Below are 144,179 nucleotides of genomic sequence, written 5' to 3'. Positions count from 1 at the left end.
AATTAAGTCCCATTTGTTTATTTTTGCTTTTATTTCCATTACTCTGGGAGGTGGGTCATAGAGGATCCTGCTGTGATTTATGTCAGAGAGTGTTTTGCCTATGTTCTCCTCTAGGAGTTTTATATTTTCTGGTCTTACATTTAGATCTTTAATCCATTTTGAGTTTATTTTTATGTATGGTGTTAGAAAGTGTTAAAAACTTGAAAGCTTTTGCACAATTAAGAAAACTATAAGCAAGGTGAAAAGACAGCCTTCAGAATGGGAGAAAATAATAGCAAAAGAAGCATCTGACAAAGAATTAATCTCCAAAATATACAAGCACCACCTTCAGCTCAATTCTAGAAAAACAAACTCCTCCTTCCCCCCAATCAATCCCAGCATCAGAGTCTTTTCCAATGAGTCAACTCTTCGCATGAGGTGGCCAAAGTACTAGAGTTTCAGCTTTAACATCATTCCTTCCAAAGAAATCCCAGGGCTGATCTCCTTCAGAATGGACTGGTTGGATCTCCTTGCAGTCCAAGGGACTCTCAAGAGTCTTCTCCAACACCACAGTTCAAAGGCATCAATTCTTCGGTGCTCAGCCTTCTTCACAGTCCAACTCTCACATCCATACATGACCACGGGAAAAACCATAGCCTTGACTAGACGGAACTTTGTTGGCAGAGTAATGTCTCTGCTTTTGAATATGCTATCTAGGTTGGTCATAACTTTCCTTCCAAGGAGTAAGCATCTTTTAATCTCATGGCTGCAGTCACCATCTGCAGTGATTTTGGAGCCCCAAAACATAAAATCTGACACAGTTCCCACTGTTTCTCCATCTATTTCCCATGAAGTGATGGGGACCAGATGCCATGATCTTCATTTTCTGAATGTTGAACTTTAAGCGAACTTTTTCACTCTCCACTTTCACTTTCATCAAGAGGCTTTTGAGTTCCTCTTCACTTTCTGCCATAAGGATGGTGTCATCTGCATATCTGAGGTTATTGATATTTCTCCCGGCAATCTTGATTACAGCTTGTGCTTCCTCCAGCTCAGCGTTTCTCATGATGTACTCTGCATAGAAGTTAAATAAGCAGGGTGACAATATACAGCCTTGATGTACTCCTTTTCCTACTTGGAACCAGTCTGTTGTTCCATGTCAAGTTCTAACTGTTGCTTCCTGATCTGCATACAGGTGTATATATATTTATAACTGTCATATCTTCTTCTTGGATTCATCCTTTGATCATTATGTAGTGTCCTTCTTTGTCTCTTTTCACAGCCTTTATTTCAAAGTCTATTTTATTTGATATGAGTATTGCTACTCCTGCATTCTTTTGGTTTCCATTTGTGTGAAATATCTTTTTCCAGCCCTTCATTTTCAGTCTGTATGCTTCCCTTGTTTTCAGGTGGGTCTTTTGTAGACAGCATATATAGGGGTCTTGTTTTGTATCCATTCAGCCAGTCTTTGTCTTTTGGTTGGGGCATTCAAGCTATTTACATTTAAGGTAATTATTGATAAGTATGATCCCATTGCCACTTACTTTGTTGTTTTGGGTTCGAGTTTATAAACCTTTCCTGTGTTTCCTGTCTAGAGAAGATCCTTTAGCATTTGTTGAAGAGCTGGTTTGGTGGTGCTGAATTCTCTCAGCTTTTGCTTGTCTGTAAAGCTTTTGATTTCTCCATATTTGAATGAGATCCTTGCTGGGTACAATAATCTGGGTTGTAGGTTTTTCTCTTTCATCACTTTAAGTATGTCCTGCCATTCCCTTCTGGCTTGAAGATTTTATATTGAAAGATTAGCTGTTATCCTTATGGGAATTCCCTGCATGTTGTCTGTTGTTTTTCCCTTGCTGCTGTTAATATTTGTTTTTTTTTTGTGTGTGTTTGATTTTCATTAATTTGATTACTGTGTGTCTTGGGGTGTTTTGCCTTGGGTTTATCCTGTTTGGGCCTCTCTGGGCTTCTTGCACTTGGGTGACTATTTCCTTCCCCATCTTAGGGAAGTTTTCAACTATTATCTCCATAAGTATTTTCTCATGGCCTTTCTTTTTGTCTTCTTCTTCTAGGACTCCTATGACTCAAATGTTGGGGTGTTTAACATTCTCAAAGGTCTCTGAGGTTTCCCTAATTTCTTTTCATTATCTTTTCTTTTTTCCTCTCTGCTTCATTTATTTACACCATTCTATATTCCACCTCACTTATCCTATCTTCTGCCTCAGTTATTCCACTGCTGTTTCCCTCCATCGTGCTTTTGATCTCAGTTATTGCACTATTCATTATTGATTGACTCTTTTTTATTTCCTCTAGGTCCTTGTTAAACATTCCTTGCATCTTCTCAGTCCTTGTCTCCAGTCTACTTATCTGTAACTCCATTTTGCTTTCAAGATTTTGGATCATCTTTACTATCGTTATTCTGAATTCTTTTTCAGGTAGACTCCCTATCTCCTCCTCTCTTGTTTGGTTTTGTGGGCATTTATTATGTTCCTTTACCTGCTGAATATTTCTGTGCCTTTTCATTTTGTTTAGATTGCTGTGTTTGGGGTGGCCTTTCTGTATGCTGGGAGTTTGTGGTTTCTCTTTATTGTGGAGGTTCCTCCTTGTGAGTGGGGATGGATGAGTGGCTTGTCAAGGTTTCCTGGTTAGGGAAGTTTTGGTCAGTGTTCTGGTAGGTGGAGCAGGATCTCTTCTCTCTGGAGTGCAACAAAGTGTCCAGTAGTGAGTTTTGAGGTGTCTATGGGTTTGGTGTGACTTTTGGCTGCCCGCACTTTTGTGCTCAGGGTTATGTTCTGGCAATGCTGGAAAATTAGCTTGGTATATCTTGCTCTGAAACTTGTTGACTATTTGGTTCACACTATTTGGTGAAGCTTGGTTTTTGTGTATGGAGGCTTTTGGATGAGTTCTTGTCAATAAATGTTCCCTGGAGTCAGTTTTCTGGTGTTCACAAGTTTTGGATTTAAGCCTCCTGCCTCTGGCTTTTAGTCTTATTTTTACAGTAGCCTCAAGACTTCTACATCCATACAGCAACAGTTGATAAAATATCTGGGTTAATGGTGAAAAGATTCTCCACAGTGAGGGACACCCAGAGAAGTTCAAAGAGTCACATAGAGAAGATAAGAGAGAGGAGGGAGATAGAGGTGACCAGGAGGAGAAGAGGGTGAATCAAAAGGGGAGAGAGCAATCTAGCCATTAATCAATTCCCTATGTGCTCTCCACAGTCTGGAACATTCAGAGAGGTTCACAGGGTTACATAGAGAAGAGAAGAGGGAGGAAGGAGATAAAGGTGACCAGGAGGAGAAGAGGGGGAGTCAAAAGGAGAGAGACAAATCTAGCCAGTAATCAGTTCCCTAAGTGTTCTTCACAGTCCAGAACATCCAAAGAGATTCACAGACTTAAGTAGAGAATAGACGGGAGAGGGAAAAGATAAAGGTGACCTGGGGGAGAAAAAGAGAGTCAAAAGGGGGAGAGAGCAATCAAGCCAGTAATCACACTCCTAAGTAAAAATGGATATTGAAGATTATATTCTTAAAGGTACAAATTTGATAACAAATACCAAAAATCAAAGATTAAAAGTCTAAAGTAGAGGTTTGACTCTCAAAAGTACAATATTAAAAATACAAAACAAAATCACAAAAATTATAAAAAGCATATATATATATGAAATTTGCTTTAAAAATGGGATCTTTTTTTGCAAGGTAATAGTAGGTTATGAAAATGAAAGTTAAAGGAGTAATAAAGAACTTAAAAATTAAAAAATTAAATTAAAAAATGATAATAATAAAATGTGTCTAGGAATTTCTCTGGAGCTCTTGAGGGCAGTGTGGGGTCAGTTCAGTTTCAGATAGTTCCTTGTTCCAGTCTACACTTCTTCTCAAGGTCTATAGGTCCCTTTCAGTGTAGTCAGTGCTAACTACAGGGTTTTAATCTGTTGCACCTGCCACTTCCAAAGTGGTTCCCTCTTTGTTTATTTTGGCTTCCTCTGTTTGCAAGTCTCTTCAGTGTCTAATTTCCACCCTGACACAAGTGGGGGAAGGTGGTCACTTATTTAGGCTCACTTGTTCAATTGTGCTGTGGAGAGGGAGGAATACTGCAAACAAATATCACTGGTATGTGTGGGGAGTGTTCACAGTGTATGGACCACACTGGGTTTGCCCCAGCTCATGGCACATGTGCTTTACTGGTCTACAGTGCTCAGGTTCTAGGTTGCTCTGCAGGGGAACTGTGCAAAGTGGGTCTGGGTTTCGTGAACTTCCCAGGTTCTTGCATACTTCACAAGACACAGACTCAGTTGGGCCTGGGTTTTGTGCCCTTCCCAGGTCCAAGCAGCTCAGGCGACCAGGTGCTTGGCGAGCACACTGTCCCAGATGGTCTATGTGTCTTAATCACCTCGCCAGTCACAGCCGCTTGGTTCCCTGGGTGCACTGCAAGAACACTGTCTCAGGTGTGCTATGTATCTCCTCTGGGGAGCTGATCCCTAGATGCAACCCTCCTGGCAGATGTCAACCATCCAGAATCTCAGGAAGACTTGGTTAGCAACTGGGAGCCTGCTCACAATTTGGTAGAGGATGCCATCTCTGGGGCTGAGATTGCCCCTTGCTTTCTGGCTCTGGCTGTTGCCCGCCTGCCTCTCTGCCTCTGGCGGGGGGATGGGCCAGTCCGCAGCCAGCTAGCTCTCCTCTGGTACTTGCTCAATTCTTTGTTCTGTGAGCAGGCCAGGCTATGACTTAGGTTAGAGCTTTGCTTGGGAAAGTTCTCTCTCTCTCTCTCTCTCTCTCTCTCTCTCTGGCTATCCTACAGTTTAGGTTGCTGCCTCACATTAGCTCCCTCAGATTGTCCTCAGGGCATTCAGGCCTGGTCCTTACCCTAAGCATGCAACCTGTGCCTCCTTCTTCAGCCCCCACTTGCTGGTGGTGGACATAATCATCTGGGCTAGTTCTCCACTGGGAGTTGTAGTTAGGCATGTATTCTGTGGGTTTGGTTTTTCTTTTTTTCCTTCAGGTTATGTTGCCCTCTGAGATTCCAAAACTCCCAACAGACCTGCCGGTGAGAGTGTTTACAGGTGTTTAGAAACGTCTCCTCCTTCATGACTCCCTCCCTGGGATAGATCTCCATCCCTAACTCTTTTGTCTCTCTTTTTGTCTTTTATATTTTGTCCTACATCCTTTAGAAGAGGATGGGCTGCCTTTTGGGTTGTCTGGTGTCCTATGCCAGCATTCAGAAGTTGTTTTGTGGAAGTTGCTCATCATTCAAATGATCTTTTGCTGAATTTGTGGGGGAGAAAGGGTCTCCCCGTCCTATTCCTCTGCCATCTTAGGACCACCCCAACACATGTTTTAAATTTTTTATCCTCTGAACACCACTGTGAGATAAACAGTGTTTGCATAATTTGTTTACTCAGTTATCTAGTGAGTCCCTAGTATGTGTCAGACACTGTGCAGAGGGTAACTCTGATGTCAGTGTGATGTTGTTCCTGTCCTCAAGGAGTTCATGCTCTAGTAGAGAGACACAGAACATGCTGTCATGGTAGGATAGCACTTAAACGTTTGGCCTTTGTCCTTCCACAAAGTACTTTCACCTGAGGGAGGCATCTGCTCTTCTCTGGGTGTTTAAAACACAAAATCAGGAAGAAAAGAGGAGGCATAAGAGGAATGCTTCTTTAAATGCAACAAAACTCAAAGACTGAAATGTGGGGCCAAAGTTTTAATTGGACTACATAAATAATAGTAACAGGTGGTGGTATTGCAGAGTTATAGATAAGGAGTAACGGATTTTCAGAGAAGAATATTGCAACTTTGAGATGTGGGGAGATCTGTGGAAGAATACAGAAGACTGATTGGAACAGAGGGAATAGTAAAGGTTTCATAGGTGACCTAGTATTTCCCCAGTCCTTGTAAGACATATTTCATCCCACCACATGGAAATAAAAGCAAAAGCACCCCAAATAGAGGAAACAGTGTGAACAATCTACAAAGATTGGAATGTACACCTGCAACAGAACGTATTATGATTCAGCTGGAAAAATGAGCAGTGGATAAATCAGAGTACTGGGAGTTCAGTTTGGAAAGGTACATTGGAAGAGATCATGGAATTTGTTAATGCAGGATCCAGAGAGTCTGAGTAACTTATTGCTGGATTTGCACATGTGTGACTCCATTCCCCTTTAAGGAAGAACTTGATGCCCTGCTTTTGGGAATGCTATCAACAGATGACCCATTTTGTGGCAAAGGTTGTGCAACCGTGAATGCACGCCAGTGGGATCCACTAGTTCTACTATACAGTGAATCACCTGATAGTAGACGATCCCATATAATGTTGAAGAGATTCTTGCCAAGTTTATCAAAGGTGCCACCTTGGGAGTGTAGAATGGTGAGTCTGCTCTTTGGGGTGTGTGTTGAAACACTGACATGAGACTGTTGTGTCCCAAACAGTTACAATACATGGATCTGGGGTCAAGGAGTCTGCACAGAATTAGTCCTCTTGCCATTGCTCCTAGAGACTCACTTGGAAATGCCTCTTTCCTATCCCTATAACCTGAGTCTCTACTGAATTAGAAGTCCTTATGTCCAGGGAGAGGAACACTTCCACCACTGGGCACATTAATGTTTTCACTGAGACTGAAGTTATTATAGCTGTGTGGTCATTAGGGGCATCATTTGTCAGTAGACTAGCAGACAAAGAAAATAGCTGCCATGCTGGTGAAAACTAACTCTGATAATCAAGAGGAGTTAGACTTTGAGCTGCATAATCAGAATGGAGAGGAGATCTTGGAGAACTACTGAAGCATCCCTTGGAGCTTCTATGCCTGATAAGAGTGAAAGGAAAATTGCATCTTCCACAGACTGACAAAAGCAAAACAATCATGCTCATAAAGGAACCTCAGGAATAAAGATCTGAATCAAGTCACCTAGAATACGGAGATTTAAAAGATCATTTTTCAGCAACCAAACATTGATATGAAAATAGCAACCAAAGTCTCAGACTCCTCAGAGAAAAGGCTCTCCATCATCTGACTGGACAATTACCTAGACCAGCTACAGCCCTGGACAAAGGTAAGAACAATCTAGAAAAATCCATCTAGAGGGTGGAGATAGTAATCAATATTTATGGTCTTGGGGAAAGCTGCAGCAGTGGGTACTGTAGTTCATGCCATTAATACTAATTGCTTAATCTTATTAAAAGAATGTAATTGGATGCCACCTTGAAAGAGTAGTTGACAGTGTAATGAATGTAGGTTACAAGCAAATCTTCATGGCATAAGGGTGGGTTGGAACAGATGCTTTTGCTAGTCTACAACATATCCTTTTCCCACTCCTACTTCCAGGGGTGCAGACACTTCTGTGTGTGCTAACAGCATCCATCCTCCAACATAAACCACTCATCTTGTTGCATTTCTGTCCTGTAATTTTCACTGAAGATGCAGAAGCCAACTCAGTTCACATGCAGGAAATCCCTGGCAGTGCAGGAGTGTTCATTCTGGATATGTTGGGATTTGATGAGTAAGTACCCTAGCCATCCTCTCCATGGACAGTTTTTGGAGGAATTCTATTTATTTATCAGAGTACCAGGCTGAGTTGAGTCTCTGTCACCTACAACTGTGACCTCGAGAATGTGTCTTTCATTGGCTTTTTGTACTTCATGTCACATTTCCCTGTAGTAGCTTTCTGGAATGTACTCCCAAATAAAATGTGTGTGTGCTCAGTCATTAAGTCATGTCCAACTCTTTGCAACCCCATGGACTGTAGCCTGACAAACTCCTCTGTCCATGGGATTTCCCAGGTAAAAATACTGGAATGGGTTGCCATTTCCTTCTCAAGGGGATCTTCCCCATCCAGGGATCAAACTCATGTCTCCTGAATTAGCAGGTAGTTTCTTTACTAGGGAAGCCTCCCTAAAATATACCTGTACCAGAATTTCTGTCTCAAGTCCTGTTTATGGGAGAACTCAAACTAAGACAATTTTGATGTAACCTTGGAAAAAAAAGGATATGTATACATAGTAGATTACATATAACAATGAACTGAGATGTCTGGGGAGTCAAATAGGACAAAGAATAGCAAAGTATCATTATTTTGCAGCAATAAATAGTTTTACATGAAATGAGTTGGACAGTCAGGAAGAGTTTTAGTGTTGGGGAAAAAGTCCATCTGTCATTTGTGTTAAGATGTTTATTATTAGGTGTCCTACATTGCTCTGCTTTGTGTATCAAACTAATACAGATTGAGCAGAACAACTGCATAAGTTGTTTATCTCCTCGATTTTTTAAAATACAGCATGTATTGCTTGTTTTACTATTTATAAAGTGAGATCTATTTATCATAGAAAATTTGGATATTACAAAATATATAGAAATATTACTTGTAAGCTTACCATACAAGATTTTCCATAGGTAGTGTGAAACAAGTTTAAAGTTGTATGCTATCTATATTTCAATTCTGTATATAAATCTAGGACAGGATCATGCCATGTAAATATAAAATGAAAGGTCTATGTTTCAGACTGTGAATATGAAGCTCAAATCCTGGCTCCCTTCACCTTTATTCTTCTCCAACATCAAAACTCCTGTCATAAACCTGAAAATAATATTTTAGCCTACAAATATGCCATGGTTTGTTGACCCACTCATAGATAATTGAGGGTTTTTTAGTTTAATTAATTAATCATTATTATGTGGCCAAATCTACAATGAGACTAATAGGGTGAAATGTTAGAAACACATTGTTTTTAAAAACATTGCCAAATTGCTTTTCTGAAAGATTAACTCAATCACCTTTCTATCTGATAGCAATGAGTAAACCTTCTTACTCTCACCAACTCCATGTTTGGTTTTCTTTTTATTAAACAATGATAGACCTGGATCATCAGGGGAGCCATATTAAGAGGATATTGCACACAAATGATTTTAATAAGTGCACTACTGGGCCTTATCCCTTGGAGAAGGGAATGGCTACCCATTCCAGTATTCTTGCCTGGAGAATTCCATAGATAGAGGAACCTGGTAAGCTATAGTCCATAGGGTCACAAAGAGTTGGACACAACTGAACAACTAACACTTTCACTTTTTATGACTAACCTAGACAGCATATTCAAAAGCAGAGATATTACTTTGCCACCAAAGGTTCGTCTAGTCAAGGCTATGGTTTTTCCTGTGGTCATGTATGGATGTGACAGTTGGACTATGAAGAAGGCTGAGCACCAAAGAATTGATGCTTTTGAACTGTGGTGTTGGAGAAGACTCTTGAGGGTTCCTTGGACTGCAAGGAGATCCAACCAGTCCATTCTGAAGGAGATCAGCCCTGGGATTTCTTTGAAAGGAATGATGCTAAAGCTGAAGCTCCAGTACTTTGGCCACCTCATGCGAAGAGCTGACTCATTGGAAAAGACTCTGATGTTGGGAGGGATTGGGGGCAGGAGGAGAAGGGGACGACAGAGGATGAGATGGCTGGATGGCATCGCTGAATTGATGGACGTGAGTCTGAGTGAACTCCGGGAGTTGGTGATGGACAGGGAGGCCTGGCGTGCTGCGATTCATGGGGTAGCAAAGACTCAGACACGACTGAGCGACTGATCTGATCTGATCTGATCTGACCAGTTACTTCCTGGTAAGAATGAGTCTGAACACTTGATAAGACCTTCATATGGTACCATCACGACCTGAAATAATTAATGGGGTCTACATCTAATTCATAATAATTTACTAATTTAGATATATATTTGGTTCTATGACAGATAAATCTATTAAAAAATATGACCCTTAGAGGTATGACATTTTCATAAGAACTGAAACTTAAAAAAAAAACTTTAAAAAAACAAACAGATCATCCTCAATGCTGTTTAGCCCTCTGAGTCAAGCTCAAGTCCTCCCTCATGAGTAATGCTGTCTTCATTAATTTTCTTTTCTGCCAGATGGTTTGCTAATTTAAAATCCCTCAAGTGATAGGTGTTTTATTATAGACAACCCGCTTGGCTGGGGAAAGTAAGACTGCAGCCTTTCACACTTTCACTGATGAAGTTAATGAGTTCATATCAAGTTTATAAAATTCATTTCACTTATTCAGACTTGTAGAATTGGATTCAGGGAGGAAGAACATGGATCTTAAGTTCCAGGAATGCTTTGATAAAGTCCATCCAGATAATGTTATGGAATCAAGAGAAAAAAATATGTATAATGTTGTTTTCCTTTAAGATTGCCAATATTTTTTAAGTGGAGGCCTTTATTAACTCACAGCAAGTCTATTGTCAAAGTTTCTTATTTAGTCTTCTGGGGATTTTAATTTCTTGCTTTTCTAAACCACTCTTCATATGACCATCACAATAATATCCCCCCAAATGCCTCTAATATCATGCAACTGACAGTTATTTAAGGTCCAAGTCCTTGGCTTGTCAAATCATCCATTCCCAAATTACCTTTCTTGTACTCTGCACAAACCTGTCACTTTTGCCAAGATGAGTCCACTCATAGTAAAGTCACGTTAATTTTGGTCAGTTTAACTCTTTTGTTTATATTTCTAATCTTGGTTTTTCTATTTCTATTTTACTTACCATCTAAAGCCCAGCTCAAAGGCCACTTCTCTTATTAAGCCTCCTTCATTTCCTCTTCTAGGAGTTATGTCACTTCTTTTGATCTCTTATAGAACTTGTTTTCTGCATTACTCTTGGTTAACAATTGACATTTTGTCTTTTGTTGCAGTTAGTTGAATTTATATGTGGTCACTTCAGATTATAATTTACAATAGTGCAGGAAACATAGTTTATGGATTGTTTATATTCCTTATTGTACTTACAGAGAACTTGTGAAAAGTAGGTGATAGATCAATATTTATTTATTGGAAGTCCAAATGCACTTTCCAGGCAGTGATGAAAAATATTTAATGACTCATAATAAAACAGGACACTGAATTGCTTATCATGAAACATTCCAAGAAGAACTAAATAATATACTTTCTTGATGGTACTGCTAGCTAAGGTGCACAAACTAGAGTTTTCTAATAACAGATCTAATTCAGGCATGTGGATAATTTTAAAGTAAGAATTTAAGTATAAACTTAAAATAGTTCAGAACAACATATGACATTTAAATGAATAAAATACTACAAAATTAAAGCATCATTTTGTAATTCAGTTACTGGTATAGAGAAGATCATCCTTAAGAAAATTGTGGATTTCCAGGTGGCATTGGTGGTAAAGAATCCACCTGCAATGCAGGAAACACAGGACACCTGGGTTCAAGCCCTGGGTAGGGTAGATCCCCTGGAGGAGGGCATGGCAGCCCACTCCAGTATTCTTGCCTGGAGAGTCCCCATGGACAGAGGAGCCTGGTGGGCCACAGTCCATAACATTGCAAAGAGTTGGACAAGACCAAAGCAACTTAAAACACACTCACACAAGAAAATCACATAATTTCTGTTTAATGAAAGAGTGTTTGCCTTCTTAGTTAATTATTACAGAGAGGTTCAGAATTTTTTCAGGAAGTTTTTATAGGGTCTGTATCTCTTTCAACACATTTTAGGAGAAATCTGGCCTAATTTATATACTAATAATAAGTTTAAATAGAAAGGGTTCTGCCTCTTTTTTCTATATCATTTACACCCTTATCAAAAATTGTGTTCCATTCTAAGCATGTACTATTGCTAAAATATCAGCATGTAAATATAGAAAACCATCATCTCTTGAACTTTGAAATATACTCTTTGCTTATCAAGAACTTAGAAAATTAGAATGATCAAATATTCACTTATCAACAAATGCTTCTTGGGCATCCATACTAGGTACTAGGTGGTACCTAGTACTAGGTGGTATTTCAAAAGGCAAAATATTTCAGTTGTAAACAAACAGACAAAATTTCTAACCATATGGAATATATATTATAACTGGGTAAGATAGACTGGTAACTCAGTGGTAAAGAATCTGACCGACTGCCAAAGCAGGAGATGTAGGTTCAGTCCCTGGATCGGGAAGGTACCCTGGAGAAGGAAATGGCAACCGACTCCAGTATTCTTGCCTGGGAAATCCCATGGACAGAGGAGCCTGGCAGGCTAGAGTCCATGGGATGGTAAAAGAGTAGGACATGATTTAGCGACTAAATAAAAACAACAAGATACACAAAAAACCCAAAACATAATACATAAATTAATTTATATTACAACACAAGAGCTTAAGATAAAAGAAATAGAAATAAAATGATTAGGAGTTGGGGGGAGTACAGCCTACAAATTTTCTAATTTTAATTATTCGTTCATGTTTTCATGTATTAACCCAGTACAATGTAAACTTTTTAAAAGTATAATTATGTTACATAATATTATTATATATAGCTCTGAAAACAGTAGTGAGTTAACAAGGTAAAACAAATTATGAATATATCTTATTCATTTAATGGATTATTCATGAAGTGAAAAAGTATGTCACTCAGTCATGTCTGACTCTTTGTGACCCAATGGATTGTAGCCTGCCAAGCTCCTCTCTCTATGGGATTCTCCAGGCAAGAATATTGGAGTGGGTTGCCATGCCCTCCTTCAGGAGATTTTCCCAACCTAGGGATTGAACCTGCAATTCTTAGTCTCCTACATTGACAGGGGGATTCTTTACCAATAGTGCCACCTGGGAAGCAAAGGTATGCCATAATTAGATTTTTATTTTAAAATACTGCTTTGATCACCATGCAAAGAGCAGCCTGTTGAGAATACAGATGACTGTCACAATTATGAGGCAAGAGATGATGGTGGCTTGACTGAGGTAGAAGTTGGAAGGAAAAGAAGTAACCAGATATGTTTTAGAGACAGAATCGAACAGGACCTGGTCATAGTGATAAAACATAAGTGATAAAAATTAAAAGATAAGAAATTAATTAAGACTCCTTGGTGACTGACTTAAGCAGAGGAATGATGCCATTTGCTACCCAATGGGAACGATTAAATGAAGTATAGATTGAAGGAGGTTGGTATAGAACAAAATAAGAATTTCATTTTATAGAGAGTAAAATGGTGGTTACCAGGGGATGAAGGGCTGAGAGAATAAGATTTTGTTTAAGGAGACAAACTTGGAATGAATAGTAAATAAGTCATATAGATCTAATGCCTAGTGTAATGACTACAGACAGTGATATTGTATTTTATTTATGTGGTATGGTAAATGGGCTTCCCAGGCAACTCTTGTAGTAAAGAATTCGCCTGCAATTGGAGACATGGGTTCCATTACTGATTTGGGTATATCCCCTGGAGGAGAATATGGCAATCCACTCCAGTACTCTTGGCTAGGGAATTCCACAGACAGAGGCTCCTGGAGGGTTGGCAAAGAGTTGGCATGACTGAAGCAACTTAGCATGCACACACAGACGCAATGTTATAAATATCACTACATTGGCAAACAGCCTTCCAATATATAAACATACCAAAGTAACACGTTGTACAACTTTAATATACAAAATGTTTTATGACAAACGTTTTTCAGTTAAAAAAATTCTGTTTTAGCTGAGTCCCTTTAATCAGGTCATTAGATACTCATATCAACAAGTCAAGTAGTGAGTGACCCATGAATCTGGGATTCTGGGGTAAAGTCGGGGCTTGAACTCCATACCAAAATCAGTTTTCTAAACTAAATAAATATCTTGACTTCAAATTTAAGAGATTTCTTTTGGAAATTATATCTATATCACTCTGATTATATGCTCAGTTTGTGGAAAATCTTGGACAGGAGGCACTTCCAGGGACATGATAACCAAAGGCTATCTTTTAAATTGAAATCACATGGTGGGACTGAAGAATGGCGTCTTACAATCTGTAATTGTCCTTACCACACTTATTGCTTCAAAATACAAATGAGATGTCTATACAAATTCAAACACATTTTTATAGTACTTTAACAGGTGAAAAATTTTAGCAACCTTTAAGTGTTTGTTTGTTTGTTTGTTTGTTTCTGGAAGAAAAAATAGGATCTTAACTGAGGAAATGTAATCAGTATTATCAAGACCAAAGGAGAAGAACTGAAATATTAATATCTTGTTTTTAATGATGAGCTAAGGCCTCATTGACCAGAACTTTCAATGGTTAAATCTACTTTCTTTTCTTTCTCTTTGAAAAAAAATACTCTAAGCTCATCAAGTGGAAATTGTGCTCATGGTATTCATTCTTTATTCAGGATATAAGGATTATTAATACTGCCAGGATTATTTTTCCTAATTAATTATATTAAATTTCACATTCCTCAGATCTCTCACTATTTTTTTTTTTTTTAATTTTAAACACACCCTCTAACCACAGACCAAATGGGTCGTGAATCAAGTCCTCATTATAATATTTCTTTCATTTTACTTCTGTTTGACTCTAATAAAAATCTCACTGCTGCCAATTTCCAAAGAATTAATAGCTGTATACTCTATCAATGTCACACACAAAAAATGAGCCTTGGAATATATTTAGAACAGAGTCATACTAATTTTGTTAATTGAAATCTTTAGCACGAAAAATTGAAAAGTGCATATTTTCAATGTGTTATCACTTACAAAGCTCTGCTTTTAAGGCTCAAACATTCTGTAAACTTGCGATATAAAATAGTTTAGGAAGAAACACTGTGTTTAATATATATGATTCCTTTCATCTTACTGTCGTCTCATTAATTAATAAGAAAAAAATCTGATTGATGGTAAAACACTAACACTTGCAACACTCACCTCTAGGACAGAGATTATGGAGCATCTTAGATTCCTTTTAATCCCTGCAGCAAACACTTGCTCTAGAGTTGTCTATTGGTTTATAGTTGGACTATTAGAAAAACATCTATTTCTGCTTTACTGACTATGCCAAAGCCTTTGACTGTGTGGATCACAATAAACTGTGGAAAATTCTTCAAGAGATGGGAATACCAGACCACCTGATCTGCCTCTCGAGAAATTTGTATGCAGGTCAGGAAGCAACCGTTAGAACTGGACATGGAACAACAGACTAGTTCCAAATAGGAAAAGGAGTTCGTCAAGGCTGTATATTGTCACCCTGTTTATTTAACTTATATGCAGAGTACATCATGAGAAACGCTGGACTGGAAGAAGCACAAGCTGGAATCAAGATTGCTGGGAGAAATATCAATCACCTCAGATATGCAGATGACACCACCCTTATGGCAGAAAGTGAAGAGGAACTCAAAAGCCTCTTGATGAAAGTGAAAGTGGAGAGTGAAAAAGTTGGCTTAAAGCTCAACATTCAGAAAACGAAGATCATGGCATCTGGTCCCATCACTTCATGGGAAATAGATGGGGAAACAGTGGAAACAGTGTCAGACTTTATTTTTCTGGGCTCCAAAATCACTACAGATGGTGACTGCAGCCATGAAATTAAAAGATGCTTACTCCTTGGAAGGAAAGTTACGACCAACCTAGATAGCATGTTCAAAAGCAGAGACATTACTTTGCCAACAAAGGTTCGTCTAGTCAAGGCTATGGTTTTTCCTGTGGTCATGTATGGATGTGAGAGTTGGACTGTGAAGAAGGCTGAGCACCGAAGAATTGATGCTTTTGAACTGTGGTGTTGGAGAAGACTCTTTAGAGTCCCTTGGACTCCAAGGAGATCCAACCAGTCCATTCTGAAGGAGATCAGCCCTGGGATTTCTTTGGAAGGAATGATGCTAAAGCTGAAACTCTAGTACTTTGGCCACCTCATGCGAAGAGTTGACTTATTGGAAAAGACTCTGATGCTGGGAGGGATTGGGGGCAGGAGGAGAAGGGGATGACAGAGGATAAGATGGCCGGATGGCATTACTGACTCGATGGACGTGAGTCTGAGTGAACTCCGGGAGTTGGTGATGGACAGGGAGGCCTGGCGTGCTGCGATTCATGGGGTTGCAAAGAGTCGGACATGACTGAGCGACTGATCTGATCTGATTCACTTCCATCTCTTTTTTCCTATTCTGTGTCTTTCTGTTTCAACATTACAAATCGTACATCCCACTACTTTAACCCATTGTGATGGCCTTTGAAAGGCCATGCTTCAAAACAATGCAAAATTCAATATGAATATGAACCAGTGTTGTCTTGAGTAGAGAATAGTCATTTTGCTGTGAAAAAAATTGTTTTTTTTTTTTACTTCTTAGCGTATCTTTTTTATTTTCCCTTTCTCCCCAGAAGATACCAACAAAAGCAAGTCAGTAGTATAAGGAGAAGAAATTTCAGGTTTTGCTCTTTGTTTTTAGATTTCCTATTTGATTCTTATTTAACCTAATCCAAGTAGGCCTAAAAGACTTCTCATAGATTTCTTGTATGAGATGCTAGTGAGAAATCTTATCTAGGATGTGCAGGAGAAGTTTATTTTCCCCCTATTTAAAATGAAAAATGACATTTATAGTCTAATTTTCCTAAGAAAAAATCAGATATTTTGACCTTGTTATTTGTGAAATAATTCTCTTTTTCCAGAAGTAAAACATAATACATGTCAGTGAAATAACTGTCTTAAATCAACATGAAATTTCATATTCCTAAAGGTATGTTTAATTAAAGGTAAAGCTATATTTTAATTTGTGGGATTTACAACAGGAAAATTATGGGCAACAATTAATAGTTTATCTACTAAAACCCTTTTTTCAAAGCAATATCAACACAAGTATAATGTTAGGCCAAATTTTTTATAAGACATTGGAGAAATTTTTTTTTTCCTTTGAGTGACATACCAGGCTCAAATATAGTCCCAGCAGTTATGCATTTAATGTGTATTTAAATATCTTCTGTAGAAACATAGTCAAATACAAATATATGAAGCATTATTTCAAACCAAAAATAATTAATTTACCCCTTTGCTAAGAACCCTTGTTTTTTTTTTTTTTTGATACAGACTCAAACTTGAGATAAGTACACAAAAATCTCATTTTCAACTGACAGGAGATGATGTCTATCCTAATGTGTGGTTATTGTTAAGAATAAACTTGCTCACCCATGTAAGGGTTGAAAACTAATGTAGATTTTTCAACACTTTCCTATAAATGACAATTTATTCTCCTTTCACAGAAAGTGAGATCTTGTCTTGGGACAGATTGGGAAATTTCAACTTAAATGTATGAACTGCAGTTCAACAATATTCTTCCTCTTTTCTTCAAGTCAGGTTCCCAGGCTGAGAAAGGGTCATCACCATGTTAAGCAGGGTCGTCCCCATGTTAAGCACTTAGAGGCAAAGTGAATTCTAGGGGCAATGCTGTTCTTTTACACCGTGGCTCCTCAAGAGGGTTTTCAAAGAGACGAGATCCACCAATATCTTTCCTCACTCTCGGGACCAAGAGGTAGTGGAAACATTTCAAGATTTCCTTTTGCAACACAATTTTTCAAAAGATTTCGTTTTCTTTTAAATCTGAGACTCTCATCACTGGAAGTCAAAACATTTTCTGAAGAGCCTTATAGAGGCTTGTTCAACTGGTTCATGTGGTAAAAAATGTGTGCTGAGCAGACAGGTTTTTGCAGCCATTCTTCATCTTCAAAACACTCAGCAACATCTGCAATTTACCTTTCAACTCAAACACCCTGGGAAGAATACCTCTGCTAAACCACCAGATAGTTATCTATAGCAGGAGAGTTCTGAGCTCTTTTTTAGATTTTTGCAGTTTTCAGAGCATTCCCAAGTGAACATCCATTGTTTATTTAATAAAGTTAACCATTCTTGTACCATCATTCATACATTTTTAAATATTTGCATTTCCAATAATATCAGCACCTATCTGTGAAGAAAGCAGTGCATTGTGGCATTATTTTATAAGAGGTGAAATATATTGTAAGGTCAGTCATTGGAAGGACACTAGCAATACAGATGCCAAGCCAGTTCCTCCTGGACAAATCCTTTGTTTACAAAACTTTAAAGATAGCTTGCCTTTGCCTTTTTTCATGCAGTTCTTTGCAGCAGGAAAAGTTTTCTTGAATTTCAACATCATTTACAAATCTTACAAATACTATAGTGTGACAGTTATTGGTGAAATCTGTTGACTCATCAACCTGGAGAGAGAAGCTGTTGTTTTTCAGTTTATTATATCCAACCTTTCCAGCACAATGGGACGTACCATCAATATATCAACTGATTTACTGCTTCAAAGTGGAACCTTTTCATGTTATCATACTGTATCTTGTCACAGCATTTTGCTTTCTCATTTTACATGCTGGCATTATTAGTTTTCCTTTTCTGGGCAATAGGTTTTGCTGTTACTAAGTAAATTATTTCCCAGGCCTTTCAAATCTAGGCTTTTATTTTGTTTGTTTTGGGATTCCAATAGTTGTTTGAAGTGATCAGAACCTTAATTTATCAAATGGCGATGAATTCGGTAGAACCATTGAAAGCTGTTTTTCATAGATAATGTACAATGGAATAGGGAAGACTTGAATTACAAATCCACGTAAAATGCATTTTTAAGTAACTGTCATGGTAGAAATGGGTGATTTTGTGTCTCCTGTTCCATTACTGCAGTGAAATGACATATAGGATTTTAAATCCTTATCATTAATCTCATCAAAATCTTCCAGTCCTATACCTAGAATCCTCCTCTTCTTTCTGACATCTCATCCTCTAAAATCGCCACCTTAGACCTTATATCTTTGTTATATGTGTATATCATATGTAGCTAGTTAAACGTGAAACAAAAGGGCATAATAAATGAGTAAGAAAAAAATTGGCAAAATATATGAAGTATTCAAAATATACATTACTTCTAACTGACACCATTCACATTTTATAACATTTAATTCAAGAGTAAAGAGGTAGGACTTCCCTGGTGGTCCAGTGGTTAAGAATCTGCCTGCCAATGCAGAAGACATGGGTTTGATTCTTGGTCTGGGAAGACTCCACTTACCACAGGGCAACTAAGCCCCTGCACCAGAAGTACTGATCCCTTACTCTAGAGCCTGCCAGCTGCAACTACTAAACCCACGATCCACAACCACTGAAACCCTTGCTCCTAGAGCCTGTACTCCTCATCAAGAGAAGCCACTAAAATGAGAAGCCCATACACCACAACTAGAGAGTAGCCCCCACTTGCCGAAACTAGAGAAAGCCTGTTCAGTTCAGTTCAGTTCATTCGCTCAGTCATGTCTGACTCTTTGCAACCCCATGAACCGCAGCACACCAGGCCTCCCTGTCCATCACCAACTCCCGGAGTCCACCCAAACCCATGTCCATTGAGTCAGTGATGCCATCCAACCATTTCATCCTCTGTCGTCCCCTTCTCCTCCTGCCCTTAATCTTTCCCAGCATCAGGGTCTTTTCCAACGAGTCAGCTCTTTGCATCAGGTGGCCAAAGTATTGGAGCTTCAGCTTCAACATCAGTCCTTCCAATGAACAGCCAGGACTGATCTCCTTTAGGATGGACTGCTTAGACCTTCTCACAGTCCAAGAGACTCTCAAGAATCTTCTCCAATACCACAGTTCAAAAGCATCAATTCTTCGGAGCTCAGCTTTCTTTATAGTCCAACTCTCACATCCATACATGACCACTGGAAAAATCATAGCCTTGACTAGACGGACCTTTGTTGGCAAAGTAATATCTCTGCTTTTTATCATGCTATCTATGTGGGTCATAACTTTCCTTCCAAGGAGTAAGCGTCTTTTAATTTCATGGCTGCAATCACCATCTGCAGTGATTTTGGAGCCCAGAAAAATAAAGTCAGCCACTGTTTCCCCATCTATTTGCCATGAAATGATGGGACTGGATGCCATGATCTTAGTTTTCTGAATGTTGAGCTTTAAGCCAACTTTTTCACTCTCCTCTCTTACTTTCATCAAGAGGCTCTTTAGTGTTTCTTCATTTTCTGCTATAAGGGTGGTGTCATCTGCATATCTGAGGTTATTGATATTTCTCCCAGCAATCTTGATTCCAGCTTGTGCTTCCTCCAGCCCAGTGTTTCTCATGATGTACTCTGCATAGAAGTTAAATAAGCAGGGTGACAATATACAGCCTTGACATACTCCTTTTCCTATTTGGAACCAGTCTGTTGTTCCATGTCCAGCTCTAACTGTTGCTTCCTGACCTGCATACAGATTTCTCAAGAGGCAGGTCAGGTGGTCTGGTATTCCCATCTCTGAGAGAAAGCCTGTGGGCAGCAGCAAAGATTCAGTGCAACTAAAATAATTTTTTTTTTTAAATGAAAGAGAATGAATTCCGTCTGTCAAAAAAAATAAGAGGAAAGAGGGAGAGAAAAGTTGCAGAGTGTAAGCAGATGACCCATGGCACTTAAGAATTTCTTTCAGAGTTTATAAATCTCTGTCAGCTCTCTAACTTCACAAACCATCTCTTGGTTGCATGCACCCGGGCTAAAATAAAAAATATTGATGCCAAATAGGTCTCTCTCATTTACAAATATGAAGAATTAAGGAAGATAGGAATCTGGTAAAGAAAACTGAGTGAGTGTTCCATATATTGTTTAAGGAGAGCCTACTCTGGGACTGGAGGGAAATATGCTAGCAAATGTTTTATAGTTTCCACTGCTTTCAGTGAGCTGGAATAGGAATGTACCGAAAGCCCTATTAGAAATATCCAGGAAAGCTACCCAGGAAACCTCAAAAGCTATTGACTCCACTATTGACTCTTCTACCATTTAGACTTCAGTTCTCTCATCCATAAAGCTAGTAGGTTAATGGATGAGCGTACTTCATATTCTGAGATCCTATAATTTTGCTTCTTTTTCTCAACAGGAGGCTTAAATATGTTAAAGCAAGTCACTCATTTCTCCTTCTATCATAAATTCAAATTTTGTAAAACATCCTGCCTCATGCTACATTGGAGAATTCTACTCCATCTCCTTTCTCCTTACAAAATACAGAGGCATAGCTTTCTAAACTGCAGATGGCAGTGACAGGAATTACAAGAGTTGTAGGTGTGCATGCTAAATAGCTTTAGTCGTGTCTGACTCTTTGCAGCCCTATGGACTATAGCCTGTCAGGCTCCTCTGTCCATGGAATTCTCAAGGCAAGAACACTGGAGTGGATTGGCATATTGTCCTCCAGGGGATCTTCCCAACCCAGGGATCAAACCCATGTCTCTTGCATCTCCTACATTGGCAGGTGGGCTCTTTACCACTAGCGCCACCTTGAAAGCCCAGGTTATAGATACAGTGTTGCAGAAATTAAACAGACTAGCTGTGGTGATACAATACTTAATATCACTCCCCACTATTGTTCTGCTATAGATTTTAGATTCTACATTTTCACATCCTGAAAAAGATGTGGAATATATATCATTTGAAATGTGCTGGCACAGAGGTACTGAACTTTTTTTATCTAGGACAGTCATGTCATGGCTCAATCCTCAAACTGCACGACTAAATATTCAACATCTGTTATTCTTCCTCACATTTTGTTGTTGATTGGAAGCCAAAAAAAAAAAAAAAAAAAATTAATGTCTTCCTCTCTTCACACAACAGAAGGTAAACTGTTGGCACTCAGATGTTAAATAATGTCATTATAAAGACTGTTATGTTTTAAACATAATTAAAAAATATCTCATATGCCACTTGAAGGGTTTTTTAAAAAGGCTATGATATAGTTAAAAACAAATAACTGTTGATTACTTTCAAATTTTTCCTAAGAGTATTAACCAAAATAGCAGGAGCTTGAAAGTTAAATTTCATGTTAGTAAACTTATTTTTTGAGCAACCACTCATTCAGATTTGCCCTTTAAAAACACTGGATTATTTATATTCGTCAACATGAATAAAAGTTGGAATGTCACCTTGTATATTTCTCTCTAGCTCTAAGATTGTATATAACTTTTAAAATTAAGATTTAAGAGTTGAACTTAGATGATACTGTGACAAGTTCACTAACAGTGGTTATACAGAGGTCAAGCAATTATAAGTGCAATATCCTATTGCTTTTACATTAATTTGCTAGCTGGTCGATGAAAACTCCTTTCAAAGCTGTAATCTTATAATAAAATTAGCACTAATAAACTGTCATAATATAAATATGAAGGCTCAAACTTATACAGGATAGTAAAAAAAAAGAAAAACTGTTGAGTTAGACTCCTAGCTCCATCTCTCTCAAGCTGGAAAAGTTATTTATAATTCTCTCATCCTCAATTTCCTCTTCAGATCAGATCAGATCAGATCAGTCGCTCAGTCGTGTGTGACTCTGCGACCCCATGAATCCCAGCACGCCAGCCCTCCCTGTCCATCACCAACTCCCGGAGTTCACTCAGACTCACATCCATCAAGTCAGTGATGCCATCCAGCCATCTCATCCTCTGTCGTCCCCTTCTCCTCCTGCCCCCAATCCCTCCCAGCATCAGAGTCTTTTCTAATGAGTCAACTCTTTGCATGAGGTGGCCAAAGTACTGGAGTTTCAGCTTTAGCATCATTCCTTCCAAAGAAATCCCAGGGCTGATCTCCTTCAGAACGGACTGGATGGATCTCCTTGCAGTCCAAGAGACTCACAACAGTCTTCTCCAACACCACAGTTCAAAAGCATCCATTCTTAGGCGCTCAGCCTTTTTCACAGTCCAACTTTCACATCCATACATGACCACAGGAAAAACCATAGCCTTGACTAGACGGACCTTTGTTGGCAAAGTAATGTCTCTGCTTTTGAACATGCTATCTAGGTTGGTCATAACTTTCCTTCCAAGGAGTAAGCGTCTTTTAATTTCATGGCTGCAGTCACCATCTGTAGTGATTTTGGAGCCCAGAAAAATAAAGTCTGACACTGTTTCCACTGTTTCCCCATCTCTTTCCCTTGAAGTGATGGGACTGGATGCCATGATCTTCATTTTCTGAATGTTGAACTTTAAGCCAACTTTTTCACTCTCCACTTTCACTTTCATCAAGAGGCTTTTGAGTTCCTCTTCACTTTCTGCCATAAGGGTGGTGTCATCTGCATATCTGAGGTTATTGATATTTCTCCCGGCAATCTTGATTCCAGCTTGTGTTTCTTCCAGCCCAGCGTTTCTCATGATGTACTCTGCATATAAGTTAAATAAACAGGGTGACAACATATAGCTTTGATGAACTCCTTTTCCTATTTGGAACCAGTCTGTTGTTCCATGTCCAGTTCTAACTGTTGCTTCCTGACCTGCATACAAATTTCTCAAGAGGCAGATCAGGTGGTCTGGTATTCCCATCTCTTTCAGAATTTTCCACAATTGATTGTGATCCACACAGTCAAAGGCTTTGGCATAGTCAATAAAACAGAAATAGATGTTTTTCTGGATCTCTCTTGCTTTTTCTATGATCCAGCGGATGTTGGCAATTTGATCTCTGGTTCCTCTGCCTTTTATAAAACCAGCTTGAACATCAGGAAGTTCACGGTTCACATATTGCTGAAGCCTGGCTTGGAGAATTTTGAGCATTACTTTACTAGCATGTGAGATGAGTGCAATTGTGCGGTAGCTTAGCAAAAGCAAAGATTAAATATTTCTCTCATTGGCGTTTTATGGATTAAAGTCCATATGTATCTAAGGCAGTGTTCACACTGCTTGGTACTGAGAGAGTGTGCAGTCTATGGAAGTTGAGTTTATCTGCTGCTCCAGATTGTGAGGTTCTGTAGAGAAGGGTCAGTATCCCATGAACTGTTGTATTCTCATTGCATAACCTTATGTCTGTGAATATAAGGATTTGCTTATATCCATTAGTGGATTTGCTCCCGTTAAGCTTTTTAACTTACCTTTCTTATTCTATTCTCTGGCTCCACTTACATACTATATTCTAAAAATAAAAGCCCTAGCTGCTACTACATTTTCTTTAATTCTTTCCTCCAATTGAGACCAGTTCATAAGAATATAGAGAAACAAGGAAAGACATATTTAGAAACAGGCTAATTCTTATTTTTCTAATCAAGAACATTCTAGAGAGTTGGCTTCTAGCAACTCCTGGGGTCACTATCCCGGAGAACTAAGTATAAGAACAGTTGGTTTATAGCAGCCCCTGTCACTGTCCCGGCGAGCAAAATATAAGAGCCAACATTCTTCTGACTTTGTGCTGAGTACACACAAGAAGAAATCACATTTCTCTCACTTATGCAGCTTTAATAATTGCTTCTTTGTACTGTTTCCATGATTATGAACCATGAATACCAAGTGTAACACTTGACTATAGCCCTTCAAGGCCACACTCATCAGCAGCACTTAGTAATACTTCTGACACCCAGGAGCTTGAGTGCTAGTCTAAATGGTAACTAATTACAAAAGTTAAATGGTAGCCAGGTTCCCCTTTCCACTCTTTCCTGTGTAGAGGAGTTTCTTTCCAAGCTTTTTCCTAGCTAGCTTCCACTTCTCATAGATAAGAGTTTTTTCTTGAGTTCCTGGAGAGTTACTTTTTTAAACTTTCATGGCCAGTGCTCAGGACTGGTGTTATGTGGTGACTATTAGGACTTCCACTTAATCACTACCGTTAGCAAAGAAGGAGATGCATTTCTCTCCCCATCTACTTTTGGATTCTATAATGTGCACGTCTTGTACCCATGGGAGCCAGCAAAGAGGACATGCATGCTGACACTCACACCACACTCCACTGATGATGAAGTTCTGTGTGCTCAGTCTCTGAGTCATCCAACTCTTTGCAACCCCATGGACTGTAGCCCACCAGACTCCTTTGTCCATAGAATTTTCCAGGCAAGAATACTGGAATGGGTTGCCATTTCCTAATCCAGGAGATCTTCCCCACCCAGGGATCAAACCTGAGTCTCCTATGTCTCCTGCACTGGCAGGTGGATTCTTTACCACTGAGCCACCTGGGAAGCCCACTGAAGCTCTGTGCCCTTCTCAAAGCTGCACTCACCTGGAAAGGACATCTTATCACAATTTCAGAGCCTCCTGGGCTAATGATGCAACCTGGTTTCTTTCTTCCTGAAATCAATCCTAGAGTAAAGACAAGTTTCAGTTTAATTTTAATGGATTGATATTTTAAGTCAAAAAAAAAAAAAACTGTATTTGTCTAATTGTTACTAAAATTGAAAACTTTCCTTCCTCATCTCCTAATTTGTATCAGTAACCTAACCTTAGGGAGGCAGACTTTTTCGGACTGGGGGGAAGTTATCTGATTATGTACTTTCTGACACAAATTTCCAGTGCAAACCTGCTTCACAAAACACAAGTTCATAGTTTTTATTGGCATTGACATTAAAGGTATTAAATATTTCTCAGTTTCCTCCCTAGCTTACCTTTTTCTCTTCTCTATAGAAAGTTACATTAAAAAAATGAAAAAGGAAATGATTTTTGACATAAAATTCTTAGGCAAATTCATATTTCCTGATTCCACAAATGTTTATAAAGTTCCACTTCTATACGTTTTTTCTCATTTCAAAAATTAGCCGAGGGACGGTCTATCTATCTATCCATTCATCTATCCATGACTACATGTATATTCTCTGACTTTCCCCAATCTAGAACCACTCAAACCACTGTAAGTTTGGACTTCTTGATAAAATATTTTCCATGATAAAACGATTGTTCAAAATAAGCTATTGTGAACTTAGAACCTAGCTTAGAATAAACAAAGATAGAACCCTAGAAAATCACTTGCATTACCTTGAACCAGAAAGTCATGCCCTTCTTTCAATCTATGCCTTTGTCTGTATGGTGCATGCATACTAAGTCACTTCAGTGGAGTCTGACTCTTTGTGACCCTATGGACTATATATAGCCTGCCAAGCTCCTCTGTCCATGGTCACTGACCAATGAAGCCCTTTTCTACTCCTCTCGTCCCCTCTACCTTCATATTCAGTTCAGTTCAGTCACTCAGTCATGCCCGACTCTGTGACCCCATGAATCACAGCACGCCAGGCCTCCCTATCCATCACCAACTCCCGGAATTTACCCAAACTCATGTCCATCGAGTCGGTGATACCATCCAGCCATCTCATCCTCTGTCGTCTCCTTCTCCTCCTGCCCTCAATCCCTCCCAGCATTAGGGTGTTTTCCAATGAGTCAACTCTTCACATGAGGTGGCCAAATTATTGGAGTTTCAGCTTTAGCATCATTCCTTTCAATGAACACCCAGGACTTATCTCCTTTAGGATGGACTGCTTGGATCTCCTTGCAGTCCAAGGGACTCTCAAGTCTCCTCCAACACCACAGATCAAAAGCATCAATTCTTCGGTGTTCAGCTTTCTTCACAGTCCAACTCTCACATCCATACGTGACCACTGGAAAAACCATAGCCTTGACTAGAGATACCTTTGTTGGCAAAGTAATGTCTTTGCTTTTTAATATGCTGTCTAGGTTGGTCATAACTTTCTTTCCAAGGAGTAAGCATCTTTTAATTTCATGGCTGCAATCACCTTCATATTCACTGGGTCCCAAATTTGGATCAGGGTTCTCTTCCTTTGAGAAATGTCCCTAGGTTAAATACTCAGCTTCTATGATCTGAGAGTCCCCTATGCAGATTTCTACTAAAGCATTGTTTTTTAGTTTCCCAGGACTCTAGTTTTGCAAAGCCATTCACCAAGCTGCTGTTGACTCCTAGTCAGCTATGTTGCTTGTTGTTGTTGTTGTTCAGTTACTAATTTGTGTCTGACTCTTTGTGACCCCGTGGACTGTAGCCCACCAGGCTCCTCTGTCCATGGGATTTCCCAGGCAAGAATACTGGAGTGGGGTGCCATTTCCTTCTCCAGGGGATCTCCCCAGACCAGGGATCAAACCTGTGTTCTCTGCATTGGCAGGTGGATTCTTTATCACTGAGCCATATGGGAAGCCCATGTTTCTTGTAGAAGAGGAAAATAATTTTTTATCTACCCTTCTGAGTTCTTGGCCGAGACCCCTACAGTAAGAGAAAAATTAACAAGAGAAAAAATTGATAGAAATTTATTAATTGAAATTATTTATTAATTTAATACTTAAATTATGGTTTAATGTATAATAAATTATTATTAAATAATAATTTATCATTTAACTGGTGCCTTCTCCAGGTTGACAAGGTCTAAAGTTGTCTCTGAGTATTAATCTTGTCCTTCCAGGTAAAGAGGGGAGAAGGGACCCTACTTTTAGGCAAGTTGAGAAAGGAGACTGAGCTATCTTTGTATCTATTTCTTCTCAGTTGCCTTTAGTTCAAAACAATCTTTACTCCAGAGTGGCATATTTTGGGACATCAGGATACAATGTCAGGTACTAAAGGGATAAATGTGAACAAAGAAACCAGAGTCTCTGCTCTCAAGAACTGATTGTGAAAGACAAGAATCTGGCAATTTATAAAAGTAGTACTACTAATTCTAGTAAGAATGTAATACTAATAATGAAGAAAAAAATGTTTACTATCTTTTACTGAGAACATTTGCCAGGCACTATGCTTACTCTTTTTCTTGCATTATCATTCCTGAATGGATGACTTGTGTATTTGATTTAACAGTAACAAATCTTGCCACTTTCCTGTCCCTCATTAATGGTGATGTTTAGTTGCATTTGTTGACTTTTCGATATCAACAACCAAGCTGATTTGAGGAAAAGCATAAAGTCAGGAAGTCCATCCATGGAGAGAGGGCATCAGAATCACTTCAGTAATGAACTCCTTTGAAATCCTGCATACTCAGACTCCCACTTCTTGCTTTCTTCTTTCCCCCCAGTTCTTGCTTTCTTCTTTCCCCCCAGTTCTTGCTCTTCCACTTTTGGTTACATGAACTTATTGTCTTTGCATGTATTAGATACTTATATTCTCTTTTCTTTTCATCATCTGGCCCTGAAATCTTGATATCCATGAATTTCTCTTTGGCTCTGACATATTGCTCTGATAGCTCTTTTCTTTCTTTCCCTAGAGATAATGTTCACACAATTTATTGTCCTCTCTTGGATCCTGTCGCTAAACCCACAGAATAATGCATGCTCTCGGAGATTGACAAGTGCCGTACCTCACCTAGAAAACATAAAACCAAACAAGGCACTTTCCACTTACATAACAGACTCTTTGTTGTTCAGTCACTCCGTCATGTCCTACTCTTTGTAATCCCATGGACTGCAGCATGCCAGGCTTCCCTGTCCTTCACTATCTCCCAGAGCCCGTTCAAACTCATGTCCACTGAGTTGGTGATGCCATCCAACTGTTTCATCTTCTGTTGTTCCTCCTCCTCCTGCCTTCTGACTTTAGTACTGAAATTATCTTTCTAATGAGAATCAATTATGCTTTATTCGTGATTAACACGATACACAACATTTTTTTCCATCAATATTCAACGGTCCTTTACCCCTTTTCAACTTCTAATTTAATAATGTCTCTGTTTTCACTTTGGCAAAAAATCCATTTTAAGAACTTGTCAGGCAAGTATCTGGAAATACATACACTATTTGCTTTATCTCATGCTTGGGTTTGCAAATAATAAGAAAGGCATTTTAATATTTTATATTTAAATGTGTACATTGTCTTGGCATGCCTCTCTCTCTCTCCTACTTTAGATAAAAAGAAAAGCGTTGACATTCTTCCAATTTAAATTTACCCTTGTAGATGGTTTATCTCCCAAGTATCCTTAGTCAAGAGTTGTGGAAGCTTTATTCTGTCTTGTAACTCTGTTCTATACATTTTCAAACTAGGGGAAAAAAAAATCTCCAAATTGGATTGCCTACTATAACAAATTGCTCTAGTAGCTCAGTGAGTTTTCTTTTTAAGTATTTCCCACAAAGGTCTCAATTTAGATGGTACAGTGGTAAAGAATCCACCTGCCAATGCAGGAGATGCAGGAGAGGTGAGTTCAATCCCTGGGTCAGGAAGATCCCTGGAGGAGGAAATGGCAACCCACTCCAGTATTCTTGCTTGGGAAATTTCATAAACAGAGGAGCCTGAGGTGGGGGTTGGGGGGGGCATTGTTGGGGCGGCAGTACTGCTACAGTTCATGGAGTAGCAGAGTCAGACATGAATGAGCACACACACACCTCAAGTTTTATACTAAAGATCCTGATATGGTTTTCCAGTTCGCTGTCTGACTGACTAAATATTTTTAAGCTGCAAGCTGCTTTCAAAATAACCTCTTGCTTAAGTCTGAAGCCTTTTTCCTTCTTTCACAGTAGCCTGATTTGCTGACTTAATTCCCCATGATTTGTTTTCATAAACAGGTTACCACCTAAAGGTCAACAGTGAGAATCTAATATCCTGAAATTGAGCACATGATCATTATTTAATGTGCCTTTTTTCTCTGATTCAGGTATGATATGAACCTAGCGTGGAGACAGGATACAAGAATATTTTGTTTTACCATATGAAACAAATATGTTTGCTAAGAACTTGGAGCCTGAATGCTTTTACTCCCAGAATCAATTATAGATGACCAGAGCATCTCCATTGGAGAAGGAAATAGCAACCCACTCCAGTGTTCTTGCCTGGAGAATCCCAAGGATTGGGGAAGCCTGGTGGGCTGCCGTCTATGGGGTTGCACAGAGTCGGACACGACAGAAGCAACTTAGCAGTAGCAGAGCATCTCCATTCCACAAGTTCTCTCCAGACAAAAACATTAGAGCACAAAAAGAGACTTTCTGTTGATAATTGGCATTTTAAAATAAAAAAAATAAGTGTTGGTAGACTGATGCTAAAGCTGAAACTCCAATACTTTGGCCACCTCATGTGAAGAGTTGACTCATTGGAAAAGACCCTGATGCTGGGAAGGACTGGGGGGAGGAGGAGAAAGGGACAACAGAGGATGAGATGGCTGGATGGCATCACTGACTCAATGGACATGAGTCTGAGTTTGAGTAAACTCTGGGAGTTGTTGATGGACAGGGAAGCCTGACATGCTGCGATTCATAGGGTCACAAAGAGTTGGACATGGCTGAGCGACTGAACTGAACTGAACTGAACTGAGAGATGCCAAATGGATCTTCATTTGGCCTGTTTGTCTGTAGAATAAGGCACATAGCATTGACGTCAGGCTTCACTTCACTATTGTCCCGTTTTGCTGGAGCTCTGATCCAGAGGGATCATTGCTGAGAATTAAAAGGTTGTCCATTTTCAGAGACTGTGGATTACTTTGCTGCTCTGTTAGGGACTTCCAATTCCACTGCCAGGTAGAAGAAGGCACGCTCCAAGTCACTGGGCCCTACCTTAAAGCCAGCGTGGTTCCCTCAACAAACCATTCAACAGATAAGCGCAAATATGCCTTTAGGTCACTATTGCTCTCTGAGTTAAGCTGAATGCAAGAAATCTGGGATTGTAGGACCTTTTGTTACTAGACCAGGAAAATACATATTATTCAGTTTTGATAAAAACAGATATTCTTATGATCAATGGAAATTCAAAGGCTCTTTAAAATATGAGAAATTAGAGTTATATAGATAAAGGTATCATGTTTCAAACTGTGTGTTTTCTTTGGTTTGCTTCTCACTCAGAAGATCAATAGATTGGAATGAGATTAAAATGATTTACAACTGGGCTGAATTCCTCTCAAGTAAACCTTACCATCTATTGTTTCTCACAATAAGCTCTGCCCTTGGCATGCGTGACTTTTTTTCTCCCACACTTTCATCAGCCTGAGTTATTCCTGTGAACTTCAATGTGAAAGTCACTCAGTCGTTTCCAATTCTTTGCGACCCAATGGATATACAGTCCATGGAATTCTCCAGGCCAGAATACTCCAGTGGGTAGCCTTTCCCTTCTCCAGGGGATCTTCCCAACCCAGGGATTAAACCCAGGTCTCCCACATTGCAGGTGGATTCTTTACCAGCTGAGCCTACATTCATAACTTTTCTTCTTTCTCTCAGCTACTGTCCTTGAAACTTCCTCTTTTGTTTCTGCTTTCCTTTAACATTTATAACAGGACATAAGCATCCAAGGTAGAGCTTATTTGGATCCTTTTCCAGACCTTAGAATAAGGTATTGAATGCAGTAATGATTGAATTAATAGCAATAATAGCTAATGCTGCAAAAGTGCTATTCTAATAAGCATTTTGTCTTTTTCACCCATTTAATCCCCATACTAATCCACTAAATAGTTACTATTCCTATTCCCATTTTACAGAGGAGAACAGTGAGTCACAGAAAATGTAAGTGTCCCCAGGTCCATGTTGCTTCCCAGATGGCACAGTGGTAAAGAATCCACCTGCCAATGTAGGAGACACAAGAGACAGGTTTCAATTCCTGAGTCAGGAAGATCCCCAGGAGGAGGAAATGGCAACCCACTCCAGTATTCTTGCCTTGAAAGTTCCATGGACAGAGGAGCCTGGTGGGCTACAGTCTATTGGGTCACAAAGAGTTAGACATGACTAACTGAGCACATACCATACCAGGTCCATGCAGACTATAAGGTGGCAAAGCTAGGATTTGAAGCCAGCTAATCTCAGTCAGAATTCTTGCTTACAACCACATCAAGCTAGCAGTTGAGTAGTGAATGGTGCCTTTCCTACAGAAGGTTAGTTAATAACTATTAGTTCTCATCCCATTTTCTTTCTCTTTCTGAAATTTTAAAAGCAATGTCTTTGTTCAACTAATTCAAACAATAAATACTGGGTGCCTCCTATATATCAAGCACTTTTCTTCATGCTGGGGATAATGTGATGACTAAGGCAGACATGAATATCACTCATCAGATCACATTTGTAATATTTTTATTCTCATAATTGACACTTGTGGGATGATATGTATCTCTCTCCATGCATTTTATCAACAGCCCAGATACTGAAAGCAGAAAACAAGCTGTGTGAAAAAAAAGGGCAAATTATTTAAGTTGCCTGCATATTAATTTCTACGTAACTAAGCGGAGGGTAGTAGTGCCTTCCTCTTAGGGCTGTGGAGAGCATTAATGAGTTAATTCATGTAAAGCCTTTACAGCCATCCTGTCTTTGGGATGCTCAAACTACCGCACAATTGCACTCATCTCACATGCTAGTAAAGTAATGCTCAAAATTCTCCAAGCCAGGTGTCAGTAATACATGAACCATGAACTTCCAGATGTTCAAGCTGGTTTTAGAAAAGGCAGAGGAACTAGAGATCAAATTGCCAACATCCTCTGGATCATCGAAAAAGTAAGAGAGTTCCAGAAAAACATCTATTTCTTCTTTATTGACTATGACAAAGCCTTTGACTGTGTGAATTACAATAAACTGGAAAATTCTGAAAGAGATGGGGATATCAGACCACCTGACCTGCCTCTTGAGAAACCTGTATGCAGGCCAGGAAGCAACAGTTAGAACTGGACATGGAACAACAGACTGGTTCCAAATAGGAAAAGGAGTACATCACGGCTATGTATTGTCACCCTGCTTATTTAACTTATATGCAGGGTACATCATGAGAAACACTGGGCTGGAGGAAGCACAAGCTGGAATCAAGATTGCCGGGAGAAATATCAATAACCTCAGATATGCAGATGACACCACTCTTATGGCAGAAAATGAAGACCTAAAGAGCCTCTTGATGAAAGTGAAAGAGGAGAGTGAAAAAGTTGGCTTAAAGTTCAACATTCAGAAAACGAAGATCATGGCATCCGGTCCCATCACTTCATGGCAGATAGATGGGGAAACAGTGGAAATAGTGGCTGACTTTGTTTTCCTGGGCTCCAAAATCACTGCAGATGGTGATTGCAGCCATGAAATTAAAAGACGTTTGCTCCTTGGAAGGAAAGTTAATACTAACCTAGATAGCATATTAAAAAGCAGAGACGTTACTTTGCCAACAAAGTTCCATCTAGTCAAGGCTATGGTTTATCCAGTGGTCATGTATGGATGTGAGAGTTGGACTATAAAGAAAGCTGAGCACCGAAGAATTGATGCTTTTGAACTGTGGTGTTGGAGAAGACTCTTGAGAGTCCCTTGGACTGCAAGGAGATCCAACCAGTCCATCCTAAAGGAGACCAGTCCTGGGTGTTCATTGGAAGGAGTGATGTTGAAGCTGAAACTCCAGTACTTTGGCCACCTGATGCAAACAGCTGACTTATGGGAAAAGACCCTGATGCTGGGAAAGATAAGGAGAAGGGGATGACAGAGGATGAAATGGTTGGATGGCATCATCGACTCAATGGACATGGGTTTGGGTGGACTCTGGAAGTTGGTGTTGGACAGGGAGGCCTGGCGTGCTGTGGTTCATGGGGTTGAAAAGCTTTGGACACGACTGAGCAACTGAACTGAACTGTCTTAGGGAATTGGTGATGGACAGGGAAGCCTAGTGCACTGCAGTCCATGGGGTCTCACAGAGTCAGACATGATTGAACTGACTGACCGCCTGGCATCTCTGCAGTGCTCCATTGCTCTATTAATGTTCATCCTCCTTATTTCCCCCACCCACTCCAAGTGTTTTACAGATAGACTTCCTTCAGTAATTATTTGTGGAATAGATGGAGATACACAAAAGAAAAACTACTCCTAGAACTGCTATAGATAATGCCAGTCTTTGGAAGCTCTTGCTGCTTTACTAATTTGCTTTGATTTTTTATTTTCTTCAGCACATAATGTTGAACACAGTCCTTATATATGCAGAGCCTTTGGCTTCTACACACTATTAGTAAAAAGTGAGCTTTCAACATTAGTCAACTAATGAATAAGGGTTAAGCCATTGCTGGAGAAACTTGAACTCAGAAAGGGAAAAGGTTATTCTTCTTTTCATTGTAATGAACCTATTTATATGAGAACAGATCATTATGTCTTTGGTATAAAGTCTGTGCTTTTTGAATAGTCTCTTGAATTTTACTCCCTTTCTTTCCTTTAAACAAACCATTATCAGTCTCCTACGCATCTCTCATTCTGTTTGAGGAAAGATGCTTTCTTCCCAATGTCTGAGACAATATAATTTCAGTCTCTTGTGTGTGTGTGTGTGTGTTGTTAGCAAGATCACATTGCCCTTACTAGAGAATTTGGTGGAGACATATTTAAACTTGACTCAGATTAGTTAATTGTAAAAATTCCCCAAAGTTGAAAGAACTCACTATAAAAATTTGATCCAAATAGCCTCTAGGAATGTTCATTGCGAGGCAAGCTCTAAGGGGTCCCTCTGTATTTACATGTAACTCTGTTAAGTCTTCTGTGACTGTGATGGTTTCACATTGGACTTGAAGCAAAAAATGAATCAACTAATAAATGTGAGAAATTTCAGGAAGGCATTTATAATATACCAGAAAACGAATTTTCTGGTGGATTGTGGCATGAGTACATTCATTTAATCAAACATATTTTGAACATCTCCTAGGCATCATGCCAAACATTGTGCTTAGTGCTGAGATCAACAGTGATGAACTTACATCCTCTGCTCTAAAGATGTGTTAGTCACTCAGTCGTGTCTGACTCTTTGTGACGCCATGGACTGTAGCCCACCAGGCTCCTATGTCCATGGGATTCTCCAAGCAAGAATACTGGAGTGGGTTGCCATTTCCTTCTCCAGGGGATCTTCCTGACCCAGGGATTGAACCTGGGTCTCCTGCATTGCAGGCAGATTGTTTACTGTCTGAACCACCAGGAGCTCTCAGAATAGTGTAGAGAAGCAGACTTGTAAATTGATTGCTTTTATTGAGAAAATGATAGTGACAAAGATCCACATAAGATACTAGAAACACCTAATCATCCTGGTGGTGAAAGAGAGGTCAGGAAAACTTGGAGGAGATAATGTCAAAGCTAAATCTTATAGAAAGACAAGCATTTACTAGACCAAAGCTCTACCTAGATAGGCTCTAACATGAACAAAGAAACAGAAAGTAAGAACTAGCTTACAGAATTGCAGTCGGTCCTTTGTTGCTTGAGTATAAAATATAAGACGTGGCATGAGGTGAGGCTGGAAGAAGTTAAATCATGGTGGCCTGCTTTCTGTTTTTTACCTGTTAAGGAGATTTAACTTTGGACTCAGAGCTAGGTGGAGTGAGTTATAGGTTTTAAACCTGGGAATGAAAGAAACAGATTTACATTTTGATAGATCATTTCAGAAATTGTGTATAGATTGGATTTGAGAAACCCAAGATTTGATGTAGAGATGCCCATAGAAAGCTGTAGTTTCATGAGACAGTAGAACTTGAAATCAGGCTGTGCAGCTAAACTAGAGGGAACAAATTTGAAAGATATTTATTAAATGAAAACAGCAGAAGTTAATGTTTGTTTAGATTTGGGGGATGGCAAGTCAAGGATGACTCAAAAATTTATCATTTAAGAGGTTAAATAGATAATAAATAAGGAATGAAATGTTTTGAATTAATTTATTTTATTTATGCAGAGCACATTTCTAAATCTTGTCTAAAGAAAACAATAAAATACAAAAGTCATAATAAGCAGAGCACAGTTGCAGAATGGTCTTTTCTTTGGCTCTAAAATAAGTAAAAATTGACATATTGAATGTCTATTTTTTCTTATCTACTTAAGAAAAAACTGAAATTACAGAAAAATTAGTCATTTTGTACAAATCCATGTAAAAGTGTCCTTGGGTAATTGAATCTAAGACATGAATAAGGTGGATTTATCCCGCCATACTGGATATGTCTTAATGCCATACTGCAAATGAAGACAATCTGGTCTTGGTTTTACATTTTTGCTGTATTGACAAACCATAGAAAACTAAGCAACATACAGAATTTGGATCCAATTTCATGATAGCTGCAGCAACTTAGCCTGAGGGTTTGTTTACTATTCTTGGTATTTGAAGTTTCTGCTAAAGCCGTGGGTCTGGCTGAATTAGAATTTTAGTTGGGTTGAGGTTCCAACTGTGCATTCTTTTTCTCTGATGAAAGGAAATCAATAGCCTTTATTTTTAATCTAGGTAAGTCAATATTTATTTCCTTCATTCCTTACAAAACCTCTAGTAGTAGCCTATTATGGAGATAAGTAAATGGAAGCCAGAGACACCACAGGCCAAGAGGTGAAGGAAAGGGGATTTGAACTAATGTCCTTCTGGAATGAGTGTAAATGCCCTTCGGAACAACCAGTGTTCTCATTACTGGGTCACTGGGTACAGAGGACAAAAAAGACCAATTGTCTCCATTTCATCTTCATTTTATCACTCAGCTCTTTTTTCAATATTTTTGAGAAATAAATACTACATTTGCTTTAAATTTTTTTAATTAATTAATTTAATTTTGGTCTATGCTGGGTTCTCATTGCTGTGCATAGGTTTTCTCTAGTTGTAGCAAGCAAGGGCGACTTTCTGGTTGTGGCATGCAGGCTTCTCATTGCAGAGGCTTCTCTTGTTGCTAAGCATGGGCTCTAGGGCACACTGGCTTCAGTAGTTGCTGCAAACAGGCTTACTTGCTACATGGTATGTGGAATCTCCCCATACCAGGGATTAAGTTTGTGTCCCCTGCATTGGTAGGCAAATTCTTAACCACTGGGCCACCAGGGAAGCCTTAAATACTACATTTATTTAAGGGGAAGATGGGATAGGAACTAAAATATATTCAGTGCTAAACCATGCAGCTCACACATGAATTAGGAAGTAGAAGTAGCCAAGGTCTCTGGATGTAGGTTTGGCTCCGGGTACTCCTGTGTGACTCTGGAATTTTTCATATCAGACTGGGACTTGAAACCAGCCAAAATCTTTCTTTGGACTTGAATCCATACGGCTGGGACTCAAACTCAGTCAAAATCTTCAGTCTTCCAACTAAATCACAACAGCTAGTTTCACGACGTAATGAAGCTCAGGTTCTTGATGTCTTATCACAGAAAGAATTTAGTGAGAGACAAAGAAATAGGTAAGATATTAATTTACTTAGAGAGAAACACATTGCACAGAGAGGGTGTGGGTCATTGCAGAGGGTGAGTGTAGCCTCAAAATGCAATGTGGTTATGTTTTTATGGGCTGGGTAATTTCACAGGCTCAAGAAACACCTGGAGTAACAGGCAAATTTGGCCTTGGAATACAGAATGAAGCAGGGAAAAGGCTAATAGAGTTTTGAAAAGAACGCACTGGTCATAGCAACCACCCTCTTCCAACAATACAAGAGAAGAGTCTATACATAAACATCACCAGATGGTCAACAGCAAAATCAGATTGATTATATTCTTTGCAGCCAAAGATGGAGAAGCTTTATACAGTTAGCAAAAGCAAGACCGGGAGCTGACTGTGGCTCAGATCATGAACTCCTTATTGCCAAATTCAGACTGAAATCGAAGAAAGTAGCAGAAACCACTAGACCATTCAGGTATGACCTAAGTCAAATCCCTTATGATTATACAGTGGAAGTGAGAAATAGATTTAAGGGACTAGATTGGATAGAGTGCCTGATGAACTATGCACGGAGATTCGTGACATTGTACTGGAGACAGGGATCAAGACCATCTCCATGGAAAAGAAATGCAAAAAAGCAAAATAGCTGTCTGGGGAGGCCTTACAAATAACTGTGAAAAGAAGAGAAGTGAAAAGCAAAGGACAAAAGGAAAGATATAAGCATCTGAATGCAGAGTTCCAAAGAATAGCAAGGAGAGATAAGAAAGCCTTCCTCAGCAATCAATGCAACAAAATAGAGGAAAACAACAGAATGGGAAAACGGAGAAGGCAATGGCACCCCACTCCAGTACTCTTGCCTGGAAAATCCCATGGATGGAGAAGTCTGGTGGGCTGCAGTTCATGGGGTGGCTAAGAGTCGGACACGACTGAGCAACTTCCCTTTCACTTTTCACTTTCATGCATTGGAGAAGGAAATGGCAACCCACTCCAGTGTTCTTGCCTGGAGAATCCCAGGGATGGCAGAGCCTGGTAGGCTGCCATCTCTGGGGTCGCACAGAGTCGGACATGACTGAAGTGACTTAGCAGCAGTAGCAGCAGCAGAGATCTTTTCAAGAAAATTAGAGATACCAAAGGAACATTCCATGCAAAGATGGGCTCGATAAAGGACAGAAATGGTATGGACCTAACAGAAGGAGAAGATATTAAGAAAAAGTGGCAAGAATACACAGAAGAACTGTACAAAAATGATCTTCACGATCCAGATAATCACAATGGTGTGATCACTCACCTAGAGCCAGACATCCTGGAATGTGAAATCAAGTGGGACTTAGAAAGGATCACTATGAACAAAGCTAGTGGAGGTGATGGAATTCCAGTTGAGCTATTTCAAATCCTGAAAGATGATGTTGTGAAAGTGCTGCACTCAATATGTCAGCAAATTTGGAAAACTCAGCAGTGGCCACAGGACTGGAAAAGGTCAGTTTTCGTTCCAATCCCAAACAAAGGCAATGCCAAAGAAGGCACAAACTACTGCACAATTGCACTCATCTCACACGCTACTAAAGTAATGCTCAAAATTCTCCAAGCCAGGCTTCAGCAATATGTGAACAGTGAACTTCCAGATGTTCAAGCTGGTTTTAGAAAAGGCAGAGGAACCACAGATCAAATTGCCAGCATCCTCTGGATCATCAAAAAAGCAATAGAGTTCCAGAAAACATCTATTTCTGCTTTATTGACTATGACAAAGCCTTTGACTGTGTGGATCACAATAAACTGTGGAAAATTCTGAAGGAGATGGGGATACCAGACCACCTGACCTGCCTCTTGAGAAACCTGTATGCAGGCCAGGAAGCAACAGTTAGAACTGGACATGGAACAACAGGCTGGTTCCAAATAGGAAAAGGAGTACATCACGGCTATATATTGTCACCCTGCTTATTTAACTTATATGCAGAGTACATCATGAGAAATGCTGGGCTGGAGGAAGCACAAGCTGGAATCAAGAGAAATATCAATAACCTCAGATATGCAGATGACACCACCCTTATGGCAGAAAGTCAAGAAGAACTAAAAAGCCTCTTGATGAAAGTAAAGGAGAAGAGTGAAAACTTTGGCTTAAAGTTCAACATTCAGAAAACTAAGATCATGGCATCTGGTCCCATCACTTCATGGGAAATAGATGGGGAAACAGTGTCAGACTTTACTTTTGGGGGCTCCAAAATCACTGCAGATGGTGACTGCAGCCATGAAATTAAAAGACGCTTGCTCCTTGGAAGGAAAGTTATGACCAACCTAGATAGCATATTCAAAAGCAGAGATATTACTTTGCCAACAAAGGTCTGTCTAGCCAAGGCTATGGTTTTTCCAGTGGTCATGTATGGATATGAGAGTTGGGCTGTGAAGAAGGCTGAGCATGTAGAATTGATGCTTTTGAACTGTGGTGTTGGAGAAGACTGTTGTGAGTCTCTTGGACTGCAAGGAGATCCAACCAGTCCATCCTAAAGGAGATCAGTCCTGGGTGTTCATTGGAAAGACTCATGCTGAGGCTGAAACTCCAATACTTTGGCCACCTCACGTGAAGAGTTGACTCATTGGAAAAGACCCTAAGCTGGAAGGAGTTGGGGGCAGGAGGAGAAGGGGATGACAGAGGATGAGATGGCTGAATGGCATACCAACTCGATGGACATGAGTTTGAGTGAACTCCGGGAGTTGGTGATGGACAGGGAGGCCTAGTGTGCTGAGATTCATGGGGTCGAGAAGAGTCGGACAAGACTGAGTGACTGAAATGAACTGAACTGAACTGAACTGAGCTGAATTAGTGAGAGGATTATTCCCACTGTTTCAGGCGAGGGGTTAAGGGGTGGAAATTTCTAAAAATTGGGTCATTGCCCACTTTTGGGGCTTTGAAGGTTGGTCTTGGAGCTGTCTTGGCTCCTCTGCGTGTATCACTTAACTTGCTGATATGTTACAATTAACATATATATTGAGGATCAAGGTCTAGTTAAAGGTGACTTGTCTGCCATCTTGGGCTCATTTGATTCTGATCAGTTTATGTTGTGTCCTTGGGCTATGGTCTTCTTTCTTTCTTCCATTCCTTCCCTCGTATATCAGCTACAGGCATTCACTTAAACTCTATGAGTTGCAGTCTTATTTTCAGAAAATTGAGTGTTATAAAGACAAAATGCAAAACTCCAAAAATATTGCATGAAGTAGGTATCTTCTAAAATTTCTTCTTTAACCATTTGTCTAGGTTAGTTCATACACCCAAGTCTATGAAGCAATTAAATAAAGTACTTGTTTTTTTTTTTTTAATGCTAAGATAACTGAGACATTAAACAAAACTGTCAGTGTTATATTATTAGAGTGAAGCAGAGGCAAAATTTAAATTTCAAGTGAATTTCCCAAAGTCTACTTTTATGACTATAATATGAATTAGAATATATTTATTAAAAATAGATCATATTTGTTTATTTGAACTAAGCTTTATGCTTAATATTTGATACATGTATTTTAAATTTACTTCTAAAAACAATATTTTGAGGTAATAGGATTTTTGTCCTTTTTTCATAGGTGGGAGAACTGAATTTTAGAGAAGTTAATAAACAAAAGAGCAGGCAATTCAGCATTCTAAACACACTATTGTATGTTGTTTAGTCACTAAGTTGTGTCAGACTCTGGGATCTCATGGACTGTGTAGCCTGCTAGGGTCCTTTGTCCATGGGATTTTCCAGACAGGCATACTGGAGTGGATTGCCGTTTCCTTCTCCAGGGGATCTTGCTGACCCAGGGATTGAATGTGCATCTCCTGCATTGGCAGGAGGATTCTTTACCATTGAACCACCCAGGGAAGCCCCATTGGGAAGGCAAAAACACAGAAAATCATCAATCATATGCAGATAGAGCAGCATCCACAGTCAAACTTCAGGAAGCCGGTTCTGTGAGGCCATCCTGCTGTTAATAGTGAGCCCTACCCTTCGCAGATAGGGACTTGGCCACCTTCTGAGCTGCCTACAGGCTGCCACTACAGGACCCATCCTTTGAATCCCCAGGAACATGCGTTCCTCCTCTGAAGTTGCACTGCTGGCCTCCAAATTGATTTTCCATGAGCTTTGGCCAGCTTTAGGGTAGACTGCCAGAGCAAGTGTTAGGCAATTTAAAATTCTATTGTTTGAAGTGGTCTCTGCCTCTTTCCATCCTAACCAGAGGCTAAAGGTAAGATTCTTAGAAGCAACCCACCCCTACAAAAAAAGACCAAGGTCTACTCCACTGCATAAACCAAAATGACCAGGCAATTCAACTTCTTTACTTTAAACTTGTACTCATCAGGTCTTTCTGTAGTACATCTGCCTGTGCCTTGAGTTTTTATTTTTAAGGCTGAGTTAATAGTGAATGTACAAAATCATTCTGGAGCATCTTTTTTAATTGACCTTGTGTGCTTTATTCTGTTTCTTTTTTTATAACATAATCTGAGAATTTTGGAAAACTTTGTGACTCAATATAACAACTAATGCAAAATATTGATGAGTAATATTCATAAGGCTGTATATTAGTCAGTCAAGTGACTCATGAGATTCTAAACATTTAAGAACAAAAAAAGTCATTAAAAGTTAGTTACCCTATCCCAACACCATAACTTTTCAAATAAGCAGAAAAAAAAAAGCCCAGAAATGGAAAGCCAAGTTTTTTAAGTCCAGTAGCTAGATTGAGACAAAATAAAAAGCTTATTTATCTTTGTAACCTTATGCCAACCACAGTAGTTGCTTCTTGAACTAAACTGATTTGATCCAAGTTTTCATGTCTCTCCAACCTTTCCATTATAAATGGTATAGTCCTTTAGGTTCTTTTCTTAACTTTTTATTATCATCATTTAGTAACATAAGGGACTTCCCAGGTGGCACTAGTGGTAAAGAACCCACCTGTCAGTGCAGGAGACAAGAGACTTGGGTTTGATCCCTGTGTCAGGAAAATCCCCTGGAGAAGGAAATGGCAACCCATTCCAGTATCTTACTTGGAGAATTCCATGGACAGAGAAGGCTGTCAGGCTATGGTCAATAGTGTTGCAAAGAGTTGGACACAACTGAAGCGGCTTAGCATGGAGCACAGAGTAACATAAACTGAAAGGGTATAATTAAACTAAAGTCTCGATTGAGAGCACCAGATCAGCAAAAACAATCCTAATTATCAAGCTCTTGAACTGACATATGTATAAAGAAACTTAATTATTATTTCCATAATATATTACAATTTTGGACTATCTAACCGAATACCATCACCAAAAGAGAAACATAAATTAAGAAGGAGCTTCTGATCTACAGCATCTTATCAAATAAATGTGTGTGTATATATCTTTCCTTTGAACATTTTACTAATCACAACTGGTACTCTAAGCTATAAAGTTTCCAGATAGATCACAGGGTGTTGAAAGGCGCCATCTAATATTTGAAAGCTACCAAACATCTTTAAAAGAATACTATATCTGTGAAGAAAAACTTGAGACAATCTCTCACATTATCCAAGCAATTTTCAGTTACTGAGGCCACCAAATTGCCTCCATATGAAGCACTCCAACTTATAAAGTGGTATCTTCTCTGGGGATAAAAATATAACAAAGTTCCTCTGAATTCTAATTTTAAACCATGAACTTTGATGTTGCTGATTCTATAAATTTAGTCTATATATTAAGATAATTGAAACAATATTTCTTTGCATCTATTAAGGTTATAGTAATTATCCTTAGTCCTCACTTAGCCACACCCACAATTCCAGCAGTTTAGCTTTATGAAGGCACTCAAGATTATTGTGATTATTCTAAAAATCTATCTCTTCAATAGATTCTCAAGAAGCTTTACCATTCCATCCAAAGTCTTCAGTCTTAGTGAATGCCACTGGCTAGCTATGATAATTTTTGCTTTTTATCTGGAGTCAGCACATTAGAAACATATCTTTTGTGCTCTGTCCTCAAGGTCTGTAGCTACATAATCAAAATGTATTGATTCAGCCTTCTCTAGATTCCAATATCAAGCTCATCCACAGGTTTGAAGAAGCTTAATGCTTCTGGGCCAACATTAATTCAGTTTTGCTTTTAGTCCCATACACTTTTATACTCTTTCTTTCTTAATGCTTGCATTTTTTATTAACTCATTCACCAAAAACTTTGAGACTGCATTATGTGCTAGACTAGAAGGATCAAATATATGATATGCATGTTGCTCTTCCTACAACCAGTGCCCAGGACAAACACCATTAATCAACAATGCCTTTTGCTCTTTTCTACTACAATCATCTAAACACACTGTGTTATCTAGACAGCTTAAATAGCTAGTTACTGCCTTAGAGTTTGATTACAAGTTGAAACCTACTTACCATCACTACACTAGATATGGCAGGTGATAAAAACAGACTAGTGGGGAAGAGAGAACTACAAACCATTAGATACAATACAGTGCTTAATATGTTAATAGCAACACATAAGAAAACTCAGACTTGGGAAGGAAGATGCGAGAGCAACCAAGTCTGTTTCCATATGAAGTAAAACCTTGATTTAGTTTCAAGGAACAGGTTAGAATTGAGTGGGTTAAATGGTGGTGGGTGAAGGGCAGTAATATGTGTAAAGCTAATTAGATTTGAAAGACTCCATCTCTTCTGGAAACAGCAGCACGCTTAAATGTGGTTGAAGACAAGAAGTTGTGGGGAAGTCATGAGTCAAGGCATCGCCAATTCTGAAAATCACGCAAGAGTTTGGCATTTCATTCTAAATGCAATGAGAAGTCATTGGTAAAGGTATGACAAGGAATTCCTAATGGAGAAAGATCATTTTTATATAATGTGAAAAGCAGGTTAGGAAAAGGTGAAGCAGGAGATAGGGAACCTGTATGGAAGCTTTTGTAGTGACTGACAGGAATCATGTAATCATGTAAGCAGTGATTCTGCTGCTGCTGCTTCGTCGCTTCAGTTGTGTCTGACTCTGTGCGACCCCATAGATGGCAGCCCACCAGGCTCCCCCGTCCCTGGGATTCTCCAGGCAAGAACACTGGAGTGGGTTGCCATTTCCTTCTCCAAGCAGTGATTCAGCTATGGTTAATTAAAAAAGAAAAAAAAAAGGAAGACACGATATCAAAGATGAGCTCCAATTATGACCCTAGGGTTTTATTTCTGTCTCTGAATTTTAGGGTTCCATACTCTGGTCTCTAAGACTTTAAACTCTTACTATTGTCATGTCTGTTGCTCAAAATCCTTAGTTTCCCCACATATTACAACCTTGTCATTTGAAATTGTCGAGCTGGTTTACACTCCTGTTATCTTCGACTTGGTTTGGACTTAGTGCTGAGGGAACACATGGTCCAATTTGCCCTTCTCCTAGGCAGGTTGACCCTCCAATTAGTGTTGCATTTCCCAACAGGCACATTTTTAAAAATTGAACTGATTTCAGAGACTCAAAGCTCTGGTCTTATTCTAGTGTTGCAACCCTTGTGTAGTGTGCTCAGTTGTGTCCAACTCTTTGAGACCACATGGACTGCAGCCTGCCAGGCTCCTCTGTCCATTGGATTGTCCAGGCAAGAATACTGGAATGGGTTGCCATTTCTTTCCCCAAGTGGATCTTCCTGACCCAGGTATCAAACCCATGTTTCCCGAGTCCCTTTGTTGGCAGGCAGATTCTTTACCAGTGTGCCACCTAGGTTCTGCTTTACATGGTATATTTGTAAAGACTCCTTAAACTGGCCTCCCTTGAATTTTTAGCCGATACGGTTATCATCTTATCCTGAAGTCTTTGAAAGAAACACTTCTGTTGAAAAAATGAGAAGCAACTGGTCTTTACAATAATTTTTTTGTTAAAGGATAAGAATGAGATAACAGAGACAAGCAACTACCTAGCACATTTTCAGAAACTATGTTTTACTTCTATAAGTATAGTCTGCAAGATCATAAAGCTATTACAGAGAATGATGGAGAATGGTTACCATCATCCCCTGTAGGCAAATACCTGAAGAATAAAAAAAAAAAAAATCTGTGGTTTTCACAGAGGAGAATGCATCTTCTTGTGTCAATTAGGTTTTCCTGGGATTATTGACTGTAGCTGAAGAAAATTTATTTAAGACACTGCAATGCATTTACCAACTATTAAAAAGCAAATACAGATTTGTTTTATAACTCACTGCAGGCTTTTCCAGCCAAGTCATTCCAAATCTCTCCATTTTTATGTGACAAACACACTCTGTTTGGAAGCCAGAATTTACTAGTTTGATTGCATTTGGGTCAATTTGGGGGAACAATGGGACAGTTTAAGAATATTCCTCATTTGAGTTTGTAATTTCACAAATGGCTCAAGAGAAGCAAATATTTTGTTTCTGCTTTAGTCTGTCACATGCATGAAATACACCTGTCATACCCATTCAATGTAAAGGAATTGATTCATTATCTCTACATATGTGAATGGTAGAATACACATTTGAATGAGCTGGATGAAGCAGGAATGAAAAGGAGGTGAAGGTAGAGCTAAGATGTTGGCTGGAAACCTCTGGAGCTTCCAGGTGAAATTGGAAACTGCAGCTTGTATCCTGGAGGGCAAAGAGAATGGTAATAAAGAGACAGACCAGGGACTTCCCTGGCAGTCTGGTGGTTAAGAATCCATGCTTCCATGCAGGGGGCATGGGTTTGATTCCTAGTCAGGAAACTAAGATTCCACATGTTGCATGCATGGTCGAAAAAAATAAATAAAAGGAAAATAAAATTTTAAAAAAGAGAGAGACCATTTCAGATTGATAGGGAGAAGGTTTAACAAGTGCAGGAGCTTACATACCAAGCTTGTCTCAGGCAGCCACCAGACAAGTAAATCTTTGTATCCATCACCAGGATCTTAAAAGTCTATACTAAAGTCTTAACTGGTCAGTCACGTACAGTGTCCATATGGTCTCCACACACCTTAATCTCTCAAGGGTGTGTCCCTGTAACAGCTCCTAATTTTGGAATGGTGGACAGAACATATATTCCAAAGACAGGAGAGGGAGTGAGGAGCCCCTAATAGCATAGTTCTAGCTCTGGGTCAGTTAGCGGGCACATTCTCTCCATGGTCAACACAAAGTTGGCTAGAAAGTGCTTGGGAAAGTAAAGAAGTATCAAGGCAGTCTCAGAGAAACTAAAGATATACAGTTTCTTAGCAGTATATCTAAATGATCCTCAGAATGATATTTTGAGAGGCAGTGCTCTGTATCAAATAAGCCCCAGGGTTAAGTCTACAAGATAAAAGTTGATTCTCCGTTCAAAGTCCAGTGTCATCTGGACAACTGGATGACTGAGAAGCTGCTTCTAATCAATGAATTATTCATAGCTTCCAGTTAACTCTTTTTTGCAGGGGTACATTGACCCTTGAATGATGTAGGGGTTAGGAGCACTGACCCTCTGCAAAGTGAAAATCCGAGGATAATTTGTAATTAATTGATCTTCTGTATACACGGCTCCTCCCCATTCGAGGTTCCACACCCATGAATTCAATCATGGACTGATGCAGTTCAAATCCACATTGTCAACTTCATCTGAAACTCTAGTCTACTCTTTGGTATTAGCAAGCTGAATTAAATAAAACTGTTTCTGTGGAACTATCAGTACACAGTACAAAAGTCAGAAAAGTAAGAAAGAATTATATTTCATTCTGGGCATCTGGGAAAATCTGACTAGGCAAAGGGGTCCAGATACTAAACCCTTAGGCAGTCAGGTCTATTTCTTTAATCAAAGATAAGTGCCAGGGGCTTGCTTAGATTACAAAAATTCTTTGTTCTAAATCTCTATCAAGCAGACTTTTGATTACAATTTAACTTCCCATGTACTTTCCCAGAGAGCAGAAAATGTAACTTATCTGTGAGCACTTGAGGAAATATAACTGTTTTATTTGTTATGTCCCAATGCTTGATTTTTTTAAAAAAATAGACTTATTGAGACATAATTCACCTACTGTGCATTTCAACTATTAATAATGTACAGTTTAATGTTGTTATTGCTATTTTGTATATTCACAGAGTTCTTTTCAACCATTACCAAAATTAAATTTAGATTGTTTTATTACTTTTATCACCCCAGAAACTTCCAATATCAGTAACTCATCATTGTTTTTTAGAATTTTCTTTTTCAAATTTATAGAGCCATAAGTGATGTATAACATTGTATAAGTTTAAAGTATATGATTGAATTATTTGATATACACACATATTATGAAATTACTGTCTCAATAAAGTTGTTAAGACATCATTTGCCTCACATAATTACCATTTGTTGTTATTGTCATAGTGAAAACACTTAAGATCCACTTTCACAGCAACTTGCAAGTGTTCTCCAGGCAAGAATACTGGAGCGGGTAGCCACTCATAAATTTTTCTTCACTTTTGCCTATGTGCCTTGAAGATTATGACTAGACCCTTTCCAATATTGTACATGGTTAATTTTCCTGCTTGTTTTGGAGTTTTTAAGCGAGCATATAGCACTGCACCTATTTTGGCCTCTTGTAAGAACAGGATAATATGGTTCCTTGGTGGCTCAGACAGTAAAGAATCTGCCTGCAATGCAGGAGATCTGGATTTGATCCCTGGGTTGGAAAGATCCCCTGAAGAAGGGAATGGCAACACACGCCAGAATTCTCTTGCCAGGTGAATTCCATGGATAGAGGAGCCTGGCAGTCTCCAGTTTATAAGGTTGCAAAGAGTTGGATATGACTGAATGACAAACACACACACACAGCAGGTAAGATAAGTCTTCAGAGCAAGATGATTAAAGGACAAAGGGGAATCAAATAAATCTATTCTTATTCAATATGGTATTTGCCTGAGAGGCATCAGTAAGATGGCAGAGTAGGAAACTCTGAGTACTCCTTCCCTACCCCCAACCCCAAACATACTGATTCAACAAAAATTCATGGGCAAATTTCATTTATGAAATTTCTCTCTTGAGGATTACTTGACCACATATACATAGGTTTATTTTTGGGCTCTCTATTCTGTTCCATCGGACTTTGTGTCTGTTTTTGTGCTCATACCATATAGTTTTGATAACTATAGCTTTAGAATATAGTTTGAAATCAAGAAATGTGATGCTATCAACTTATCTCAAGATTTCTTTGTCCATTTGAGGTCTTTTGTACTGTGTGTGTGTGCTAAGTCACTTCAGCTGTGTCCAACTCTGTGTGACACTATGGACTGTACCCTTCCAGGTTCATCTGTCCAGGATTTTCTAGGCAAGACTGGAGTGGGTTGCCATGCCCTTCTCCAGGGGATCTTCCTGAACCAGGGATCAAACCTGTGTCTCTTGGGTCTCCTGCATTGGCAGGCAGGTTCTTTACCACTAGCACCACCTGGGAAAGTGAAAGTGAAAGTCACTCAGTCGTGTCCGACTCTTTGCGGCCCTATGCACTATATACACCATGGAATTCTCCAGGCCAGAATACTGGACTGGGTAGCCTAACCCTTCTCCAGCGGATCTTCCCAACTCAGGAGTGGAACCAGGGTCTCCTGCATTGCAGGTGGATTGTTTACCAGCTGAGCTTCTCAGGGAAGCCATATTGTACTATGCTGCTGCTGCTGCTGCTGCTGCTAAGTCACTTCAGTCTATGTGTGACCCCATAGACGGCAGCCCACCAGACTCCCCCGTCCCTGGGATTCTCCAGGCAAGAACACTGGAGTGGGTTGCCATTTCCTTCTCCAATGCATGAAAGTGAAAAGTGAAAGTGAAGTCACTCAGTCGTGTCTGACTCCTGGAGACCCCAGGGACTGCAGCCCACCAAGCTCTCTGTATATCTGTCTCCCTGTCTGGTGATTCTGATTTAATATTATGTTTAAAAATACTATATATTTATTTTTATTTAAGAATCTTTGGATTTTTTCATAATGTTGCTATTAGCATATGGCATGCAAATAATATATTTTCAACTTCCACTACACCCAGGTATCAGTGCTCCTTTTCAGGAAAAACTCAATTCTTCCTTCAATTACTAGCTTGGTTGCAAACCTCCATGCTTTGGAACACACTGTTATGTATCACCAGGATTGGAAGAGAATTGCAAAGAATTTTAATTCAGGATATAGGAAAGCTATGGTAAATTATAGAGAAGAACGAAAGAGAGGGAACTGCATTTACTAGGTTTTAAAGCTCAACATTCAGAAAACAAAGATCATGGCATCTGGTCCCATCACTTCATGGGAAATAGATGGGGAAACAGTGGAAACAGTGTCAGACTTTATTTTTGGGGGCTCCAAAATCACTGCAGATGGTGACTGCAGCCATGAAATTAGAAGACGCTTACTCCTTGGAAGAAAAGTTATGACCAACCTAGATAGCATATTGAAAAGCAGTGACATTACTTTGCCAACAAAAGTCCGTCTAGTCAAGGCTATGGTTTTTCCTGTGGTCATGTACGGATGTGAGAGTTGGACTGTGAAGAAGGCTGAGAGCCAAAGAATTGATGCTTTTGAACTGTGGTGTTGGAGAAGACTCTTGAGAGTCCCTTGGACTGCAAGGAGATCCAACCAGTCCATTCTGAAGGAGATCAGCCCTGGGATTTCTTTGGAGGGAATGATGCTAAAGCTGAAACTCCAGTACTTTGGCCACCTGATGCGAAGAGTTGACTCATTGGAAAAGACTCTGATGCTGGAAGGGATTGGGGGCAGGAGGAGAAGGGGACGACAGAGGATGAGATGGCTGGATGGTATCACGGACTCGATGGACGTGAGTCTGAGTGAACTCCGGGAGTTTGTGATGGACAGGGAGGCCTGGTGTGCTGTGATTCACGGGGTCACGAAGAGTCGGACACGACTGAGCGACTGAACTGAACTGAACTGAACTGAGAAGGAATCTGCGGAAGGTTGTTTTGAACAGAAGTTCATTGAAGAGCAGAAGTTCGAGGTTGTGGTGGTTTCTCATTGACTGTAAGCTGTGGTTAGAGCATTGTTGCTGGGGTAGGGAGGGATCTTCCTTTTCTTAAAAGCAGGGGATAAAATTCTCATTGATTAATGTCTTTCCCTGTCAAAATAATTCTTATCTTTGGTTGCCGGTTATGGATATTTCAAGGAGTGGTACTAGTGTGAGAGTTGCCCCTATAGGGCTTCTCACCCTCATTTTAAATGAGGTTTCCAGGCTCCCCCATCCATGGGATTTTCCAGGCAAGAGTACTAGAGTGGGGTGCCATCACCTTCTCCCATATTGTACTATAGTTCATATGAATTTTAGGATTAAGAGAGGTATTTCTTTTAAAAGAAAATTGTGTCATTTCTTTCAATACCTCTTTAACACATTCAAGGTAACATTCATTCTCCTTAACTTATCACCCAACTACATGTGACCTGATGTCTGCTGCTGTCTAATTTCAACTATTTATTTATTTTCATAGAATAAATATATATGAATGAATAAAAGAATGAATGGATGAATTGGTTATGGCCCCAAAGACAATGAAACAGAAAATTTATAACAATATTTAAAATCTCTTAGGCTTCACTCAAAGGCATCAATCAAGATGCCTATTTCATTTTTATACTATGAACACATAGTAGGCATTCCAAGTTTACTGAATTGAAACATTTTTAAGTTGACAAGAACCCTATGAAATATAAGAGCTTTATTATTATTATTAATTTTTGGTGCATGGTGGTATTGAAAAATCTATTTACCAAAAACTGGTTACTCAGTCTTTGATGATAATGAATTTCTTTCTCTAGAGAGTCTTTCACAAATGTGATAAATTATTTTTTTTATAGAGCATAGTTGAGATTAAAAACTCAAGTCAATTGTAGTAGGCAGAAAAATGCAGTTTTATTTTACTTTTATAGATTATTATGATTTTGTGTATGACATGACTATTCAAATAGTTGAATTTCTGTATGTATGTTTGCCCACTAAAATGGATGAGAAAAAATGGTAAAGTTGCTCTCTGTATATCTGTCTCCCTGTCTGGTGATTCTGATTTAATATTATGTTTAAAAATACTATATATTTATTTTTATTTAAGAATATTTGGCTTTTGTCATAATGTTGCTATTAGAATATGGCATGCAAATAATATATTTTCATATAGAGAACATTTGTGAATAACAAAGAGATTGCAATTAATATATATGTAGAAAGCTTCAGAAAATTTTGCCCCTTAACTAGAATTAATCACAATTATGATTTTGGTCTGTCAGGTGAGTATATGCTCCTTGGTTCTGTCTCATCACAACAAAGATTTGGAGTGAAGGACATTAAAGCCCTCGGCATGTCACAGCTCTAGGGTCTTGGACAGACTGTGTTATAGCTCTTAGACAAATCAGTGTTACAGCTCTATTTTGTTTAGGAAATAGCAAGAAAATCCATCCTCCAGGTGTGAGGGCATGCCGATCCAAAGACGTGAAGAGAAGAGAGTGGGGGAGCATGCCAATACATGGGAGAGAGAGAGAGAGTGCTTTGGCTCCTCTTTTTATATGTTTTTCCCTCCCTTTGGGCCTGCCCTATGTAAATTGGGCTAGCCAGGAGTGCTGTTTGTTCTACCTGAGGTTCTCACTCAGGTCCTCAGACCTTCCTTTGACCTTCCTTTGTTCTATTTCCGTGGGCTTTTCCCTTGCTTGTCTTTTAGCCACTGCCATTTTGGACTCCTGTTTCCTATTCTAACTACCTAATAGGTCTCATGAAATTTAAGTATTTATCATAAAAAAATAAAGTTATAATAAGATACCCCCAAAAATCCTAAAATGTAGGATTTGGTAAAATATTGGTAAAATTTGGTAAAAATTTTGTAAAATTTAGGATATGGTAAAATAATACATTAAGGTCATAATGTTTTTCCAGTAGGCATGTATGGATGTGAGAGTTGGACTGTGAAGAAAGCTGAGCACCGAAGAATTGATGCTTTTGAACTGTGGTGTTGGAGAAGACTCTTGAGAGTCCCTTGGACTGCAAGGAGATCCAACCAGTCTATTCTAAAGGAGATCAGACCTGAGATTTCTTTGGAAGGAATGATGCTAAAGCTGAAACTCCAGTACTTTGGCCACTTCATGTGAAGACTTGACTCATTGGAAAAGACTCTGATGCTGGGAGGGATTGGGGGCAGGAGAAAAGCAGACAACAGAGGATGAGATGGCTGGATGGCATCACCAACTCAATGGACATGAGTTTGAGTGAACTCTGGGAGTTGGTGATGGACAGGGAGGCCTGGCATTCTGTGATTCATGGGGTCGCAAAGAGTGGGACATGACTGAGCGACTGAACTGAACTGAAGGTCATAATGAGATATATTCTTCATTATTTGAGATTAACTAGCTCGTGGATTTTTCTAATACTGAAGATCCATTATAATTAACATGAATTGGCACTTAAAATATTTAATGTTATTGTACCCTTTTAAAATAATTTAAATGTTGTTTAGTGGCCACTTTTCAAAAATAAGTGGAAACTTGGAAATGTATTTTTGAATAAAAATGTGTGTGTTGTATGTGTTGTTTCCACAATTCAATCCTGATGAACTCATCTGAGTGCAGTTCTGTCTCTATAGTCAGTGAAAATGATGAACTGAGATCCATTTTACGGATCACAAAGTTGACTGAGAAAGGCCTTCTAGAGCTATAAGACTTAACTATATTGGTCACTTTATTCTTCACTGAAAAATAGATGTTTGGAGGATAAACTTATTCAACTCTAGCTACTTTAAAATCAGGTCTGACTTATTTACCTGATTTTTTCCTATAATACGTGGCTTAAAAATTAGCTGCTAAATTGAATTATACTGCTAAAATATCCTTCATCACAAGCCTGATTTGTTACACTTCTATTATAAGAAATTTTAAAAGGTTGATAGAAATCAATACCAAGAGATAATTAGTATTGAATTGGATAGGGAAGCTGCTTTAATACATGGGAGCTGTTGTATGGATACAGAGTATCAACAATCCATTTTGTTGTTGTCTGCAGGAGAAATACTTGGTTTGTGAATATTTAAATATGGTCTGATCTTTGTAAGTTTGAGTGTAATAGTTTTGTTCTCTTTTGTCCCTCTCCTTTATCTCTCTAATTACTCCACCTGATGATTTCTCCTCCCTTCTTTAATCCCTTTTTCTCTATCATGTCCCACTCTGGCTTCTCTTTCTATTTTCCTTTTAATCTTGCTCTGCACACACTACTTTTCCAGAGCCAATTTGTTTCCCAGACTGGAAACCACTGCTTATCTGAGGGAGGGGAACTTTGCCCCGTGGAGCTGTTCTGGTCAGATAAGCAGGTGGCCGCTGATTGGATAGGACAAACTTGGCTGGGGTCTCTTCTGGCTTGAACTGAGCAACAGAAGCAGAGCTGAGAGGCACAGCCAAACTGAATAGGGAATGCTTGGGGGGTGGGATAAACCTTTCATAGATTCTAAACCTAAATATGTTTTGCTTGAGTTGATCATTTTGTCATAGGTTTCTCTCTTTGACTGCTATTCAGCATATTCCTAATGGATTTCCTATGGCAGCAAAATAGGCACTATCATGTGTACCTGCATTTTGAAAACATAAATTTTCAGCAGGCACTTATGAAATACCCCCTCTATTAGCAACAAGCTTCCCATGGTGTCTTATGACTGTTCTTTGTTGAAAAATGGCTCAGAATTTGATTTATTTTCCACATTTCATAGTTGATAGGACTTTTCATAATAAGTTAAATACCCTTGGTTCATTTTGTTTAGGTACACAACAGGCGTTTTAATGAAATTATTTGTGTAGCTCTTTTCCAGTGAAGATGATGCTTCTGACCCTGCAGCTGTGTGCAGGGGTGGCCAAATCTGCTAATCAGTGACCCTTGTTCATCACAGTACTGCTTGCATACAGAAGTTAGCTTGACAGTTGAGGCTGGTGCCTCTTTTCTGGCTGCTTTTCATTAATGTTCTCTCATTTTCTCCATAGGATTAGGTTGCTGCCACAGGTGGCTTAGTGGTAAAGAATTTGGCTGCCAATGCAGGTGACACAGAAGATGTGGATTTGATCCCTAGGTCGAAAAGATACCCTAGAGGAGTAAATGGCAACCTGCTCCAGTATTCTGGCCTGGGAAATTCTGTGTACAGAGGAGCCTGCCAGGCTATAGTCCATGGGGTTGCAAAGAGTCAGACACAGCTGAGCACGCATGCATTCATTCATATGCAGACAAGGCATATAAAATGATACAGGAATTTTTTTATGGGAGGATTTCCTGAAAAGAGACAATATTATCATGAAAATTGTTGCAGTGATTCAGATGAATCGTTTCCCAATTTGAGTGCATGAAAATCACCTGGAGGGCTAAAATGCAAATCCCTGGGCTCCATCCATACAGTTTCTCTTTCAGTGGGGCTGTGGTGGTGGGGAGGTGGCTGGGAGAATGAATATGGCCTCCTAATATGGTCCTAGGTGATACCAATGCTGCTGGCCCAGGACAGCACTTGGAAAATGTCTGGAATAGATGGATGGATTATCCTACAGACACCTCAGCCCCCACAGCCATACCTCCTCCTCTGGTCCATGTTGGTTTAGTTGCAGCAATCATTAACACTCACGATCTTTCCATTGCTCATCAGCCCACCTGAGCATCATTTCATAACTGGAGGCCATGCTTCAAGCTAATTTTATAAGTTTATAATCTGTCCTCATCTTCCCATTTTTCTGGCATTTCTGGGATGTTTCACCATCATTCATTTTCTTCAGACAATGAGCTGTGTGTGAATTTTCTTTCAGAAGAAAACAATTATGTCCTGTGAAGATGGACAACGCTATAAGAACTTGTTAGTGGTGGTGTGTCTTTTGAATGCTGAGCTGGGTGCATAGACGAGATGATAAAAGTGTTCGAGTAAGCGGGAGCTGCCTGCCTATTACCTCAGTTCTACTCATTCAAAAGGTGACATTTTATTCCTTTCACCTTGAGTAAAATGAATTGCACAGACTAAAGTCTTTTTTTCTAACAGGCCTTACAAAGCTGCATGGGTAAAAAAAAAAAAAAAAAAGGTGACATTAGAGATTATGATTTTAAGTTTGACTTGGAAATTGAAGCCTCTGTTGTATGACTGCTGTTGCTTAGTCACTAAATCATGTAGACTCTTTTACAACCCCATGGACTGTAGCCCTTCAGGCTCCTATCTGACTGTAGGCCAATGTATAAAAGCAAAGTATTGATTTTCTTAATCTTTTTTTTTTTAAAGCTCACTGTCTAGTTTTCACCACATCAAAGATCAGAGGCAGATGCAGCCAAAGATGAAGAAGCTCTATACAGTCAGCAAAAACAAGACCAGGAGCTGACTGTGGCTCAGATCATGAACTCCTTATTGCCAAATTCAGACTGAAATTGAAGAAAGTGGGGAAAACCACTAGACCATTCATGTGGGATCTAAACCATATCCCTTATCACTATACAGTGGAAGTGAGAAATAGATTTAAGGAATACATCTGAGGAACAGAGTCCCTGATGAACTATGGACAGAGGTTCGTGACATTGTACAGGAGACAGGAATCAAGACCATTCCCAAGGGAAAAAAAAATGCAAAAAAGCAAAATGGTTGTCTGAGAAGGCCTTACAAATAGCTGAGAAAGGAAGAGAAGTGAACAGCAAAGGAGAAAAGGAAAGATATAAGCATCTGAATGTAGAGTTCCAAAGAATAGCAAGGAGAGATAAGAAAGCCTTCCTCAACGATCAATGCAAAGAAATAGAGGAAAACAACACACTGGGAAAGACTAGAGATCTCTTCAAGAAAATTAGAGATTGCAAGGGAACATTTCATGCAAAGATGGGCTTGATAAAGGACAGAAATGGTATGGACCTAACAGAAGCAGAAGATATTAAGAAGAGGTGGTAAGAATACACAGTGAACTGTACAAAAGAGATCTTCACAACCCAGATAATTACAATGGTGTGATCACTCACACTCACCTAGAGCCAGACATCCTGGAATGTGAAGTCAAGTAGGCCTTACAAAGCATCACTACGAACAAAGCTAGTGGAGGTGATGGAATTCCTGTTGACCTATTTAAAATCCTTAAAGATGATGCTGTGAAAGTGCTGCACTCAATATGCCAGCAAATTTGGAAAACTCAGCAATGGCCACAGGACTGGAAAAGGTCAGTTTTCGTTCCAATCCCAAACAACGGCAATGCCAAAGAATGCTCAAACAACTGCACAATTGCACTCATCACACATGCTAGTAAAGTAATGCTCAAAATTCTCCAAGCCTGGCTTCAGCAATACATGAACTGTGAACTTCCAGATGTTCAAGCTGGTTTTAGAAAAGGCAGAGGAACCAGAGATCAAATTGCCAACATGTGCTGGATCATTGAAGAAGCAAGAGAGTTCCAGAAAAACATCTATTTCTGCTTTATTGGCTATGCCAAAGACTTTGACTGTGTGGATCACAATAAACTGTGGAAAATTCTGAAAGAGATGGGAATACCAGACTACCTGGTCTGCCTCTTGAGAAATCTGTATGCAGGTCAGGAAGCAACAGTTAGAACTGGACATGGAACAACAGACTGGTTCCAAACAGGAAAAGGAGTACGTGAAGGCTGTATATTGTTACCCTGCTTATTTAACTTCTATGCAGAGTACATCATGAGAAACGCTGGGCTGGAGGAAGCACAGGCTGGAATCAAGATTGCCGGGAGAAATATCAATCACCTCAGATACGCAGATGACACCACTCTATGGCAGAAAGTGATGAGGATCTAAAAAGCCTCTTGATGAAAGTGAAAGAGGAGAATGAAAAAGTTGGCTTAAAGCTCAACATTCAGAAAACTAATATCATGGCATCAGGTCCCATCACTTCATGGCAGATAGATGGGGAAACAGTGGGAACAGTGTCTGACTTTATTATTTTGGTCTCCAAAATCACTGCAGATAGTGATTGCAGCCATGAAATTAAAAGACGTTTACTCCTTGGAAGGAAAGTTAATACCAACCTAGACAGCATATTCAAAAGCAGAGACATTACTTTGCCAACAAGGGTCTGTCTAGTCAAGGCTATGGTTTTTCCAGTAGTTGTGTATGGACATGAGAGTTGGACTATAAAGAAAGCTGAGCACCGAAGAATTGATGCTCTTTGCACTGTGGTATTGGAGAAGCCTCTTGAGAGTCCCTTGGGCTGCAAGGAGATCCAACCAGTCCATCCTAAAGGAGATCAGTCCTGGGTGTTCATTGGAAGGACTGATGTTGAAGCTAAAGTTCCAATACTTTGGCCACCTGATGTAAAGAGCTGACTCATTGGAAAAGACCCTGATGCTGGGAAAGATTGAGGGCAGGAGAAGAAGGGGACGGCAGAGGATGAGATGGTTGGATGGCATCACCAACTCAATGGACATAGGTTTGGGTGGACTCTGGGAGTTGGTGATGGATAGGGAGGCCTGCTGTGGTTCATGGGGTTGCAAAGAGTCCGACATGACTGAGTGACTGAACTGAGCTAAACTGAGCTCTAGTTTTCAAAAGGTCTAAGTCACTTCCTTAGCTTTGAAGCTGTTGATGAGGATGTTTGTAGCAGATGTGATCTATCTGAGAATGTTGATATATGACAAGTTTGTGTTGTATCCTAGGCCCTAGACATTTTATTAAGGTAATTAATTACTGGTTACATGTTATTTAGACAGTGGTACTGCCAGGATACAGGATGGATGAAAAGTACCCCTGGAAGGACGTAGGGGATAACTTTGAAGTGCCCCACGTAACTAGATTTCAAAATTCCTTTAGGGCAAGTGTCATACTGCTTCCTTCTTAATGACAGTATTAACACATCTTCACTATATTTTGCCTTCAACATTCACAATTAATTCACTTATTAGACAAGTGATATTAACATCATCTTGAGGGAAGGAAATCCTGAGAAAAAATATATTAAGTATTTCCCCAAGTATGACCTTTGGAAATTAGTTCTTGGAAATTATGTGTGTCTATGTATTAGTTGCTCAGTTGTGTCCGACTCTGCAACCCATGGACTGTGCCCGCCAGGAATTGTCTGTCCATGGAATTCTCCAGGCCAGAACACTGGAGTGGGTTGCCATTCCTTTCTTAAGGGCTTAGAAATTGTGTTCCTCATCATAGAAAATTTAGGAAAAAATATAACCCATTTCCTCTGCACTCAAAGTCATAATACAAATAAGCAAAATAAAGTCCCCAGGTGGTGCTGTAGGAATAAATAAAAGTATTAAAATTAAAATCATATATTTAGGATTGTTTATCCTGAGTCTTTACTTAAACACAAGCCTTGCTTCTAGCATGACATAAAAAATATTCCTTGAAACCAATGTTATCACAAATACTTCCACTTCTGATTACTCTCCAGTCTATTTTTCAAACAAAGATCATATCCCTGTTTTCTAAAGCAGTATTTTTCTCCCTTCTGGCTCCATCCAACCTTTTCCCTGGATAATGCAATGATCTTCTCCTTCCACTCTAGCCCTTCCACTCTCCCAGATTCTTTCTCTAAATATCACCATTTTTAGTCTTTTAGCAATGTAAATAAGATTGTGTGACCACCCACCATAGTTGAACCTCACAATTAGTTTTCATGACAGTTCAAATAAATCACCCGCTAATGATATTTCATACAATTCTACCTCTCACTAAGCATCCTAGAGCCACATCGATCTTTTCTTAGGTATTTGAAAGAAACCAAAGTTCTTTCTTTATTTTTTAAAATTGAAGTGTACTTGATTTACAAAATTGTATTAGTTTTGAGTATATAGAAATGCATATTATTTTGCATTCTAGGTTATTACAAGATAATTTAATATAGTTCTCTGTGCTATAGAGTAAATCCTTGTTTCTTATCTATTTTATATAGTTTATATCCTCTTAAAAACATATTTTCAATTTATTCCCACCCCGCCTCCCTTTCCTCTCTGGTAATCTTAAGTCTGTTTTTTATGTCTGTGAGCCTGTTTTTGTTTTGTATACAGATTCACTTGTATTGTTTTTAGATTGCACATATAAGTGATATCATATAATACTTATAACTTTATCTTTCTGACTTACTTTACTTAGTACGATAGTCTTTAAGTCCATCCTTGTTGCTGCAATTGGTGATATTTCATTCTCTTTTCATTCTTTTTCTGGCTGAGTAATATTCCACTGTGTGTGTGTGTGTGTGTGTGTGTGGTGTGTATCACATGGGCATTTAGGTTGTTTCTATGTCTTGGCTAAACTCATTCTTTAGGGTCTTTGCAATGGTTTTTCTCTCTGCCTGAGATGCTTGTCCTGTGCTCTTTGTATGACCAACTCCTTCTGAATTTAGGCTTCAGCTCAACTGTGCCCCCTTCACAGGGAGCTTCTATGACTACCCTGTCTATTCCCAACTTAACCGTCATCATATTAACATAGTTCATATTCTTTGTAGATTATCACATTAGTTAAATTAACTTAACTAAAAGTTAATCTGTAGGTTAAATCTCACAAAGATTTAAGAAAAGATGAGATAATTTGTGAGATTATCACTAGTTGAAATTATTCTTTAAGCTTGCTTTCACTTGAATTTTTGTGTCTTTCTCAACTGAAGTGTGGGCTACTTTCTGATTTGTTCATTTATCTGATTGTATGCTTTGCCTTGTATGAAAGCAGAATTGCAAAATAATAGCTAGATAATGAAAGGCAAAATCTGAAGTGCTTCCAAAACACAAATTGCATTATAGATGCATAAAAATAATGCACAGCAAAAACTGTTGCTCTCTAATGGGAAGAGTCAATCATGTAAGGTCATTAAAAAGTAACTCAAACTCCATTACATTAACAAAAGAATAAAATTCCATTAGGCCAGGACTGGGAGGTTGGCTATTAATTAAACACTGCAGTGCTCGCCTGCATACATAGTCCTTAGAAACCCACCTAAAAATTTCCTTCAAGTAAGTCAATATAGACTCATCTTTGGCACTTAATAAATAAGACTTTTACCTAATGAAACAATGGAGCTGGTTTATGAATATCAGTAGATGCTAAAATATTAGAAGAAAGAATGATATAGAAAAATTTAATGGAAGATTTAGGCTAATAATTTAGCCTTTATTAGCCTAAGTGCTCACAACTATGTTAACATCACTAATAGAAGAAAACTTCCACATTACGGGCCTCCTGATATGATAGGAGGGAAAAAACAGAAAAAAATAACCCTCAGAAAACACAAAACAAAAACAGAATTAAATTAAGCCTCTAGATGTAACTTTCAGCTAATCAAAATATATGGGGTGGAGGAACATGTGAAATTATACCACAAGGATAAAACCAGCCATACCTAGAATAGTCTATGGCACACATGATGTACTACCTTAAGACTTTTTGGAAGAAAGGAACAAGGGCATATTTAAGGAGATTAAACAGGTAAAATGGGCATTCCACGTGGTGCTAGTGGTAACCCTCCTGCCAGTGCAGGAGACACAGAGACATGGGTTCAATCCCTGGCCCAGGAAGATTCCCCTGGAGGAAGGCATGATAACCCACTCCAGTATTCTTGTCTGGAGAACCTCACAGCCTGGCAGGTCCAGTTCAGTTCAGTCACTCAGTTGTGTCTGACTCTTTGCAACCTAAAGGACTGCAGCACTCCAGGCTTCCCTGTCCATCACCAACTCCCAGAGCTTGCTCAAATTCATGTCCATTGAGTCGGTGATGCCATCCAACCATCTACAGTCCATGGGGTCACAAAGAGTCAGACATGACTGAGGTTACTTAGCACACACATATGAACAGACAGGTGAGACAACATAACCCTTATTTCTCCTTCCCTCCTCCCTTCTTAGAGGTTGACCATCAGATGGAAATAATATGGAAAACACCTCTTAGAAATATTTAGATGGGTTTGAGTGTGTCCTTGAGCACTGACATTAGTGGCACACTCAGCTTGTTTAAGAGAGGATACAAAGCTTTGGGGAGATACTTCAAATATAACCATTTTTAATACAGCATGGGATGGTGATAGAGGACCATTCATAGAAGTTGCCTATTTATAGGAGCATTAAGGTGTGATTCAAACTGTGCAGACTCAAAATCTCACTTGATAAGATTACCCAAATTAAAGGCAACCACAGGTGGAGACTGAATCTAGGAGTACGCACCAGCATAGATGTCAGAGGAGACTAGATTAAACATACTGATGGTCAATTCTGGGAGCACATTACTCCAGGCATTTATAGCATTAATTCAGTCAATTCACTTTTTTCAATACATGTATCTTTTTGGCCATTTTATCTCCATTGTGTCTCACACATAGTGGAAGTACAAAAATCTTAAATGGGTGACAATTACTTGACTATGAATTCTGTGACAGCAGGAAGTATCTAAGGTCTTTAAAATGAATTAAACTTTAGAATCCTGCAGGGTGTCTGTCACATACAAGGCTCACAATTAGTGTGTTTAATAATTAAAAATGAATTAAAGCTTCACTATTTTAGACTCAAGCTTAGTGATATTAAGGGATTAAGATGTTCAGTTCAGTCGCTCAGTTGTGCCGACTCTTTGCAACCCCATGAATCACAGCACGCCAGGCCTCCCTGTCCATCACCAACTCCCGGAGTTCACTCAGACTCACGTCCATCCAGTCAGTGATGCCATCCAGCCATCTCATCCTCTGTCATCCCCTTCTCCTCCTGCCCCCAATCCCTTCCAGCATCAGAGTCTTTTCCAATGAGTCAACTCTTTGCATGAGGTGGCCAAAGTACTGGAGTTTCAGCTTTAGCATCATTCCTTCCAAAGAAATCCCAGAGCTGATCTCCTTCAGAATGGACTGGTTGGATCTCCTTGCAGTCCAAGGGACTCTCAAGAGTCTTCTCCAACACCACAGTTCAAAAGCATCAATTCTTCAGTGCTCAGCTTTCTTCACAGTCCAACTCTCACATCCATACATGACCACTGTTACACCCATTAGAAAATAACTTTGGAGTTAGTTGTATTGAACTTATATTTTTGGTAAGTGTATTCCCTGGCTTAAAAATTTCAAAATTTCGTATGTATTCAAACTTACATTCAACCATCATAAACAGCCACTAAGTAATGAGAAGAGCAATGATTTGTGAACACAAGGCTCTATATCCTTATGCCTTTTGTACTACTTACTAGATGCATGATCTTGGATGTCACTATACTCTCTAAACATCAGCTTGTTTCTCATTTTAAAAATGTGAATAACAACACTTATTCAGTACACATGCAACAATATTTACAAAATAGCTAATCCAATGCTGAGTGTGTAGTAAATACTAAATAAAATTTTGAAAAATAACTCTTTCATCCTCACACCACTAAGCTACTTTCTTCCTATTCTTCATTCCTTAATAGGAATTATCACTCTTGTTGCCTAAAGAAGGTCCAAATATAAAGGCATAATTTAGTTTTAAAAGACTAGCACATCATGTGCAACCATATTTGGTGTGAGTACAAACACTTTCCCTCCTACGCTGCTACCTGATCACCACACTCTTACCTTCTCATGCATGTGTGCTAAGTGACCTTACGGACTGTAGCCTGCCAGGCTCTTCTGTCCTTGGGATTCTCCAGGTAAGAATACTGGAGTGGGTTACCATGCTCTCTTCCAGGGGATCTTCCTGATCCAAGGATCGAACCCACATCTCTTATGTCTCCTGTAGTGGCAGGTGGGTTCTTTACCAGCCAGGGGCAAAGTAAGATTGGTGCTTAAGCTAAAGGACTCTGATGTTCAACTACCTGACTTCAAATTACAGTTAGGCAAATGACACAGAGCTTGAGAACCCATCAGTAGGGAGAATATTGATACTGATGATCTTATTTGGGACAACATTTTCCTTGGCTGAAAACAATTTTTGAACTGAAAGAACTTAACCTCTTCCTTAGTTTCCTCATATAATAATAGCTCCTAATTGGTGAGATTACATAAATTGACTTTTACATACACATACATACACATGCTATGACTGAAAGCTTGTGTCCCCCTAAAATTCATATGTTAAAGCCCTAGTCCTCAATGTTATTGTATTTGGAGGTAGGGTTTTGGTAGGCAATTAGGTCATGAAGGTGGACCCCTCATGAATGGGCTTAGTGTTCTTATAAGAGATACAGAGAGATGACCTCCCTTCCCTTGCCTTGTGAAGATACAGTAATAAGGCAGATGTCTGTGAACCAGGAGGAGGACCCTCACCAAAACCTGACCATACCGGCACATTGATCTCAGCCTGAATGAAGACCATATTTACATATGGACCAAATGCACAGTCCACATTCTCTTTCCACCTTGTAGAGCTTCTCAGAATACTTTTTAACTCCCTGGGCTGGAGGTAATAAAGCATGATAACATACACATGTATACATAGTTAATACATACACATCAACACATAGCTATGTCCTTTCCTTTATTTAATGACAGAAATGGAAAAACCACGATGTTAGTGCTTTTCAAAGAAAGTCAGTCCCTGAAAAATTCATCCATCCTCAGAATTTATACCCCAAAGTGGGAAAAGCATTCCTCAGCTATTGATGACAATGAGTTTAACCAATGACATTGTAGTTACCCTTTAGACTCCTTGGAAACATGACTTTGTTTTATAAAAACCATGAAACGGGATCACAAAGTTGATAAGATAAAGATTAAGTTGAGCTACAATAAATCAAGCTAAAGTCAGTTGAAGAATAACATAGAAAAGGCAAGTTTGGTCTATAGCCCCACAGTGTGTCTCTGAATAACCAGTTATTATTATCATTTTTTTAATTCACTAACACATACTGTTGAAATACTTTGGGAAGAGAAAGCCAAAATTGTTTTTAAGTGAAAACAATATTGTGAAACAAACTCACTGCAGGGCTCCATGAGTTTAAAATCCTCAAATAATTATTCTTAATGCCTGAATGAATTTACTTAGGAAGAAATTTCAAAGTTGAAATGTATAATTCATGATAAAGCATTCTGTACATGAGTCTTTCACACATTAGAAGGTATAGGGATATATTCATTATTATATAAACTTGCAAAACATTGAGTTGCTAGCAAATCTGTCAACACATATTTATTAAAGGCTTCTTATGCAGAAGGCAAACTCTAGAAATTGGAAATAACCTGATACACAAACAGACATGGATTCACCATAGTAGAGGAAGAATAAGACAGCAGTTAACTGTGGGATTAAATTGAATTAGTTGATAAGTGGGCCAAGAAGAAGGAAATAAGAACAAGCTTTGATCTAATCTCAGAAGATTTTCCTGTAAATAGTAGTGAATGTAAGTAGGGGAAGAACAATTCCAATAGAAATAACAAACCAGCCAAAGGCCTTGCTAGTCACTCAGTCAAGTCCAACTCTTTGTGACTCCATTAACTGTATAGCACACCAGGCTTCTCTGTCCATGGAATTCTCCAGGCAAGAATACTGGAGTGGGTTGCCATTCCCTTCTCCAGATATCTTCCCAACTCAGGGATTGAATCCAGGGCTCCTGCATTGCAGGCAGATCGTTTATCATCTGAACCACCAGGGAAACCCCAAAAGGGCCTGAAGCAGGTAAGAAGAATGTGCTGTGTTTAAGTTGGTGAGTTTGGTCAGGGTAGTAAGAACCAGGAGGAAAGTGGTATGAAACCAGGATCATAAGTTATGTAGTTAACAAAGTACACAGTCCTTTATAGCTTATGTTTCATATTTGGTCTTTGTTGTATAAAAATGATCTAAAAATAGCTTAGTACCAGAAAACTATCAGAAACTTTCACAGACATAGAGAACAGACTTGTGGTTGCCAAAAAGGGTTGAAAACTCTGGAGAAAGTTAGAGTTCTGTCCATGAGTGTTTACATTTCAAAGGGAAGTAAACCTAGAACTTGGCAGCCAGTTATTTACATTCCAATGAAATGCAAATAACTAGAGAACAAAGGTTTACTACCATACTCAGAGAGAGGGCAACTTGTAACCTGTATAAACTGCCTGATTTCATTTCAGGAGTTTTGCACTGCAAAACACGCCCTGCCTGTACAAGTGTGACTCTGGTTCAGCGTTTCACCTGTGGAGCACTGGATGTGGGATACTGGCATGGGTCAGTTCAGTTGCTTTGTCATGTCTGACTCTTTGCAACCCATGGACTGCAGCACGCCAGGCTTCCCTGTCCATCACCAACTCCCAGAGCTTGCTCAAACTCATGTCCATTGAGTTGGTGATGCCATCCAATTATCTCATCCTCTGTTATCCCTTTCAGTCCTAAAAATTCATTGGAATTTTCAGCTGAAGCTGAAACTCCAATTCTTTGCCACCTGATTCAAAGAACTGATTCATTGGAAAAGATGGTGATGCTGGGAAAGATAGAAGGCAGGAGGAGAAGGGGATGAAAGAGGAAACTGGCATAGTTATTGCTGTAAGTTATAGTAACTTTGATCCCTGTCCCAGAAACCTTGTATTGACTTTTAGGATAAAATCAAATTGATACAAATATTAAAAACTTCCATAGTGATCCAACCACTATGGAAAACAGTATAGACATTCCTCAAAAAATTAAAAATAAAACTACCATATGAGCCAGAACCCCAAACAGAACTATCATATGATCCAGAACCTCAACTTCTGGACATTTATTTAAAGAAAAAGAAAACACTAATTTGAAAAGATATATGCACCACTACATTCATTGTAGAATTGTGTACAACAACCAAGACATGGAAACAACCTAAGTGTTCACCAATGGAGAAATGGACAAAGAAAAATAACATATATACACAATGACATATTGTTTAGCCACAACACAACTTTGAATTTGTGACAACATGGATGAACCTGGAGAGCATTATGCTAAGTGCAGTAAGTCAGAGACAGAGAAAGACAAATATGATCTTACTCATATGTGGAATCTTAAAAACAAAACAAACAAAAAAATCACCATGTTTATAGATACACAGAACAGATTTGTGGTTGCCACAGGCATAGGATGAAATGGATGAGGTGGGTTAAAAAGTACACACTTCCCGTCATAAAATGAATAAGTCATAGGGATGTAATGAACATCACGTGACTGTAGTTAATAATATTATATTGTATATTTGAAGTTGCTAAAAGAGGAAATTCTGAAAATTTTTCATCATAAGAAAAAAGTCTTGTAACTATGTATAGTGACAGATATTAAACTTTCTGTGATCATTTCATAATGTTCAATTACCTGAAACTAATGTATACCTGCAAAGAAATGTACATCTGTGAAGAAAGCTGAGTGCCAAAGAGTTGATGCTTTTGAACTGTGGTGTTGGAGAAGACTCTTGAGAGTCCCTTGGACTGCAAGGAGATCCAACCAGTCCATCCTAACGGAGATCAGTCCTGGGTGTTCTTTGGAAGGACTGATGCTAAAGCTGAAACTCCAATACTTTGGCCACCTCATGTGAAGAGGTGACTTATTGGAAAAGACCCTGATGCTGGGAGGTATTGGGGGGCAAGAAGAGAAGGGGATGACAGAGGATGAGATGACTGAATGGCATCACCAACTCTATGGGCATGAGTTTGGGTAAACTCTGGGAGCTGGTGATGGACAGGGAGGCCTGGCGTGCTGCGATTCATGGGGTCACAAAGTGTCGGACACGACTGAGCAATTGAACTGAACTGAACTGAATGTACACCTGAAATTAATGTAACGTATGTCAATTATGTTGTTGTTCAGTCACCAAGTTGTGCCCAACTCTTTACAACCCCATGGACTACAGCATACCAGGCTTCCCTGTCCTTCATTATCTCCCAGAGTTTTCTCAAACTCATATCCATTGAGTCAGTGATGCCATCCAGCCATCTCATCCTCTGTCATCCCCTTCTCTTCCTGCCCCCCAATACCTCCCAGCATCAGGGTCTTTTCCAATGAGTCAGCTCTTTGCATCAGGTGGCCAAGGTATTGAAGTTTCACCTTCAGCATCAGTCTTCCAATGAGTATTCAAGGTTGATTTCTTTTAGGATTGATTGATTTGATCCTCTTGCTGTCCCAGGGACTCTCAAGAGTCTTCTCCAGTACCACAATTTAAAAGCATTCAGCGCTCAGCCTTCTTTATGGTCCAACTCTCATATCAGTACATGACTACTGGAAAACCCATAGCTTTGACTCTATAGACCTTTGTCAACAAAGTGATGTTTCTGCTTTTTAATACACTGTCCTTCAATTTTAAAAAAATGCCTCTATTTTCTTTATTTTGCCTTCTCCAACACAGAGTGCACTAAATGATCTCTGAACAATGGTTCATTGTTTATTGTAAACATTCAATAATAGCTCAACCTCCTGATGTCCCTCAACAATTTGGACCAAGCTGGTTCTCTCACTCAAAATGCATATCTCTTTGGTTATATGCAGCCTTTGGATATATGATTAATTCATTTTCTTTCCCTTCAACTCAGAAAGATGAACCATTCCCCAAATGATGAGGGCCATCCTTCCTCTGTTTCTGTTCATTGATAAATTCTAATCCCCCAGTGTATTGAACACACTGAGGGCATTTGAATACTGTAACCATGATGGAAAGTTCTCCAATGCTGATTGAGTATCTCTGATACTCAGTGGAGGAGTATGGGGGAGGAAAAAAGAAGGAATAAAATGAAGAGGCATCATAGGTCCACAGATGGTTAATCCTTTACTTTTCTCTCCCTTACCATCCAATTTGAGACAAGGACTTGCAATAAATGGGCCAAGTAGAGACTTCATGATGACTGCCTGGGGCTGTTCTTTTGGGATAGATGCATTCTATGCTAGGCTATGCTAAGTCACTTCAGTCGTGTCTGACTCTGTGTGACCCCATAGACAGCAGCCCACCAGGCTCTGCCATCCCTGGGATTCTCCAGGCAAGAACACTGGAGTGGATTGCCATTTCCTTCTCCAATGTGTGAAAGTGAAAAGTGAAAGTGAAGTCGGTCAGTCGTGTCCGACTCCTAGCGACCCCATGGACTGCAGCTCACCAGGCTCCTCCGTCCATGGGATTTTCCAGGCAAGAGTACTGGAGTGGGGTGCCATTGCCTTCTCCAAAAGAACAAAATATCTGCATGCTATGCTAAGTCACTTCAGTTGTATCTGACTCTGTGCGACCCCATAGATGGCAGCCCAACAGGCTCACCCTTCCCTGGGATTCTCCAGACAAGAACACTGGAGTGGGTTGCCATTTCCTTCTAGGATACATTAAAAGGGCAAATAATTAATCAGAAATAAATGACAAATAAACCATACTAGCCAATAAATTCTCTACTATTTCTCAACAGTAGTGGAGGGAGGTGGGAAAGTGAATGAGAAGCATGCTTCCTTTGCCTAAACTTAATAATACACTTTCATCCTTTTCCACTTTTTAATACTGGCTGTGATATACACACACAAAAATAAACTTACTAGAAATATAAAGTTTGACCAGTGTTTCTCTAAGTAAGACACATGGGATATTAGAATTACTAAGCTCGTGCTAAGTCTCTTCGGTTGCATACAACTTTTTGTGACCCCATGGACTGTAGCCCACCAGGTTCCTCTGTCCATGGATTCTCCAGGCAAGAACACTGGAGTGGGTTGCCATGCCCTTCTCCAAGGGATCTTCCCAACCCAAGGATCGAATCCAGGTCTTCCACATTGCAGGCAGATTCTTTACCATCTCAGCCACCAGGGAAGCCCCTAAAAAAGAATTACTAAAAGTACTTATTAAATATATAGGTTTCCGAACCTCTCTCAAGACTTACTGAATCAGAATGTATATTTATAGGGGCCCCTAAAATTACTTACAATTTTAGTTTAATTTTTTGTTTGTTTTTCAGTCAGTTGTTTTTTCAGTCAGTAAGTCATGTCTGACTCTTTGGAACCCTATGGACTGTAGCACACCATATCCCTCTGTCCGTGGGATTTCCCAGGCAAGAATGCTGGAGTGGGTTGCCATTTTCTTCTCCATAAAATTACAATATTAAAACAGATATTCCAATGATTTTTATGAATTATGTAATTAAAAATTTACTGCTTTTATATATGAAGTTACTTGTACATTAAAGGAAGTTTTATGTATGTACTTGTGTTCATGTGTGTGTGTGTGAAATGAACTATGGTTCCATAAATCATCTTCTACATCAGCATTTTCCTTCATGCTGTGAAGTCAGAAAACTAATTCTTTTATGTGATAACAAAGGTTCAATACTCACACACATGCACAAGTACCTTAAGTTCTTTTTTCCCCAAAGATTTTTGTGGGAAAACGTATTTAGTAAACTCTGCACACTACATGAGTCTTTTGGAGATTCCCAACTCACATTAGTATTTTGAAGGCTCTCAGAGCCTATAAAAATCTGGTGTTTCTCACATCTTTCAAGCAACGGTTTGATTATTATTTTTTATTTTTCAAGTAAAAGTACAATTTCCCAAGGAACAAGTTCCCAAGTTTGGGAAATACCATTCTACTCAAATATTATGAAGTATCCTAGTTTTAAAATAGTACAAAAATCTGTCTTTTCTATTTTGACTTCAGGTACTTTTGTAAGCAAACAATGAAAGTTTGGAAGGAAGTTTTTGCTTTTTTTTCCCTCTATGCTATGCTAAGTCACTTCAGTTGTGTCCGACTCTGTGTGACCCCAAAGACGGCAGTCCACCAGGCTCCCCCGTCCCTGGGATTCTCCAGGCAAGAACACTATCTAGCTGTAAATATAGAAACATTCTCCCTGTGTTGAATAAACATAAATTTGCATCAGCAGATATATGAACATAACTTTTATGCTTTTGATGATTATTAAAATCTGTTGTTATAATCATGTAATCTAGCAATAAACTTAGTTAATTAATATTCAGAAAGCAACTGACAGGAACACTTTTGTCTTGTACTCTAAAATTATTATCCTTGGTGTTTGAGAACAGACTCATTTAACAGTCATTAAAGAGTGAGAAAATATACAGCTTTAACCTACATTGAGAGGTTAAAAATAAAAATGCTAGCAAATATATTTAAATAAATGTGTATCACCAGACATATATTTCAGTCAAATCCTTCCTTCCTTCCTCCCTATCATGGGAAAAACTGCTGTATGCATTTTTATATTCTAGTTTCGATTACTGAAAACCATTTACTTCATTTTTTTTTTACCTGTCAAAAATCAATTCAATATTTATGTGAATTTGGTAATAAATCTCTTCTTCCATATGCATTTCTCTTTTTAATCATAATTTAGCTGTTTAACTCACATTCTGTAACTTGTTCTTAAAGTGCCACAGTGCCCTGTAGTTCCTGATTAGGATAAGACAATGTGGAGAGAAGTGGATTTCTTCTACTATATAGGGCCTGATAAGTGCCCTGGAAGCTCAGTAACTGGAATGGATTCCACCCAGAGGGAATACTGCTTTGAGTTCTTACATCCTCAGGATGGTAGGGAAGTTATGTAGCAACCCAGTGAGAAATGTTCTAGGTCATTTTATTTTTGGTGATGACTAATGACAAGGACCACACATTTTTAGGTTGAGCACACTTGCATGCCTATTGCTGGAGCCATCTGCTGCTCAGCCCAGAGTGAAGGCAGGAATTGTTGTTGCTATTTAGTTGCTAAATCGTGTCCTACTCTTGGTGATCCCACAAAAGCACTACTAAAATCTTCCTGTAGCAAGCTGGGTATGTTAGTGCAGAGGAAAAGGGATATAATTTGTCTCTGCAGTTGGTAGTAGTGTGCTCCTCTAGTTTAAGTTGAGAAAGCCTTGTTTTTTAACAGTGGTGAGCATTTTTGGAGATCCTGTGTTGGTAAGAAGGACTATGCCTAAAATGGGGTAATCCTCACAGCCCTCTTCTTTCTGTGAGGTCAGCAGGCCATGCGTCTGGATTTTATAAACCATCACCAATGGGATCAGACATTCCACTGCACCATCACTTCATCCTACTCAATCGATCATGCCACACAAAATTCAAACTCACACTTGTAATAGCATCACAAAATGGGCTACAGTTTAGGGTCTAGATGCTTTCATTGTTTCTTCAAGAAATTGATGACCAAGTAAAAGAAGTCTTTAAAATCTCAGCAACAAGAATCAGAGGGAAACTCGAAATATTTTCTTTAGCTCCAGCAACCTGCTTTGTCCCTTTTCTGCACGTTATTTTTGCTCATTTGTTTGCAAGTATTGCAATTCTCTCTTCTCTCTGAACATTGAATTGACCATCCTTCACAGACTTAAGAACTTTCCTCTGTTTCCCAGAGGGTGTGGAATGAGCAACACAGGACAGGACTTAGAAAACTGGGCCTTAATTAAATGTACATGATACGGTAACTGGAAAAACATGCTATTTTTTCTTATCACCATTACTCAGATAAGAATTTTTAATATTAAGCACAGAATCAGATACAACTTCTTATCTATGTAATTAAATGTGACATTAACATTTGAGATAAACATAAGGTCATTTTTTTCCTCACTTTTTTTTTAAATGAAGAGATGGCTGATATAAATATGAGTCTTGAGTATCAAGTAGATCATAAAAAATTCTGGGAGAGAGCAGAGAATTTAGAATTTTCTGTTATGGAAAACTGTCTTTCACAGTATAAAATTTATATTTTTTCCATTCCTAGTTTTGTTGTTGTTTCTTGACATTATTAAGCAATTCAATGCCATAAGTTCTATTATAATTACATGAGCTGTATACAGTGAGATGCAGAAAAAGTAGTCAATAACTTGCTGAAAGTCATAGGAAAGTCAACTACTTTGTAAAATGGAGATTAGAAGCCAGGTTTTCTGATTATTGTGCAGAATATTTTACTATCCAACAGGTTACCTTTTTAATGTGTCTTTCAAAATGTGAGGCTTATCATTATGGGAAAAAGATAAAAGGGAAAAGATAAATACATAGAAGGAAAATTGTGTCAATGCGGTAGATGAGGACTTTCATGGAGACCATAGATTAAAAATGTAGTTAGTGTTTGTTTATCTATTGCTCTGTAACAAACTGTCCCCTAGATTTTGGTGCTTACAATTTATTATCTCTCGCAGTGGGTTGATTGGGTTCAAATCTTTAATATAGTTGCAGAAAGACTGAAGCTGCAACAAGAAGTTATTTGAAGGTCCAATGTGGTTACTAACCGTGATGGCTCCTTCACTCACAAGGCTGGTCCTCGGTCACTGTGGGAACTAACTGAATGTGTTTTGTTTTCAGTGTAACATTTCAACATGACAAGCTAGGGCTTCCTCACAGCATGGCAACATCACTGTAGTTGAATTATTTACCTAGCTGCTGGCTTCTCCAGAGCAAGTGTTCCAATGTACCCAGATGCAAGCCTTGGTTCCTTGTTGTTTAGGCACCGGGAGTCACACTGTATCACCCAACCACATTCTACTGATTAAAAGAAGTTCACAGGACAGTATGGGTCACAGGATTGCGTGTCTTTGAAAAGATATCACAGTTAACATAGGTGTTGCTGAGAAATAAGAACAATAAAGCTTCACAGAAGAATCTCATATCTTTCTTTCCTTGTAATGTAAATTGATCATTGAGTCTTTGGCCAGGGGAAGACCTTGAAAGTGAAAGTCATTCAGTTGTGTCCCACTCTTTGCAACCCCATGGACTATACACTCCATGGAATTCTCCAGGACGGAATACTGGACTGAATAGCCTTTCTCTACTCCAGGGGCTCTTCCCAACCCAGGGATTGAACCCAGATCTCCCACATTGCAGGCAGATTCTTTACCAGCTGAGCCACAAGGGAACCCCAAGAATACTGGAGTGGGTAGCCTATCCCTTCTCCAGAGGATCTTCCTGACCCAGGAATCCAACTGGGGTCTTCGGCATTGCAGGCAGACTCTTTACCAACTGAGCTATCAGGGAAGCTCCAGGGGAGGACCTTAAGTGTCCTCTATTTAAAGTATCTCATGTACCTTTGAAGAAACTGAAGTTCAGATAAAAGTATTTGTGTCCATGACAATTAAAAATAATATTAATTACATTTTAATATACTTAGACTATCAGAGTGCCACAGTACTTTAACAATGAATCTAAACAGAATCTTTTAAAAAAGTAGGAAACATAATATGTATCTCATCTGCAACAATGTAAAGGAATTCAGTCAGTTCAGTTGCTCAGTTGTGTGGACTCTTTGAGACCCCATGAATTGCAACATGCCAGGCCTCCCTGTCCATCACCAACTCCTGGAGTTCACTCAGACTCACGTCCATCGAGTCAGTGATGCCATCCAGCCATCTCATCCTCTGTCATCCCCTTCTCCTCCTGCCCCCAACCCCTTCCATCATCCGAGTCTTTTCCAATGAGCCAAGTCTTTGCATGAAGTGGCCAAAGTACTAGAGTTTCAGCTTTAGCATCATTCCTTCCAAAGAAATCCCAGGGCTGATCTCCTTCAGAATGGACTGGTTGGATCTCCTTGCAGTCCAAGGGACTCTCAAGAGTCTTCTCCAACACCACAGTTCAAAAGCATCAATTCTTTGGCACTCAGCTTTCTTCACAGTCCAACTCTCACATCCATACATGACCACAGGAAAAACCATAGCCTTGACTAGACAGACCTTTGTTGGCAAAGTAACGTCCCTGCTTTTGAATATGCTATCTAGGTTGGTATTAACTTTCCTTCCAAGGAGTAAGCGTCTTTTAATTTCATGGCTGCAATCACCATCTACAGTGATTTTGGAGCCCAGAAAAATAAAGTCTGACACTGTTTACACGGTTTCCCCATCCATTTCCCATGAAGTGATGGGACCAGATGCCATGATCTTCGTTTTCTGAATGTTGAGCTTTAAGCCAACTTTTTCACTCTCCTCTTTCACTTTCAACAAGAGGATTTTAGTTCCTCTTCACTTTCTGCCATAAGGGTGGTGTCATCTGCATATCTCAGGTTATTGATATTTCTCCCGACAATCTTGATTCCAGCTTGTGCTTCTTCCAGCCCAGCATTTCTCATGATGTACTCTGCATGTAAGTTAAATAAGCAGGGTGACAATATACAGCCCTGACATATTCCTTTTCCTATTTGGAACCAGTCTGTTGTTCCATGTCCAGTTCTAACTGTTGCTTCCTGACCTGCATCTAGGTTTCTCAAGAGGCAGGTCAGGTGGTCTGGTATTCCCATCACTTTCAGAATTTTCCACAGTTGATTGTGATCCACACAGTCAAAGGCTTTGGCATAGTCAATAAAGCAGAACTAGATGTTTTTCTGGAACTCTCTTGCTTTTTTGATGATCCAGCAGATGTTGGCAATTTGATCTCTGGTTCCTCTGCCTTTTCTAAAACCACCTAGAACATCTTAGTTTATAGTTTACGTATTGCTGAAGCCTCGTTTGGAGAATTTTGAGCATTACTTTACTAGCGTGTGATATGAGTGCAATTGTGTGGTGGTTTGAGCATTCTTTGGCATTGCCTTTCTTTGGTATTGGAATGAAAACTGACCTTTTCCAGTCCTGTGGCCACTGCTGAGTTTTCCAAATTTGCTGGCATTTTGAGTGTAGCACTTTCACAGCATCATCTTTCAGGATTTGAAATAGCTCAACTAGAATTCCATCACCTTCACTAGCTTTGTTCGTAGTGATGCTTTCTAAGGCCCACTTGACTTCACATTCCAGGATGTCTGGCTCTAGGTGAGTGATCACACCATCAGGATTATCTGGGTTTTGAAAATCTCTTTTGTACAGTTTTCTTTGTATTCTTGCCACCTCTTCTTAATATCTTCTGCTTCTTTTAGGTCCATACCATTTCTGTCCTTTATCGAGCCCATCTTTGCATGAAATATCCCCTTGGTATCTCTAATTTTCTTGAAGAGGTCTCTCGTCTTTCCCTTTCTGTTGTTTTCCTCTATTTCTTTGCATTGATCGCTGATGAAGGCTTTCTTATCTCTTCTTGCTATTCTTAGGAACTCTGCGTTCAGATGCTCTATCTTTCCTTTTCTCCTTTGCTTTTTGCTTCTCTTCTTTTTACAGCTATTTGTAAGGCCTTCCCAGACAGCCATTTTGCTTTTTTGCATTTCTTTTCCATGGGGATGGTCTTGATTCCTGTCTCCTGTACAATGCCACGAATCTCCGTCCATAGTTCATCAGGCACTCTGTCTATTAGATCTAGTCCCTTAAATCTATTTCTCACTTCCACTGTATAATCATAAGGAATTTGATTTAGGTCATACCTGAATGGTCTAGTGGTTTTCCCTACTCTCTTCAATTTATGTCTGAATTTGGCAATAAGGAGTTCATGATCTGAGCCACAGTCAGCTCCTGGTATTGTTTTTGCTGACTGTATAGAGTTTCTTCATCTTTGGCTGCAAAGAATATAATCAATCTGATTTCAATGTTGCCCATCTGATGATGTCCGTGTATAGAGTCTTCTCTTGTGTTGTTGGAAGAGGGTATTTGCTATGACCAGTGTGTTCTCTTGGCAGAACTCTATGAGCCTTTGCCCTGCTTCATTCTGTATTCCAAGGCCAAATTTGCCTATTACTCCAGGTGTTTCTTGACTTCCTACTTTTGCATTCCAGTCCCCTATAATGAAAAGGACATCTTTTTTGGGTATTAGTTCTAAAAGGTCTTATAGGTCTTCATAGAATTGTTCAACTTCAGCTTCTTCAGTGTTACTGGTTGGGGCATAGACTTGGATTACTGTGATATTGAATGGTTTGCCTTGGAAACGAACAGAGATCATTCTGTTGTTTTTGAGATTGCATCCAAGTACTGCATTTTGGACTCCTTTGTTGACCATGATGGCCACTCCATTTCTTCTGAGGGATTCCTGCCCGCAGTAGTAGATACAATGGTCATCCGAGTTATATTCACCCATTCCAGACCATTTTAGTTTGCTGATTCCTAGAATGTCGACATTCACTCTTGCCATCTCCTGTTTGACCACTTCTAATTTGCCTTGATTCATGGACCTAACATTCCAGGTTCCTATGCAATATTGCTCTTTACAGCATTGGACCTTGCTTCTATCACCAGTCACATCCACAGCTGGGTATTGTTTTTGCTTTGGCTCCATCCCTTCATTCTTTCTGGAGTTATTTCTCCACTGATCTCCAGTAGCATATTGGGCACCTACTGACCTGGGGAGTTCCTCTTTCAGTATCCTATCATTTTTCCTTTTCATACTGTTCATGGGGTTGTCAAGACAAGAGTACTGAAGTGGTTTGCCATTCCCTTCTCCAGTGGACCACATTCTGTCAGACCTCTCCACCATGACTTACCCATCTTGGGTGGCCCCACACAGCATGGCTTAGTTTCATTGAGTTAGACCAGGCTGTGGTCCGTGTGATTAGATTGACTAGTTTTCTGTGATTATGACTTCAGTGTGTCTGCCTTCTGATGCCCTCTTGGAATACCTACCATCTTACTTGGGTTTCTCTTACCTTGGACATGGGGTATCTCTTCACGGTTGCTCCAGCAAAGTGCAGCCGCTGCTCCTTACCTTGGACGTGGGGTATCTCCTCACTGCTGGCCCTCCTGACCTTGAACATGCAGTGGCTCTCTCGGCCCTCCTGCACCTGTGCAGCCTCCGCTCCTGGTAAAGTAATTAACCTGATACAATTGCGAACATTTTCCCAAAATGTGCATAAAGTGGGCAATGACTTTTGTATTTCATATTTAAAAACATAAAGAAATTAGATTAAATTTTTTTGGTTTATTTCTTTTTCTGTTATTTCATTTGAAAAAAAAAATGTGACAGAAGTTTACAATGACATATTTCACTATATCCTTAGTAAGAATGTTTTCTTTGAAATAGTCGTTTTAGCCAGGTACAGATATGTGAGTGGTAGTAGTTTTATTAAGGGAACTGGTGATGATTCACCTGGAATTTCCCATAGATTATCTTCAGAAATGTACATAATGACAGAAAAGTTCAAAACTCTATGTTAGCTCCTAGTTATTTCTGCCCTGTGAATTCTTTAGCAGGGAGCTTGTTATGGCTATGAGAGGACATGCATCATTGTTGTTAAATGTGTAGCACATAAAAGGCGATGAGGGTGTGCGGGCCACAGGACCTACATTTGACCGATGCGTTTGCAATGTGAGAACTCCCATCTGAAAACTCAGGGCACATGAAAAGAAAGAATGTTTTATTTTGCAATATAACATTGAAATATGTCAAGCACATGGACTGAGACTTGCTGGGCTGATACGTGTTCTGAGAATAAAAGAAACATAAATTGCTAAGGCTCAGGAATATGCCCATTCTATGAATAGAGATCGACTTTGCTATCAAGGGAAGCAAGTTGCTTGGGTTTTAGGTGATGCATTCCCACTCTTTACCAAGAAAAAGGTTTGGAAAGCAAACTACTTGCAATGTTTTCCCAGAGGTTTCCAATGAATATCAAACCCATAAAACACCACATTTATTTTAGACACAGACTCTCTATGCCTCAGGAAACTCTTTCAACTCAAATGTCATTGGAAGCACCTGTCATCTTCCTTCACCTCGTACTGTCAGGCTATCTGCCTTTCAGGGAGGTCACCTTTCTTTGGCGTCTGGCTTCCTTATAGGATTGGAAGCTAAATTTCTTCCTCTACATGAGTTGTATTTGGAATCTGAGGTCTCTTTGTGTGCCTTCATTTGCTGCAGCCTGGATGGCATCATCCACTCAATGGATCAAACTCTAGGAGACAGTGAAGGACAGGGAAGCCTGGCATGCTGCAGTCTGCGGGGTCATACAGTCAGATATGACTTAGCCACTGAACAAGAACAACAACATGTCAATTTGACCATTGCATGGTCAAACTGTCACTTTCATTCATCTATTTATTCATCAGAATATTTCTATATTATATAAATATTACATTTAAAATATTATAAATTCGTATTTTATTAGCTATTATTTACTGAACTGCTATGAGGAACAGATAGTTTTAGGGGTAGAAGAGTAAGGCAGGGAGACTTGCTCTTGCAACCTTTGAGTTAGCCTGGGGAGAATGGTGCTAGGAGAAAGACAAAGAGGTTTCTGTAGCAACAGAACAGAATCAAGGTCTGTTACTGCTCTTCTTAAAAATAGGAAGAAATGGGGTTCCCCTTGGACATATGTAGAGACCTGTTTCCGACTATCCCTGCAAATTTCAGTCCAACTCCTCTATGAAGAAAGTGATGAGTTATTTTTGTAAAAAAACTGGAAAACAGCTTTCCTAAGTTTTTTTCCCACTTTGTTTCCTATCAGGCTTAGGAATGAGATCCTAGGATTCAGTATGCAATGCTGAGCCTGGGCAATATGTTTTTATTATTCTAGAAACATTTCCTAGAGCCTCTCAAGGTTAATCAAGTACACCAGAGGCTTCTATGGGGGTTGCAGAACCTAATTACTATTCCTTGTGGTTTCCAAACCAGCTTCATCAATGCTGCTTTTAGAACTCCTTCTGAGAGAGTGAACAATTCCACAGCCAGGTGCTTATGGAGAGAGTTGTTCTGCCTCTTATCAGATTCTAAAGGGCAAAATGAGGAGAGGAAGGAGTGCCTTTGGTTTCAGTGACTGATCAGAACTGAGTTTTCTTTTACTCTTGTGTTACAAATCCAAAAGACAGTGCTTTAGTAAGAATATAATGGGTGATTGGGTGATAGGAGACCCGTATGAAATAGGACTTTTTGAGGGAGTGTGTGATAGGAAGAGAATTATTACCACCTGTTTCACATTGAGAACAGGGAGACAAATTCACCTTGATTCAGATTATATTTCTTCAGGGAAGAGTGAGTAGGGAGTCATCTTTAAGTTTATATTTTTAGATAAATGAATCCAGGAGCTAATCTCATAATGTCATCTTTTGCTCTCTGAGAGGTTTAGTGAATGCAGGCCAATGAGGCTCTACCAACTAAATCATTCCAAAGAAACAACAAGAGACCAGCCTAGTGAAAAAGAGGGTTGAAGAGTTCATTCACAAAGATTGATTACTTAATAGGATGGGACTGCTTTGACCTGCATAAGATGGTGTTTACTTTTGGGGGAACAATGACTAAAACTGGGGGACACATCTAAAAACCAACTCATAACCTTGGTGCCCCAAATGAAACTTGGACAGGGACATAGACCACTAAGGTCACCTCGTTATGTTTGTTTAAACAAAAAATAGAATCACCTAAGAATGAGAATGTGTAGCAGCTGTGGAGTTATGTTCTCAAGGTGAAGAATTAAACTTTCTATGGTTAAGCTATAGCAGACATTATCAGTTGATTATCCAAAAGTCATTCCACATCCCTTTATCCTCTGCAGGCTTCCCAACTCATAGTCTGTAAAGATAGGTCTCTTTCACTGCAGAGGTGACCATATAAGATAGATCTGGATGCTGATGTGTCAGGGGTAATCTAATTGTGTGTGTGTTGGGGGTGGGGGGTGGGGGGATGTTTGGAAAGATAATTTCTAGATGAATTGGTCAGGAACAGGAGAGTTGGATCTCTTCCCATAGCCAATGCTTCCCAGACTTGAACTTGTACATGATGATACCCAGAGCTTAGCCAGGCATTTATTACTGGGAAAGAGGAGGTGATAACATGTGTGTGGATGAAAAACCTTATACCCTGAGGATAATTTACAATGAAAAGAAAGCCGGTGACCTTTACTAAACCCACTGAGTGGTTTTCTGCCTCCAGACTTCATTTTAACTGAACAATAAATGCCCCCTGACTTAAATAGCTTCTATTTGGATATTAATACTTAGTGTCAAAAGCATTTCTCACTGATAAATAAGGTATGTAAGTACCCAAGGCATTGGTTGAAAGATAAAATACATGTGAATATAGTTATTTCAAGTTTGGGAAGTGAGTTATTTTAGTTTCCCATATCTTCTCAAAGACCTTTCACATAAATATGTATTTGGTTAATATACTACCTCTCAGAAGCAGACAAGGTTAGTGTTGATTACAGACTTATAAATGAGGAAACTGGATGACAGAGGCAAAGTGCATGCATGTTTAGTCGTTCAGTCCTGTCTGACTCTGCAATTCTATGGACTGTAGCCCGCTGGCTCGTTTATCCATGGAATTTTTCAGGCAAGAATACTGGAGTGGGTTGCCATTTCCTTCTCCAGGGAATCTTCCTGACCCAGGGATCAAACCAGCGTCTCCACATTGCCAGGTGGATTCTTTACCATTGAGCCACCTGGAAAGCTCCACGGAGGTAAAGAAACTTTATCTAAAGCAACAAAACACGATTACAAAAGAGCTAAAGCCTGAACTAAGATCTTTGATTGTTTGCCTAAGATCCTCTGCTGGGTCATGTTGCAAGTTAAAAAAATAAATAAATAAAATTATTTTGTATCAAAGAAACTGGACGACAAATGAGAGTGATTTTTCTCTTTTGTTTCAAACTAAGTAGTAGCAATATACTAAAGAAAGCATATTTCACCTAGGCTTTCTCCATTTTCTGCATAGAAGGGAATTTATGCAGTTATCCCAGAGAACTACCTTCCTACAACAACAATCTAGATTGTGGCTGCAGCAAATGTGTTTACTTGGGTTAGAAATATAAAACCCAACCGTTTATAAAAGGAGCCAGAGAAGGTTGTAGCAGAACCACTATAGCTCTGGTTTTCTTCTTTCAATTCAGATCCTGCCACAGAGCCACACTCCCTTTTGGGTATTCATGGTTTGCAAAGAGAAAGGATATCCAGTTTTATAGTTTCTCTGCTGAAATGCAGCAAAATGAATAGTCTGTACCTCAATCCAATAATGTAAATCCTTAGATGGGCTAATCAGCCTGTATAGAAATCTGTTCATCCCTATACACAAGAATCAACTATGGTGTTTCTTCAAATGCCCTTTAAAAATAACTGCAATTCAATTGCTTTTCTTTTATCCAGGTAATCCAATTTTGTTTGGGGATTGTCTTTTTATAATGGAAAAAAAAAGAGTATTAAACGCTTTTGAAATGAATGTAATAGTTCTATGAAAACAACACACAACTCTAAATGCTCCATACTTTATCTCACAAATGCGTTAATACATTGAGGGCAGCACCTGAGGCAGCAAAGGTCCTGAAATGAATGGAAACCACAGTGATTCACACTTGGCTATTCTGTTATTATTAAGAAATTTATGATTTCAGATAATTTTTGAAAAAGCATTTTTAGATCTTACTTAGTTTTCCTAGAGATGGAGACTTTTTGGAAGTGGGTTGGAGGAGATAATTCAATCAAAATATTTGATATGAATTATTTTTGTAACATAATATACCAAATCCAATATCTATTATATGATGATTTAGTAGATACTGGAAACTAACAGGGGAGATTGCTTATGCTTTCTGTAGAAAACATCTTTTTCTTTTTAATAAGTAGATACTGATATACTTACTGAAGAGGAAAAAAAATATTTTTTTTTCTTAATAGACATCAAGATCATTCTTTGATTTTTGGACATGGTAAAGGTTAATCATTACCAAGTCTATGTCCCAACCAGTAACGCTGAAGAAGCTGAAGTTAAACGGTTCTATGAGGACCTACAAGACCTTTTAGAACTAACACCCAAAAAAGATGTCCTTTTCGTTATAGGGGACTAGAATGCAAAAGTAGGAAGTCAAGAAACACCTGGGGTAACAGGCAAATTTGGTCTTGGAATACGGAATGAAGCAGGGCAAAGGCTAATAGAGTTTTGCCAAGAGAACGCACTGGTCAAAGTAAACACCCTTTTCCAACAACACAAGAGAAGACTACACATGGACATCACCGGATGGTCAACACTGAAATCAGATTGATTATATTCTTTGCAGCCAAAGATGGAGAAGCTCTATACAGTCAGCAAAAACAAGACCCGGAGCTGACTGTGGCTCAGATCATGAGCTCTTTATTGCCAAATTCAGACTTAAATTGAAGAAAGTGGGGAAAACCACTAGACCATTCAGGTATGACCTAAATCAAATCCCTTATGATTATACGGTGGAAATGAGAAATAGATTTAAGGGACTAGATCTGATAGATAGAGTGCCTGATGAACTATGGAATGAGGTTCGTGACATTGTACAGGAGACAGGGATCAAGACCATCCTCATGGAAAAGAAATGCAAAAAAGCAAAATGGCTGTCTGGGGAGGCCTTACAAATAGCTGTGAAAAGAAGAGAAGCATAAAACAAAGGAGAAAAGGAAAGATATAAGCATCTGAAGGCAGAATTCCAAAGAATAGCAAGAAGAGATAAGAAAGCCTTCCTCAGTGATCAATGCAAAGAAATAGAGGAAAACAACAGAAAGGGAAAGACGAGAGATCTCTTCAAGAAAATTATAGATACCAAGGGAACATTTCATGCAAAGATGGGCTCGATAAAGGACAGAAATGGTATGGACCTAAAAGAAGCAGAAGATATTAAGAAGAGGTGGCAAGAATACACAGAAGAACTGTACAAAAAAGATCTTCACAACCAAGATAATCCTGATGGTGTTATCACTCACTAAAGCCAGACATTATGGAATGTGAAGTCAAGTGGGCCTTAGAAAGCATCACTATGAACAAAGCTAGTGGAGGTGATGGAATCCCAGTTGAGCTATTTCAAATCCTGAAAGATGATGCTGTGAAAGTGCTGCACTCAATATGCCAGCAAATTTGGAAAACTCAGCAGTGGCCACAGGACTGGAAAAGGTCAGTTTTCATTCCAATTCCAAAGAATGCTCAAACTACTGCACCATTACGCTCATCTCACACGCTAGTAAAGTAATGCTCAAAATTCTCCAAGCCAGGCTTCAGCAGTATGTGAACCGTGAACTTCCAGATGTTCAAACTGGTTTCAGAAAAGGCAGAGGAATCAGAGATCAAATTGCCAACATCCACTGGATCATGGAAAAAGCAAGAGAATTCCAGAAAAAAACATCTATTTCTGCTTTATTGACTATGCCAAAGCCTTTGACTGTGTGGATCACAATAAACTGTGGAAAATTCTGAAAGAGATGGGAATACCAGAGCACCTGACCGGCCTCTTGAGAAACCCGTATGCAGGTCAGGAAGCAACAGTTAGAACTGGAACAACAGACTAGTTCCAAATAGGAAACAGAGTACATCAAGGCTGTATATTGTCACCCTGCTTATTTAACTTATATGCAGAGTACATCATGAGAAATGCTGGCCTGGAGGAATCACAAGCTGGAATCAAGTTTGCCAGGAGAAATATCAATCACCTCAGATATGCAGATGACACCACCCTTATGGCAGAAAGTGAAGAAGAACTAAAGAGCCTCTTGATGAAAGTGAAAGAGGAGAGTGAAAAAGTTGGCTCAAAGCTAAACATTCAAAAAATGAAGATCATGGCATCTGGTCCATCACTTCATGGGAAATCGATGAGGAAACAGTGAAAAAAGTGTCAGACTTTAATTTTGGGGGCTCCAAAATCACTGTAGATGGTTATTGAAGCCATGAAATTAAAAGACGGTGGAAGGAAAGTTATGACCAATCTAGATAGCATATTCAAAAGCAGAGATATTACTTTGGCAACAAAGGTCTGTCTAGTCAAGGCTATGGTTTTTCCTGTGGTCATGCATGGATGTGAGAGTTGGACTGTGAAGAAAGCTGAGCACTGAAGAATTGATGCTTTTGAACTGTGGTGTTGGAGAATACTCTTGAGAGTCCCTTGGACTGGAAGGAGATGCAACCAATCCATTCTAAAGGAGATCAGTCCTGGGTGTTCTTTGAAAGGACTGATGCTAAACTAAAAGTCCAATACTTTGGACACCTGATGCGAAGAGTTGACTCATTGGAAAAGACCCTGATGCTGGGAGGGATTGGGGACAGGAGGAGAAGGGGACGACATAGGGTGAGATGGCTGGATGGCATCACCAACTCGATGGACATTAGTTTGAGTGAACTCCAGGAGTTGGTGATGGACAGGGAGGTCTGGCCTGCTGCAGTTCATGGGGTCACAAAGAGTCGGACACAACTGAGCGACTGAACTGAATCGATCTGAAAGTTTAATCAGTGGAGTTCACACACAGTAGTCTGAATCATGACCAGATGCAATCAGCATCTTAGTTCCCAGACCAGGGATCAAACCCAGGCCCCCTGCATGGGAAGCAAGGTGTCCTAAACAATGGACTGGCAGGAAAGACTCTGGGAACAGCTTCCCTTATTCTTCCATTAATTCTGAAACTAATGACTGAATGAAGAAAAGATGTTGGAACACAGGAACGAGCAAGACAGATAGCTGGAATGAACTAAACTGATGAATTAAGAGAGAAAAGGGAAAAACTTAGGGACATAGGGAAAACCCCCAAAATGAAGAGAAAAGTAAAACATAACCAAAAATTACATTTTTGCATTGTGTGCTAACTACCCAAATTATGATTATTTCTGCTGAAAATTCATCATTGCACTTTTTGTTTTATATGCTTGTTATATAAATATATCTTTTAGTTTTTGCCATCTCTTTAAATCATTCATTGCTTTATTGGCTGACTCATACATTTCTTTATTATTTCATCCAGATATTTATTAAATATTTATTGGATTATTTTAATGTACCATGGATTAAGTTTTAGAAATACAGATAGTCTTGGTTCCAAATGGGTGACACAGAAATTGACATAAAAAATTAGAAATACTTTTAAAGGCATTTTGATGCACATATGTGCAAAATGCAAAGGGAGAATTTTGTAACTTTACCTTTTTTTAATTGAAGTATAGTTGATTTACAATATTATGTTAGTTTCAGGTATACAGCAAAGTTATTCAGTTATATATATATATTATTTTTCAGATTATTTTCCATTACATATTATTACAAGATACTGAATATTGTTTCCCTGTTTCTCATCTGTTTTATATATAATGGTTTGTATCTGTTTATACCATACTGCTAATTTATCCCTCCTCCCTCCCTCCCTCCCTTTTGGGAACCATAAGTTTGTTGTCTATGAATCTTTTCCTGTTTTCTATATAGATTCATTTGTATTATTTTTAAAATTTTACATATAAGTGATACATGATATTTATCTTTGTCTGACTTACTTCACTTAGTATGATAATCTCTAGGTCCATTTATGTTGCTGCTAATATCTTTATTTTACTCTTTTTTATGGCTGAGTAATTTTCCATTCTATATATGAACCACATCTTCTTTATACATGTATCTGTTGATGGATATTAGGTTGTTTCCATGTCCAGCTAAATAGTGCTGCTAAGACCATTGAGGTGCATGTATTTTTTAGAATGAGAGATTTTTGTCTTTTCTGGATATATCTCTAGGGGTGGAATTGCTGGATCATATGAGAACTCTACTTTTAGTTTTTTAAGGAATCTCCATAATAGCTACTCCAGTTCACATTCCCACCATCAGTGCAGAATGGTTAAAGAGAGAATTTTAAAGTTCAGAATCTGATGTTTTTCAACACCCCCACTGCTGCCTCTTTGGTCAGATCCACATTATTCAATGCTTGGATAATTGCAGGAGGCTTGTCACCTAACATCGCTGCATCTCCCTTTTGCTGGAAAGATCCCACATGCCATGGAACACCTAAGCCAACGCACCACAGCTACTAAGCCTGTGCTCTAGAGCCTGGGACCAGCAACTACTGAAGCCTGCATGACCTAGAGCTGCACTCTACAACAGAAGCCACCAAAATGGGGAACTCACACCCTGCCACTTCAGAGTAGCCCCTGCTCATCACAACTAGAGAAAAATCTATACAGCAATGAAGACCCAGCACAGCCAAAAGTCAATCAATAAAATTATTTTAAAAAATCATAGTGGAGAGAACATGAAAAAATATTATATATATGTGTGTGTGTATATGTCTGAATCATTTTGCTGTATAGCAGGAATTAACACAACATTATAAATCATTTATACTTCAATAAAATGATTTTAAAAAAAGAAATATGAGGAGTGTGTCTTACAGAAAATAAAGAAAGGGTATCTGCTAAACCTTCTCTCTTTTTTCAAATATTTTCTCTAAAGTCCCACTTTCTCAGTGAAGTTTACACTGGGAACTCAATATGGCAAACTGCCCCTTTTCCACACGTATTTCCTATTTCCTCTATAATGCTCGATTTTTTTCTTATTTTCCCATAATAATGTTCACCATGTAAAATGCAACATGACCTGTTTACTTATTTTAATGAGTGACAATGCTTCATTGTTTGCATTCCTCCCCGGAATGGAGGTTTTAAAAACCGGGATCTCTAGTTTGTTCACTGGTGTACCCAAAACATGGAGACCATATGGTAGGCCCTTGATCACATGTTTCTGAATGAAAAAACGAAAAATAAGGACTTTATTCCACGAGTGGGTAGATGAGAAGAAGATTGAGAAAGTCAACCACAAACTAACGACCCATGTATTTAGATTGGTAATATCATAGTCATTTGACAGTCATTCACTAGGAAAGAAACTCTCAGGGAGAGAAAAGTTGTGTCAACAAAAATGAGGCTAGAAATAAGTATGTGGAGGTGTACAAATTTGCCTCTTATCTTAGGTCAGGGGTCAGAGAACTGTGGCTTGTGGGCCAAACTCATGCAATTCAGGCCATATTCTTCAATATATTCTCTCTATATATATTCTCTCTCTCATAGTTAGAACATAGCTATGCTACAAATGGTCCTCAAAGACATTAATTTCTGAAGCTTTTAAGAAAAAGTTTGTTACCCCTGTCCTTGTAATTAAGGAATAAGTGAAAGCTTAAAGCTGGAAAGTGCATGTTCCATATCATGATAGGGGAAAATCATTTTCTCTTCAACTCAGCTTTCCTAGTTAACCTTTCCCTCAAGATATCTCATAAATTTTATTCTTTTTTAGCTTTTTTCATGTATGTGTGCTGATGTGTAGATTTTTATTTTGTCCTACCAACTATAAAGGAAAGTTTCATCTTATACAGTATATTTTATTTTCGTTTTATCTTCAATCCTAGTTCCCTGGTCTTTGTGGATCTTCCTTATAAAATATAGCATGTGTTCTAAGTCTCTTCAGTCATGTCTGAATCTTTGTGATTCCACGTTCCTCTGTCCATGGAATTCTCTAGGCAAGAATATTGGCGTGGGTTGCTATGTCTTCCTCCAGGGAATCTTCCTGACCCAGGGATCAAATGCGTGTCTCTTACATCTCCTGCATTAGCAGGCTGTTCTTTATCCCTAGAGGCACCTGGGAAGCCCAACAGCACTTGCTACTAAAGACTAAATGGGTGATGATAGCATGGAATATTAAAATTCATCCAGCCTCAGGGTCTGATGTGAGATGCTTTTAATGAAAACACGAAACAACAGATCGTTTCCAACGTACTTTAGTTATTTGTGTCATTATTTGGATTTGGTTGACTTTCCAATCTTTTTATCTTCTTTTGAGAAACTGGATAAAAACAGTGTATTTGAAGAATAAATTAATTGCTAAGGTGGGCCAAACACAGTTAATCATGCAAAATGTCTGGTAGAAAGTGAGCTGGAATCATCACACTAATTTAATTTATAAAACTCAAACTGGTGAGAGACTGTGCAACACTAATGATAGCCAGTTGCCTAATTAGCAATTAGCTCTGCAACAGTCTTTCAAATTTATTAAAGCAAAATGAGCCATAGTGGTGAATGAGCAGATAAATTCCTCTTAAAAATCTGTTTGAATGTATAGGGAGGTGGGTTTAACAATAGAGGTAGTCTAGTATACATAGGTGTCTTCAGCAAATGAGAACATTCAAATGACATTTGAATGTTATATTAAACGATGTAAAATTTGTCTTTATCTAAAGCAACAAGCACAAATCCAAGAATAATCTGAGTATGTTTCTCAATAAACATTAATATATTGTTAAAAAGACTCTCCTTTTTTTTTTAACAGGGGTTTATTTCATTATTCACTGTTTATTGTTTATCCAAACTGTTACTATAGGTTTGTTTGTGTATTGCTTTGAGAAATTAAAAAAAAATAAAGGAGTCTCTTTCAACTAAGTTATTCTTAAGATTTTTATGATCATTTGTCAGATATCCTGTCTCTGTAATATTCAGGTGTGGTTCAGAGGATAATCCAAACTATGAATGACATGATAATCTGGCTGATTTTTAAAATTTACAACCTAGACAGTTCCCTTAAAACAAACAAGGATCTGCATTAAAAAAAGTATATGGAGTGAGAGTCATTCCTTCTGCTTTCAGAGGTTTACAAGCATAATTAAGTTGCTAAAGTGCTCTAAGTGCTCTAAAAATCTGAAATTATCTAGAAGAAAAAGGGAAATGAAGTTGAATGAAGGAACCAACAGTATGGATAGATTAGAATATTCCAGACTTGCAACACTTGAAATAGGTAACACAATAATATGGAATATCAGGGAATTTCCTTTGGGTATTGCTCATAACTCCCAGCACAAAACCACATTAGCCAGGTATATGGACATTAGCAGCACAGATGATATGATTGGAAAAAGTCTAAGGTTCTCTTTTCAACATAGAGTGGCTATAAATTTCAGGTATACACGTAGAGGGTAGCTGGAACAAATGACAACTAAACATCATGTAGATATTTAGTTGTCCTTTGTGAATGAATCCAAAAATCACTTCAGATGGTGACTGCAGCCATGAAATTAAAAGATGCTTACTCCTTGGAAGGAAAGTTATGACCAACCTAGATAGCATATTCAAAAGCAGAGACATCACTTTGCCAACAAAGGTCTGTCTAGTCAAGGCTATGGTTTTTCCAGTGGTCATGTATGGATGTGAGAGTTGGACTGTGAAGAAAGCTGAGCACTGAAGAATTGATGCTTTTGAACTGTGATGTTGGAGAAGACTCTTGAGAGTCCCTTGGACTGCAAGGAGATCCAACCAGTCCATTCTGAAGGAGATCAGTCCTGGGTGTTCTTTGGAAGGAATGATGCTAAAGCTGAAACTGCAGTACTTTGGCCACCTCATGAGAAGAGTTAACTCATTGGAAAAGACTCTGATGCTGGGAGGGATTGCGGGCAGGAGAAGAAGGGGACGACAGAGGATGAGATGGCTGGATGGCATCACTGACTGGATGGACATGAGTTTGAGTGAACTCTGGGAGTTGGTGATGGACAGGGAGGCCTGGTGTGCTGCAATTCATGGGGTTGCAAAGAGTGGGACACGACTGAGCAACTGAACTGAACTGAACTGAGCTGTGAATGAACAGAGAAACATATTTGTCTTTTTTAAAAAACTGGAGTATAATCACTTTACAATGTTGTGTTAGTTTCTGACCTGAATCACCTCTGCTGCTGCTGCTATGCTCAGTCCTGTCTGACCCTTTGCAACCCCATAGACTGTAGCTTGCCAGGGTCCTCTGTTCATGGAATTTCCCAGGTAAGAATACTGGAGTGGGTTTCCACTTCCTACTCCAGGGGATCTAATCAGGTATATGTATACATATATCCCCTCCCTCTTGAGCCTCACTCCCACCCACACCCCCATTCCACCCCTCTAGGTCATCAGAGAGCTACCGGCTGAGCTCTCTGTGTTAATACAGCATCTTCCCACTAGCTATCTGTTTTATGCATGGTTAGTGTACATATGGGGCTTCCCTGATAGCTCAGTTGGTAAAGAATCTGCCTGCAATGTGGGAGACCCCAGCTCGATTCCTGGGTTGGGAAGATCCTCTGGAGAAGGGAAAGGCTACCCACTCCAGGGTTCGTGGGCTTTCCTTGTGGCTCAACTGATAAAGAATCCATCTGCAATGAGGGAGACCTGAGTTCGATCCCTGGGTTGGGAAGATCCCCTGAACAAGGGTAAGGCTACCCACTGTAGTATTCTGGCCTGGAGAATTCCATGGACAGTCCATTGGGTTGCGAAGAGTCAGACACGACTGAGCGACTTTCATTTTCTTTCAGTGTACACATGGGCTTCCCTCATAGCTCAGTCAGTAAAGAATCTGCCTGCAATGCAGGAAACCCAGTTTTGATTCCTAGGTCAGGAAGATCCCCTGGAGAAGGAAATGGCAATCCACTCCAGTATTCTTGCCTGGAAAATCCCATGGACAGAGGAGCCTGGGGGGCTACAGTCCATGGGGTCGCAAGAGTAGAACACAACTTAGTGACTAAACCACCACCACCAGTGTATACATGTCAGTGCTACTGGCTCAATTTGTCCCACCATCCTCTTCCCCTCCTGTGTGTCCACATGTCTTGTTCTCTATGCCTGCCTTGCATGTCCTGTTCTCTATTTGCCCTGCAAATAGGTTCATCTGTACTCTTTTTCTAGATTTCATGTTTAAGTTGCTAATTCAGGATGATTAAGTGAGGTAGCTTACATGCTTTCAAACTGACACTGGGATAGAACAAAGGTTGGAACTGGTAGGAGGGTGTTATCATTCTACCTAGTTGTTCATTCATAGATTCTGGCTGTTAATTTTACTTTACAGAGGAAGAAAGTGACATGGTTTACAGTATAAGTTGGCTTAAAGCTCAACATTCAGAAAACGAAGATCATGGCATCTGGTCCCATCACTTCATGGGAAATAGATGGGGAAACAGTGTCAGACTTTATTTTTCTGGGTTCCAAAATCACTGCAGATGGTGACTGCAGCCATGAAATTAAAAGATGCTTACTCCTTGGAAGGAAAGTTATGACCAACCTAGATAGCATATTCAAAAGCAGAGACATTACTTTGCCAACAAAGGTTCGTCTAGTCAAGCCTATGGTTTTTCCAGTGGTCATGTATGGATGTGAGAGTTGGACTGTGAAGAAGGCTGAGCGCCAAAGAATTGATGCTTTTGAACTGTGGTGTTGGAGAAGACTCTTGAGAGTCCCTTGGACTGCAAGGAGATCCAACCAGTCCATTCTGAAGGAGATCAGCCCTGGGATTTCTTTGGAAGGAATGATGCTAAAGCTGAAACTCCAGTACTTTGGCCACCTCATGCGAAGAGTTGACTCATTGGAAAAGACTCTGGTGCTGGGAAGGATTAGGGGCAAGAGGAGAAGGGGACGACAGAGGATGATATGGCTGGATGGCATCACTGACTCGATGGACGTGAATCTGAGTGAACTCCGGGAGTTGGTGATGGACAGGGAGGCCTGGCGTGCTGCGATTCATGGGGTCGAAAAGAGTCGGACATGGCTGAGCGACTGATCTTATCTCATCTGATCTGATAACCAACTTAGCATACCCATGTCTCTGATGATCAACCAAGGAACTCTAGCAAGGCAAAGAACTCTCAAGGAATCAGCAGGTTCTCAGCTGCCTGGGAACACCTGAGAAAGGTGTTCTTAACACAAGTCAGGTACCCAGTGGTTTTCCAATTGAGTGTAACACAATATCTGGACTCCTTTCTTGGAGCAGGTTTCATTTCCAGAGAAAAAAATGTTTCTTACAAGGCTGTCCCCATAAAGATCAATTTACTTCATCATTATTACAGAGCTCACAGAAATCATTTGCTTTAACATATATTTGCAAACATCAGTGAAAGAGTAGTATTGTACTAGAATTTCAATACCAAGTTTGGAATTATCCTAATAATACTTCTGCCGCTTCAGAAATTCAGCTGTCCAGATGAGACTCTAAAATGAATGAAAACAACTCTCACTCTTGTATGAGGATTTAAATTAATTATTGAAAAATGCAAATAGTATTTACCTGGGTCATACCTACCTGTTAAGATAGTGATTGGAGGAAAACACAGAAGAAACACCATTCTTTCATTATATGTTTGATTTCTAGAACCATCTTACATGACATTTACAAACTTTCCAACTTATGAAAAGGCAGGTTGTGCAATGGGAAACTACAAGCTTTGGGGTTGTACAGTAACTGTCAACTGTCATTTACTAATTAGTTACTAGATCACAACAGGCCTTGTTGTCCAAGTCTCTGAAATGAGGACTAAACACTTAAATTATAGGACCTTTGTGAAGAGTAATTGAAATAATGAAAGCAAATATTTAAGACACACTAATTAAGTAATCTCGTTATATTATCATTATCAAATAGAAGTATATATAATAATTTACCAAATAATTTATTAAACAATATTTACTTCCATTCCTTTAGCATTGTTGAGTCTTTCTGTCATTGTTAACCCTGTAAACATTTCTTTTGTGTTCAGATTAGTTCTGCCAAACATAGACACACCCTAGTATCTTTTTCTTTAATGTTAGGTATTTTTAATAAAGCGCAACACAATATTGTATTTCATAGCATAATTCAATAGCAGAATCTACATCATTTCGTTCTTTACCATTAGCTTTTAACATAATTTATTTCAAGCAAATCTTTGTGTGTATGTTTAATTTGATGGCTTTCAAAGTTCTTTTTTGACTTTTTAGCAATCAAGCCCTTCCTCCTCCCTTCTGAAGCAAAACTTTACATAGACCTTCGATATATAAAACTGACACAAGTTGAGATTTTATTAAAGCTGAAATAATGGGTCAGGGCTATTTACTCACTTTTACCTCCTTCCTGCCTACCCACCTGCCCTAGCAATCCCTGAGTCACTCTGAAAAACTAGTCACAACCACAGTTTAAAAACTGGCATTTTCATCAACCCATTGCATGCTTTTCTCCTATGTAATGCTAACACAGTGACACTAACTTTACCCAACATAGTGACAAACTGTTAAGAAAATAAAACACTGAACATCACTTTTACTAATGTATTTGACGTGCTAACATTTTTTTATCTGTTCATGTTCATCATGGGACCCAGTGTGATTCCTGGTGTCTTTCTGGTCAGTAACTCGTCTGCTCTCTTAGATCTAAAGAGTAATCCTGGCCTTGAAATGTACAATTTGAACTTCCTTTAATTGTCATCATAGGCATTTTTCAAGGTCACTTTGAATATCAGTTCTACATTTTCTATCACCCTGCCTGGTGTGTAGACTGTCTATAGAATGAATTTCATGTGATGCCAGTTGACCAATAAAGTGAAAGAAAACACCAGGTTGATCACATTTTTCTATAACTGTTGTTTATTATATGTTTTTGGCACACTTTAAATTTCATTATGACAATCATATGCACATGAATTGACTTTCCTTCCTGTCAGGAGAGGAATATACCACTCACACATGAGAGAAAAGATGCTTCTCTTCTTCTCCTGCCCAACCACCTTAAAATTATGTACAGACTAGGGACTTGTTCTCTATCAAGAAAGAGGGAAAACATTAAGATTCATAGAGTGTTTAAAATGAAAACAAACACACATTGCCATCAATTTAATCTATCATTTTTGATCAGTAGAATGTTCTCCTTGGGAAACTTCATTACAAATTTTGCATTTTGGAAAGTCATAAGGTGTTGCTGGTGCTTCTAGCAGAGGCAAATATAAAGTTGTTTCAAATGAGCAAAATTTAGGTTTCTGTCTCTATAGCTCATTAGCATTAGCAAGTTCCAGTCTCATAGCAACCCAGATCTGATGATGAACACCTGCCAGCCCAGATGGTTTAGAAAGAAAATTTTTAGCCAAATGGAACAAAGTTCTGCTGTTTAGCTGTCTAAGCCGTGTTTTAACAGAGTTGCTATAAGAACTCTGAACTCTTTTTGTGGAGTCATGATAAACAAGTATCTCCCAAGTTGTCATCTTCAGTTGCCATCACTTCGAATGTCTAACTAATGCTAGTACTTTTTAAACTTGTGTAAATAATATACAGTTCTATGTCACATACATATTACAGAACGTGCATGCTCAGACACTCAGTCGTGTCCAACTCTTTGCGACCCCATGAACTGTAGCCTGCCAAGCTCCTCTGTCCATGGGATTTGCCAGGCAAGAATACTGGAGTGGATTGCCTTTTCCTTCTCCAAGGGATCTTCCCAACCCAGGGATAGAACCTGCATCTCCTGTGTTTCCTGCATTGCAGGCAGAATCTTTAGAAGATACCAGATGTCAGTTGGTATTGACAGAGCATTGCAGCAAAATTGATAGCATCTGCACAATTAGGAAACAGATGCTTGCATTTTCATATTTGCTTTTAAATAAACACAATCCTTGCTTCTTCTAATGAACTGGCTGATGTTCAAAAAACTATCTTCTGAAATAGAATCTTAAATAGAAATTGAGTCAACTATTCCAGCCCAGAGTACTTTCTCTCTCTTCTGAACCACTACTTTACCGCTTGTGCCATTGGCAGAGAAAAGCATATGGCAGCAGAGAAAGGGCTGCATGGGGAGGCAAAAGTTCTGGGCTGCTGGGTATCCTTGTTCTGTTGTTTTGTGACCTGATTAAGCCATTTAATCTGAGTTTTCCTGTCTGTGAAATGATTTGGAAGTAAACAACTAATTGTGTGTTTGTTTTTTTTTCCCAAGTGTGGAAACAAAGTTCGCTTCATTATCTTTATTTGTGCATAGTTGCTTTACATAACAGTGAACTCCTTAGAACAAGGACTGCACTCTAATATCCCTGACTAGAGCTTTGTACACAACAGATGCTCAAGAAATATTAGTGTTCTCATTGATTACCTCTTCAGTTAGTGGAAATTACAGACATTACAACTTGGTTAGAAGATTTACTACTTCGTAGCTCTGTGATCTTGGGCAAATTGCCTAAGTTCCTGAGCTTCTCTTTCTTCATTGTACTTATCTCATGAGATTGGAAAGAGTATTAGCAAACTGATACGCGTATATAGTGGATTCTCAGTAAACTTGATTTCTCATGTTTCTTTGTCTGTGGTTGCTGGCACTGAAGATTGCATAGAGTTGATATTTAGGGTGATACCATGCAGCAATTAAGAAAACAAGAAAGTTTGGGTTCAAATCTGGCTTTGCCATCTCCTACCTTGTACAAATAATTTAATCTTTGTTTTTCTCAATTTCCTCATCTTTTATAGAAACAATGGTAGTATTTACTTCATAGGAATTGTATGCAGAGTCAATGAATTTAACACATGTAAATTATTTGAAGATAATAGGACATAGAAGTATTATGTAAGCTTAGATCTTAGTTTCAGCTTTACAAATATCCATGATTTAGGTCTGTGAGGAAAATGCTATTATAATGTGGATTGTTCATAAATTTCCACCTTATTTACTTGATATTAATTATGTTCAAGATGAGCATGATAAGTATCCTTGAATTTGGTGGATTGCATATAATATACATTTTATAAAACAACAGACGTGTGGTTTTTAAACAAATCTTTATAATGTACCTTTTTTAATTGTATGCTAATCAATATTTTAAAAGAATGCAAATAGATTTCTTGCCTACTCTCTACACATTGTGTTAATTTCTATCTTTTTAATCTATTTATACTCAAACATCTTCATAATATGCTAATGATAATGATAGTTTAATCTTTTTAAGGCCACCAAATTCTGCCAGGTTTGTTCATTTCAATGATACTTGAAATTTATAAATGTAGTCTATGAGTGCTTTTTCATCTGTTTAACTCTCAACTTCTTCTAAACCAACATGACTGTAGTGTTGGGATGTTATTCAATACCACAACTTCATAACTGAGAGTACTGTATCTTTTAAAATTATTGAAGACCTTTCTTGTATTGTCTATTTTCCCCTATGTAACAAACAAAATGCATTCTAGGAGACTGTCTCCCAAATATTCTTAAATGTTAATTGATAAGATATGATGTTCCTAGGGTTAAGAAAGATGGAACACTGGCAAGGGTGTTAATACATAGGGTTAGGGTTAGGGTTAAAACTTAAGTTTTAAGTTTTAAAAACTTAAAACTATTGAACAGAAGATGGTGAAAGCTGCTGGAATGGAAAACTGTGGTCTTTGCCCAGGCCAGTTCAAATTAAATTCACAAACCCAGAGCTCTTGATTAAAGGGGGATCCTAGAAGTCTTGAGGAAGGACTCTACAATCCTTTGAAAATACCCACAAGATCTGTGGTCATTTGCAGATCTGTGTGGTCAAACACTGACACCTGGGAAACTAAAACATCAACTAAAATACGACATTATGGAGGTCAGGTGGAAATAAAGTGTTGGGTAAATCTATATTATAACATTTTAAAAAATTTTCAGAGATACTATGTGATTATTACCCCAGTCCTGAAATGTGTTCTTGGAACTATATATTCAGCAGTTGGCAGAATAATCACACTGGTTTCCTGACTAGAGAAATAAGAGATATTATTATATGAAATGCCAAATGGAAGTCCCAGAAACTACTGGAAACTATCCTGCCCCTGCCAAGACAGTAAATCAAAAGCAATAATGCCTCTGGGAAGAAATGCCAAGGGTTTTCATGTCATTATTTAATTAGCTAGTATAATCCTTCTAAAAATGAGATGAATAAATGGTTGATGAGTATTGACAGACATAAATTTAACCAGTTGGTAGCCCCAATTTCAGCTGCCATGTTGAATATTTATACTTTTATTTGAGTAGATCGTTAAAGCCTCTGACACTTGGTATGTGGTCATTGATCTGGCAAATGTTTTCTTCCTGATCTTCTTCAGCAGGGAAAACTAGAAACATTTTGCCTTTGCATAAAACAATGGCAGACCTCAGTACCTGCCTTGCCTCAAGGATATGATCTCTTCCTCTCTGTTGTGATATATGCACAGGGTTGTCGATTATTTTGACACTCCACACACTTTATACTAGTTCAGTATATTGATGACAGCATATAAACTGAGTCTGATGATAAAGAAGAGACAAGTACTCTAGATGCTCCAATAAAATATTAATACATACACGTCACAACTTTCCTCGTGGTCCAGTGGTTAAGACTCCATGCTTCCACTGCAGGAGCATGGGTTCCATCCCTGGTCAGAGAAGTTCCACATGCCCCACTGTGCAGCCAAAATATATATGTCATGCTCTTTCGTGCTCAGTTGTGTTTGACTCTTTGCAACCCCATGGACTGCAGCCCGCCAAGCTTCCCTGTCCATGGGATTTTCTAGGTAGGAATGCTGGAGTGGGTTGCCACTTCCTCTTCCAGGGGATCTTCCCTACTCAGGACTGGAACCCAAGCCTCCTGTATCTCCTGAATTGGTAGGCAGATTCTTTACCACTGTACTACCTAAGAAGCCCAATACACACACACACACACACACACATATATTCACACGCATGTAAGAAGATGGAATTTAAGCCCTTAAGTATTCATGGATCTGCCACAATTAGTGAAGTTTTAGGGTCCAGTACTCTAGTTGCTGAGATAGCCCTTCTAAGTTAAAGTACAAGTTGTTCATGCTTTGCCACTTTCTTTTTTTCCTTTACAAAAAGTTTCAGCTCTTATTGGACCTCTTTAGATTTTTGAGGCAGTACAAAAGAGAACTTTGGAAAAGCACTTTGAATCATTGATCAGGTAACATGAGAGGCTGACAGTTTTGACTCGTGTATAGAGAAAGACAGTGGGTCTAGGCTTCAGTGCATCTGCTTTGCTGCTATGACTGTTAGATCCAATGGTGGTAAGATCCTTGGTGGACAATGATGCTGTTTGGTTTTCGGCAAGCAACACAGCATAGATCACGCTTTCTGCAGCTCCTTGTGTACTACTAAGCCCAGGTGGAGACTGAATACCTGATGATGAGACAAAGTGACCAAGTAGCTTGAGGGTCATCATGAGCTGGGTTAACAAACTCAGAAAGTGATAAAACAGGGCAGTAAGAGGAGCAGTTCATTTTTATTCATTTATTTTTTTACAGAAATGAGTTTGGCATGAGCGAAGTTATAGAACCAGAAAGTAGCATGATAGTTGCCAGGTGCTGGACAGTAGAGGAAATGGGGAGTGGGTGGTCAAAGGGTACAGACTTTCAGTTATGAGAGTTGTCACGCGAGTGTATGTTCCTCGGTCCTCTGTCTTATCACAACAAAGATTTGGAGCAATGGACATTAAAGCCCTCGGTGCATCACAGCTCTAGGGTCTTGGACAAACCGTGTTACAGCTTTTAGGCAAATCAGTGTTACAGCTCTATTTTATTTAGAAGATAGCAGGAGAGAGAGAGAGAGAGAAAGAGAGAGAGAAAAGAGTGCACGCATGCGGGAGAGAGAGTCCGTGAGAAAGCACTTTGGCTCCTCCTTTTATATGTTTTTTTCCCTCCACCTGGTCCTGCCCTATGCAAATTGGGCTTAGCCAGGAGTGCTGTTTGTTCTGCCTGAAGTCTTCACTCTGGTCCTCGGACCTTCCTTGTCTTTTAGCCACCGCCATTTTGGACTCCTTTCCCCTAGTCTACCTACCTAACAGAGTGTTATGGGGAATCTATGTACAGCATAGTGACTATAGTTAATAGTTGTTGCTATTGTTTAGTCACTAACTCTTTTGTGACTCCATGGATATTAGTCCACTAGGCTCCTCTGTCCATGGGATTTTTCAGACAAGCACACTGGAGCCATTTCCTTCTCCAAAGGATCTTCCTGACCCAGGGATCAAACTTGGGTCTGTTGCACTGGCAGGCAGATTCTTTACCACTGAGTCACCAGGGAGTCCATAGTTAATAGTATTGTGTTTTATACTTGAAATTTGCTAAGAGAATAAATCTTAAGTGTTCTCACTTCCCCCACCACCAAGATAACTATATGAGGTGATAGATATGTTAATTAACTTTTATGATACTCATTTAAAAATGCATACATATATCAAATCATGTCATATACTTCAAATATTGATATATAGTATAGTATATTTGTAAGTATAATATGTATATTATATAATTTTGTCAGTTATACCTTAATAAAATGGAAAAAAATGACCTCGCCCACTTAAAAAAGTATGAAAAAATACTCAACTATTATTTTAATGCAATGTAAAACCTAAAATAAGACTTTCAAATGGATGAAATTAAGCTTTTTGATAATTCATTGTATGACAAGGGTAGGTAGGGAACCTCACATTCATACACTGTAAGTAGAAACACATATTGATACCCTCTATCACTACTACAATGACTCCCCCTCCCAATCTTAGAGGCTTACAACAAACATTTATTTCATGTTCATAGATATGCAAGTCAGCTGCCATTTGGCTAAAGTTGACTGAATTTCAAAGGGGATTGGGTGGGTCAGGAAGGAAGGCAGGTTTTAGGTCAGTTGAAGGTCAGCTCCACGTGTCTTTGTTCTAGGTTCCAGAATGAAGGTGCACCAGCTTCCTGAGTCATTCTCTCCTTATGGTGGATGTGATATTTTGATACAATAAGAAACATATATTTGATTTTTATTCCTGGTTCCTAGAACAGAGCTCCCAAAACACTTTAGATAAGAGGCTCTTCTGTTATCATATTTGGTCCTAGTCTCTGGTTTTTCACATGAGAGTTTCTAAGACTCTTGGAATCTCCAGAGCATTAAGAGTGTCCTATTGCATGCTAATGAGATGACTGATGGCTGAGGGCTTCTGGGTAACTTCAGAACAGGAGGTTGGTTGCCAGAAAGAACAAAGGATGATTAGAAGGCTGAAACTTTTAATTGCATCTAGACCCTGACCTTCAGCCAAGGAAGAGGTGCTGGAGATTGAATCAATCATCTATGGTCAATGATTCAATCAATCATGTCTACATAATGGAGCCTCCATAAAAATCCTAAATAATGGGGTTTGAAGAGTTTCTGGGTTGGTAACTGCATCCACATACCAGGGTGTGCTGCCCTTGAACTCCATAGGGATAGAAATCCTTCACTCAGGTTCTCTGGTCTTCAGTCTATGTAGCTCTTCATCTGATTGCTTATTTTTATCCTTTACAATATCCTTTATAATAAACTTGTAAATATAAGTAAAATGATTATTGTAAATTTTCCAATCTGAGGACAGAGTTGTTGGAACCTCTGATTTTTAGCTAGGTTGAACAGAAGTGTGGGTAGCTTGGGAACCACTTCTTGTGACTGGCGTTTGAAATGGGAGATAGCCTTCTGGTACTGAGCCCTTTACCTGTAAGGTCTGCTCTAACTCAGAAATGAATTAAATTTTAGGATACTCAGTTGGTGTCTCAAGAAAATTGGAATTTCTTGGCGCGGAAAGCCTATGAATTGGTGTCAGGAGTGTTATGAGTAGAGTAACAGTCTTCCATCAGCAGATTAGAAGAGTACAAAGGAATGACACCATGCTTGAAAAGCCTCAGCTTAGAAATGACACATTGTTACTTCTGATCACATCCTATTAGTTGAAGCAAGTCCCCTAGGCTAAACTACAAGGACTTGGGAAGAGAAGTGACTATTTGCTGAATTATATCCAATCTATCACAATTTCTATGAAATATGACTTAGCAATATCTATCAAGAAAGTCCCAGAAATTCCACTCCTAGGATTTTATCCTATAGCTATATGGCACAAATATGAAGTTCTATCAATAGATTATTTGCAAAGTCAGTTACATCAATTCAATAAGTCTATGCAACTCATTAAAAATAGTGAGGTGACACTGTACACTTGTGGAAGAATCACCAAGATATACTGTTAGATATAAAACCAAGGAACAGAAAAGTATGTATATAGGTGTTATAATGGGAATACCAGACCACCTGACCTGCCTCTTGAGAAATTTGTATGCAGGTCAGGAAGCAACAGTTAGAACAGGACATGGAACAACAGACTGGTTCCAAATAGGAAAAAGAGTATGTCAAGGCTGTATATTGTCACCCTGCTTATTTAACTTCTGTGCAGAGTACATCATGAGAAATGCTGGGCTGGAAGAAGCACAAGCTGGAATCAAGATTGCCAGGAGAAATCTCAATAACCTCAGATAGGCAGATGACACCACCCTTATGGCAGAAAGTGAAGAGGAACTAAAAAGCCTCTTGATGAAGGTGAAAGAGGAGAGTGAAAAAGTTGGCTTAACACTCAACATTCAGAAGACGAAGATCATGGCATCTGGTCCCATCACTTTATGGGAAATAGATGGGGAAACAGTGGAAACAGTGTCAGACTTTATTTTTTTGGGCTCCAAAATCACTGTAGATGGTAACTGCAACCATGAAATTAAAAAACGCTTACTCCTTGGAAGGAAAGTTATGACCAACCTAGAGAGCATATTCAAAAGCAGAGACATTACTTTGCCAACAAAGGTCTGTCTAGTCAAGGCTATGGTTTTTCCTGTGGTCATGTATGGTTGTGAGAGTTGGACTGTGAAGAAAGTTGAGTGCCAAAGAATTGATACTTTTGAACTGTGGTGTTGGAAAAGACTCTTGATAACCCGGTGTACGAGACAGCAAAAGAGACACTGATGTATAGAACAGGCTTATGGACTCTGTGGGAGAGGGAGAGGGTGGGAAGATTTGGGAGAATGGCAATGAAACATGTAAAATATCATGTAGGAAACGAGTTGCCAGTCCAGGTTCGATGCACGATGCTGGATGCTTGGGGCTGGTGCACTGGGACGGCCCAGAGGGATGGTATGGGGAAGGAGGAGGGAGGAGGGTTCGGGATGGGGAACACATGTATACCTGTGGCGGATTCATTTTGGTATTTGGCAAAACTAATACAATTATGTAAAGTTTAAAAATAAAATAAAATTAGAAAAAAAAAAAAAGAAAAGACTCTTGAGAGTCCCTTGGACTGCAAGGAGATCCAACCAGTCCATTCTGAAGGAGATCAGCCCTGGGATTTCTTTGGAAGGAATGATGCTAAAGCTGAAACTCCAGTATTTTGGCCACTTCATGTGAAGAGTTGACTCATTGGAAAAGACCCTGATGCTGGGAGGGATTGGGGGCAGGAGGAGAAGGGGACAACAGAGGATGAGATGGCTGGATGGCATCACTGACTCGATGGACGTGAGTTTGAGTGAACTCCAGGAGTTGGTGATAGACAGGGAGGCCTGGCGTGCTGCGATTCATAGGGTCCCAAAAAGTCGGACAGGACTGAACAACTGAACTGAACTGAACTGAACTGTGGAAAGAAATATAAATACGCCTGGAAATAGATATATACTATGTCTGAAAGGAGTTATTAGAATCTGGCAACAAAAGTTACTCCAGTGAGGGAAATTTAGTGTCTGGAAAGAGTAGTAGAAGGAAGACTTTCTTTTTTTTTTTTTTAAATACCATTTTACTATTGAATTTGGTACAAGGCCCACTTTTTACTCCCTTCAGAAAAATAAAGAACCTATATACAAGTTAAAAATAATACAAGATTTTTCTCTTTTTTCATTGATCTGGAGTTGTTGAATGTCTGGCACTTTCTGAAGTTCTGACCTTTATGTCCCCAGGTGAAGCTATGGGGACTCAAGAAAAATTCAGCTCCCTGTATAAGCTACTGCATCAGATAAACGTGATTCTGTTTCAAAATCTGCTTCATCCTCCTTGTTCCTCTTTGGATTCATATACTTTTCTACTGTTCTGTTTGTTTCTCCTTCACCATCCCTTATAAAATGATTTTTTGCTTCACTCTGTAGATTCCTGCTTCCATTGCTTTTTTAAACACATCACAGCTACAGTAAGCATTGCCATTCTTAAAAGCTCTTGTTTATACCATTGGATTTCAGAGACCCATTGAAGAAAAAAAAATGCAGATACTTGTTAAAGATGGTAAGGAAGATATTCTTCCAAAAGGACTTTATATAATTGGAATTTTGCATTAGGAGAGAGAGACTAGACTCAACTCCTAGTACAGTGAAGACAAGTGGAGATTTATGGACCAAGAACAGGGTTGTCAGTGTATTTAAAAAAAAAATGCTAACAGGAAATGTCAAGTTGGGAGGCATTCTTGCTAGACCTACTCAATAGGAGCTATTGTTGAAGGCAGTTTGGTTTTAGTCACAAAGTCGTGTCTGACTCCTGTGACCCCATGAACTGTAGCTTGCCAGGCTCCTCTGTCCATGGGATTCTCCAGGCAAGAATACTGGAATGGGTTGTCATTTCCTTCTTCAGGGGATCTTCCCAACCCAGGAATCAAACCTGGGTCTCCTGCATTGCAGGCAGATGATTTACTGACTGAGCTATTGTTGAAGGCAGGGTAGGGTGATAAGTTATCAAGTAGGGCATGAGAAATTTGATCAGATTTAGAGATTTTTCATTAAACTGTCTGAGCAGGATTCTTGCTAAAACTAGACTAAGTAGACCAAGAAGAAAGATCAAAGTTGAGGCCTAGTCAAAAACTGGACTCAGGAAAACCTAACTCAAGTCTGATCAAGAGAGAGCCTTTAACAGGCAACACTTAGTCTCTGACTCTTACCTATGTTCACTAAAAAAAGAGGCACAACATGACAGTTTTGACTTAAATTTTATTTGGGGCAACATGAGTTTGAGTAAACTCCAGGGGTTGGTGATGGACAGGGAGGCCTGGCATGCTGCAGCCCATGGGGTTGCAGAGAGTCGGACACGAGAGTGACTGAACTAAACTGAACTGAGGGCTGCAGCCCAGGAGATAGCACCTCACATAGCTCTGAGAAACTGCTTCAAAGAGGTGGTGGTGGAAGGTGATATGATTTCCTTGAAGGGGGGATTTCAATGCAATCAGGCACTTAATCTTACAAAAGGTTTTCTGCTAGTCAGAGGAGAGGATGTTACCATGAAGGGATTTAGCGTTTTTTCTGGATATGAGATAAAAGGATTGGGATCCTGAAATTAGTTCCTGAAAATATCTAGCTATCTAAAGACCTGTTCCACCAGTTTTCCTGGAGCACATAGTGCCTTATTCTCCACCTTAGACTCCCTTCAGGGCATGTAGAAGGTCAACAGCTGCAGTAGCACAGGATTCAATCTCTGCAGAGGCAGATGGCAGATGCCCTTGGCAAGAGCCAATTCATAATTGACACCTTCTGATTCTGCTCTTTAACTTTCCTTCTCTTATCTGCTTTGCTCTGTCTTACCCAAATTTCTGTAGAAGTCTGAAAGTACTCTTTTTTTCCTGTAGAAAAAAAATTCCTTTTCATTTTTTAGCCTCTGGCAAGAGACAACTGGTCCCAGCCCACCAATCCTGAGGATTCATCTCTGACTCTCTTCTGGCTACTCTTGTCTGCAGAGGACAAATGGCTCAGGGGTTAAGGAATGGGTTGATTTACCTTGATAACTTTTATATATGAAAGCTTCTATTGGTATCTTATGGCTCTGGGATCTTTTGACAAGGGGTGATTAGAAGCACCAAGCTTTTATAAAATAAAAAAAAAGAGAGAGAGAAAAAAAGAAGCACCAAGCTTAGGCTCCTTAGACAGAGTGTGGGCTCCTCCCTGACATCAGAAGGCTGATCTCTTGTTTCTTGGTGTCATATTTAAGAAGAGTGACTCTTTAAAATATCTGCTATTAGGAAAAGCCTTTGCTGCCCTGCACATAGGACTGTTGGTACTATCTTTCTAGATTCTATATATACACATGTGTCTTAATATATGATATTTGTCTTTCTCTTTCTGACTTACTTCACTCTGTATCATAGGGACACAGACATAAAGAACAGAGTTTTGGACTCAGTGGGAGGAGAGGGTGGGATGATTTGAAAGAATAGCATTGAAACATATACATTACCATAAAAATACATAGCCAGTGGGAGATTGATGTATGATGCAGGGAACCCAAAGCCAGTACTCTGTGACAACCTGGAGGGATGGGGTGGGCGGGGAGGTGAAGAGGAGGGTTCAGGAGGGAGTGGACACATGTATGCCTATGGCCAATTCAAGTTGATGTATGGCAGAGGCCATTACAATATTTTAAAGTAATTATTTTCCAATTAAAATGAATAAATAAATTAAATAAAAAGCCCTGATGATCCCCTTGGGGGTGTTGATGGTGGTAGAGCCTGATGAGTAATTGCTACAGAGTGTAAATATACTTTCAAAGCCCCTATTCTCCCACTCATGTAAAGTACAGTCCTTTCTGGGCTTTGGCTATAGTTAAGGGCCATACAGTGACTACTCAGGTAAGAAATGGATTCTAAAGGGAAGAGAATGAGCCTGAGAAGGAACCAGGAAAAGTTCTCTGAGGCAACAGGAACACAGTTGCACTGTGTAAAATGTGACACCGTGTAGTTGCATTTTACAGGGCAATTCTGATTCCCTCCTGGGGCAGCTTTGTAAATAGTTCAACTGCTTCAACAAGACATTAAACCTGCTTTCTTCACAACTAGAAAAAATTATCCAGTTGGGTAACTGATCAAATCTTTGGAGCTCAGTGGAGAACGAAGTTCGGATGTCTGAGAAGGTTTATGAACTCTAAATAGCCTTTTAGTCCTCACTTATCAATAACCTCAGATATGCAGATGACACCACCCTTATGGCAGAAAGTGAAGAGGAACTAAAAAGCCTCTTGATGAAGGTGAAAGAGGAGAGTGAAAAAGTTGGCTTAAAGCTCAACATTCAGAAGACAAAGATCATGGCATCTGGTCCCATCACTTCATGGGAAATAGATGGGGAAACAGTGGAAGCAGTGTCAGACTTTATTTTTCTGGGCTCCAAAATCACTGCAGATGGTGACTGCAGCCATGAAATTAAAAGACGCTTACTCCTTGGAAGAAAAGCATAGATAGCACATTGAAAAGCAGAGACATTACTTTGCCAACAAAGGTCCGTCTAGTCAAGGCTATGGTTTTTCCTGTGGTCATGTATGGATGTGAGAGTTGGACTGTGAAGAAGGCTGAATGCCAAAGAATTGATGCTTTTGAACTGTGGTGTTGGAAAAGACTCTTGAGAGTCCCTTGGACTGCAAGAAGATCCAACCAGTCCATTCTGAAGGAGACCAGCCCTGGGATTTCTTTGGAAGGAATGATGCCAAAGCTGAAACTCCAGTACTTTGGCCACTTCATGTCAAGAGTTGACTCCTTGAAAACAGACTCTGATGCTGGGAGGGATTGGGGGCAGGAGTAAAAGGGGACGACAGAGGATGAGATGGCTGGATGGCATCACTGACTCGATGGACGTGAGTCTAAGTGAACTCTGGGAGTTGGTGATGGACAGGGAGGCCAGGCGTGCTGCGATTCATGGGGTCACAAAGAGTCGGATACGACTGAGCAACTGAACTGAATTGAACTGAAATGATGCTTCCTTGACATTGGAGGTTCAAGAAGAAGCTCAGGAGTGGAATTCTATCTTTAGTTTTGTAATTAAAAGGCAAGGGGTGCACATTTGCTCTAGGGGAAGGGAGTAACCCTGCCTTCTGCTTCTCACTGATGTGCAGAGCTAATCACTGAGGAGGAGGAAGTAAAAAATAAACTAACAATAAAAGCAAAAAATACCCAAACAAGTACAAGAGTTGAGACCATTTGTCTTTTGGGAGGAAAGGAAGAGAGAACATGTTCATTTTTTAATTTGGAAAGTCAGACAATGTCTCTTGGAAGGAAAAGAGAGCAAAAGGAAAACTGTACCTGAGGTACAGCCTTCCTAAACCTGGAAGGCCTGGAGCAAGCAGGGCCCTCAGGCATGATGACTAAGTTGCTTGTGTAAGGTCCTGAGCTATCAGTTCAGTTTGGTCACTCAGTTATGTCTGACTCTTTGCAACCCTGTGGACTGCAGCACTCCAGGCTTCCCTGTCCAACACCAATTCCCAAAGCTTACTCAAACTCATGTCCTTTGAATCGGTGATACCATCCAACCATCTTATCCTCTGTCATCCCCTTCTCCTCCCACCTTCAATCTTTTCCAGCATCAGGGTCTTTCCAAATAAGTCAGTTCTTCACATCAGCTATAAAGCCTGGTAAACCTGCCAAATGTGATTCAACTCTCAGTCAAGCACAACACAGAAAGGAGTGTCATCATGCTTCAAAGGACCTCAGCAGTTGGGAAGCTGATCACTAAGTCACAGGCAATGGAAAGAACAGCAGAGACACAGACAGTTCTTGAGTACAAAGGATAATTTTTTAACTCTGAAGACCTGTGCTTGAAGTCCAGCTTTAGCATGATGGCACAGAGCAGGCAGAACCAACTCGTCATTCATAACAGTGAACCTGAGTTTATCGATTAGAGAAGTCCGCAAGAGAGATTTTGAACTGCCTGCTCACCTGAGCATGTGGTGGCTTAAGCAATTAATTTGAGTATTTTAAAAAAATATGTATATATATATAGTCTTATATATGCTATGGATTTCTGAAGTGAATATAGGGTGTGATTTGAGTATTACCCCAAATATTCTGTCCTAAGGAATATCACAGACTTCAAGCATTCATGTCACACAATGAGTAATTCTCATTTTTTTGTCAAGTTATTGAAAGCTTTTGTTGAAATTCAAGTGTTATCTAGATCATTGACTGAACATATGTTGCCTAAATAAATGAATGCTATATAGAGAAGAGGATAGCAGAATTCCAATATGGTAGATTGGTTGCCAAAAGGCATGAATTAAATTAAGTAAGAAAGAAGGAACAGTTTTTTACAGCCCATTATTAAACAGATGACAAACCAAAGATATAGAAATCAAGTCTGAGAAGCTCAGAGAAACAACTTATGATGTAATTGACAGGGTTCAGGGCAGATCATCGCAAAATATGCCACTTTGGCATATTGATTATTTGAATTAAAGTTACTAAGTCATGACCAGTGCAAGAAAAATGTTGACCCTCCCCTGTTCCCTTGAAAGCAAGAAATAAACTTACCATGTGAAAAACATCTTTCCTGTACAGGAAGGTAGAGAGATATCTTTATCATCAGAGATATGGAATTAAGGACTGTAAAGGTTGTATAAACAGTAGAATGACTTCTTTACGAACTTATAACCCCCAAGCTCAAACTTCTTTTTCTTGTCATTTTCTCACAAATATATTGGTTCTTTGTCTAAAAGCTATTAAAATCATTTGCTTTGGTCACTTCTTTGAATCTTATATTTCTATGATCTCTTATATGTGCAAAATTTGAGTATGTTTTTTTCTCCTGTTAATCTACCTTGTGTCAATTTAATCTTTGGTCAGTCAAAGAACCAAGAAGGGAAAAAGGAAAAGTTTCCCCCCAACATAATTTTTCTTTTCCTATTCTAGGTCTGCATCTTTTGCAATGATATAGTTGTACACTATATTGAGAATAAAAAAAGCAGTACAAGGGTCTTGATTTTCATAAATGAGGTCATAGTAACAGGGCCTAGATGCCATAAGAAATGATTGGAAACGTGGATCAATGGTGAAGTGGGAATGTTAGTAGACTAGGGTACTAAAAGGAGGACAATTAGAAGAAAAGGAACAGTACAATCTTTTCTTTCTGACATCTTTGCCCTGTTGTTGACTACAAAACAACTTTGCTTTTCCCAAATACAACAAAGAGGAATACCTGCATATTCTGTGCCTACCTGGTGATCACAGAAGGGTATTTATTCAAAAACATTTAGATTTCAGTCAAATCAGTAGCCATAACTTAGAGGATATCCTTGGCTGTAAGGAAGAAGACAACTGATTTAATCATACCCATCCTTATCTGATTGAATGACTTTGTAAACAACATCTGAGTTTTCAAATCTCTGAGTTTGAAGACATCATTAATAAATTATTACTAATAGGAGACATTATTAATACAAGTACATTCTGAGAAATGTATCTTTGTGGCTTTTAAAATCTGGCTATATTTTAACATGATCTGGAGAACTTTAAAAGAGAATCCTGGTGACTGAGCCCCACTTTGAAAGTGAAAGTGAAGTTGCTCAGTCGTGTCCGACTCTTTGCGACCTCATGGACTGTAGCCTACCAGGCTCCTCCCTCCATGGGATTCTCCAGGCAAGAGTACTGGAGTGGGTTGCCATTTCCTTCTCCAATGCATGAAAGTGAAGACGTTCAGTCGTATCCGACTCTTAGCGACACTGGAGTGGGTTGCAATAGAATAATTAAACGCAAATCTCTGGGAATGAGCCTGTGACTTGAACAGGTATTAGAACAAATGAACAAACAAAAATCTCTCTCCAGGGGATTCTAATTTGTAGTCAGGGTTTAGAAACATTGACTTGAAGAGCATCATTGCCTACATCCATTTTTACCTTGCCATATTTGTATTTTCACTGGGGCAAAAAGAAGATATTCAATGTTTTGTTTCCCTGAGAACTGGTAGAGTTGTTTCAAAGTGTTATGGATTGTGTTGTTTTACCACAATTCTTCCATCCCTACATTCCCCTGCCACTGCTTCCCTGTTGCTGGAGTATACTTTTCCACTCTATTGACTTCAGACTTGGACATATGACTTACTTTAACTAGTGGAATGTGGAAATGACACTTGGTCAGTTTTGATCTAAGGCTTTAAGAAGCATGACAAATGTCCACCAAGACTCGGGGGGCTTATCCCTTCCCTCATTAGGCCTGCTGGTAGCTATCTGCATGGTCATGTCACTCAAAATGGTTGTTCTCCTGCTCTCTGTACAGCTCCTGCTTCACCAGTGCCTGCTTCACCTACACCCTGCTCACATAACTGACTTTCCTACATACTTACCCCAGGTCCCAGCTAGTGATTGTTCCAGCTTTAGATCAAAACTCTCCACTATACTTATCAAAGGGCAGTGAGGGGTGTATCTCTCTGCTAGTTTCCCTGGTAAACAATGATCCAACTTGAGGTAAGTTCTTTGTATAATTGGTAACCTCCCCTTCCCTTGGGAGTAAAGACTGTTGCCATGTCTTGTCCAGAGTCTGCTGCACTTGGTGTGGTGTCCCTCCAGGACCTTGCTTTGGACATATGAAATCCTTATCCCTTAAGCCACTGATGTTTCTGTTTCTGACTCTGGGGCTCTTTCTTCAGTCTTGATGTTGAGTAAGTATAGGCATGATAGGCAGTCTAAAACCATTAATCTTTGACCTTAATCCAGGAATAAAGCCGTATGGAAGTCATCCATAACCCAAAGTCTAGAGACCCACCTGGTGGCAGCTAAACCAGTCTAAAATCAGCAAAACTGTAACTGACCAATAATACTATGAATATGAAACAAACTTTCTTGACACAAACCTCTGAAATTTTGGAGTTGTTTTTAACCCAGCATTATTGTAGGGGGTAAAAAAAAGAAGCTAATATACAAGTATTTGTTTGCAAATAATCTGTATATCAAGCAATATCAAGCAAATAATAGCTGCTAAATAAGTATTTGTTAAGTTAATCTGCTTTTACGTAGGGCTCAGTTAAACTTGATCATACTAAACAAAATTGGAAATCAAATTTTAAAATGTTTTACATTTATTTTATGTATGTTAAAAAATAATGTGGTGATTATCAGAGTTTAAATCAATTAAATGGATTGCATTCCTATGGCCTGCTAGTTAGTCTGTCCATTAATGAAAAGAATATTAGGAGGTATGCTTAGCATTGCTTTTTCCAGTGGCCCAATAGATCAACTTTTCACCTAGATGATGGTTTTGTGGAAAGCATCTGCCTTCTCAGCAAGTGTGTATAGATGGAGAGCAAACTTTGCACTGATTTGGAAATACTCTCCCTTGCCTCTAGGATACTGCCAAATTTTCAGTTAAGATTCAGAAAATTCAATTTGTAATTAAGAAATCTGTGCATCTGAGAAAGGTTTTATCATTAACATTGGAAATTATTAATAGCAATACACAATGGAGTATTACTCAGCCATTCAAAAGAATTCATTTGAATCAGTTCTAATGAGGTGGATGAAACTGGAGCCTATTATACAGAGTGAAGTAAGCCAGAAGGAAAAACATCAATACAGTATACTAATGCATATATATGGAATTTAGACAGATGGTAACAATAACCCTGTGTATGAGATAGCAAAAGAGACACTGATGTATAGATCAGTCTTATGGACTCTGTGGGAGAGGGAGAGGTGGGAAGATTTGGGAGAATGGCATTGAAACATGTATAATATCATGTATGAAATGAGTTGTCAGTCCAGGTTCAATGCACGATGCTGGATGCTTGGGGCTGGTGCACTGGGACGACCCAGAGGGATGGTATGGGGAGGGAGGAATGAGGAGGGTTCAGGATGGGGAACGCATGTATACCTGTGGCAGATTCATTTCGATATTTGGCAAAACTAATACAATATTGTAAAGTTTAAAAATAAAATAAAATTTTAAAAAATAGCAATAAGCAGATAACACTTCTGGGGCAGTAACTTAGTCAAGATGAAGAATTAAAGAATAAAAATCATTGAAAATATCCTTTGTAATAAATTAGGAAGTTATAGTCAGGCAAGCAATTATAGAATTCTTCAAAAGAGAAAATCCTAGTTTGAAGGCAAAATACATGGTAATGTCAATTAAACTGTCTTTTTGAAACTACTAGTCTAGATAAAACATGCTTATTCACTTTTGAAAGTGTTTTAGTTCATTTTAATATAACTCTTCATTTTTAAAGTCATTGTCTTAAGTTCTTCCTTATGGTAATCATAAATTACTTTATATCTGATTTTGATGATTTATCAGTGATTACTAAGGGATTTAGACATAAAGTAGAGGTACCAAATAAATTATCTTTGCATTATGGATAATAGCAAGATGTAATTATGTTGTTACCTCCTCATGTTTTGAGACATATCAGAATGCATTAAATAGATGCAAAAAATACCCAAACTTTTTTCGACTATGAAACTGCCATTCATATGTGATGTTATTTATAGCAAAGGCAAAAATAGCATAGCACAATAATACAAGAAATGTGGCACTCGCACAAATTGGCTTTGGTGTCCAGGTGTCTTTTTAAAAAAGTATTAATTTTACAGTATCTTGGGGACCAAGTTGATGCTCCACACATAATCCACAGTGTCACAAATGTCCATAGTAAACCACACTCCCAGTTGCAAAGCCTTCACACTTAATATAGCAGAATGTCACTCTGTGCTCACTGCGTTGCCAAAAAATGCTAGCAAGGTTACCACTATATCACCTACCTTCCCCCCTGAGATGGGAGAGAGTAGACAATTCAAATTAAGTGTAAAGAAGGCTGTTAGTGTTAAGTAAGGTAGTGCATTTTTATTCCAGGTATTTGGATGTTGGCTAAAGTCTTATTCCAGGCATTAATGTGATCTTACTGTAGGTTTGCATGAGACTTTTAAAATACATTAACAGAACTTAAGAATCTCCTGCATTCAATATATAGTGTTTTATAACTAAATGTTATATTGCTATCCATTTTCTCATGTTTTCACATTTTTTTGCACTCACAATAATCAGTTAAGTACAAATCTATGGTAAATATGTGCCTGATTTGGACTAATAAATATTATAATACTAGAAAAGTTATCTTTCTACAAGGAAAGTATTTGATGGAAAAAGTCTAAAGTCCAAAGAGGAGGAAAAGTCAGCACTCAGTCATATGCAGTCCAGGGGCAATAAGACACAAGGAAATTTTACTGATAAGGTGTACCCTTCCTTTAAGAAAGTTCAGCCAAGCTGTTCTGTCTTTTTGTGAGATGGGACCTCCTAAAACTTCAGTGATGGATTAGTTGAATAAAGAGACAATCTTAGAATTCCTGATATAGAGAGGATAAGAGTTAGAAAAATTGTGACACCCAAGGAAAGTTTATAAACACCACTTGTACCACTTACCTAAAGCAATAACTCACATCTAATCAACAGCATCATCAGGATTTGAAGCAAAAGTGATGAGTAGAAGGAAGAGATTGTTAAAGGAGAAAAATGGAGAAGCAAAACACTAATTATAGAACATTAATTGTAGGGCACTTATATACAGATATATATATATAGATAGATAGATAGATATAGATATATATATTGCAAGGTGGTTATTTTTAAAAGCTTGGCTTTTCAGTTTTTTAAGGATCTAGTGTTTCAAGTGCATACCTCAAAAAAGGTTTTTAAAAAAGATATAGCCCATTCATTATCAACATGATTTTTAAATTAAAATGTTATAGAATATGGTACACCCCTTACTCCTCAGCTTTTTCATATATAAAATGGAAAGATAGGGCTAAGGTCTGAGTTCTGTTCAGTATTACATCGTATGATTGTTAACTGAATAAGTAAGTTACTTGATTAAGATAAAATATACTCAGATTATGTCATAATGCTCAGTGAAGGGAAAACTCAGTCTAAGTGGTCAGGATCTCAAAAAACTATCTGCATGACATTCAAATAGGAAGTAACTTTTTGCATGTTTTCCTTGATCTTACAAGAAGACGCACTACACTGATTGGATTGGCAAAAAGAAGTACAAGAGAGGGATATGATATAGATGTGGCAATTAGCAAGTTTTCCTCTAAGTCCTATCTCCAGTTTCCCTGTGTGAGGTACCATAGATGGTAAAAAGAGATAAGAAACATTTCCGTACACTTATGTGGAGCAGTTTACAGCATATCTTATTATGTGAAAATAGCAAAGTGCTGATATTGTTTATAGTATTATACCTTGTAAGTAACAAAGGAGGGAATTTTAAGTAAGAAGTAAAAGGAATGATGGCCTAGTAAACCAAAAATCAATATTAATTCTAACCTTCAGATGGGAGGAGAAACAATGTGAAAGATGCCCATCAGAAGCAAGTCTTCTGTGAATGTAAATTGTTTCAGAGTTTTCAATCTTTCCTAACTTAAGAATAATCAAAATGAAACCAGAGAGGGAGAAACAGAAATGCATACAAAGTTAAAAACATATGGGAACAAATGGACTTTATTATATATAAAGTTGGTGATATAATCAGAAAAGAAAGACATTATTTCAAGCGATTTTAACAGCTTTTTCAACAGCTTTACTGAAGTACAATTTACCTATAATAAAATTCACTCAGTTTAAACTTAAATGTAAGTTGAGTTTTATACACAGTTACACAATGTACACACTTATATAATTTTCAGCATAGTCAACATGTAGACTATTTCCAACTCAAAAACCTCCCTTAAATCCTACAAGAGTCCATGTTGTCCCTCAGCTGCTGACCACTGGTGAATACTAATAAATTGTCACTTCCCCTTTTATAGAATTTCATATAAATATAATTATCAATATGTTCTGTTGTGTGTGTGTGGCCAAGACTGAATTTTTAACACTCTTCCTCACAGCAATATGTCTGCATTTCAAAGAAAAACCAAAACACTTTCTCTAGCACTTCTCTTAAAACTGGAGAGTATTTTACATTTCTTCTGACAAAATGTGGTCCACTGGAGAAGGGAATGGCAAACTACTCCAATATTCTTGCCTTGAGAACCCCATGAACAGTATGAAAAGGCAAAAAGATAGGACACTGGAAGATAAACTCCCCAGGTTGGTAGGTGCCCAATATGCTACAGGAGAAGAGTGGAAAAATAACTCCAGAAAGAATGGAGATGGAGTCAAAGCAAAAACAACACCCAGTTGTGGATGTGACTGGTGATGAAAGTAGTAAAGTCTGATGCTGTAAAGAGCAATATTGCATAGAAACCTGGAATATTAGCTACATGAATCAAGGTAAATTGGAAGTGGTCAATCAGTGAACTAAAATGGACTGGAATGGGCAAATTTAACTCAGATGATCATTATATCTACTACTGCAGGCAAGACTCCCTTAGAACAGGAGTAGCCCTTATAGTCAACAATAGAGTCCAAAATGCAGTACTTGGATGCAATCTCAAAATCTACAGAATGATCTCTGTTCGTTTCCAAGGCAAGCCATTCAATATCACAGTAATCCAAGTTTATTCCCCCAACCAGTAATGCTGAAGAAGCTGAAGTTGAACAGTTCAATGAAGATCTACAAGACCTTCTAGAAAAACACCCAAAAAAGATATCCTGTTCATTATAGGGGACTGGAATGCAAAAGTAAGAACTCAAGAGATATCTGGATTAACAGGCAAATTTGGCCTTGGAGTACAAAATGAAGCAGGTCAAAGGCTAATAGAATTTTGCCAAGAGAATGCACTGGTCACAGAAAACACCCTCTTCCAACAACGCAAGAGAAGACTCTACACATGGACATCAGCAGATGGCCAATACCGAAATCAGATTGATTATATTCTTTGCAGCCAAAGGTGGAAAAACTCTATACAGTCAGCAAAAACAAGACCAGGAGCTGACTGTGGCTCGGATCATGAACTCCTTATTGCCAATTCAGAAATAAATTGAATAAAGTAGGGAAAACCACTAGACCATTCAGGTATGACCTAAATCAAATCCCTTACAATTATACAATGGAAGTGACAAATAGATTCAAAGGATTAGATCTGATAGAGTGCCTGAAGAACTATGGACAGAGGTTCATGATATTGTACGTGAGGGAGTGATCAAGACCATCCCCAAGAAAAAGAAATGCAAAAAAGGCAAAATGGTTGTCTGAGGAGCCCTTACAAATAGCTGAGAAAAGAAGAGAAGCTAAAAGCAAAGGAGAAAAGGAAAGATATACTCATTTTGAATGCAGAGTTCCAAAGATTAACAAGGACAGATAAGAAAGCCTCCTTCAGTGATCAATGCAAAGAAATAGAGGAAAATAGAATGGGAAAGACTAGAGATCTCTTCAAGAAAATCAGAGATACCAAGGGAACATTTCATGCAAAGATAGGCACAATAAAGGACAAAAATAGTATGGATGTAACAGAAGCAGAAGATATTAAGAAGAGGTGGCAAGAATACACAGAATAACTATTCATAAAAGATCTTCATGACCCAGATAACCACAGTGGTGTGATCACTCACCTAGAGTAAGACATTCTGGAATGCAAAGTCAAGTGGGCCACAAAGAACAAAGCTAGTGGAGGTGATGAAATTCCAGTTGACCTAGTTCAAACCCTAAAAGATGATGCTGTGAAAGCTCTGCTCTCAATATGCCAGCAAATTTGGAAAACTCAGCAGTGGCCACAGGACTGGAAATGGTCAGTTTTCATTACAATCCCAAAGAAAGGCAACGCCAAGAATGCTCTAACTACTACACAATAGCACTCATCTCACATGCTAGTAAAGTAATGCTCAAAATTCTCCAAGCCAGGCTTCAACAGTATGTGAATCATGAAATTCAGATGTTTAAACTGGATTTAGAAAAGGCAGAGGAACCAGAGATCAAATTGCCAACATCCGCTGGATCACTGAAAAAGCAAGAGAGTTCCAGAAAAACATCTATTTCTGCTTTATTGACTATACCAAAGCCTTTGACTGTGTGGATCACAATAAACTGTGGGAAATTCTGAAAGAGATGGGAATACCAGACCACCTTACCTGCCTCCTGAGAAATCTGTATGCAGGTCAAGAAGCAACAGTTAGAACCAAAGCAACTTTATTTTTTGGGGCTCCAAAATCACTGCAGATGGTGATTCAGATCAGATCAGATCAGATCAGTCGATCAGTCGTGTCCGACTCTTTGCGACCCCATGAATCGAAGCACGCCAGGCCTCCCTGTCCATCACCAACTCCCAGAGTTCACTGAGACTCATGTCCATAGAGTCAGTGATGCCATTCAGCCATATCATCCTCTGTCGTCCCCTTCTCCTCCTGCCCCCAAACCCTCCCAGCATCAGAATCTTTTCCAATGAGTCAACTCTTCGCATGAGGTGGCCAAAATACTGGAGTTTCAGCTTTAGCATCATTCCTTCCAAAGAAATCCCAGGGCTGATCTCCTTCAGAATGGACTGGTTGGATCTCCTTGCAGTCCAAGGGACACTCAAGAGTCTTTTCCAACACCACAGTTCAAAAGCATCAATTATTCTGTGCTCAGCTTTCTTCACAGTCCAACTCTCACACCCATACATGACCACAGGAAAAACCATAGCCTTGACTAGACGAAGCTTTGTTGGCAAAATAATGTCTCTGCTTTTCAATATGCTATCTAGGTTGGTCATAACTTTTCTTCTAAGGAGTAAGCATCTTTTAATTTCATGGCTGCAGTCACCATCTGTAGTGATTTTGGAGCCCAGAAAAATAAAGTCTGACACTGTTCCCACTGTTTCCCCATCTATTTCCCATGAAGTGGTGGGACCGGATGCCATGATCTTCCTTTTCTGAATGTTGAGCTTTAAGCCAACTTTTTCACTCTCCACTTTCACTTTCATCAAGAGGCTTTTGAGTTCCTCTTCACTTTCTGCCATAAGGGTGTTGTCATCTGCATATCTGAGGTTATTGATATTTCTCCCAGCAATCTTGATTCCAGTTTGTGTTTCTTCCAGTCCAGCGTTTCTCATGATGTACTCTGCATATAAGTTAAATAAACAGGGTGACAATATACAGCCTTGATGAACTCCTTTTCGTATTTGGAACCAGTCTGTTGTTTCCATGTCCAGTTCTAACTGTTGCTTCCTGACCTGCATACAAATTTCTCAAGAGGCAGGTCAGGTGGTCTGGTATTCCCATCTCTTTCAGAATTTTCCACAGTTTATTGTGATCCACACAGTCAAAGGCTTTGGCATAGTCAATAAAGCAGAAATAGATGTTTTTCTGGAACTCTCTTGCTTTTTTGATGATCCAGCGGATGTTGGCAATTTGATCTCTGGTTCCTCTGCCTTTTCTAAAACCAGCTTGAACATCAGGAAGTTCACAGTTCACATATTGCTGAAGCCTGGCTTGGAGAATTTTGAGCATTACTTTACTAGCAGCCATGAAATTAAAAGATGCTTTGCTCCTTGAAAAAAAAGCTATAACCAACCTAGACAGCATATTAAAAAGCAGGGACATTACTTTGCCAACAAAGCTCCTTCTAGTCAAAGCTATGGTTTTTCCAGTAGTCATGTATGAATATTAGAGTTGGATATAAGGAAAGCTGAGCACTGAAGAATTGATGATATTTAACTATGGTGTTGGTGAAGACTCTTGAGATTCCCTTGGACTGAAAGGAGATCCAGCCAGTCCAACCTAAAGGAAATCAGTCCTGAATATTCATTGGAAGGACTGATGCTGAAGTTGAAGCTCTAATACTTTGGCCACCTGATGGGAAGAGCTAACTCATTTGAAAAGACCCTGATGCTGGAAAAGATTGAAGGCAGGAGGAGAAGTGGGCAATAGATGATGAGATGGTTGGATGGCATCACTGACTCGATGGACATGAGTTTGAGTAAGTTCCAGAAGTTGATAATGGTTAAGGAAGCCTGACATGCTGCAGTCCATGGGGTTGCAAAGAATCGACACAACTGAGAGACTGAATGGAGAAGGCGATGGCACCCCCTCCAGTACTCTTGCCTGGAAAATCCCATGGACGGAGGAGCCTGATACGCTGCAGTCCATGGGGTCGCGAAGAGTTGGACACGACTGAGCGACTCACTTTCACTTTTCACTTTCATGCATTGGAGAAGAAAATGGCAACCCACTCCAGTGTTCTTGCCTGGAGAATCACAGGAAAGGGGGAGCCTGGTGGGCTGCCGTCTATGGGGTCGCACAGAATTGGACACGACTGAAGTGACTTAGCAGCAGCAGCAGTGGCAGAGCGACTGAACTGTACTGAACTGGATTCTTATTCAAGGGGCTGCTAGTAAGTTATCATCACTTCTTCCTGAAAGTAGAGGGTGTTTTAGTCTGAATGTGGGGACTCTTGGTCTAGGCCCCAGGGTGTATTTTAAGTACATTCCCCTTGGATTTAGGAACTGTTATGACAATACTGATGCTGGCCCAAACTGTCATACTCCTGAAGCCTGTACTGAAAATTAGATCCAAACAATGATTCTGAAATATTCTGAGACAGTAAGTTGACTAGCCCTGAATTCTACAGTTTATTGTTCAGTCATTAAATTGTGTTCTACTCTTTGTGACCCCTTGAACTGCAGCATGCCATGCTTTCCTATCCTTCACTGTCCCCTGGAGTTTTTCAAACTCATGTCCATTGATTTGCTGATGCCATCCAGCAATCTCTAAAGTTAATGGTGGTGATGGTTTAGTTGCTAAGTCATGTCTGACTCTTCGTGTCCCCATGGACTATAGCCTGCTACACTCCTCTGTCCATGGGATTCTCCAGGCAAGAATATTGGAGTGGGTTGACGTTTCTTTCTCCAGGGAATCTTCCTGACCCAGGGATCGAACCCGGGTCTCCTGCCTTGCAGGCAGATTCTTTATCAATTGAGCTACAAAGGAAGACAAATAGATAATGAACTTGTATAATTAAAAGAAGAGACTTAGATAGAAACTGTCCCATATACAGGTATAGCTCGAAGATAATGCAGATTCAGTTCCAGACCACCTCAATAAAACAAGTATCACAATAAGGTGAGTTAAAAATGCAGCTATGGTCACTTTCCTGGTGATTGGGTCCCATGTTCCTAAAAATTGGGATTCCAGTGTGTCAAAGAGGGCTTCCCTGATAGCTCGGTTGGTTAGAATCTGCCTACAATGCAAGAGACCCTGGTTCAATCCCTGGGTCAGGAAGATCTGCTGGAGAAGGGATAGGCTACCCACTCTAGTATTCTTGGGCTTTCCTTGTGGCTCAGCTGGTAAAGAATCTGCCTTCAATGCAGAAGACCTGGGTTTAATCCCTGGATTGGGAAGATCCCCTGAAGAGAGGAAAGGCTACTCACTCCAGTATTCTGGCTTGGAGAATTCCATGGACTGTATAGTCCATGGGATTGCAAAGTGTCAGACATGACTGAGCGACTTTCTCTTTCACAATGTGTCAGAGAGGGAACTGCTAGTTGAAACAATTTTCTATTTGCGAAGAAGTGTGCATATAAAAATCATGTTTACATTGTACTGCAGTCTTAAGTGTACATTAGCATTGTCTAAAAAAAACACATGCCTTAATTCAAAAATAGTTTATTGCCTAAAAGTACTAACCATCCCATCTGAACCTTTAGTGAGTTTTAATCTTCTTGTTGGTGGAGGGTTTTACCTAAGTGTTGATGGCTGCTGACTGATCAGTTCAACTGAATGTTGGGTTGGCTGTGGCACTTCCTATAATAAGATGACAAAGAAGTTTGCTACATCAGTTGACGCTTCCATTCACTAATGATTTCTCAGTAGCATGTACTGCTGTTTGATAGCATTTTACCCATAGTTGAACTTCTTTTGAAATTGAAGTTAATGCTCTCAAAACCTGCCACTGGTTTATTGACTAATTTTATGTAATATTTTAAATTTTTGTAGTCATTTCAACAATATTCATAGCATCTTCACCAGAAGTAGATTTCATATTAAGAAAACACTTTCTTTGCTCATCTATAACAAGCAACTCCTCATTCATTCAAATTTTATAAGATTGCAGCAATTCAGTCACATCCTCAGGCTCTACTTCTGATTGTAGTTCTCTTGCTATTTCTACCACGTCGGCACTTACTTCCACCACTGAAGTTTTGAACCTCTCCAAGTCATCCATCCAAACCAGGCTTCAACAATACATGAACCATGAATTTCCAGATGTTCAAGCTGGTTTCAGAAAAGGCAGAGGAACTAGAGATCAAATTGCCAACATCTGCTGGATCATCAAAAAAGCAAGAGAGTTTCAGAAAAAAACATCTATTTCTGCTTTATTGACTATGCCAAAGACTTTGACTGTGTGGATCACAATAAACTGTGGAAAATTCTGAAAGAGATGGGAATACAAGACCACCGACCTACCTCTTGAGAAATCTATATGCAGGTCAGGAAATAACAGTTAGAACTGGACATGGAACACAGACTGCTTCCAAATAGGGGAAGGAGTACGTGAAGGCTGTATATTGTCACCTGCTTATTTAAATTCTATGCAGAGTACATCATGAGAAATGCTGGGCTGGAAGAAGCACAGCTGGAATCAAGATTGCCGAGAGAAGTATCAATAACCTCAGATATGCAGATGACACCACCTTTATGGCAGAAAGTGAAGAAGAACTAAAGAGCCTCTTGATGAAAATGAAAGTGGAGAGTGAAAACGTTGACTTAAAGCTCAACACTCAGAAAACGAAGATCATGGCATCTGGTCCCATCACTTCATCTATTTGATGGGAAAACAGTGGAAACAGTGGCAGACTTTATTTTTGGGGGCTTTAAAATCACTGCAGATGATGAGTGCAGCCATGAAATTAAAAGATGCTTACTCCTTGGAAGAAAAGTTATGACCAACCTAGACAACATATTAAAAAGCAGAGACATTACTTTGCCAACAAAGGTCTGTCTAGTCAAGGCTACGGTTTTTCCAGTGGTCACATATGGATATTAGAGTTGGACTATAAAACAAGCTGAACGCTGAAGAACTAATGCTTTTGAATTGTGATGTTGGAGAAGACTCTTGAGAATCCCTTGGACTGCAAGGAGATCCAACCAGTCCATCATAAAGGAAATCAGTCCTGAATATTGATTGAAAGGACTGATGTTGAAGCTGAAACTCCAATACTTTGGCCATCTGATGCAAAGAACTGACTCATTTGAAAAGACCCTGATGCTGGGAAAGATTGAAAGTGGGAGGAGAAGGGGATGACAAAGGATGAGATGGTTGTATAGCATCACTGACCCAATGGCCATGAGTTTGAGTAAACTCCAGGAGTTGTTGATGGACAGGGAGGCCTGGCGTGCTGCAGTCCATGGGGTCGCAAAGAATCAGACATGACTGAGTGACTGAACTGAACTGAACTGAACTGAAGTCATCCATGAAGGTTGGAACCTACTTCTTCCAAACTCCTCCTAATGTTGATACTTGGACTTCTTTCCATGATTCACAAATATCCTTAATCATACCTAGAAGGTTAAATCCTTTCCAGAAGGTTTTCAATTGAGTTTTCCCAGAGTCATTAGAGGAATCACTATGTATAGTAGCTATAGCCTTATGAAGTGCATTAAGTAAGACTTGAAGTTGAAATGACGCCTTGATTCATTAGTTGCAGTACAGGTGTTGTGTTAGCCAGCAAGAAAACAACATTAATCTTGTACATTTCCATCAAAGCTCTTGGGTAACCAGGTGCATTATCAATGAGCAGTAGTAATTGAAAGAAGCAGTGGGTCTCAACAGTGGGCTGAAAATATTCATAAACCATGTTGTAAACAGATGTGTAGTTATTATTATACTGGAAGAAGAGGCCATTCAGGACTTTCATAGCTCAGGAAGAGAAGTCAATACCTGGTTTCAGGGCTTCCAAGAGCAAACTGACTCTCTTGTCAGGGTCTAAGGCAACTTGTGATTGTATGTTGAAGTCAATGCTTATTTGCAGGACTTCCTGGAGGCTCAGACAGTAAAAAATCTGCCTGCAGTACAGAAGACAAGGGTTCAATCCCTGGGTTGAAAGATCCCCTGGAGAAGGGAATGGCAACCTATTCCAGTATTCTTGACTGGAAATTTTCATGGACAAAGGAACCTGATGAGCTATAGTTCATAGAGTCACAAAGAGTCAGACATGACTGAGTGACTAACACTTTTGCAACAATGTTTATTTACCATTCTGCAAACCTTAGGGTTTTTAAATGACATATAACACGCCAAACAATTAAAATAATAATATCAACATTCTGTGATCACAGATCACCACAGAATAATGATCAAAAATTTGATGTATTGCAAGAATTACCAAAATGTGACATACAGAAGTGAGAAAATGCTGTTGGAAAATAGCATAAATAGGTTTCAATTAGTGAAAAATACAATTTCTACAAAGTGCAATAAAGTGAAGTGTAGTAATATGAGTTATGCCTGTATGGAATTCTGCTAGAAGCAGGACAAATTTCTCAAAGGCAGTGGACTCAGAGGCTAAGAGCAAATACTAAAGTAAGACAAGCCATTGTTCTTAAATCAGCTTTGTCACTTGCTGATATTGTGACTCTTGGCATTTACTAAAACCTTACTAAACTTTAGTTTCCTTGTTTACAAATGTGGACTGTCATAACTGTCTCATGGGACCTAAAGGACCAAATGAAAGTACTTGAAGTACTTTAATCAGTGCCTGACACATGGTAACCATTATATATAAACATATATATGCATATATATTTAAAGTTTTAGATTTATTAATGAGAGTAAAGCATGGATTATTCATCCAAATAAGTTGCTTAGATATCAAATATTCATCTGATCCTTATCTTGTGTTTCATAAGTGTAATGGCAGACAGAGAGAGTAAAGTGAAATCTGAAAGAGCTCAGATCCTAAACTGACATTTTACAATTGCATGTCGTGTGACTTATTAATCCTTTTTTGTTGCTGTTCAGTTGCTAAGACATATCCTATTCTTTGAGACCCAATGGACTGCAGCATGACAGGCTCCTCTGTCTCCACTATCTCCTGGAGTTTTTCCAAATTCATGTCAAATGAATCAGTGATGCTATCCAACCATCTCATCCTCTGCCACCCCTCTCTCCCTCTGCCTTCAATCTTTCCCAGCATCAGGGTCTCTTCCAAAGAGGCGACTATTTGCATCAGGTGGCCAAAGTACTGGAGCCTCAGCCTCTGCATCAGCCCTTCCAATTAATATTCCAGGTTGATTTCCTTTAGGATCGACTGGGTTGGTCTCTTTGCTGTCCAAGGGACTCTCAAGAGTTCTCTCCAGCACCACAATTCAAAAGCATCAATTCTTTGCTGCTCAGCCTTCTTCATGGTCCAATTCTCACATCTGTACGTGACTACTAGAAAAACCATAGCTTTGACTATATAGACCTTTGTTGACAAAGTAATAATCCTTAAATATTCTCATGTGATACAAAAAAAATGTAATATCTACATCATTTAGAATTAATTGACTCTTACTTGTTATTTTTGTATACAATTCTCTATGAGGATTCAGAACTTATCTAGTGATGGCTATTGAGTCAGCCTCACAGTAGTCTCTCTAGATGGCAACAATTTCATAACTATAATGTTATTTTGTGCAGTGAAAAACAATTTATTGAAAATGAAGAAAAATTTAAATGATTCCTGTAAAGAAATTAAATTAATGTTAGGTACTAGAACACAGATGTTTTGTGTGCCATACCTATGCAACCATGTCATTAAACGCAACTCTCTAATTAACTGACATCTGTTTCTTGTTCAACTTTGAAATGATTCATTGAGACCATTTGCAGAAACAAGTAAATTTATACAGGAAAAAAAAAAAATGCTCCTGACCTTTTTTCTCCTTCTACTTCTTTCTACTTTATTAATGTTTTTTAAATTGACAGACTGACAATGATACAGAATTAAGACATATCTGGCACTCCAAAGTCTTTCTATCTTAGGTCTTAGCTTCAGATCCTGTAAAATAAAAGTTTCCATGATAAAATCAGAAACACTAAATAATATTAAGTCATGAAAAACAGGTTTCTATAACTTGGGATGATAATTAATTTTAGAAGTAAAGCAGAAGAGCTAATTTTAGACTGGCCCTGAAGCTCAGATTCTATTTACCAAAAATATTAATATTTAAATTTAATTAAACAAATATCATTGCACATATATCTATTAGAAAGATAGCTACATTGCAGTAAACCAGAAGAAAAACAAGGACTTTGAATAAGAGAGTTATTCCAACTCTAATTCTGAAACTAACATTGTAACTTTGATAGTTAGCATCTCTGAATTCCATTTTGCTTACACATAAATGGTCATACTATTAAGAACAACATCAAGGGGTAGAGTGAAGAGTGACATACATGCTGTTTGAATCTGCCCCTGTGGTATATTACTCATAATAGATGCTTAATAAGTTATAATTTAAAATTTTATTACTTCTTTAGTACTTTAGAATATGCTTCTTACATGTTGGTAATTTCCCACATTAACCATCCATTTTGTTATGATAAAAGCCAGAAAATTTGAATTGTTAGACTTTCATATTTAAGGATGGGTGTAAGTACTCAGGCAGTAAAAAAAATCTGTCTGCAATGCAGGAGACCCAGGTTTGATCCCTGGGTCGGGAAGATCCACTCCAGTATTCCTGCCCAGACAGTTCCATGGACAGAGGAGCCTGGTGGGCTACAGCTCAGAGAGTTGCAACGAGTGGTACTGAGTAATTAACACTTTCACTACCTCACTTTTTCATAAGTACTAGATGTCAGGCAGGAGCTCAGCCGAGCTGCAGAGAGCATTGTTGCCAGATTTAGAAATAGTTGATTAAAACAACAAGTCAAAAATAAAAGTAATAGTCAAGCCTTTGATCTCTTACTGCAATAGTATAATCAATGTCTAAACCAGACAAAGCACTGATTTCTCCCGTCCCCTCTTGCTTTCATTTCCCATCAAGAATGACATGGAGGTCAAAGGAGGTAGACAGTATAGATGTGTGGATGTCTGCTGTAGAGAAGGTCCCTGCAGTGGTATGAACCTAGGATGAGGAGGAGGAAAAACTAGGAGTAGAGATGTACTGAGTTCCGACTCAGAGTGAAGAAAACTGAATTTAGGTTTCCTCTTTATCCCTTCCCTGAATAAGGAGATTTCAGAACAGGAAGGCCTCTGCTCAGTATCCAGATAAAATGGACTCCAAACGAAGGTGTCTGAACTAAGAATGCAGATATGCATATGAGCAAGCCGGCCAGGAGTACCCAAGTCCTTGACTGCAACTCCCTTCAAAGACTGTATTTCATGGCTTGTCCACAAGCCAGGTGTGGAAAAGGAAGCCTTTTCCCTGTGAGGCTGCAGGTTAAGTCTTTGTGATTGCCAATGGTGGGGCCTGAAAAATCACAGATAGAATTTTGGCCTGGAGCTGGACTCTTCACTGTGCCTGGATCCTTCAATCAGGTAAATTCAAAGAATGCTTAGATATAGATTTGACAAAAGTGAAGAGGTGGTCTTATTTGGGTTGGGGTTGGGAGCAGTATTTTTCCTTTCAAACTCAGTTAAAGAACTAGCTAGTTGAGTCGATGTGGTAGAGGTGAAGCTTCTTGCATTTGAACCTGATCATCCTCAGTGCTGAATGAGATGGCAAGCAGTGTTACCACTGAAGCATTTATAGTTTAGGAGATTTCCATATCAAAGAAAATTGTATGTTAAATCTAGAATAAGGTCTTAAGTGCAGTATCAGCAGAGGTATACAAGTAGAATTTTATGATTCTGGATAGCTCTTTATAGTGTCATTTGGTGAGATTTATTTACTTTACTTTTTAATGTTAAAAATTCTTGGTTTAAAAACTTATTTACAAATGAGGATACATGATATATTTATATATTGTATTTAGGTCTCAGTGTAGTATAAACAAACTCATACATATTTTAAAGTAGTGATGTCATAGCAAAGATATGAATGTACCTCCATTTGCATGAAGCCATCATGAAGAAAAGTGAAAGTGAAAGTCACTCAGTTATTTCTGACTCTTTGCCACCCCATGGACTATACAGTCCATGGAATTCTCCAGGCCAGAATACTGGAGTGGGCAGCCTTTCCCTTCTCCAGGGGATCTTCCCAACCCAGAGATTGAACCCAGGTCTTCTGCATTGCAAGCAGATTCTTTACCAGCTGAGCCACAAGGGAAGCCATCATGAAGAAGTGGATCTTAAAGTTAAGAACAGAATAACTTCATACTGCAAATGTCAACTCAGGAAATGGTAGTTTTTAAATTAACTTTTTATCATGATTTAGATTCTTGTATGAATATTAACATTATCTTATTTGGAGATACTATATATTTTAAGATAAGTAAAAGTAATCTAAAAAAGGAAACAAAATGTCTCTTTTCTAAAAGAGCACAAGTTAAAATATATTGACATAATGTCAACAGGATATTCAATTTGCTGCACTTTTGCTGGGAAAACAAACAAACAAATGCTGATGATACAGAATGAATTTGGATTAAATAGCCACTGTCATGATAAGTTTAGTCTTGTTTCTTAATGTTTATATTTAGGAAACTGGTAGAAACACTGTCTTTGATCCTTAGTGAAATCTTTATGTAAAAGAGACACAAATCCCTAGCTGGTTTGCTATCTGAGCAAGATGAAACACTCCTCATATTGAATGATTTTATTGAGATCACTTCCCAGTGACATTAAAGTATATTTTTCCCTACATGTAAGAACATACACTTAAATATTAATTTTTCACATGTAAACCCATGGCTGATTCATATCAATGTATGGCAAAACCCACTACAATATTGTAAAGTAATTAGCCTCCAACTAAAATAAATTAAAAACATATATATGCTAATTTTTCTTTACTTTTAAATATATTTTTATTTTTTATTTTCTCCTCTTAAAATGAAAATTGGTCTGAAATCAAACACTATTGTGTTAAGACAGGTCCTCTCTGAGAGGCCAGCAGGAGGTACTGCTAAGAGAAGAGAGATCTTTCAGTATCATTATTTGTAGGTTTCATATTATGGTATCTATGGTCAACACCGAAATCAGATTGATTATATTCTTTGCAGCCAAAGATGGAGAAGCTCTATACAGTCAGCAAAAACAAGACCAGGAGCTGACTGTGGCTCAGACCATGAAACTCCTTATGGCCAAATTTAGACTTAAATTGAAGAAAGTAGGGAAAACCACTAGACCATTCAGGTATGACCTAAATCAAATCCCTTATGATTATACAGTGGAAGTGAGAAATAGATTTAAGGGCCTAGATCTGATAGACAGAGTGCCTGATGAACTATGGAATGAGGTTTGTGACATTGTACAGGAGACAGGGATCAAGACCATCTCCATGGAAAAGAAATGCAAAAAAGCAAAATGGCTGTCTGGGGAGGCCTTACAAATAGCTGTGGAAAGAAGAGAAGCGAGGAGAAAAGGAAAGATATAAACATCTGAATGCAGAATTCCAAAGAATAGCAAGAAGAGATAAGAAAGCCTTCTTCAGTGATAAATGCAAAGAAGTAGAGGAAAACAACAGAATGGGAAAGACTAGGGATCTCTTCAAGAAAATCAGAGATACCAAAGGAACATTTCATGCAAAGATGGGCTCAATAAAGGACAGAAATGGTATGGACCTAACAGAAGCAGAAGATATTAAGAAGAGATGCAAATACACAGAAGAACTGTACAAAAAAGATCTTCATGACCCAGATAATCACGATGGTGTGATCACTCACCTAGAGCCAGACATCCTGGAATGTGAAGTCAAGTGGGCCTTAGAAAGCATCACTATGAACAAAGCTAGTGGAGGTGATGGAATTCCAGTTGAGCTATTCCAAATCCTGAAAGATGATGCTGTGAAAGTGCAGCACTCAATATGCCAGCAAATTTGGAAAACTCAGCAGTGGCCACATGACTGGAAAAGGTCAGTTTTCATTCCAGTCCCAAAGAAAGGCAATGCCAAAGAATGCTCAATCTACCACACAATTGCACTCATCTCACACGATAGTAAAGTAATACTCAAAATTCTCCAAGCCAGGCTTCAGCAATATGTGAACCATGAACTTCCTGATGTTCAAGCTGGTTTTAGAAAAGGCAGAGGAATCAGCGATCAAATTGCCAACATCAGCTGGATCATCGAAAAAGCAAGAGAGTTCCAGAAAAACATCTATTTCTGCTTTATTGACTATGCCAAAGCCTTTGACTGTGTGGATCACAATTAACTGTGGAAAATTCTTCAAGAGATGGGAATACCAGACCACCTGATCTGCCTCTTGAGAAATTTGTATGCAGGTCAGGAAGCAACAGTTAGAACTGGACATGGAACAACAGACTGGTTCCAAATAGGAAAAGGATTTCATCAAGGCTGTATATTGTCACCCTGTTTATTTAACTTATATGCAGAGTACATCATGAGAAACGCTAGGCTGGAAGAAACACAAGCTGGAATCAAGATTGCCGGGAGAAATATCAATCACCTCAGATATGCAGATGACACCACCCTTATGGCAGAAAGTGAAGAGGAACTCAAAAGCCTCTTGATGAAAGTGAAAGTGGAGAGTGAAAAAGTTGGCTTAAAGCTCAACATTCAGAAAACGAAGATCATGGCATCCAGTCCCACCACTTCATGGGAAATAGATGGGGAAACAGTGGAAACAGTGTCAGACTTTATTTTTCTGGGCTCCAAAATCACTACAGATGGTGACTGCAGCCATGAAATTAAAAGATGCTTACTCCTTGGAAGGAAAGTTATGACCAAACTAGATAGCATATTGAAAAGCAGAGACATTACTTTGCCAACAAAGGTTCGTCTAGTCAAGGCTATTGTTTTTCCTGTGGTCATGTATGGATGTGAGAGTTGGACTGTGAAGAAGGCTGAGCACCGAAGAATTGATGCTTTTGAACTGTGGTGTTGGAGAAGACTCTTGAGTGTCCCTTGGACTGCAAGGAGATCCAACTAGTCCATTCTGAAGGAGATCAGCCCTGGGATTTCTTTGGAAGGAATGATGCTAAAGCTGAAACTCCAGTACTTTGGCCACCTCATGCGAAGAGTTGACTCATTGGAAAAGACTCTGATGCTGGGAGGGATTGGGGGCAGGAGGAGAAGGGGACGACAGAGGATGATATGGCTGGATGGCATCACTGACTCGATGGACGTGAGTTTGAGTGAACTCCGGGAGTTGGGATGGACAGGGAGGCCTGGCGTGCTTCGATTCATGGGGTCGTGAAGAGTCGGACACAACTGATCAACTGATCTGATCTGATCTGATAATGTATTATGACATAATATGGAGTTATAACCTTTCCTTTCTTTCTAACTTCCCAGTCATTGCCCTTGGGACTATTTCAATGGCAAAAGCTTCATTATATAGCCATGATCATTGTTGTTCAGTCGTTCAGTCATGTCTGACTCTGACCCCGTGAACTGCAGCATATCAGGTTTCCCTGTCTTTCAACTTCTCCCTGAGTGTGCTCAAACTCATGTCCATTTAGTCAGTGATGCCATCCAACCATCTCATCCTCTGTTGTTCCCTTCATTATCACTATGATCATTACTTGCATGAAAACTTGTAGCAAGGATAGCAAACAAAACAAAACAAAAAAACAAGAGGAAAAATAAACACAACTCTTGTCCTGAATCTGGATCAAATCAAGATAAGAATTCCTTAGAGGGACTTTGTCAGATTTAAGAATCCCTGGAGAATCAGCTCTGCTAAAATATAGCTCTGCTAAAATATAGCTCTGCTAAAATAGATGCTCTTCTGGAACTCTCTTGCTTTTTCGATGATCCAGCTGATGTTGGCAATTTGATCGCTGATTTAACCCAAGTAACTGTAATTAGGGCTTCCCTGGTGGCTTAGAGGATAAAGCGTCTGCCCACAATGCAGGAGACCTGGGTTCGATCCCTGGGTAGGGAAGATGCCCTGGAAAAGGAAATGACAACCCACTCCAGTACTCTTGCTTGGAAAATCCCATGGATGGAGGAGCCTGATAGGCTAGAGTTAATCAGGTCAACTTATTTTGTGCATTGTATCCTTTATCCTTTTTCTCCAAAATAGATAATCCAATCACTATCTGAGTAGTTTCTAGCTTGCTAGCAGAGATTTTGGAGGAGAACATTGAGCTTCTTAATTAAAATGTGAAATTGAGTTTTATAATAGCTTCAGTGTTTAGGTAGTCTCACTTATAACACAGGTAGGAGATTTCTTTGGTATATATAGACAAGTTTGTAAAAAATTTTACCTATTGTACCTTGATAATACCAAATATGCTATTCAATAATACTGGCGTGTTCTGCTCTTTGCTGCTTTTGTTTTCATTTGATTAGTTATGTTATGGGCATTTCTGACTCTATTCTTGCATCATTTTAGGAAGTAGGGCAAGGAACATTTCCTTCAGTTTTGATTTCATCCAATATTATCAGAATTTTAAAGAAAAGAATTAAAAGTTTAAAATGGACCTGGAAGCAAAGAAAACAGTATTCTGTAAACTTCAAATACCACTAAGCTGTTTCTTTCCTTTGCTATCCCATAGAGTTGTAAAAAAGAAAGGATTATGAACATATTTTGTAAATCATAAAAGTCTACATTAATTACATGTCAAGGGCAACAATTAATAGTTCATCCTCCTGCCTTTTGCTACTCCTACTGCTTCATTTGCAATTTCTAGAAGTCCAGAGTATGATATTTATTCTGTAATTTAGTAAAACATCTTAGTGTTTTATTAAATAACATTATGCTTGGGGCTGGTGCACTGGAACGACCCAGAGGGATGGTACGGAGAGGGAGGAGGGACGAGGGTTCAGGATGGGGAACACATGTATACCTGTGGCAGATTCATGTTGATATATGGCAAAACCAATACAATATTGTAAAGTTTAAAAAAATTACATTAAACTAAAAAAAAGAACAAATCCAGACTATTTTTGGAAAGAAATTATACATTTTATTTTAACTGAAACTTTCTACTTTTGTTATTACACCATGGTTTTCTAAGTTCATTTAGCTTGTTCAATATAAGAAAATGTTTTAATTCCCCTACAAATTTGACTGATACCTTTATATTTCTGTCCTTTGATATCTTGTGTTTATATTTTTATTTATATTTTTGTATTTATATTCTTGTATATCTTGCATTTATATTTATATTGTATTCATCTTGTGTTTATATTTAATATGATCTTGAATTTTTATTCTTGGAGTAAGAAATGGCAAGCCAGTCCGATATTCTTGCTTGGAGAAATCTATGGGCAGAGGAGCCTGGCAGGCTATGGTTATATATCTTCTAGGTAGGTATTCGGAGAAGGCAATGGCACCCCACTCCAGTACTCTTGCCTGGAAAATCCCATGGACGGAGGAGCCTCGTAGGCTGCAGTCCATGGGGTCGCTAAGAGTCGGACACGACTGAGCGACTTCACTTTCACTTTTCACTTTCATGCATTGGAGAAGGAAATGGCAACCCGCTCCACTGTTCTTGCCTGGAGAATCCCAGGGACGGTGGAGCCTGATGGGCTGCCGTCTATGGGGTCACACAGAGTCGGACACGACTGAAGCGACTTAGCAGCAGCAGCAGCAGCAGGTAGGTATTAATGTGCTAACATCTCCTAACTTTTTAACCACTGTAAACTTTTCTGTTAACTTCCCTTTTCTACCTTGCCACATATTTCTAAAGGAGTTTTACAATCTCTCCCCCTACTTCAGTTCACTAATTGAACGTTTGAAACAGTTTCAATGTAAAATATTTGTTATAACTTTATAAAATAATTTTACTTTTATTTATGTTTAACTTTATGTTTCAGATATTTTCTGTACCATCTTTAGCAATAATCTTGGTAACAAAGTATTTTACTCATATGAGGCAGTTAGATTTTATGCTAAAGTCTGCCTTGCCAAAGTCTTTGCATAATTCAAAACTATTGGAATACAAGATAGAATGTGACAAAAATGGTGACTATCTCTGTCTATTGGTACACAGAATAATGTCTTGTAGCACCAACATAAACACAGCTCACAATCATTCCTTATTCCTCTACTTTAGAATATGCTCATTTTAAAGATTTTTGGATTTTGGGATGCTCATTATTTCAATCTTTGTTGATGAAGTAAGATATATTAACATACATGTTTTTCAAATGATAAAATATAACATTCTCAAAATAATATCCAAATATGTAAAATGCTAAACAAGTGAAATATCTTATATTCAAGTATAAGAGTAAGGTATTCCTTTCAAATCTAAAATCATGTTTTTAAATTTTAAATAATAAGTTTAGTTTTATGCCACATAAAACTATCCCACAAATTTATTTTCTTCCTTTACATGATGATCATGATGGAATACTTAGTAATGGAGGAGCTCTTTTGCTGAAAATAACTCTAAAGTCATAAAAATATTAGGAAATAAATTGTGAAAGACAGAACAGTGGTTCTATAAAGATATCCAGACCCTAAACCCCAAATCTGTAAATGTGTAACCTTACATGACAAGGGAATTTGCAGATGTGAATAGACCAAGATGTGCACCTTAAGTAAGAATATTATCCTTTTGTATTTTCTGGTGGGGTCCAATCTAATTAATCATGGGCAATTGTCTAGGCTTGGTTAGAGAGATGAGACAGAAAGAGAAGGAAGAGAGATGTGATATGAGAAGGACTCAACATATTGTTGCTTCTTGGATGCTGAAAGAGAGGAGCTATGAGCCACGTGATGCTGGCAACCTCTAGGAATGCTGAATAAGGCAAGGTGATGGATTGTCAACCTTGAATATTCATTGGAATGACTGATGCTGAAGCTGAAGCTCCAATACTTTGGCCACCTGATGCGAAGAGCCAACTCAATGGAAAAGACCTTGATCTTTGGAAAGACTGAGAGCAGGAGGAGAAGGGGGTAATAGAGTATGAGATGGTTAGATAGCATCACCAACTCAATGGATATGAGTTTGAGCAAACACTGGGAAATAGCGAAGGACAGGGAAACCTGATGTGCTACAGTCATGGGGCTACAAATATTTGGACATGACTTAGCTTATGAGCAACAACAACTAGTGAGGTGGATGAACCTAGAGCCTGTTATACAGAGTGAAGTAAGTCAGAAAGAGAAAAATAAATATAGTACATTAATGCTTATATATTAGAGAAGGAAATGGCAACCCACTCCAGTGTTCTTGCCTGGAGAATCCCAGGGATGGGGGAGCCTGGTGGGCTGCCGTCTATGGGGTTGCATAGAGCAGGACATGACTGAAGCGACTTAGCAGCAGCAGCAATGCTTATATATGGAATCTAGAAAAATGGTACTGATGAACTTATTTTCAGGGAAGGAATGGAAACACAGATGTAGAGAAGGGACTTGTGGACACAGTAGAGGAAGGAAAGAGCGGGATGAATAGAGAAAGTAGTGTCTACATACATACACTACCATGTGTAAAATAGATAGCTGGTAGCATTGACATTACATACACTACCATGAATAAAATGATAGCTGGTGAGAAGTTGCTATATAAAGCAGGGAGCCCAGCCTTGGACTCTGTGATGACCTGGCTGGGGGGATGGGGGAATGGAGAGAGGGGAGGGAGGCTCAAGAGGAAGGTGATATGTGTATAATTATGGCTGATTTGCATTGTTGTATGATAGAAACCAACACAACATTGTATTGCAATTTTCTTCCAATTAAAAAAAAAACAAAAAAAAAGCTTTATTCATCTTTAGCCCCAAGGAACTCTTCTGTCAAGGCTGATCAGTACTTCCCCCTAAAAGATGAATGATGATAATAGAATAAGAAGCCTCAGGGTGAAGTGAAGTGGGAAGATAAGTCAAGGAAAAAGACCACAGCCAAGTAGGAATGAGAGGGCTTGCCTGATGGCTCAGATGGTAAAGAGTCTGGCTACAATGTGGGAGGCCTAGTTTCAATCCATGGATGGGAAGATCCCCTAGAGAAAGGAGTGAAAACCCACTTCAATATCCATGCCTGAAGAATGACACAGGAGCCTGTGGGCTACAGTTACAGTCCATTACACTTTCACTTTCAAGTTAAGGATGAGGTGATTAGATAAAAAGAGCTCGGACAAGGCTAGAGGATAGAATTGATCTCTACTTAGTTGAGAACATAGTTGACAAGGTATGTCTGAACTAGTCAAAGCTCCCAAGAGTTTCTCATTTTTATATCAGCACATTCCTAGAATAATTAGTACAAATAATTTGGGTAGGATAATAAATGGGGAAGAGACAGGGTAGAAAATCAAATTTACCTTAATGTTTCCATATTTTAATATTTTTGTTTCAAAAGCCAAAGACAATTATTAGACAAATGATCTCAGCAGAAAACTGAGAGGATTGATATCAGTCTCCAACAGATTAATTAGCAAGAGATTTTTTTTCCCCTGGCTATGAAGAAAGAGAGAGAGAAAAAAAAAGAGCAGAGACAGATTGAGACATCTGGGAGTCCTGAGAGTTATTGGTTCTTATAGCCTGCTGGCCTCGATGGTGCAATGGAAATAACAAGACCCAAATGATGACTATATGATACATCAGGCCAGATGGGATACCCAAGTCCTATACTTGGCATATAAGTAGCAATACAGTCATTTCCAAGTCCCACGGACTACATAGAAACAGCAATAGAAATATTGGAATTTCAGGATTCTGGATCAGTAGAATGAAGGACATTTTAATAGCAACTTATGTAAAATGCCCTTCGTTCTAACCTAAAGAAAGCTGAGTGCTGAAAAATTGATGCTTTTGAACTGTGGTATTGGAGAAGACCCTTGAGAGTCCCCTGGACTTCAAAGGAGATCCAAAGAGTCAGTCCTACAGGAAGTCAGTCCTGCATATTCATTGGAAGAACTGATGATGAAACTGAAACTCCAATAATTTGGCCACTTGATTTGAAGAACTGACTCATTGGAAAAGACCCTGATACTGGGAAAGATTGAAGGCAGAAGGAGAAGGGGGTGACAGAGGGTGAGATGGTTGGATGGAATCACCGACCCAATGGACATGAGTCTGAGCAAGCTCTGGGAGTTGGTGATGGACAGGGAAGCCTGGCATGCTGCAGTCCATGGTGTGACAAAGAGTCAGACATGACTGAGTAACTGAACTGAATTGACTGACGTGAAAGGGAAACCAAGCACCAAATGCCTCCAGCTACTGAATTCCCTCCCAAGCATCTGAATAGGATTAAACTCTGGGACTGTGGCAACATGATGGAAACTAAACCACAGATATCAAGTGAAGTCAAAGGTCCAGTCATCCTGGCAGGTTGGTATTGGGGTGGAGGTGTCAAAAAAGAAATGGAATTTTCTTAGTGAAAATGGAAAAATCGACTGTTTGGCACCTTAGCTTATGAATGGACATTCCTAATAGGACAGTTATGACCAACTTAGATAGCATATTAAAAGGCAGAGACATTACTTTGCCAACAAAGGTCCATCTAGTCAAGGCTATGGTTTTTCCAGTGGTCATGTATGGATATGAGAGTTGGACTGTGAAGAAAGCTGAGCACCAAAGAATTGATGCTTTTGAACTGCGGTGTTGCAGAAGACTCTTGAGAGTCCCTTGGACTGCAAGGAGACCCAAACTGTCCATCCCAAAGGAGTTCAGCCCTGGGATTTCTTAGGAAGGAATGATGCTAAAGCTGAAACTCCAGTACTTTGGCCACCTCATGCGAAGAGTTTACTCATTGGAACAGACTCTGATGCTGGGGAGGGATGGGGGGCAGGAGGAAAAGGGGACGACAGAGGATGAGATGGCTGGATGGCATCACCGACTCCATGGACATGAGTTTGAGTGAACTCCGGGAGTTGGTGATGGACAGGGAGGCCTAGCGTGCTGTGATTCATGGGGTCACAAAGAGTCAGACACGACTGAGCAACTGAACTGAACTGAACTGAATATCAGTCTAAATATTTAATTAGCGTTTTGTATAAAACATTATGATAAGAACATTACATATAGTATCCCATTTAATCTTCACAACAATCTTTTCTATGAATTATAAAGCATTACTTTAAATTATATAGTGCACAAGGAAATCTCAAAAAACTGCATTGTTGTTGTTCAGTCTCTGAGTCATGTCCATGCCTTTGCAACTCCATGGACTATACCTTGCCAGGCTTTCCTGTCCTTTACTATCTCCTGGAGTTAGCACAGATTAACACCCATTGAGTTGATGATGCTATCTACATACATTTTAACCTCTATGATAAATACCAGGCTTAGAAATGCAGTGCAGTTCTATCAGTCAGCCAAGCTGGTTTTTCTCTTTGTCTGTGCTAATTATTGCACTCCACCACCCAGCCTACTTTGAGGCTGCATGCTGCTGCTGCTGCTAAGTCGCTTCAGTCGTGTCCGACTCTGTGTGACCCCATAGACGGCAGCCCATCAGGCTCCCCCGTCCCTGGGATTCTCCAGGCAAGAACACTGGAGTGGGTTGCCATTTCCTTCTCTGATGCATGAAAGTAAAAAGTGAAAGTGAAGTCACTCAAAGTGAGCAAAATCTAAGAGAGGTTTCCTCCTGAACCAGTTGATGGGATTTCTTCAAAAAAAAAAAAAAGAGAGAGAGAGAGAGAGAGAATTGCTTTCTGAGAAGGGCTAATGTGGAAAAAAAAGCAGAATACATGGTGTTTATTGCATTTGTTCCTTTTATGTATATAATTCTTATATTTTTGAATAGGAGGAGTTTAGAACAATTTTAAATTATATTAGGTCACCAACCTGTTTACTGGCTTCCAGATTTTATCAATAACTTAGCCCCCATTCCAAATATTTGGAAAAAGCTTGCTTGTAACTCTGCAACTCTTTAAAAATATGAAATGAGAACAGCTGGCATAGGGCCCAAAGCCCTACATTCAGGTAACCTCCAATCCTTTTTAAGAAATAATACATGAAAATTAAAAATGTTATTATTTGTAAAACATATCTTTTTAATTTGGGTTTATAATGTAGGCTTATTGTATCTCTCCCCACCCTCTTCACTTTCAATCCTCATTCTCCAGAGAATGGCAGATATCTTGCATAAGACCTATTACTGCTGCCCCATGATATTTTCTCGAGGTCATGTTTTTCTCCTTGTGCACACATTTACAAATCTACGAAAGCATATTTCTTGAGAAGAATATCTAAAAGGGAACAGAGGGATATGGATCAATAGGAACCATAGCTTTAAAAAAAGACCAGTGGGAAACCACAGAAAATGTCAATATGAAAACCCTTATCAGTCATACACAATGCTGTTTAAGAAGTAAGCTTTGCCTTGGGGTTCTCTGACTCAGTTATTCATTAACTGACAGGAAATGCCTGACCTGAGGGACAGTATTATTATTTCAAACTTGGTCTTTTTCCTTTTCTTCTGAAGTCTGAACATGTCTATTTCAACTGAATCCTTCTAATAAAATCCTTTCTGTGTGACTATACATTTTCTAGAAAATGATAAATTGTGTCCAGCAGGAAAAAGTTGAATTTATTTTAAATGTTGTTTGAAGGTTAAAATCTTATTAAAAGTCCATAAATTTGAAAAATGTTAACTATGCACATATGACAGCTCCTGTTTCAAACAGCCCAGTGACAGCAAATGAGAGCTCTTTCTGTGAATATTTCTATTCAGAAAAACCACCAAATGCAGTTTTATTTACTGAACATGTCACTATTGTTCCTAAGAATATTTGATATTTGTTTTGTCGGGGGAGTGTGTAATTTCCTTGGTTCTGTGTCGCCGCAGTAAAATTTGAAGCGATGGACAGATCAGTGTTACAGCTCTATGTTACAGCTCAGTTTTATTTGGCAAGCAGAGGAAAATACATCCTCAAGGCATGAGGGTGGGCTGACCCAAAAGACGCAAAGAGAAGCCCCCAGCTCAATTTTGGCTCCTCTTTTTATGTTTTTTTCTCCTCCCCTGAGTCTGCCCTATGTAAATTGGACTAGCCAGGAGACCTGTTTGTTTTACCTGAGGTCCCCACTACAGTCCTTGGACCTTCCTTTGTTCTATTTTCTTGGGCTTTTCCTGTTTTTATCTTTTAGCCACCACTATTTTGTACTCTTCTTCCTATTTTAACTAGCTAACATTCCCCCGTCAAGAGATAGGAGGCCCAATTCTTTGGGAAGGGGCATTGAGGTCTCTCTGGCTACTTCCTGCTGAACTGGCATGGTGAGGGGCATTGGGCCTCCCCCTCTTGGTAGTCTCAAGCCTTGGAATCCTTATAGTGGTGTTCATCTAAGGGTGAGTGATATTTTCTGTGGTAGGCTGTAATTTTATATATCTTTGTTGAACTGGCTCTGCATGCTGTTGACCTGCATGTTGACCTGGAAAGAGACAAAATGGGTTAGACAATTAGTAATACATGGCACAATCATAAGCAACATCAATACGGTGATAACAAGGATTAGTAGGGGCATTAGCCAACTCCAAATTCCCACTTGCCTGGAGAAGGATCCCCCAAAGAGAGATTGTAGCCACCCCGAGAACTCTCCAGCTTGTTCTTTGAGATCATGTAGGATCTGAATTTTTTTTTTTTTTTTTTTTTAGGACTGTGAGACTTTTTTAACTTGGCTGAAGGTATTTCCCCAGAAACAACACATCTCATTCAAGATGGATAAAGTCCCTCCTTGTTCAGGGATCAGGAGACCTATCTCCTGTCTATTTTGGAGTACAACACTTGCTAAGCTGTGTTTGCTCTTCAGAGCTGTCCTGAGAAATCTTATCCCCAGAAACTTGATTTTGGGGGTGTTCATTAGAATGGCATTCATTTGTAGCCCTGAATAGGTATCTGAGATCTCCTAGGGGCTCATAGGTGCATTGAGTGTCCTCTTCTGTTTTCTTCCATGGCTTGACTAGTGAGTAGTGAATCCAGGAGTCATGTCCTGGTACCTTGACTGCTGTGGAGGTAGAAAGTATTACAGGGTAGGGGCCCATCCATGTGGGCTGGAGCTGAGCCTTTGGGGACCCAACCTTCCAGACTTCAATTAGAACTTGAGTCCCTGGAGTTCAGAGCCATTAGTGGTGACTCTTTAGAATCTTTTGGGTCCTGGTTGATACCCCACAAGCATATATCTTGTTGGAATTGCCCAATGGCCATGGTATAAGACTGGAGGGACTGAGCCTCTAGATGGAGGAAGAGGTCATTGACATAAACAAAAGGTCTCCCATATAGCATCTCATAAGGACTAAGACCTACATGCAGGTCAGGAAGCAACAGTTAGAACTAGACATGGAATAACCGACTGGTTCCAAATAGGAAAAGGTGTTCATCAAGGCTGTATATTGTCACCCTGCTTATTTAACTTCTATGCAGAGTACGTAATGAGAAACACTGGGGTGGAAGAAGCAAAAGCTGGAATCAAGATTGCTGGGAGAAATATCAATAACCTCAGATATGCATATGACACCACCCTTATAGCCGAAAGTGAAGAGGAACTCAAAAGCCTCTGGATGAAACTGAAGAGGAGAGTGAAAAAGTTGGCTTAAAGTTCAACATTCAGAAAGCGAAGATCATGGCATCCGGTCCCATCACTTCATGGGAAATAGATGGGAAAACAGTGGAAACAGTGTTAGACTTTGTTTTTCTGGGCTCCAAAATCACTGCAGATGGTGACTGCAGCCATGAAATTAAAAGATGCTTACTCCTTGGAAGGAAAGTTATGACCAACCTAGACAGCATATTCAAAAGCAGAGACATTACTTTGTCAACAAAGGTCCATCTAGTCAATGGTTTTTCCTGTGGTCATGTGAGGATGTGAGAGTTGGACTGTGAGGAAAGCTGAGTGCCGAAGAACTGATGTTTTTGAACTGTGGTGTTGGAGAAGACTCTTGAGAGTCCCTTGGACTACAAGGAGGTCCAAACAGTCCATTCTAAAGGAGATCAGTCCTGGGTGTTCTTTGGAAGATATGATGCTAAAACTGAAACTCCAGTACTTTGGCCACCTCATGAGAAGAGTTGACTCACTGGAAAAGACCCTGATGCTGGGAGGGATTGGGGGCAGGAGGAGAAGGGGACGACAGAGGATGAGATGGCTGGATGGCATCACTGACTCGATGGACATGAGTTTGAGTGAACTCCAGGAGTTGGTGATGGACAGGGAGGCTTGGCGTGCTGCGATTCATGGGGTCGCAAAGAGTTGGACATGACTGAGTGACTGAACTGAACCAACCTGTTTCTTAGGGGCATTATGGGTGTGGAGAAGAGCTATTGGTAAAGCCTCCTTCTATCCAAGGGAGGTCTCCTGAGTTATCTTTTTATCACTGATTTTAAGAGTTGGTTGTCTCTTTTTACTTTTCCTGAAGACTGAGGCCTCCAGGCACAATGGAGGTAATAAGTGATGCCCAATGCCTTAGAGACCCTTTGGGTGACCTTAGAAGTAAATGATGTCCCATTGTCACTTTGTAATGACCTGGGCAGACCAAATCTCAGAATGATTTCATGAAGCAGTTTTTTCTTTACCATTTCCTCAGCCATCTCTGGAGAAGGAAATGGCAACCCACTCCAGTATTCCTGCCTGGAAAATCCCATGGATGGAGGAGCCTGGTAGGCTGCAGTCCATGGGGTCGCTAAGAGTCAGACATGACTGAGCGACTTCACTTTCACTTTTCACTTTCCTATATTGGAGAAGGAAATGGCACTTTTCCACTCCAGTGTTCTTGCCTGGAGAATCCCAGGGATGGGGAAGCCTGGTGGGCCACAGACCCTCCGTCTATGGGGTCACACAGAGTCGGACACGACTGAAGCGACTTAGCAGCAGCAGCAGCCATCTCAGTTCAGGTGAGAAAACCTTCAATCCATTCTATGAATGTATCTATCATGACTAGTAGGTATTTATACCCTTGAGAAACTGGCATTGGGGTGAAGTCCATCTGCCAGTCCTCTCCTGGGTAGGTCCCATGCTGTTGGATGGGCTGGGCTAGCTGGGGTCTTCAAACTCCTTCAGTTCAGTTCAGTTCAGTTCAGTCATTCAGTTGTGTCTGACTCTTTGCAACCCAGGGAGCTCCTTAGGGGTTGTTTAACTGGCAAGTGGGATAGAGGAGACCACTTGTGTTATAGTCGTTTGGAGGCCTGTTCCTCTGAAAGATCTTTCTAGTAATCTTTGGAGGGCTTTTTCCCCTAAATGAGTGGTGGCATGTAAGGAGTTAACCAACTTCCATTGAAGGGTCCCAGGCAGAAAAAGGAGTTCCTCCTTTTGGAACCACCTCATGCAATCTTGAAAGCCCTCACTCTCAGCTTTAAGAGTCTCACCTTCAGTATATGAAGGAGTTTCTGGCATATTAGTCTGTGGAACTAAGGTGGCAACCCCTATTTAGTCATTTTTTGGTAATGCTGCTCTCTTAGCTGCCTGATCAGCTGCTTGGTTACTTCATGCCACTTCCGTGCTCCTTTTTTGGTGTCTTTTACAATGGGAGACCGAAACCTCAGCAGAGCCTAAGAGCCAAGAGCCTAAGGAATTGATCACCATATTTGATTGGAGACCCTCGGGTGGTCAAGTAGCCTCTTTCCAAATAGTAGCATGTGCATGTAGCACCAGAAAGGCATACTTAGAGTCAGTGTACATGGCTACTCTTTTTCCTTTTCCCAGTTCTAAAGCTCAAGTTAGGGCTATGAGCTCAACTAATTGGGCTGAAGTACTTGGTGGCAAAGGTTTAGTCTCTATGGTCTCAAAATTGAAGACTACTGTATATCCAGCTCTTCTTTTTCCATCCAAGACAAAGCTGTTTCCATCAGTGTACCAGATTTCCTCAGGATTGGTCAGAGGATTTTCTGACAACCCCTCTCGGGTTTTTGTCCATTTATTCAAAGTCTCTGGGCAAGAGTGAAAGTGGAGAGCGCCCTCAGGGGTAGGCAGGAGGGTGGCTGGGTTAAGAACTGCACAAGGGTTCTGGCCTGGATTTTCCATCACCACTATTTGATATCTGAGGATCATTTGATCAGACATACATAAATGGCCTCTACCATTCAGGAGTTGTTTCACTTGGTGGCTGGTAAAAATAGTTAGTTTGCCCCAAAAGTTCAGTTCAGTCACTCAGTCATGTCTGACTCTTTGCGACCCCATGAACCACAGCACACCAGGCATCCCTGTCCATCACCAACTCCCGGAGTCCACCCAAACCCATGTCCATTGAGTTGGTGGTGCCATCCAACATCTCATCCTCTGTCATCCCCTTCTCCTCCTGCCCTGAATCTTTCCCAGCATCAGTCTTTTCAAATGACTCAGCTCTCTGCATCAGGTGGCCAAAGTATTGGAGTTTCAGCTTCAACATCAGTCCCTCCAATGAACACCCAGGACTGATCCTTTTAGAATGGACTGGTTGGATCTCCTTTCAGTCCAAGGGACTCTCAAGAGTCTTCTCCAAGACCATATTTCAGAAGCATCAATTCTTTGGTGCTCAGCTTTCTTTATAGTCCAACTCTCACATCCATACATGATTACTGGAAAAACCATAGCCTTGACTAGACAGACTTTTGTTGGCTTCCTGACCTGTATACAGGTTTCTCAAGATGCAGGTCAGGTGGTTTGGTATTCCCATCTCTTTCAGAATTTTTCCCCAGTTTATTGTGATCCACACAGTCAAAGGCCTTGGAGCAGTCAATAAAGAAGAAATAGATGTTTTCTGGAACTCTCGCTTTTTCGCGGATCCAGCGGATTTTGGCAATTTGATCTCTGGTTCTTCTGCCTTATCTAAAAACTGGAAGTTCACGGAGCAATATTGCATAGGAACCTGGAATGTTAGGTCCAATAATAAAGGCAAATTAGAAGTGGTCAAACAGGAGATGGATGGCAAGAGTGAACATTGACATTCTAGGAATCAGTGAACTAAGATGGATGGAATGGGTGAATTTAACTCAGATGATCATTATATCTACTACTGCGGGCAGGAATCCCTCAGAAGAAATGGAGTAGCCATCATAGAGAACAAAAGAGTCCAAAATGCAGTACTTGGTTGCAATCTCAAAAACGACAGAATGATCTCTGTTCGTTTCCAAGGCAAACGATTTAATATCACAGTAATCCAAGCCTATGCCCCAACCAGTAATGCTGAAGAAGCTGAAGTTGAATGGTTCTATGAAGACCTACAAGACCTTTTAGAACTAACACCCGAAAAAGATGTCCTTTTCATTATAGGGGACTGGAATGCAAAAGTAGGAAGTCAAGAAACACCTGGAGTAACAGGCAAATTTGCCCTGGAGTGCAGAATGAAGCAGGGCAAAGACTAATAGAGTTCTGCCAAGAGAACGCATTGGTCATAGCAAACACCCTTTTCTAATAACACAAGAGAAGACTCTACACATGTACATCAGCAGATGGCCAACAACGAAGTCAGATTGATTATATTCTTTCCAGCCAAAGATGGAGAAGCTCTATACAGTCAGCAAAAACAAGACCAGGAGCTGACTGTGGCTCAGATCATGAACTCCTTATTGCCAAATTCAGACTAAAATTGAAGAAAGTAGGGGAAACCACTAGACCATTCAGGTATGACCTAAATCAAATCCTTTATGACTATACAGTGGGAGTGAGAAATAGATTTAAGGGCCTAGATCTGATAGACAGAGTGCCTGATGAACTATGGACAGAGGTTCATGACATTGTACAGAAGACAGGAATCAAGACCATCCCCAACAAAAAGAAATGCAAAGAAGCAAAATGTCTGTCTGAGGAGGCCTTATAAATAGCTGTGAAACAAAAATAAACTCAAAATGGATTAAAGATCTCAACGTAAGACCAGAAACTATAAAACTCCTAGAGGAGAACATAGGCAAAACACTCTCCAACATACATCACAGCAGGATCCTCTATGACCCACCTCCCAGAATATTGGAAATAAAAGCAAAAATAAACAAATGGGACCTAGTTAAACTTAAAAGCTTCTGCACAACAAAGGAAACTATTAGCAAGGTGAAAAGGCAGCCTTCAGAATGGGAGAAAATAATAGCAAATGAAGCAACTGACAAACAACTAATCTCAAAAATATACAAGCAACTCCTACAGCTCAACTCCAGAAAAATAAATGACCCAATCAAAAAATGGGCCAAAGAACTCAATAGACATTTCTCCAAAGAAGACATACAGATGGCTAACAAACACATGAAAAGATGCTCAACAGCACTCATTATCAGAGAAATGCAAATCAAAACCACTATGAGGTATCATTTCACGCCAGTCAGAATGGCTGCAATCCATAAGTCTACAAGCAATAAATGCTGGAGAGGGTGTGGAGAAAAGGGAACTCTCTTACACTGTTGGTGGGAATGCAAACTAGTACAGCCACTATGGAGAACAGTGTGGAGATTCCTTAAAAAACTGGAAATAGAACTGCCTTATGATCCAGCAATCCCACTGCTAGGCATACACACTGAGGAAACCAGAAGGGAAAGAGACACGTGTACCCCAATGTTCATCGCAGCACTGTTTATAATAGCCAGGACATGGAAGCAACCTAGATGCCCATCAGCAGATGAATGGATAAGAAAGCTGTGGTACATATACACAATGGAGTATTACTCAGCCATTAAAAAGAATACATTTGAATCAGTTCTAATGAGGTGGATGAAACTGGAGCCTATTATACAGAGTGAAGTAAGCCAGAAAGAAAAACACCAATACAGTATACTAACACATATATATGGAATTTAGAAAGATGGTAACAATAACCCTGTGTACGAGACAGCAAAAGAGACACCGATGTATAGATCAGTCTTATGGACTCTGTGGGAGAGGGAGAGGGTGGGGAGATTTGGGAGAATAGCATTGAAACATGTATAATATCATGTATGAAAAGAGTCACCAGTCCAGGTTCGATGCACGATACTGGATGCTTGGGGCTGGTGCACTGGGACGACAGAGGGAGGGTATGGAGAGGGAGGAGGGAGGAGGGTTCAGGATGGGGAACGCAGGTATACCTGTGGCAGATTCATTTTGATATTTGGCAAAACTAATACAATATTGTAAAGTTTAAAAATAAAATAAAATTTAAAAAAAAAGAGTCGAAAAAAAAAATAGCTGTGAAAAGAAGGGAAGTGAAAATCAAAGGAGAAAAAGGAAAGACATACCCATTTGAATGCAGAGTTCCAAAGAATAGCAAGGAGAGATAAGAAAGCCTTCGTCAGCAATCAATGCAAAGAAATATAGGAAAACAATAGAATGGGAAAGGCTAGAGAGGTCTTCAAGAAAATTATAGATACCAAGGGAACATTTCAGGCACAGATGGGCTTGATAAAGGACAGAAATGGTAGGGACCTAACAGAAGCAGAAGATATTAAGAAGAAATGCCAAGAATACACAGAAGAACTGTAGAAAAAAGA

Source organism: Bos javanicus, chromosome 5 (assembly GCF_032452875.1).
Source record: "Bos javanicus breed banteng chromosome 5, ARS-OSU_banteng_1.0, whole genome shotgun sequence".
NCBI classification, from domain to species: domain Eukaryota; kingdom Metazoa; phylum Chordata; class Mammalia; order Artiodactyla; family Bovidae; genus Bos; species Bos javanicus.
This window is presented reverse-complemented; position numbering follows the sequence as displayed.